Below are 144,179 nucleotides of genomic sequence, written 5' to 3' on the forward strand. Positions count from 1 at the left end.
CATCCTAGGAAGCCACACACCTCAGTCAAGAGGTTCTCTCATGGTTCTAGACAACTCTTCATCCTACATCACACGTACCTAAATATGTACTAATCAACTGTTCATATTGCCTGTGAGGCCTCTGGTCAACAACAGGAGGAGTGACTTGGGCTTACCTAGGTACTGGAGTCAAAGTCACTGTCTGTAGCTGCCTTACCAAGCCCAGCAGTTTAGTTTGGTGCCTCAAGACAGTGACCACTGAACCCAGGCAAGCCACCGCAGCCACAATCACTCACCCCAAGTACATTAGGAACTCCCCAAGGGTGAAAAGAAAACCTGAAATATGAAGAAATGGCTTCGATTTCCAAGCTCACCGCCCAAATGATTGTCACACTATACATGAGCTATCTAAGGCTCTTGGGGCATTCAGATTCACCCAACCTAAGCAAACAGCCGATGGGGTTTCCAGCACGTTTTTGTGAGCATGGACCTGCGCTATCCTCTAGCTTGCATGGTTCCTCTCCAGCTTTGCCACATGTTGCTGGTGAGATGAGAGACCACAGACCTGGGCGGATTGTAAGAGCATCAAGGACCAGGTTAAAGTACATGGGAACCATGTGACACTGCTGACCCGTTCCTCTTGGCTGGACCACCCAGGGAGGAAGATGTCATACTGAGCAGGCCTGTATATGTTGAACTAAGCCAAAATAAAACTCAAGCGGAACATCAATACCAAACCTATAAATAAATAAACAAACAAGAAGAGGTGCAACTATGAGGCCAATGAATTGCACAGGCTGTGAGATAGTTCAGTAGATAATTGTACTTACCACCAAGCCCGATGACCTGCATTCTATCCCAGAGCCCACGAGGCAAAGGAAGAGAACCAGCTCCTGCAAGTTGTCCTCTGACATCCACATGTACAACTGGACACACGTACACCCACAATACACACACTCACAAATAAACAAACTATTAAAATAGATAAAATAATTGCTCACTTTTTAAAAAGAGAGAGATACTGGATTGTATAATGTATCCAGCCGACCTGACTGATGGGGAATCTATCTGTTCTGTTGTGATGTCACTGGTTACCACTCACTGAACTTAATGTAAGCTCAGTGCTTACTACACATTATCTTACTCCAGACCTGATCTTCACAAAAACCCAAGGAAGGATGTGTGGACTCCCATTTTGAAGAAGAAAACGCTGAGGTTCAGACAGTTAAGTGAGGTTCCCCAAGTTCCAGATCTAGTAAAAGGAGAAGCCAGAATTACTGCAACCAAAGATTACTGGCATCCAGAGCCTAAACCTTCAGGCTGATATTCTCTCTCTCTCTCTCTCTCTCTCTCTCTCTCTCTCTCTCTCTCTCTCTCTCTCTCTCTCAAATGAAAGACTTGATGTTTGCACCAATAAAGTGGTGATACAAGTGTCCTTGAAACTGACCAGGGGCACCAGCACTGGTCATGTTTAGTGTGCCTGGTCTTCCTTCAAGCACTAAATAAATGATAGATAGACAAGGCACCTTCCAAATACCCTTTGACAATCCATGCAGGCAGACTATGATGGACTTGCCAGGCAAGCATCTGCTCTCCTGGTTCCCTATGTACTCAACTGGGAAAGGACCCTCCACTGGAGGCTGGGTGAGTCACAGACCCACAGCTATCTATCCCACAGACAAGGAGACACAGATGCCCATGCAAATGAGTGTGATTCAGGCAGGAGAGCTGTGGTCTGTCTGTGTGATCATGGGAGTAGCAGGGGTTGGTAGGTGGGGGTGTGAGGGAGTGAGGTGGGACCATCAAGACTGACCCAAGAAAGGAGAAAGACCTGAAATACAGCTTTTGTGTCCACCCTGAAACAGGAGACTTTGGGTAATTCCACTGAACCAGGTACCAACGTTTCAGTCTGAAACAATCTAGTGTTATAGCTGCAGCCAGGCTGTGAAAACGGACATCTTTACTGTAGGGGAGATGCTTGGTGGCAAGTCAGGAAAACCCCATTCCTCTCCCAGCTCATCCTCAAGCAAGAAGACAAAGACATAATGGACGGAGCAATTACTGGTTGAGGTGACGATTGTGGGGGTAATGAAAGCAATGTTGAGTCAGAGAGGAGGTGGGAGAGGGAATCCGTTGGTCTCAACAGAAAACTGTGGGCATATTCAAACCGGGTAATTTATCAGTGAGCTCTCTCCATAGTGTGGGCAAATATGGATAAAGGAGAGCTTGAGGATGTGTCTGTAGTTACAACCTAGGAGGTAAAGGGTAAGAAAACAGAACCTGGAACAAGACACAATTGACCGGCTCTGAATGATGGTGTAAAGAACTCTAGAAGAGATGCAGCCCCCTGCATCCTCAGAAGGGAAGAACAAGAGTAACAAACAACAAAATATCAGTGGGTCTGTTATTTCTCCTGTTGCTATGGAAAAAAATGATATACGAAAGCAAGTTAAGGGTGGAAAGGCTCACAGTTCACAGGTACAGCATGGGGTCGGGACAATCATGGTGGAAGAATCTTGAGGCAGTTGGACACATTGCATCCCCATCATGAAAGAGAGTAAAGAGATGCATGCTGCTACTTAGGTCCTTTTCTCCTTTGTATTCAGTCCAAGACCCCAGCCCTTGAAATGGTGTTGTCCACATTTAAGGTGGGTCTCCTGACCCCGGTTAACAAAATCTCAGAGATTTGTTTCTATGGTGACTCTAAATCCCACCAGGTAATTAAACCACAGTCAGGCATAACATACTTTTCCTGAACCTGCCCCTGAATCATTTACTTACAGGAAGGCTCTCTCTGGAGGAGAGGTTTTTGTGTTAGGAAGATGAAACTACACTAGCCAATAGGAATGTTCGGTGGTCCGTCACCTTCCTGCATTAAACACACAGTCTTCAAGTGCGGTTACTTTTCAGTCACTCAAGGGATTGGCCTGAGTGTCAAGGGCCATCTGCAAACAAGGACATCTGCTACGGTTTGGAAAGAAAATGTCACCCATAGACTCATGTTTTAAATATCTGTTCCTCAGATGTAAGGCCTCACTGGAGGAAGTGGGTCACTGATAAGGAAGCCCTTGTGGATTCTTATCCCTGGGCCCCTTCCTGTGAATTCCTGTTTGTTGGTGACTCATTCCCATCTCCAACCCCTACCACACCACACACATACAAAACACACACACACATAGAGGCCACAGTGACATCTGCCAACACACATGGGCTGTGCTGGCTGGTTTTTTGTCAACTTGACACAAGCTAGAATTATCTGAGAGGAGGGAACCTCAAATAAGAAGATCCCTCCATGTGATCCGGCTGCAGGCAAGCCTTTGGGGCATTTTCTTAATTAGTGATTGATGGGGAGGGTCCAGTGTATTGTGGGTGGTGCCATCTCTGGAATGGCGGTCTTGGGTTCTATAAGAAAGCAGGCTGAGCAAGCCATGGGGAGCAAGCCAGTAAGCAGCACCCCTCCATAGATTCAGCATCAGCTCTTGTTTTCAAGTTCCTGCCCTGTTTTAGTTCCTGTCCTGAATTCCTTCAATAATAGACTACAAAGATGAGCACACACACCAAATAAACCCTTTCCTTCTCAACAAGCTTTGGGTCATTGTGTTTCATCACAACAATAGAAGCCCTAAGACATGGATCAAACAACCACAGACTGGACTCCCCCCCCCCCCCCCAAAGTGTGAACCAAAACAGATCCTTTTTTATTTAAATTTCTTCTGCCAAGTATTTGGTCATGGAGATGAGAAAAACAACTAACACCGAGGATCTCTCTTTTTTGTAAAGCTGGGAGGAGATGCTCTAGATCTCAAAAATGACCTTGATGGAGCCACTTGGTATTCTTTAGTTTGTTTCCTCACTTACCAAAATAAGAGTATTGGGCTTAATGATTTCTAGGTATCAGGTATTAGGTAGCGCTGTGTAGTGGAAGCCCAGGCTCCAGAGGCAGTTGACTGGGAGCCCAAACTCTCTGTTCAACCAGTGGCCCGGCAGTGGGTAGAGCACATCTGTGAGTCTCAGCTTTGCCATCTGCTGGTGGGGGTGATGGTGTGTCCCAAGCCCAGACAGTGCCTTCCAGCTAAAATGTCCTGACACTCTGAGTGCAGAGTAGAAGCACCATGCATGTTTATTCTGGTTCTTCAAGGCAACTCAGTGAGGAAGCAGGCAGCTCTGAGACAGAAATCAGGCGTTTGAAACCAACCAGCACTGTCACTTTCTGCTCAGGGACTTGGAACAAGTTGCTTGATCTCTCTAAACCTGTTTCTCTCGTGTAAAGCGTTGTGGGTTTTGCCAGAATCAAGTGAAGTCATATATATTATGTATGTGGAGCATCGTCCTACAGTTAGAATACTCTGTAGCTGCATATAACATTCAAAGTGCACCTCAAAATGATCTCAGATTTGTCTCCTATAGTCCAGTGGTTACTGGGGTTTTAGTGACTAGAGTATTGCCACAGTTTTCATCCGGACAGGATTGTACCCATAAGCCACTAATCTAATTTTGCCTTGCCCTGGATTGCAAACATCCAAGATGGTAGAAGAGAAAAATACCATTTATCTCAGATATCCAAATTACCAAGAGTTGCTGACCCCACTCCTCAGGGCCTGAATATATTACCCTAACTGCTGTTAAAGCCCCAGACAGGACAGGGGAGCAAGTACAAGAAACTCAAAAGGCTGAGATGGGAGCTGCTGATTTAAATGAATAGCTTTGGCAAAGTGGGCCCTCCCCTAGGGTCTGAGGGAAATAATGGTGGCCAGTGTTTGGATACTGGAAGAACCTACCTGGTTGTATGTTGCCTCTAGGGCCAAGCATTGCCATAGCAACAAATGACTTAGCAACAGCTTTGAACAGACTACTTCTTTGAAAGAGTTTACATAATAGAGATTAGAGTAGCATTCTCTCTGGAAGGGAAAACAGAACTTTTCTTGTCCTCTTAAACATTAAGGACATTTGAAGGACCAATCCCTTCTCAAAAGCTGTACCGTAAGGGCATGGAGAGGCTAGAGGACTGTGCTTTACGGCACTGGCAGTAGTTTCCTAAGAGACTGAAGGTGGGCATTGTTTTTCTTTCGGGACACACATGATGATTGGGGACTTTTTCCCCTCAGTTTTCTTTTTATTTAAAGTAATATTTCTATTTCATTTCTGGACGTCATCATATTTTATTCATTATTCTTTTATATTTCATTTCCCTATCATCAAATGTAATTGTGAATTGAATATATTTAAGATTTATTTTTTATTAATTCTTAACTAGCACATGATTACGCCTATTAATGCAGTGCCGTGCAAAATTTTGATACATGGATGCATTGTATAATGTTTAAAATAAGCTAAGCACACCCATCTCCACAAATGTCACTTATTTGTGGTGAAAGGCTTCAGTTCTTTTAATCAAAAATTTAACCTTAAAAATTATACATTGAGTAGAGTACGCAAGCCTGGCAATGTGGAGAAGGTCTCTGTGACCCAGGTCAGGATTTGGCCTGGCATTGGTGGAGAAATGGCTCTTGGGACTTCACAACATATAGCTTTCAGCATCTGATGGGAACACCCCAAAGGCCAGTTAGTGACATGAGAGCTGACATCTTGCTGTGGAATGAGTTTGGATCCTGCCAAGCTTGCCCACTGAGGACCATTCCCATTCGTCACTTCTTGACTCAGAAGTGCATGGAGCCATCTCCCAAGACCAAAAAGTGGGCAAAGTATAACAGAGAAAATATGTCTAGGTATGATGTGAAGGGCTTCCCGTGGCTCTCATCACTCTGAGGGGAAATGAGGTTGAAGAGACAGCACAATGCCTGGGTGTCTGTATTTCTGCTGTTGCTATTGCATTGTATTATGACAAAGGCCCTGAAGAAAATGATTTAAAAGAAAGAAATGCTTATTGGGTTCACAGTTTCAGAAAGTTCAGTGCACAGTCCTTCGGTCTTATTGTTCCCGTCTTGCATCAAGACCACTTGTAACTGTGGGTGAGACCAAGGAAGCTGCTCACTTCACAACATCTGGGAAGGACACACCACTCACCAATGATCTAAATGTCCTTGGCTATGCACCACCTCCTAAGGTTCTACCACCTACCAGTACTGCTGACAACCAAGCCTGTTAGTACTTGGGCTTATAAGGCATGTTTCAGATCCTAACAATGAATTTGGTGGCTTGGTAAACAATATTTTTCTCTGATATGCTGTTTCAGTAGTAAATATCATATGACTGGGAAATAAGGGAGGAGGGGAAATGCAAAGGGAAAGTATTCTAAGACAGAAAAACTTCCATGTGCGTTTATTATGCTCCTTTTTAAATACTGGGTATTCATTCACTTGGATGAATTCACAGTTCCACAGTAAATATTTAAGCAGTTTTAATATTCTATATTCACAATATAGAGTAAAGGTTAAAAACCACAGGCTTTGGTTCAGACTTATGTGTGAATATAGTTTAATACATAACAAGATATGTGAGCTTCAGCCCCTTGCTCCGGCTTACAGCAGTAGGCGGTGCAGCCTACTGATTTAACCCTTTTGTGCATGACCCCAGAGCTCGAGAATCCTTACATAATATGGGTTTGGACTGAGAAGGTCTGTGGCTTTCTGGGGAGTCCTCAAGCTTCTTTGACCTATTAGGTCATTTATCTTGCCGTAGCTGCAGTTCTGGCTTGGCTGTCCTCTGTCTGACACACATCCCTGCACCTTCCTAGGAACCCAGCTTGGGACGCTTTGTCTGTTAAATCTTCCCATCCGACTTCATTTTTTTAATTTTGTCAGCCCCATGAATTAAGAAGGAAGCAGATCAGATTTATTAATTCCAGTCCTGCTTCATGATTGTGCCCAGAGGCTTATAGACACACTGTAAATCACAAAGAATAATAATTATAATAAAGAATAGTTCTCTGTTGAAACCTGCCTTAGGGGACATCTGTCAACTTGTTGGGGACCTCCAGAGAGCCAGCTTCCTCTTTCTTCATTCCAGAATAAACCATGGGGAAAGAATTCTGTGAGTGACAGAAACTTCAGGGCCAAGAGAAGAGAGATTCCCACTCTGACCCCTTTCTTGGCTAGCCATGCAATTTCTTATCCTTAAAAGAAAAATAGGGAATATCATCATATGTTAGAAGAGGAAGCTCACTGTGATCCTCACAACAACCTTGAATACAGACTGAACACATTCTTAAAGAATCCTCGTTTTGTATAGGCAGACGCCGCCAAATTCTTCAAGTTGGTAACTGTCATTCAAATGCACAGCATGGAGCTGGGACTTACACCCAGAACCACATTATCTGAGGGGTTAGAAACTTCTGGGTTCTTCTTAAGCATCCTTTCTGAGCATTGCACTTCAAGTCCCCCAGATGTGGCCTTGGTGCAAGGACTGGGTCACTGAAAATGTTTTAACTATACCTTGCTCTCTAAACTGGCTTCTCTATGTAGAAACTGGGGTGCATTTCTCACTGACCGTGGATCTATCTGGATCAGGTGCAGAACTAAACTTAAGGGTCCCTCCTTATCACCGGTTTCTCTTTCCATGGTTTCAGTTACTTGTCGTCAAACATGCTACTACTGCCTTAAAAGTATGCAAGATATATATTGTTCAAGTATTTAGGAGAGAATTCCAGAAATAAAGTCGTTTTTAAGTAGTCAATAACTCTCATTTAACATTGTGATGGCTGGTTTTAATGTGATCTTGCCACAAATTAGAGTTGCCTAAGTAGGGTGCCTCAACTGAAAATTGTCCCAGTTCCTTTAATTAATATTAGAGGGCTTAGCCCAATGTGGTTGATGCCACCCCTGGTCCTTGGTTAGATACAAAAGCAAGATGATCAAGCCATAGTGTGGTGGTTTGAATATGCTTGGCCCAGGGAGTGGTATTATCAGGAGGTGTGGCTTTGTTGGTATAGGTGTGGGCTTGTTTGAGGGAGTGTCACTGTGATGGGCTTAGAGAGCTTCCCTCTAGCTGCCTGAGGATGCCATTCTTCTCCTGATTGCCTTTAGAACAAGATGTAGAACTGCCAGCTTCTCCAGTGCCATACTTGACTGAATATTGCTATGCTTCCTGCCATGATGATAATGGACTGAACCTCAGAACCTGTGAGCCAGCCCCAATTAAATGCTGCCCTTTATAAGAGTTGCCTTGGTCATGGTGTCTCTTCACAGCAATGGAAACTCTAACTAAGACACATGGAGAGAAGCTAGCCAATAAATTCCTTCATGATCTCTGCTTCAGTTCCTGCCAGTGGGTTTCTACTTGCATTACTTCGCAGACTTCCCTCAGTGATGGACCATAGTGGGGAAGTACAAGTCATACGAGTTCTATTGTTCCCAAGTGGCTTTGATCACAGTGTTTTATCAAAGCAACAGAAAGCAAACCAGTGCAGACATATTGCAATTGTCTTATTTTGTTACTGACTCAGTTAGTCTCTCGCTGTGCCTAATTTATAGAGTAAACTTTATCATAGGCAAGCACATATGTAGGGAGCAGAAGAAGCCCTGAGTAAGTAAAGCAGGAGTGGATGTATACTTTGACATGGGACCAGTCATGCTAATTCCCCTTTCCCTTACTGACCTAATAAACATGTGTCTATGTGTCTGTCTTTTCTTCATTCCCTCACCACCCCTGGCCAGGGTTCTGGGACCCAAGCTACACAGGACATGGAGTACACAGGACATGGAGTACACATAAGAAAATTCAGAACATATAAAGAGTCAGATATTAATGAAGGTTCAAGCATCCCCAATGAGTCTTGGAATATACCTCCCCCACAAGGTTAAAGAAGTTGAGTCTCTGGGGGAAAAATAGGAGGTAAGACCTGACTTCAGCTACAACCAGCTCAGTCTAGTCAGAGAGAAAGGATGTCAGATTGATGCAGTAATTAATGCAGCAAGTGTTTAGGGGTCTTAACAATGCAGGCGACAGGCGGAGAGGATGGAGGTAAGGGAAATGAGATCTCAGGGAAATTTCTTGGCAATCTCAGAAATGAGATAAAGGCACATAAAACAGCTTCTGCCTGGTGGAGTGAGCTGAGCCCAGCTCTAGGCTTCTGTACACCTCAATAGAGCTCCAGTTTCTAATCAGCATCACCTGTCACTAGGTTCACATCAATTCTACCCCTTACATCTTGTGTCCATCTTGTTTCCATCACCTCTGCCACCCATTTAAACAGACTGCTGTCAGGTTTTGCTTGAACCTTGTGAGATACCCTCCTAACTGGACTCTGTGTCCTATACATCCTCATCTTATTCTCTATTAGGAAGCCAGGCAGTCCTTTTAAACCACAGATTTGATATTAAGTACACCATTACCATGCCTCTCCTACATAAGACCCCTTAATGATTTCTGTCAAAGGGAGAGAGACAGGGAGAGAGAGAGAGAGAGAGAGAGAGAGAGAGAGAGAGGGGATAGATAGATAGATAGATAGATAGATAGATAGATGATAGATAGATAGATAGAGATGGTAGATAGATAGAGATGGTAGATAGATAGATAGATAGATAGATAGATAGATAGATAGATAGATAGATAGATAGATAGATAGATAGATAGATAGATAGATATGGTAGATAGATAGATAGATAGATAGATAGATAGATAGATAGATAGATAGATAGATAGATAGATAGATAGATAGATGGATGGATGGATGGATGGATGGATGGATAGATAGATAGATAGATAGATAGATAGATAGATAGAAAGACAGACAGACATATAGAACGATTCCTGATGGTCCTATCTCCTTTTGGCCTATACTGCTACTCTATAGCCTGCTGACATGGTCTGTCTCTCCAGTCTGTAGGGTGCCCCCTGATGCAGTGCTTTTGACCACAATGCTCCCTCTGCCTGAACAGCTCTTTTCTTCTCACCCCAGTTTGGGTGTTTCTTTCCCCCAAAGAAGCCACTTCAAGAAGCCACCATGTCCATATCACATCCCTCATGATATTATCTCCTTCCACAACCATGGACAATGTGTTGTGAGTGTGTGTGTTGTCTGTTTGTCTGTCGTCTGTCTGTTTTAATGAAATATAATGGACAACGACTATGTAAATGGTCACTTCATACATGTATCATGAGCTTCATATGGATGCTTCAGTCAGCAAAGGATAACTTATGGGACGATGGTCCCATAAGATCATATGACCTAATGTGATGTGCCATCATCTTGGTTTGTATAAGTAACTGCACTTCACAAAATTTACACAACAGTGAACCCATACACTACTCATCACAGTACTGTGTTCGCATGGTCTGGGAACTCCAGCCTGTCTCCTCCACATCATGGCTTCCCAGATAGTTGAAGACCTGTCCATTTGGACTCAAAGCTAGGTGCATAAAATGTAACATAGTGGTTGACAGTGAAGAGAGACACAAGGAAGACTGGTTATATAAATAAATGGTGCATAATGTGTGTGTCTGTGTATGTGTGTATCTATGTAACTGTGTGTGTCTGTGTGTGAGTGTGTGTGTCTAAGTGTGTGTGTTGGTGTATGTGTGAGAGTGTGTGTGAATGTGTCTGTGTATGAGTGTGTGTGTGTCTGTGTGTGAGTGTGTATATGAGTGAGTGTGTCTGTGTATGGTGAGTGTGTATGAATGTGTGTGTCTGTGTGCATGTGAGAGTGTGTGTGAGTGTGTCTGTGTATGAGTGTGTGTGTGTCTGTGTGTGAGTGTGTATATGAGTGAGTGTGTCTGTGTATGGTGAGTGTGTATGAATGTGTGTGTCTGTGTGCATGTGAGAGTGTGTGTGAGTGTGTCTGTGTATGAGTGTGTGTGTGTCTGTGTGTGAGTCTGTATATGAGTGAGTGTGTCTGTGTATGGTGTGTGCATGTGAGAGTGTGTGTGAGTGTGTGTCTGTGTGAGTGTGTCTCTCTGTGTGTGAATGTGTGTGTGTCTGTTTGTCTGTCTGTCTGTTTTAATGAAATATAATTTGTCAGCCTAACAGTACCAATCCTAAGACATCACCCTGTACAAGAGATGGTCAGCAGGGGGCCCCACAGGAGTGATAATTGAAGTCAGGGAAGCTGTTGAGAGATCTTATGTCCTATCCCCAAATCTCCCAGAACAGCTCCGAGTTCATGCCACTGGTCAGGCTGCAGGATATTGTGGCACTCTAGCCTACCACGTCCCCAAACTGCCTGATCTGGCTTCAAGAAATGTGTTCACAGGCTGGCAACCACAGCCTACTAGGATTATTTTGATGTAAATCCACTGCTGGCTCCTGGAATTGTCATTTTCAAGCTAGAAAAATTTGTAATCAAGAGCTCACAGTTTAGAAGGATTGTGCAGGAGTGTTGGGGGAGATCAGCTGTCTTTGGGGGCTGCTTTTTGCTTGCCAGTCAGTAGTTTTATTTCCATTTTAATTTTCAGAGCATCTGCCCCCCAGCAGCAGCCTGCAGTTTGGAATTCATGACTCTGTTGTGTGTTTACCCATGGTGCTTGCTTGTAATTGACAAATTTAAATTCTGGTCATATTTCATTTATTACCCAGACCCAGGGAAAATTCTTAGACGAAAACCTAATTACAGCGGAAGTGCCACAAGGAAATTGCTGAGAAAGAAGTCCTGCAGTGCAGGGCTAAATATTTCATCTGCCCATAAAATGATTACCCTGACAAGATTCTGAAAAATAATAAAATCTGTTTAATAAAACAGAAGCAAACTACCAGTGTTTTTACACACAAAGTATTAAAACATCCTTCATTTTCGACAGATCCTAAGTCATCTGATCTTTATTCAAATCATGAGCCACGGCTGAGACGGTCCCAAGATCCTTCCTCCACAGGGTTGTCTTGAAGCTTTCGGGCCTGGTGTAGTTTTTAGAGCAGCACTGTGTGTCTGCTTTCTACTGTTCCATGAACACTTGGGCAGAATGATGGCTGTGCCCTTCGTTTGGGGTTGCTATGTGGATGGCTTTAATTCATTTCTTCTGCCCAGTCAGCCCTTTCCTTAGAGGTCTCAGAAGATGTGAGTGTGTAGCTTCTACAGCCAAAGCCTGGCTTAGCATCCTGAAGAGTACCAGGGGCAACACTCATTTTAACTTTTCTGACCTTTTAGGGTACTGCTTTGACCAGGGCTAGTCTGTTCATCTAGTTGCTGAATTAAAGACACTGAGCACCACCAACTGTGTTTCAGGAACTGGGCTAGGCAGAGGGTGGAGGATGTTAGAGAGACAGTGATCTCCCTTAATAGAAGAGATAAGTTCGAAACCCAGTAACAAACACACAGATACAGTGATGGAAACATTCCTCAAATACTAGTAAATATTTCATGGAAGCAATGAAGAGGGCTGCGGTGGAGGATGCGGTGATCTGAGAAGATGTCTGGCATGCTCCCTAAAGCACAATAAGGAGTCTATCTATCTATGAGGCTTGGAAGGAAACAACTGTCTCACGATTGTTGGCAGCATGTATCAGGATTCAAAGAGAGAGGGAATAAAGGCTCAGGATGAAGGTTTGTTCCCAGTGCTGGAGAGAACCACTGGAGGGCTCAAAAAGGGAAAGGACATGATCTAATTTACATGTCGAAAGCTTATCCCACTGTCCTGTGGAAGGGGGATCTCAGGAGGCAAGAGTAGTTGTGGAATGCCAGCAAGGACACTCCTGCAAGGACCATGGGTAGGAAAGTCCTACGCTGAATAACAACAGAGATAGAAGTAGGCAGAGTTTTGTGTACACAAACTCACTAGACTTTCTATTATGGTGGTAATTAAAACTAGAATTAAAAAAGAGTGAAAAAAAGAGACCCAGAAACAGAAGGAGTGAGCTAAATTAGAAAGAACTGGAAAGTGTGCTCTATTTTCTTCTTCCCACATCAATGATCAAAGCAGACAGTGTGGGTCTGTCTCCATCCAAACTGAGGTAGGCATTCCACCCAAACACTCCCCTCTCTACTGAAGTGGATCTTACTGAGATCTGGAATTCTATAAATATCGAAAGAGAAAAAAAAATGTTCCTGAATGTAGTATGTCACGTTGTGGTTGTGCGTTTGAGCCTTGCAGAGGATAACCAGTAGAACTGTATGCCAGCATTTCTTCAGGTGCGGTAGGCACACAGACCATCTGGGTTACAGTAGAGATGGGGGAGATTGGACAAGGGGATTCAGAGAGCCCCTCCTTAGATCTGCCAAGTCAGTCTTCAAGGTGAGTCCCCTACCTGCCTTTTTACACACCCTTTGAGTAGCTGTGGTACAGTGTGAGGTTTGAGGAGCCCTGCTTGAATGGGGCTGATTTACCATGTTGAACAATGATCAGGAGAATTTAAAATAGAGAAAAGGCGCTAGGGGTTAAATCACAACCAAATAAATACAAGTAGTTGGCCTTACACCCTTAATGGTAAGTGTTAGCAATCCTTGACAATATGCTCCCAAATATGCTTTTACACACATATACTTTTTTCATAACAAAAGATGGGCACACTTATATTCTAGTTGTAATTGATTTCATTCACCTAATAAATCCCTTCATAAAGACAGTCATTCCTCACTCCATGGACAACTGATGCGGATGCAAGGCAGTGGGGGAGCACAACGCCCAGAGGGAGGCGACATCAGATCAGGATCTATGCCTTTAATAAACAGAGGAAGTATTGTTATGGGATGGATGGCTGACATAATAGAATTAGAAACATATTTTATTTTGGGACAGAGACAGGTATCCTCTGATTGGTGGATTTCTGGAAATAAACACAACTTGTGTCATGGAAATGCCTTGCTAGATAAAGGGATAGCTAAGAAGCCAAGCACGAAGAATTTTCAAACATAAAGGCATGGCAAGCAACTGGTAAACACGGTGCCTTGTTGGATAGCGTCAGCTTCTTCTGACAGCTAGCCCCTTGCTTGCCTCACAGGGACACTGAAGGAAGAGGAGAGCCTAATTCTGTCACAGTAAGTGTATGTGCATTAATATTTTGAACACAGTGCGGAAAGATTTCATCTTTCTCTTGGTTTCTGTAGCCTCTGCCTAGAAGGATCCACACTGCTGGGTTCACAGTTAAGGTGTTTGAGTTAAAGATATGCCAGATTTAGGAAACAGAAATGCAGGAGTCCTAGTTAAATTCGAATCTCAGACAAATTCTAAAATTTCAGTCTAAGTGTGTCATATAAGACAAGTTTTCTATTGTTCCTATAAAATTCCAATCTTACTGAATCTCCTACCTTTTTACCTGGCAGCCTTATCTGAGTAGCTCCCTGTCTCAGAGGGACAGAGATGTGGGGACACAACTGTAGTTGCTTACTTGGAGGTGAGGAGCAATGTAGATTTATATTACTAACATCGTTTTGCATTTCAGAAGGTCGTTCCCTGGGAAAAAGAACCAGCAACTGCCTGACACCAGCAATGGGTAAAGACTCTTTCACTTTCCATCACAGCAGCTAAGGTCACCTAATTGCTTCTTGTGTTATCTGTGTAGGCTATGAGAAAGCCCTGGTCACCTGGACATACGAGAAATTTTCCTGATCTTTCTGTCTCTGGCCATGCCTTTCAGATAACAATGCTAGTATGTATTCAAGGCAGCTCCCTCCCAAATTGATGTTCATAGCCATGTTCAGAAGGGAGGTGAGAATCCCGAGAGCATCCGTCCTTAGACACAGTGACTAGCACTTTTAATTGATAAGGAACAGGCAGAGGAGAGAGACGGGAGCCCTGAGACCCAGCAAAAGTAAGATAATTTTCTCAATTTGTTTCCCTGGAAACAAAAGCTACATGTCAAGATTTTGCAATAAAACTGAGACACTCACACTCAGCTCCATAAAAGGCTTAATCACCTTGTTCTGAAACAGCGTTCTTTTTTATGGGGAATTTAGCAGCTTTTTAATCTCCTTTATTTGATTAACATTAGAAACAACAACGGAAACCCGTGTTGGGTTCTACTACAATGCTATTACAAGTTAATAAGGAAAACAGATTTTTTTTTTTTCCAGTTCTCAACTGTAAGAGTCCCAGGCTGTAAGTAGTGGGTCATGCATTTTAGGTTTTATTTTCTTAGGGAAAAAAATCCACAAAGGCAGAATGTATAAGCTAGCTACTCAAGGAGAGAACGCACTGCAGTAAGTTGTCATAGTTGGCCTTTCAGAATTCTTTACTGATATAAAGCCAATTATTTGTGAATAACACATGATGTCCTGTTGCAAATGACAGTCAGACCGATCTATCTATAAGAGGCATTCAGAGCTGGTTTGTAGGCAGGCAGTTTTCAGAGGCTACCAAAAGTTGTCATCCACTAAGGGGAGTTCTAAGCACTGGAGTCGAGGCAGTAGCAGTTACTGAAAACACCAGATGGATTCTGAACCAGAACCCCACATCCTACCCAGTCCCAGTCCTCACCACTACTTGATTTTCTGAATTCTCCAGTTAAAATGCTATCTCTGCACACCTACATAAACAATAGTTCTTCTGAAACAACCCCCTCTTTCCTGCTATTATCTACAGGGAATTTCCAGCAGACCAGCCACACAGGTCTGAGGTGAAGTTTCCACTTCAGAATAAAGGAGAGGAGGGAAAAGAGGACATGCATATGTGGTAAGTTTTGCTCATAGGTCAGTTCTATTCTGAAACTATACTCTTCCTGCTGTTTCGAGGTGAAATTAGACTTGACTTTGTAAGACACTGATGCCAATACTTTCTGTTTTGTATTGTTGATTGTCCTCAGCTCAGAAAATGAATGTCACCCATTCTGTGCTGGCCACCCCACATTTGTGTGCCTGTATCTACATTATTGTCTGTGTATTTAAGTTTAATGCCCAATTAAGACTAGAGGTACTGGGAGCCAGGGTGGGCTCACTTACTATTCCAAGATGATCTATCAATGCGCTCGCTAGGCAATCCTAGCAAGACACCTCTCACAGAGCATCTTGAGCAACAGAGAGGAAGGTCAAGGTCGAGGGGTGGAAAGCTCTGGTTCCTTCTGAGGCTTCTTTGCTTGCAGATCACCTCCTTCCTGCTTTGTCCTCATATGATGGTTACTCTCTATGTGAACATTCCTGACTCTTTCTACATGTTAGAGCCCCTCTCCATATAAGGTGGTGTTCAGATGTGCTTGGGGTTGAATCTTAACACTTCTGAATTAAGGCACAATTGTATCTTTAAATGTTCTCTGTGTAGAGTCACATTCTGAGGTGCTGGGTGCATTCCAACACAGGAACCAGAGAGGGATTTTTTTTTTTCTGCTGATAATTTTTTATTATTTTTATATTTTTAGTTATTTTATTTACATTTCAAATGTTGTTCCCCTTCCTGGTTTCCCCTCCACAACCCCCTCCCATCCCATCCTCCTCTCTCCCCTCCCCTTTTCCTCTATGAGGGTGCTTCCCCCACCCACCCACTCCCTCCTCACCTCTCACTGGCATCCTCCTTCACTGGGGCATCAAGCCTCCATAGGACCAAGAGCCTCCCCTCCTCTCCCATTGATGTCAGATAAGGCAATCCTCGGCTACATATGTAGTTGGAGCCATAGGTCCCTCCCTCTTTGGTTGGTGGTTTAGTCCCTGGGAGCTCTGGGGGTCTGGTTAGTTGATACTGTTGTTCTTCCTGTGGGGTTGCAATCCCCTTCAGCTCCTTCAGTCCTTCCCCTAACTCTTCCATTGAGGTCCCCAGGCTCAGTCCGATGGTCGGATGTGAGTATCTGCATCTGTATTGGTTAGGTGCTGGCAGAGCCTCTCAGAGAACAGACATACCAGGCTCCTGTCAGCAAGCACTTCTTGGTATTAGCAACAGTGTCAAGATTTGGTGTCGCAGGTGGGATCAATACCTATGTGGGGCGGTCTCTGAATGGCCTTTTCTGGTCTCTGGATGGCCTTTCCTTCCATCTCTGTTCCAATTATTTTTCTTTTCATTTAATTTATTTTGAGAATTGTATATTGCAGAATGATCAGCCTTGGTGTATCTACTCAACAAGCAAGCTGGGCAGACCTGCTCAAACATCTGAGGTCCGGGAATTCCATCTGGAGGCAGTGAAGACACACCATCAGAGGTTTGTCAATTTTCTCTTCCCCCAACTCCTCTTCTAATATCTCAACGCCCATAATCAGCTTGAAGAAGCTAATGAAAAGTCAGCGCCCCTATTCCCTGGGCTTGGGGACTAAGGTGGTAAATGTTGGGCTGTCTTTCTAGGGAAAAGTAGTGGGTTTGTGGGAATAGAGAGGATTAGCTAGGGTTTATTGCATAGCCATAACCTATTAGTAGAAATCTGTATAATTAGTATTAAGATGAAGATATAAATTCTTAAACGGCACCAATTTACTTTGATTACAAATTTTAAGGTTTTCCTTTAGATAGAAACTATTCTAGGTTAAAATTTTTGAGATGGGTCAGTGGCCCCATCCCTTAACTGGGGACTGTGCCTGTCTACTGGAGATGGTCTCTACAGGTCTATCTCCCCTTTGTTGGGTATTTTGGCCGATAATTTCCTTTTAAATCCAGCTCAGGGGCTGGTATCCTGGTCTTGAAGACAGCCAGAATGATGCAGAGAAAATAGCAGAAGGCTCGAATTGCAGACACAATGAACTCTGTGGTTCTGCCATTTCCTGGCTGTGGGCCCTGGATCAGGGCAGGAATTAAGCTCTGTGAGAGTAAGCCACTTTCATGTAACCGGGATAATTGCTACTTCAGAGCTGTCAGAAGAGTAACGCTCCTAACATAACAGATGATACAAAGCGATCTCAGAGAGCATCCTTTGTCAATTGTTTAGTGACAACTTATATTCTCATAATTCCTTGCACCTAACGGAAATAAGACATTAAGTGTTTATGGTAAAAATATTAAGCAAGGGGAATATCGGCCCAGGGAACTATGAAGCCACAGCACAAGGGAGTGCTGATTCAGGAAGGCTGTCTTTAGAAATTTGAAAAATTTATAACTAGCATACTAAAGATTAGAAGGCCTTAGAAAAGAAAGGAGTTGTCAGGGAGCATCTAATCTTGGACCACCCAAATGCATGGACAAATCCCACCAGTGTTATGAAGGATATTTATATGGGACCTATTGGCATCAAAATGCATGTGCTGTGGTGAGTTTCTCTTCCTGCAATTCTTTCCTTCTTTCTGATTCCATTCAGATGGAAGTCTCATCTTATTCTAAATGGCCTGCGACACGTTGCTGACCAATAAGAACTCATTTACACAAAGACCAGGCTCTGACACAGCATCAAGAGGCAAGCTCACATAAAAAAAAAAAAAAAAAAAAAAAATCACCCTGTTTTCACTGCCTGTGGGTTCATTTTATTCTACTTATACCAGTGATTTTTTTAAAAGTAAATTTAAAAGGAGTGAAGTTTAAGATGTGGTTGTAATACTAACATGCGAGGTACCGTAATAATGTAGGCTACATTAGGCTGTTATATGTTAGCAAAGAGTGAAACTCAGACCGTGCCTCTCCCAAGGAAACCCAATGGGAAAATGAAGGCTCAGAAGAAAAAAGCTACTCTTGTAGAACCACACAGCTAGCTATCGTCAGGACTGACGCTCAGTTCTCTATGGCTTCCTCATCTGTTTAACTCAGCATCAGACAAATCGGACATTGTTAAACTGAAGATAAATGAAATGTAAAATGACCAACAGGCTGTGCTGTGGGTTGCCACCAGGAAGGCACTGGTTTGATAAAGCTCTCCTGAACTGTAGGAAAGGCCTAGGGAAATCAGAATGTCCTGGTATCTGATGCTGGAGACCTAAGATCTCAGCAGGTCATGGATAATAGCTCAAAGCACCATGTCAAGTATCTGAGGCAGTTTCTAAGCTTGTAGTGGCAGGGATTCCTCTTGGAATCAAGCACAGATGGCTTGAATCCCGGTTTCTCCAGTTGGCAAGAAACCACTGTATCTGTCAACTTATTTGTATCCTACTCATCTGAAAAATTTAAAAGACTGGTATCAGCAAACCGTTATAGGACAGTTATTACCCGCCAAACCCTTCCGATGAATTATCTCATTTAGCCCTCGAACTATTATTCCAAGATATTTTTATAGCTCTGGGGGTGGAAATTTGGTCTCAGAGTAGTCACATGGTTTATCTAGTATAGGCTTCAAACCAAAACAGTCAGTCTAGAATCTGCCCTTAGCTCTAGCACTACACTGTGGAAAGAAAATAAGAGGTAAGGGTTATAAAGTTGGCACCTAGGAAGCAAAAATGTCAAGGCCTTGTTAGTACTCTCAGAAGGAGTCACTTGCAGCCTGGAATCCGCAATTTTCCGTTGAGTTTATTTAAGACTACAATTCCCAGAATGCCACGGGTGTAGAAATCACCCAATCAGAATGCTGTGGGCGTAGACACTGGCCAATCAGGAAGCGTAGCCTGGATTCCCGCTCCCCCCACCCCCTCTCTCTCCACACCTGGTGTTGAGTTGGCTGACTGTTGAAGGTTTGCCCTTACCAGGTCCATTGACCAGACTTTTATTTGTGGTGATCAGTTGAAAAGGTGAGGCTTATTCGAAGCCATTCAGTAACCAAGCTAACTTCCGGGCTGTGGAGTGGGTGGAGAAGGGGCACCCAGAGGGTGGACGAGGCCTGTGCAAACTTCGAGAAACTTCCAGAAGGTGGAAATTTCCAGGCTGCTGTAGGCCCGGCGTCAGCCGCGGAGTAGGTGTTGTGCACTGGGAACTCGGTGACTCCCCAGAGAGTAGAGGTCCTCAGAATCTGCACTCGAAACCCTCTGCTGAGGTCGAGGGCCCTAGCAGGGCCCTGTGGGCAAGTGCATTAGTGATGTCATGCCCTCGGTGTGTACCGTGTTGACTTCTGACGTGGCCTAGTCCTCTGGGTGTGGATCTTCTGTGCCCAGTTAATTGCCATTTGAATATAAATATAAATATAAATATAAATATAAATATAAATATAAATATAAGGCTAAGCTGTGGCCAGCCCTGTGGGATTTGTGCATCCTAAGTCTTCTGACACTTTCTCCCCTACCTACTGAGTGAAGCTCAGAACGTTCCGATTCATGTAGTTCCGGTTTTGTGTTTTATTATTATTTATTAGGTTTTATGTTTATCGTTTAAAACTATGTTTCTCCCCTCCTCCACTCCCCCAAATCTAAATCCTGGATTTGGCATGTGCAAGTGAATTTGTTGACATTCTTGTTTTAATATTCAAGAGCTTAGATCTTGATGCAAAGTGTGTATCACTCTTTAATGTCTGGAGAAGAATTTTTACAGCTGCCATGAAAGAAGTGAGGGAAAATAGAATAAATGGCTGGAATTCAGGAAAATACAAAGGGCTAACTTCATGATTCATTTGATTTCATTATCCTGCACAAACAATCCTCACCTATAACTTCCCAGCTTTTACATGGCAGGAACAGTCTGGGCTAATTGTGGCTTATTTTTTCAAATCATTTTGAGGAGTTTGACCAAAAAGCTTGTTAATGTCTAGTAAGCCATCTTCCTGGAGACAGTCTTGGTTAGGTATATTTACTGTACAACGTGGTGGTTTATACATTCCAGATAACCAAGTGCTTATTCTTTCTCGTCAATGAATTATAAACACAACACATTTTAGTTTTTAGTGTGTGCTTAAAGAAATCACAAGTGGGCACTGTCATTCAAGGGTAAGAGACACCGAATCAACATAAAATTAGCAAAGCTCCCGCACAGTTGCTGATTGTAAGGCAATTTCTGACTATTGAGGATTTCTGTAATGGGGACTTCGTTTCTGTTGTAAGGGCCCCATCTTGTGGATGTGTCTTGGTTAAAGAAGAGCCCTCACCCTAAGAATTCCGCTTGCAATGGTTTTCATCTGGAGAAACAAAACAAGTTGATGCTTTCCTGGGTATAAGAAAAGACAATGACTTTAGTTCTGAGATAACAATTTTTTTCTTTTATAAATTAACTAAATTTTAATTTTAAAAAAAATATACATAAGTATGTGTGTTTGTGCCATGTGTTGTATGGGTATCTGTAGAGGCCAGGAAAGGACATTGGACCCCTGGAGCTGGAATTGTGGGCAGTCATGGGGAACTGTTGTCAGTGTGAGTGCTGGGAAGCAAATTTAGGTTAAAGGAGCTTTAAGTGCTCTTGACTGCTGAGCCATCTCACCAACCCCCAGTGCAAACAGCTCTGATCCTGTATATGGCTTCTGCTTCTCTTTTATAATCAGATGTTTAAGAATGATCATCATGACCACAAGCAAAAAGTGGAAGCCATGATTAAGAACATCAATACAATTTCTTTGGAGGTGAAGAAGATGAAAGGTACGGATGGGATCTGTCAGCATGTCTGCATGCCTCTGTCATAGAAGACAGGCTAACATGTCTGCACACTGCTGTCATAGAAGACAGGCTAACATGTCTGCATGCCTCTGTCATAGAAGACAGGCTAAGCATGTCTGCATGCCTCTGTCATAGAAGACAGACTAAGCATGTCTGCATGCCTCTGTCATAGAAGACAGGCTAAGCATGTCTGCATGCCTCTGTCATAGAAGACAGGCTAAGCATGTCTGCACACTGCTGTCATAGAAGACAGGCTAAGCATGTCTGCATGCCTCTGTCATAGAAGACAGGCTAAGCATGTCTGCATGCCTCTGTCATAGAAAACAGGCTAAGCATGTCTGCATGCCTCTGTCATAGAAAACAGGCTAAGCATGTCTGCATGTCTCTGTCATAGAAGACAGGCTAGACATGTCTGCATGTCTCTGTCATAGAAGACAGGCTAAACATGTCTGCATGTCTCTGTCATAGAAGACAGGCTAAACATGTCTGCATGTCTCTGTCATAGAAGACAGACTAAGCATGTCTGCATGCCTCTGTCATAGAAGACAGGCTAAGCATGTCTGCATGCCTCTGTCATAGAAGACAGGCTAACATGTCTGCATGCCTCTGTCATAGAAGACAGGCTAAGCATGTCTGCATGCCTCTGTCATAGAAGACAGGCTAAGCATGTCTGCATGCCTCTGTCATAGAAGACAGGCTAAATATGTCTGCATGCCTCTGTCATAGAAGACAGGCTAGAGCCAGTTTGTACTTCGGCTTCGATTATGGTATTCTTTACTAATTATAAGTGTCCTGTTAAGAAATGTTCACAATATAGTCTGAACTGTATGTTTGAAGGTGCTAGACCTGAATCCCTATTTCTGACACCTACAAGCTTCTTACATTATCTAATCTTTCTGAATGTACCTCCTACCCTTTCCCTCAACACAGTCATGTACCTGTATCACATTCTACAAAAGTCAGTGTCTTGACCCATGAGTCCTCACTGAGCTTGCCGAGGTTATACCAGATTAAAAATTAAAGGTTTGATCCTGTAAGCGAAGTATTTTTCACTTTAAATATATTCTTAGTGCAATAATAGACCTATAGGCCATGGTGTTTAGTCACTCATAGATATATTCTCTTATTTTCTCCTAGCTATATAAATTTTTTGTAGTTCAGTATTTCTGGAGATAAGCTCTGAGCCAGCATGCTGGAGAACTCCCATCAGTTAACCCATTTCATTTTACATAGTTCCCCCTGAGGGATTAGCTGAAATGTGCACCCCTACTTCCTTCACCTATAAGCTAGTGCTGTCTGTCACATCCATTCCTATCCATGAAAATGATGTTGAGTGTGTAGTTAGCTTTACAACTCTCAGATAATTGTAGACTCTGTTCTGCATCACTGAGACCGCAGCTGCAAATAACAAATGTTACATGACATGTACCATGAGGGCAGACAACCCAAAGTGGAGGCAGGCCTGAAATCAACTCAGAGTTACAAAACTTCATCAGGGGCTGGGTTCTTTCTGTCTGTCTGCCGTGTCACGCATACTGTTCCTCATAAGCATTAGCCCTGAGGTGTGTACACACACACACATACACACACACACACACACACACACACACACACACACTATTCTGCCTGAGATATCGCCTTAGAATGAGCCTTTATCCAGATACCCCCAGCAACCCTCTGTCCCTCATAAATAAAAACATGAGGGCCGTGTAGCAATGATAAGGGGCTTGTCCAGCACACATGAAACCCCGAGTTCAACCTCTGGTATTGCAGAATAATTAAAAAAAAAAAAAAAAAAAAAAAACCTACCCCAGAAAAGGGAGGACTTGCAATAAGGGAATAACCAAGTTCTGAATAGAGAGAAAAGCAGTTTACTTAACTAGTATCATCTTCCTAATTACAAAAACAGAATAAAACAAGTGTAGTTAGTTAGAAGCAAGCCTGAAAAAAAAAAAAAAAAAAAAAACAATGAGATGCTCCACTTACAAACCTCAGCTGTGAAAAGCACCTATGTAAGTGCCATTTAAGCTTAGACAGTAACGTTTTCCTCTTTAAGTAGATTTGGGAGGGTTAACAAAAACTAATAGGCACACCACCAAGAGGTGAGGAGACCACCACACACACAAAATCAAAGAAAATGAGACTTAAGAAAGGTTGAAGACAAATGCCCGTCTTTGTCATGTCTTATGGATGGCCCCACTTGTTTGCATTGCATGCATGTGTGAATTAGGTTTCACATATATTGACATGGGGCTGGAGAGATGGCTCAGTGGTTAAGAGCACTGACTGCCCTTCCAAAGGTCCGGAGTTCAATTCCCAGCAACCACATGATGGCTCACAACCATCTGTAATGGGATCCAGTGCCCTTGTCTGGTGTGTCTGAAGACATACATTAAATAAATAAATCTCAAAAAACAAAAGATATATTTACACAATGTCGCAGTGTAGGAAGATAGCTGAGTGGATGGGTGGAGAACCTCTCTAGTCAGTTTCCACACTATACCTGTGGTTAACTCAAAAATGGGTCACCTAGATAGGAGCTTGATTAGTGGATGTCTGACAAAAGGCATTAGAAATTAGGAACTGGCTCCTTAAAGCAGTAAGGGTTGTTCTGACACTGGGCACTGTCTTCTCCCTTACTCAGAACTCTCTCAGATCCTGCTCTGTGACCTCAATCTTCATTTTGGTCAGCCTAAGAAGACGGAGGACCCCAAAGAGGCAGAAGCAAGCCACCCATTTGAGGAGCCTGAGATTCCAGATGTAGCACTTGCTGCCATCAGATTATCTGACTGAAGAGTGTGTGCGTGTATGTGTGTGTGTCTGTCTGTTTTGAATTTCTGGTTTTTGCTGACTTAAAAATCTCAAAGAACTGAGTTTAGTAACATAATTTAAAACAGTAGTAAATTATAAGTAAGTTTCTCATCTTGAAAGATGTTTTTTGTTTGTTTGCTTGCTTGCTTGTTTTACTGACTCAAAGAGAAATCGAAACCATTGATGCTGGAAGTCTGATGTTGGGAATTGGCCTGTCTGTGTTTGCTGTGCTGTACACAGGCTTCCTCCATGTGCTGATAGAAGGTGCTTGGTACCTCAGCAGCACACAGATTTGCCTTTGGGGACCCAAAATTGACTGATTCTGTTTGAGAGAGGGACCCTGAATGGCCTAACTTTTGTAATATGTTAATCTGTGAGCAAAGAGGTGAGCAATGACCCCAACTGGGATCATAAGCTCATGACTCAGATAGGCAAGGCTCTAGAAGAAGAACAATTAAAAGTACTCAAAGAAAGCACACATGTCGCTAGTCATGGACCAGAGACTCCCAATGTTGCAGCCACGGCAGTGCAGAGAACTCCTTACCCACAAGGCTCGTTTTTGCCCCTTTGCCCGCAGAGATTCAAATACATTTTTGTCTCCTGTCATCTACTGCTCCTTTGCTTGGTGCTATGAGAAACACCTGATAAGAATCAACTTAAGAAGGGCTGGTTTGGACTTCCATATGATCTACTCCTTATTTTATTTAGTGTGTCTTCAGAATTAACCTGGTCCCTTTAAAATAAAAAATAAGATTTTTTTTAACTCATGAAAATAAAAGTATAGATTATTCTTTCCTACTTGAAAATCGTGTAGATCAGCAATCAAACTTTTGTCAATAGAAGTCACACAACGATGCCAGGCGTCCCACGGGAATGAGATTGGAAGAACAAGGGACGTCAGTGTTCGGTATGTACCAGGTTCATGTTTCTCAACATGAACAGTACTGCAAATTATCTTCTCCTACACTGATGACATCTTGATAAAGCTTACAGTGGTGAGGGGAAATTCTGTGAATTTTAAATTCCTTTACTGTACATAACCTATTGAACACCAGAGCTCAGTCTAGCTGACCTTAAGCATGCTCGGTTCGTGCACATTAACCTGCGGTTGGGCTGAGTCCCCTAACACAAACTCTTACTTTCTCTTAATACTGAATATATAATTTAATTTATTGAGTGTGAATAGTGCCCGCCCCCCCAAAAAAAGAGAAAACCACTTGCATCGTACAGCATGTAAAGTCCTGATGATCACATGGCCTGCTAACACTGTCATACTTCATACCAGATGCTGCTAACCCAAGCAAAGCAAAATTCAAACTTTGAAGTACAGTTAGTACTTAACAGGCATCACTTCCACACCATCATAAAGTCAAAAACAGCGAGTTAAGCCAGCATACACCAGAAGTCCATCTGTACTTTTTGTTAAGTGTGATTTCAAAACTGAAGGAGATCGGAGATCCTTTGAAGGGTTTAAAAACCAATCGGAGAGGGACAAGACAGCAGTTTTGCAACACACTTGTTGGATTAATAAAACAGAAAGCCAGAGCAGAGGTTTGGGTGGGTATTCTCCAAAGGTCCACGTGTTAGAGGCTTGGCCCTGCACCAGGGCAGCAGTGGGCAGTGGAGGGATCTTAGGAGATGAAGCCTAGTGGGATGAAGTTAGGTCAACAGGTGCAAGACCTGGAGGGAAAGACTTTGTCCTTTCTCTTTGTTTCCCAGCCACCAGGAGTTGAACAGATGCCCTCACATTCTCACTTCAGTATCCTATATGAACTGTCTCAGGCCCACAGGAACAGGAACAGGTGACCATCCGAGCAAAAGTCAAACTTTCTAACTGAAAGCCAGATAATATAAGTAGCATCTATTAGGAAGAGTGTGTGTGTGTGTGTGTGTGTGTGTGTGTGTGCGCGCACACACACACCCTTGCTTACAAAACACTGCTCTTCTTCCCAGGAGACCTTCAATACTAGAAAAGGCTTTTCGAGTTGGGAGTGGAGGAGCCCACTGTGGATGTAGACATGGGGGACTCTGTTAGAGAAGCAACAGGAACCCCAGCATGTCCGACAGCAAAGCTGCATCACTGAACCTAAGACTATTTTCTTCTTGCAAGTTCAGAAGTGTAGCTTACCTTTGGTTTAAAACAAAAATATAACAGCAAGGACCAAACAAAGTTGTCTTACGGATCTAGAATAGTAAAGCAAATGGTAACTTTAATCCCAGGAAGTTATCCCAACATGTATGAATCTCATCATGAAAAGGAACACATAAAAACACACCCTGGAAAACCAAATAAGAAACAATGGAGTTCTATTTTTGGAGCCTCTTAAGTTATTGCTGCTCTGGAAATGAATTTTAATCATTTTAAGTTGTGTAAAAAAAAACGGATTGTGCCTCTGCCTGACCAAAGTTTTATTATAAAATATATAAACCTATCACTTCCAGTGCTTTCAAACTTGCTCCACATTATTTCCGTACTATGTCCTCTACTGTATTTTGAGACGGATGTTCAAAATCTCATGTCTGCCGTGCACTCTTAGACTTCAAAATGTGAACATGATCACTCTATAAACATCAAAGAAAATAAATAAATTGTGTGGTATTCGACAATCTTCAGATACTTTAAAGGACGGGGCAGAACTGGGGGCCCACATCAACAGTCTGCTTTAGTCCTAAGTGTTCAGCATATGCTAAAGCCATGTGATCTTGTCACATTGATGACAGAGTCAGGAAGGCTCATCTCTCGGCTACCCTGCTACAGACAACCTGCAGCATATGTTAGTGTGCACAGCCCACAGCGTGTGTTAGTGTGCACAGCCCGCAGCATGTGTTAATGTGCACAGCCCGCAACGCGTGTTAGTGTGCACAGCCCGCAGCATGTGTTACCTGTGTTAGTGTGCACAGCCCACAGCATGTGTTAGTGTGCACAGCCCGCAGTGCGTGTTAGTGTGCACAGCCCATAGCGTGTGTTAGTGTGCACAGCCTGCAGTGCGTGTTAGTGTGCACAGCCCACAGCGTGTGTTAGTGTGCACAGCCTGCAGTGTGTGTTAGTGTGCACAGCCCACAGCGTGTGTTAGTGTGCACAGCCTGCAGCGTGTGTTAGTGTGCACAGCCCACAGCGTGTGTTAGTGTGCACAGCCTGCAGTGTGTGTTAGTGTGCACAGCCCACAGCGTGTGTTAGTGTGCACAGCCTGCAGCGTGTGTTAGTGTGCACAGCCCACAGCATGTGTTAGTGTGCACAGGCCACAGCGTGTGTTAGTGTGCACAGCCTGCAGCGTGTGTTAGTGTGCACTGGTATCTGGATCCTCGATTCTTCCCATCAATGAGCAACAGTGGCATTTTTCTGAAGTAGTCGATAATATCCGATACAGACAGGAAGTCCTGGAGAAGTCAAACGGGGAGAGAAGTTAGCAGTGGAGTGGACAGTATGCATTTCATAATTATGTTTTTTCTTTAAACTGCATCAATTTGGGGAAATTGAGGGAAGAGTAAAATTTGTAAGGTATTAGAGATTTCCTCCTCAATAGCCAACCAACTGTAAGGAATAGACAGATGTGTTAAGTTGGGCCAGAGAGGTGACTCAGTGGTTAAAGGCCTGACGACCTCAAGTCAATGCCCACAACCACATGGAGGAAGGACTGAACTTATATCTATGTGTTGTACTCTTATCTCCACACATGTGCCATGGTGCATACAAGTTTTCCAAAAGTAAAAAATGTTAACCTCTGTAGTGACTCATTTACCCCAAATATTTCCATCATGATACCTGGTGGTTTAGTATTGGTCTCTGGTTTTCATTTCTTGGGTTTCTGAGTCCCCATGTCACCACAATTCAAGCTATTAGTATAAGGAGCCAGGAAGCCACACAGGTCATTCCTGGAGGTGAAGCTTTAGCACAGTGTAACCAGTCCTTTCCTGTCACCTCTACACTCACAATGTGAGAGTTCAACAGCCAAGTCTTTGCATCCATAAACTGGACCACCCAGTCTAGGGAGACTGGTCCCATTCATCCCTCTAGATGTGATCAGAAGTCAAGTACCTAAGCAGGATTGTATACTTGTTCTAAGACAAACTGCCCAGGTACCTTCCTCCAACGAAACTGGTATTTTCATGTTAGACCAAGAGAAATGTTGGAAGGCGATGCTGCCTCTGGAGAGACTATACAGCTCTATCCACAGGGAGCAAGTTACCCAGACTTTTGACCAAAATCGCGTTCCTTCCACTCAGCATTGCCACTGATGGAAAGTATTTGGATTGAAGTCATCAGTGAATTGTCCTCATTCTATGGATATTTCATTTAGCTGGATTTCTATGTGTAACCTTAGAAAATGTCTTAAGACATTACATTTGCTAGTTTCCTCTACAAAAGCAGCCTATTGGTTATCTTCACATCAAGAAGTTGACTTGGCCAAACAAGAGCATTTCTTTGGTCATATGGCTGGCCATCTTCACAGAGCCAAATGTCTCAGGTTAGGAAGAAATGCCCCACGTATCTCAATACTCACTAGGCTAGGTTTCTCTGCTTTCTCATATGGGATTTTAAATTAAAAGTTTTGTTATTGATGTGTGTGTGTGTGTGTGTGTGTGTGTGTGCTTGTCTGTAAAGTCACTGTGTGCATACAGGTACCCACAGTAGCCAGAAGAGGGCACCAGAGCCCCTGGAACTAGACTTAAAAGAGGTTGTGAGCCACCAAATATGGATCCTGGGAACAGAACCCCAATCTTCTCCAAGAGTAGTAAGTGCTCTTAATTCTGAACCATCTCTCCAGCCCATCGGATGGTACTTTAAATAATATTTTGTAGGGATAATATAATCTTATATTGGGATTATGTCGAAAGAAGTCAAAATATACTACCTATGATACTTCCTAAATATATTTGTAATGATTATTTTTTATTATAATTTTAAAATTTAGACTTTGGGACCAGAGGTAACGTTCAGTGCTTGCACCTGACTGGTGTGCACAAGGACCTTGGTTCAGTCCTAAGCACCACAGATAACTCCTATGATGTTGGGTTATTTAGAATGAACATCCAAGAAAGACTCTTACAGTGGAGTTACTCATGGGTAGTACTTTTCTTCTTTCCTTCCTCCTTCAGCAGAGGGTCTCACTAACATTGTTTAACAGCATTGTTGCCAAATAGCATGCAATTCAACTGCATAGTTGCTATACAGTATGGAATTTAGGCAAAAAGTGAAGATTGAAGTCCTTACCTCTTTTCCTCGAAGTCCAGTGCCCAACAAGTAGACTTGACTTTCCTCCTGGTAACGGATCTGGATGTTGTACACTTTGTCTTTGTACAACACCATGAGGACATATGGGTTGTTTATTGTCTTCTTAGAGCTGTCTCTAACGAGGAAGGTGCCATCCTAAAGGAATGGGTGCTTGCTATTAATGGGAGCAATGAAAGTCAGTCCTGTACCATGTAAGAGACAAGCCTCTAGGGACCTGAAAAGCTGTCATTGTATCTGGTGACATTGAGTTCTCCTCATAGCTGGGAATCCCAGGTACCTGGATCTTTTAATTATTCAAAAAGACAAATGAGATTATATCTGAAATTTTTGAGTTAATGTCTTTGAAGTGTCTTAATATAAAGTGCTTTTCAGTAATAAAAACAAATGATCAGTAAGTAAGTGGATGAAGGGCCATAAAAAATAAGGTGGCTCACTTCCTGTGTACCTACTCAGTTCTGTTGATTGGCTAGCCTTCCCTTTTCACATTCCATGCAGAACACATTTGCCTTTAAGATGGACACCCTTTTACCCGACACCTGAACACAGTAAATGTGGACATTCTATGTTCTTGTCTCCCCCCAACCCCCGCGCCGCTCGTACTTCCAGAGAATGTGATTTGTTCTGTACTCTAAATTTTCAAACAAGAATAACTGCAAGGTAATGTAGCATGACAAAGACCTAATATTAAAATAGAGCTAATTACTAAGACCCATGTAAATCACTCCTTCCTCTACGTACTTAATTAGAACAGGTTTTAAATAGCCATCAATATTCAATAACTACGTTCCTTTGCTCCTTTTGTTCTGAGTTAATTGAGCCAGTCAGAACATATCTGGTAAAAGAACTTCCCACTGGACCCGTGAATCAGAAGTTTGGCTTGAATTCAGAGTCACCTGGAGAGTCTGAAGACTCCCTCGGCCCACACTGCACTCCCACTTATTAAAAAAGAAAAAAATCTCCCTAAGACTCAGGAACCCAAATTAAAAACAAACAAACAAATAAAAACCCTCTCCTCTAGGTGATCAAATCTGCTAAGACTGAAATGGTTGCTGTCACCTTAACCGTGTGAAAGATGAAGAATTAATGTTCTCCCATTTCTGATCAAGAGACAAGGTTATGGGTCAGTCCTGGACTTGCTTAAGACTTTATCATTTCGAAAGACTAACTAGAAATTTCTGGAAAGCTTTGCAGCTATGCCTTTAACAAGAGTCTTTCTCGTGAACTTGGATGATAATTCAGGGTTAAGAGGAAGATTTCTGAAATGTTACATAATTTGTCTGACACCCCACAAAAAGAGATACATTATTCATTCATTCATGAAACTGCCTAATATGTGCCAATGGATACATGATTACCCTAATTTGGGATTTTTGCTAGACAAGTAATGGCTGCTCAGAGAAAGAGTTCTATGGATGCTAGCAGATAGGATGGTAGCATTTATGGGTCTTAAAGAAACAGTACCTGATAGTGGGAACAGCGGGAATAGCAGCTGGCTCACACTTGAGACCCAGTGTGTCAACAGCCTTTCTCCCCCTCCACTAATATTGATAACTGCATGACAATAAATGGTAGAACAGTACCTGGTTTATCTTCCTAAGAGCAGCTTCTGCCTCTGGTCGGGTGATATAAGAGACGTACCACTCTTCATCTAAGGGAGTCTACAAATAGGAAAAATTTAAAAAGCACTGTAAGTTCTGTAGTTACATAAACAAAGAGAAAAGGAAAAAAAAAAAAAAAAAAACCAACTACTAATTCCCATAAGTCACCACCTCAGTTCTCTGAGGTTTGAAAGAATTGTTTTCTTAACCAGAATCAATTAGAAGGGGCTACACGGAAGGCATTTTGTGTGAACTGCTTCCTTTTCATGCCACTGACTTGCAAAGGCCTTTGTGAAGGAGCCCCGCCCCCTTATATGGTGGAACCTTTCATCCCGAAAGACAGAGACAGAGGAACTTCTTTAGCTTATTATATCATAGTAACATACTTAATGAAAAGTCTGTCCTAATGGAACAGCTAAGAGACTTTCTTTTTCAAGGCTATAAACCAAGAGACAGATGAAAAAATGGAATTATGTTTCTCATGTCTTAATGCCCTTGGAAGGCTGTAAGAGAACACGAAAGGAAACATTAGTTCTTGTCTACATCTTCCCTTCAGTTTCAGTTTATTGTGTGTGATGCAGTGGATCCAGGATGGGGCCTCACACACTCCCAGGCAAGGGTCTGACCGCTGAGCAACACAAATGCTCTTTTAATTAAATGGCAACAACAAAACTCTAACAGAAGACACAGATACAGCGGAACAGGCAACCAGCGTTTCTTAAAGTCCCTATGCTAGAAAAAAGGCAAACAAATTAGAAACAGCTGTATTACCTCTTCTTCCCCAGAAGATGGAGGCTGGGGCCTGTTTGGAACCGGCAAGGGTAAGTTTCTGACTTCACTTCTGAGAGGGGGCCTGTTGCTGGGACCTTCGAAGCAAAGTATTTTGAAGATTAATTTACCATCAGCCATTGTTTTCATGTCTCATAAAGCATCCATCACAGATATCTCCATAAAATAATTCATTTTTCAAGAATAAGAGGTTAGAAAAATAATTTCTGTCTCTTTAAAGCTAGAAGGGCTGGGTGGGCAGTGTTCTGTACCATTCTGTGGAAACTTGGAGAGAAGAGACCCCAACATTTCAGTGATCCCCTAAACATGCAAACAATATCACATGACCCCCCTAAACATGCATACATCATCATGTGACCCCCTAAACATGCATACACTATTATGTGACCCCCCCTAAACATGCATACACTATCATGTGACCCCCCTAAACATGCATATACTATCATGTGGGCCCCTATATATGCATACATCATCATGTGTTCCCCTTAACATGCATACAACATCACATGGGCCTGAATCTAAGAACAGCTACAATTGTTTTACTGTGTGCCTCAGTAAAAACCTGCAAAAAGCAGACCCTTCGTAGGCCTGCCATACCAGCACACATGGACACTTTCCCAACAGCTTGCATTGGCAGCAGTGAAAAGATAATTATGTTCTCATTTCACAGAGAGAAAGGAAGTGCTTTGAGAACAGTGTTAGGTTTAGAGCCAATGTTTGCTGTGATTGCTCTGTTTGTTTTGATTCTGCAGCTCTCTTAGATATAGAACTGTTGTCTTAACGGACACCAAAGTATCTGCTCAGCCAGGAGCTTGACCCAGAGCCTATGCTTCCTTTAGTCTAAGATCCTCTATTTTATAACCTAAAGTTTAGAGGAAGGTTCCTCAGCTTGGGAAATGATTGACCATGTTGACTGTGGGTGTCACGTCAGTTTCTGTGTCAGGCCAGCTGAAAAGAACTGAAAGGTCCTGTTATTTCAAATGTTCTCTCATTCTGTCATTCATTCATTCATTCGTTGGTTTGACAATATTAATTCATTTGTTAATTTGACAAATGTTTGCATAACATGACTCTATCTAGGCTTACATAAGGCATTCTCTGGATGCTGTGTTTAATCTTGAGGGCCATGTGACAAGTACTAAGTTTCTTTTGCATGTGAAGCTTAGAGAGTCTGAGCAGATTCCATGCAGCAGCAGCAGGGCCAAGACTGAAGGCCTGTGTTTCCCCAAACATTACCTTGCCTAAGTATGAAGCCCTGGGGCACTGCACCAGGAGTCCCTGGAATCCTCATGCGTCAAGGCACCTCAGGTGCTCCTGCAGCAGGATCCACTGAGGAAAGGAGGCCCCTCTACGAAGAGATGAGGACTCCTGGGTCAGTTCTTCAGGGTTGTCTGAGGTGGTCTTCTCTGTGAGTAGGGAAACCTGGATCTGAGCTGCTAGCACCTGCCTTCTCTAGGTTCCCAATGCCCAATTAAAATACCTAGAGTTTGTCGAATGAACTCCAACACTATAGAAGAATAATAGAACTAAGTCTTATATTGTCACTGTTTCTCTGCCCCATGGTCAGCAGCACAGAGCCACAAGCTGCATACAGTACATGGCACATACATGGTTTTGTGCAGTCAGCTACTACCCTGGATATCTGGGTCTTCATCCAAGTCCTTATGGGAGTTTTGATGTCTTTTGAACAACACATGGTAGAATACTTCCTGGGGTTGGAGCATCCCATGAAAGAGACAGAGGACAAGATGGCTGGCAGTCTTGAGGTTTAAAAAGCATGACTTCCAATTAAGGTAGTGTTCTAAAAAATTAACTATGTGTATACAAAATCCCCATAGCCAACTCAAAATCCAGTGTGTCTTGCTTTGTGAAGTGCTGCTGTAAATGAAGTCTCTGGAATCTAGATGCTTATAAGGGGCAAGCAAATAACAAACCTGCGCTGTTAAAAACAGCGAGCTTGAAGAACTGAGAAAAGTTGGGGTGAGTAGACAACTGGACCCCACATGGTTAAAAAAAAAAGACACTGGAACCTCAACTTTGAGCTGTAGCATCTGCCACTGTGTCAGCAGTGGGCTCTCACACAGGGAATGATGCTTGTGTAATATAGATGTATTACTCAGCTGTAGTCATACTGCCATTTTATATTTAAAATCTACTTTGGCATATGGACAATGTCTTTTTATCTTTTTTCCTTTTTCTTTGATCATCTCTCATACACTCCATCCTGACTGCAGTTTCCCCTCTCTCCACTCCTCACAGTCTCTCACCACACTTCCTGTCTCCCCCAGATCTCCTCCTCCTCTGTCTCCCTTTAGAAAAGAGTAGTCCTCCAGTGATATCATCTGAACTCAGCATAACAAGATGCAGTAAGGGTTTTGGCACAAACCCTCATATCAAGGCTGGACAAGGCAACTAAGTATGACAAAAGGGTCCCGAGACCAGGCAAAAGAGTCAGAGACACCCCACTCCCACTGTTAGGAGTCCCACAAAAAGTCCAAGCTAAAAAACCATAACATATATGCAGAGGACCTAGCACGGAACCATGCAGAATCCATGATTGCTGATTCAGTCTCACTGAGCCCCTATGAGTCCTGCTTGATTGATTCTGTGAGCTGTGTTCTACTCCTGAGAGAAGCTTCCTAACAGGAACAGATGCACAGACCCACAGCCAAACATAAACCATGGCTTTTAAAAAATGTCTGTTCTTCACCATTTTAAGTCAATATTTAAGTCCTGAGTGATTTTGCTTTAAAGGTTGTATTTTTAACTTTTCTTGGAGAACAAGTCAGAGAATCTGGCAGTAGTAGGCCAGTTTCCAGGCATGACGGAGATCTCCTTATTTTGACATGCATTCATTCAGCAAGAATTTTAAAAGTTACATGTGCAGGTCTTTTGCTTTAAAATCACCCCAGGGCAGTCCTGTCTCACGGACTTGTGCTAGCATCATGGATCAATAGCATCAACTTGGTAGAAATGCTAAGTCTCAGGTGACCTTAGGCCTCCTGGGTTAGATCCAGGTTTGAACAAGATTCCCAGGCATCTGTGCACATGCTGAATGTTGGGAACACTCACAGCAGACAGCCAGTGGCAGTATCGTTGTAAATGGAAAGCCTCTGGCTTCTCTTACTGAGTCAGAAACTTTTGTTGTTTTTCTGAGATGTGAACTCATGTAGCCCAGACTAGCTGAAAATGTGCTCTCTAGTTTAAGATGGATGTAAACTCTTAATCCACATCCCATGGCCCAAGATCACAAGTATAAGCTGCCATATTTGGCTTGATTCAGAATCTCTGAGTTTGGGTTCTTGTAGTCTGTATTTTCAATATGCTTCCCGGTTCACAACCTGAGAGCAGACTCATCACTGAAACCACAAGGAAGCTAAGCACTGCTTCAGCTCTCTATTGGACCAACAGGGACCTAGCTCTAAATGGGAAGATGAGGGATAAAGCTGCCCTTTTGGTGATGGGATGTGTGTGCGTGTGTGTGTGTGATATTTTATGTAGTGTCTCATTCCAACAACCCTTGGTAACTTGCAGACATTGAATTAAGTGTTAAAATGAAGATGTCATATACTTTTAGCCTTTTTTTAGCCTTTGCTGAAAGGCTTTGAGACACATTACACTATAACCCCATGGACATGTTGCAGGGCAGAGGTCACAAGCATACAAACCTTGAGAGAAGTATGGTGGCAGGGAAGCACTCTGCTGAAAGCCAATGTTACTGCGGAAACAGAGAAAAGAACAAGCTTTAAATTGGGTTAGGGTGATGGGACCCAAATGTGTAGTTGAGTTACAGAAGCCAGGCTGTAGAGGTCTCTTGCTTTGTCCTTGCTGTCCTCCATACCCCCTGGCATCATGGAAGAGGGGCAAAGGAGGAAATTATTTGATATACTGGTGTCCCAAGATGAGCTAACTCTAATAAGGTTCACGAGCCAAAGGTAAACAATAAACATAAAGCTTGTGAACTAAATGTATAAGTTACTTTTTAAATGGGGCTGTGGTTTGGGGTCTTTGGGTCTATAAAATGGCCAAAGAAGGAGGACACTCTGATGGGCATGCATGGGAACGTGATTGATTCCCCAGGAGTTGCTGGTCTGCAGAGAGAGGGCGTAAGTCAGGAAGGCGGGAGAAACCACTGAGTACTGCTGCATCAAAGTAACAACATTTGCAAGGATGGGAAAGGAAACCTAGTGAAACCCTGGAATGCTACCTGTTCCCTCTATGCTAAGCACTAACACCAACCATTAGCCCAAACAGTACAAGTCTGCTCTGCACACCTAATCTTGTTAACAGTTTTCAGGAATGACAGACAGACAGACAGGGTTAGAGCCGTGTGTGGGATAATGCGAACAATTGGACATAGCAGTAGAGAAAAACAGAGGGAGAAGTGAACGGAAAAAAACTGAAGGCATGGAGACCCTGAGCAAAGGGAAGACTTTAGGAATTTCCCCAGAGAGTTGTCAGGGGTGGACAGGTCATGCCATTGGTTCTGCTTTCTACAGTCTGCAGGGTGAGGAGTTGGCTTCCTTTGAATACTAAAGCAGTTGGTGGGCCAGTGGGCCAGGGCGCTGGGGAGCAGCTAAAGTGGCCTATTGGTTCTCCTGGATAGGGTAGGTATGATCTGGATGTTGCTTGGGTTATCCTAGCCATGCCTTTGCTTCTGTTTCTGGTCTTATTATGACTGAGAAATAATAATAATAATAATAATAATAATAATAATAATAATAATAATAATAATAATAACAATAACAACAACAACAATAACAACAACCACCATCACCATCATCCTTCTGAGGACAGCACCTGAGCATGGGTGCTTGGCCTCCAACAGGGGCAAGGCACTTTCTCTGTTTCCCCATCCAAGATGGAAGACGGACTCCAAGAACTGCAGTTAACCTGGTTTTTAAATGTTGTTTGTTTGAAATAAGCAACTGAAAACGTCCTCCATGAGTCCATTCCCTGGGACAACCATGGGACAAGTCAGCTCCCACTCCCCTCAAACTCACAAACTCAGAGAACAGCCAGTCGCTCAGGTTGTCTGCCCATCTCCTTTTGCTTGTTCCCTTAGACAGCTCTGCACGGCGGCTCATGTCCCTCAAGCTGCCTGGCATTTGCCATAGCTCAGCTGCACTGGTTGGTTGTAACTGTTAGCTTGATACAACCCAGGGTCTCCTGGGAAGACAGTCTCAACTGAAGAATTATCTAGATCACACTGGCCTGTGGGTGGATCTGTGGAGAATTGTCTTGCTGGTTACTTGGGGTAGGAGGATTCAGCCCACTGTAAGTATACCACTTCCTGGGCCAGGACCTGAACTGTGTATAACTAAAGAAAGCCAGCCAGCAAAACCAAAAGCAAGCAGGCAGTATGGATGCACTCATTTCTCTGTCCTCTGGACTGTGGTACGATGTGATTTGAGTTCATGACTCAGCTTTCCTTATGTGTTGGACTCTAACAGTGGTTCTCAACCTTCTTAATGCTGCAACCCTTTTAATACAGTTCCTCATGATGTGATGACCAGCAACCATAAAATTATCTCACTGCTATTTCAAAAGTGTAATTTCACTACTCTTAGGAATCATAATGTAAATACCTGGTATGCAGGATAGCTGATATGTGAAACCCCCCTCCTAAGGGGTGGAGACCCAAAGGTTGAGAAGCACTGGACTAGACCCTTAAATTGCAAAAGAAAATGAAGCCTTCCTCCCCTGCATTTCTGTCAGTTGGAGTACTTGTTACAGAGACAGCCATGAAGCTAGAACACAAGCCACCAGGCGCTATGCTTAGCTAGAGCTGAGTGGCATAGCCACCAACCTTTCTGAGAAGGCTCCCGGCATGTGAGGCAATGGGAATGTGTTCTTGGGGCTGGGCTTGGTAGATCTCGAAGGGAATGTGTTGGAGCTCATAGAAGGTAGTGACGGCTGTGGCAAAGGTCTCTGATGCACTGAGGGGAGAAGAAAAAAGTGAGTCGTCAGAATTTGACTCCGGAGACATTTAGAGTACTTCCTCAACTTAAACTAAACCCAGATGATATGAAGGGAGACACAAAAATCCAAAAGATCAGTTTTAATTAGCAAATGGTAGGAAGATAACCTATCTCATGGTTTTTCTAGATAATTTACCACCTTGGAATCACTTGAAATTGCTGTTGTTCTGAATAGTGAATTTTTTTTTCACAGTGAAAGCAAGACAGTTTATTTCTGTTTCAGCAATGAATAGTGAAATTTTAATTTTATTTTTGAACTGCTTATTTGGCAGAAAATCGTTAATCGTTATAAATTTTAGAGATTTTTTTTTACAATTTTTATTTTGTTTTTTTTGAAAGCCAAAACCACATGCTAAGTTGTTCGTTTGCAGTTTCTGATTCTGTACCCACAATGTTAGAGGGTATAAATATGAGAAAAATTTCTATCAAAACATATATGCACTCTTCTGTGCAGTTAGGTATTCTGAATTATCATACATAAACTTAAGTTCTCCTTGGTAAACCAACCAAGTAATTCCATTTTACTAAAGCCATGAGATGTAGCAATTGGTAAATGTCTGATTATGTTCATTGACATGTGGGGTTCCATACTCAATAATTCTATTTAAATAGAAGGTCAGAAAAGTGAGGGACTGGGAGCTTTAAGAATGAGAATAGGTCATAAGAAAAATCTGTAGACATACCATCATCTTCATCCTGCAAAGGAAAAATAATGAAATATATTAACTTATCATCACAGTCCAATTTCTAATTAGTCATTCCTCAGTCAAAAACTGTGTCTGGATCTTTCTTTAACAGTTATAGCTTTTCATAATAGATACATTGTGGAGAATTTTCTAGAGCTTCCCTCTCTTCATAATCTAGCTAGAACGTGCTAAGTGGTTTACAGTTTTTTAACATTCATAATCATCCAAAGACATTCCAGTCTGAGATTCCCCTCAAACGCCCAGCTTGATAGAGGTTCTGAGGCTCTTAAAGGACTCAGATATAACAACATTTACAATTCTCATGATGTTTCCACGAGACTGGTATTTCAGTAATCTTCTCTGGTAGCTCTCAGAATGGAATACCCTTTGCAATAGAAATGATACTCTTGCTTCAGAGCATCTACCATGGAGAGCAGGAAAGGGTTCACACCCCCCGTGAACCTGCCTGACCCAAAGCTCCAGCCCTCTTCCTGCCTCTCTTTTGCAGTATTCGCCCCTAGTTTATTCACAGTGAAGTTAACAAGGTGTATCTTCCCTTACTATTTCAACTGCAGAGTCGCCTTGTGAGACAGACAAGAAAAAGGGTATCCCCTCCCCCCAATAAGAAACGAGGTTCAAAAGGGACACAGCAGTCCTGCTGGCGACTAGAAAATCAAAGAACCAACTTAGTTGAACTGGTTAGTTAGACCAGCCCAGTGGTGATGAACTGGTACCTTTGTAAGGATAAAGTTAGTTGCTGTGCCCCTGTTATTACTTAAGTACTGCTTAATAAAGCTTTCTGCCATCAGTTCTACACCAGTCAAAATCACTCATCTCGAACGACTGAAAGTCATAACAAAGGGTCACACAAATAAACAGAAGCCACTGCTCTCCTGCTCTAAGGCCACGTCCCTTCTGGCTCAGAAAGTCACAACCCTAGATTCTCAGGAGGAGAATCAGTCCATCAGAGACTGGGTGCCTCAGGGATGTGATGTCAGCCTCAGTGTCCATCTTTCACTCTGTCCCTATGTCTCCACAGCAAGTTGCTGCCCTGATGGCTTGGGAATGCTCATAGACATCTCCTCCCTTCTTCCTAAGACATTCCTGGGACTGGAATGGAAGTGGAGCCACCCTAGTCCATGTTCTCTGCATTATTCAAGGACTTTACAGCTCTCACTGCTCTGAAGGAGTCACCCTTGGCTCTGACCCACAGAGCTCCTTGTCTTCCATTCGCCCACAGAGACCATTCCACGATGGTGTGCAGTTATGCCTGTGAGATGGCGGGGTATCTGTCTCCATAGTATTTCAACAATATAGCACCTAACACAGACCTACAGATCTGTCTCCATAATATTTCAACAAATACATCATCTAATATAGTGCAACAGAAACACCAGCCATTGATGGCCAAACATCTGATTAGAGGAAGGCGTCTGTGGTGGCCATCAAAAAAAAAATCAAAGGCTGGGACCAGCAAGATGGCCCAGTGAGTAAAAAGCACATGTCACACAGAGCCTGATGACAGTTCGAATCCACATAAGGGTGGGAAGAGAAATCCAATTGCACCAAATTGTCCTCTGGCCTCCATATACATGCTGTGGCATACATGCACACGGCCCACCCTACATAGAGATTTAATACTAAGAATAATACATTTTAAAATACTTTAAAAGATCACAGAATACAGAGAATCCCAGACAGACCTATATTCAGATGGAAGGTATGTGAATTTACTGCCCCTATGACTTTGAGTCTATTGTCACTCTGAGCCTTAGTTTCTCACATTAAGAGAGAGTGATGTCATACAGGGTCACTAAAATCAAAGCATCTTTCTGACCCTTTCCTCTATGCCTGATCCTCGCTCTCCTTGTTAATTACCCTTGGGGATGAGGCTGCAAGAAGCCAGCTACCCTGGACCTCTCAGAGGGCCAGGGGCTAGGCAATTCAGCCTGATGAACTCTAAGTAACAAGACGCAGAGGCTGGCATTTCACAGACTCTTTGTAGGTCTTGCTCTCATTACCTGACTTCAGACGAGGGCAAGGCAGATGCAGTCCCACCTCCCCAGAGTCTACACTGGCTGTCCCAGTGCCAAGCATTTATTAAATGACATTTCACACTTACATTCTCTCTTCTGTCTGGTCCCCTTCCATGCCTGAAATGAATTAGAGCAGAGACGTGAACATCTCGAGTTTCAAAGAGCCAGCCCCAGAATATAATTTCAGTAAATCGCATAAGGAGAAATAAAACCTACTGAGCCGTGGCCAAAGGGGAAGTTACGAATGCCAGCAGAAATGCTGAGGATGGGAGAGAAGGGAAATGTGGCCACTGGATGCCCTGTTATCGTTGCAAGCTGAGCTAGGCAAACCTTTGGTCTACAGAGCTACTGTAGCAAATAATTACACAATTATACACATATATATGTTTAGTCAGCTTTCAGGAGCTATTAAATTTCACTGAGTAGATGTTTTTCCAAGCAAATAAAAACAGTTTCAGTAATATTCTTCTTTGCTGAGGTTTTAAACCAGCCACAACAGGGCCTGCCCTTCAAGTAATAAGAAAACAGTTGGCAAAGGTCCCTGCTCTGGGCTTTTCCAATAGGGCCCTGGTGTTATTGGCACAGATGGACAGGCCAGTCCAACAGCTTTGACAATAGCTGTCTAAGGGCTGAAGAGGCATCTGTACTTCCTGGGAGAGAGGGAAAGAGAGGAGGCAGAGAGGGAGGGGAGGGAGTAAGAGAGGGATGGGGAGAATAGGAGGAAGAGAGGGCAGGAGGAAGGGAGACAGAGGGAATAAAGGAGGGAGAGGGGCAAGGATGGATGGGTAGATGGATGGAGGGAGGGAGAGGGAGGGAGGAAGAACAATTTGTTGGGTAGCTAATGTCAGATGTTTTTCATGTTGTTCACCAGCTCTTTCCCTGTTTTGTTGAAAATTTTGATATTTTGGCCATTACGTTTTTCATGAATTTGGTTTTGTTAAATAATCCATTAAAATGTTATAAAAGTCAATGACTGGGGATTTTCTTGGCACACCGTGGCCCTTAGTCTTTACCAGAACCTCACAATGGCCAAGCCTTGGCGATGGTTGTGAATCTTCATAGACAGAGGAGCTAATGAAACTCACTGTTCCCTCTCCAAGTAGCCGGGCTGGCCCAGAACCCGAGTACACTTGTGTCATTTGGTAAATAGACCATACATGATTTTATAGCGGAGTTAAAACTGCTGGAGGAGAGCTCAGTCTCCTGTGGTTGTAAAAATGGTTGAGCAATAAGAAAGCGGCTAATGCAGGCCTAGAAGCAGCCCTCCCCTCCTCCCCTGCCATCCTTCCTCTCTGTTCCCTTATAAAATAAAGAGGGAGGTACAGCTCCTGTGTGCTGTTCAGGCTTCAGTCTGACGAGGTAGGGAAAGTCCAACAAAAACCAGGGAGACTAGCTTCAGACAAGGCCTCCCACCACGCCTCCTCAGCTAGATTCCCAATCTCTTCACAGACCTCCGTGGTTTTTATCCAACCAGCAAGGAAAGGAGCCCTCCACCTCCCAAGTACTGGAATTCAAAGACCTGGCTCAGGCAGCACGGGACAGTCACCTTGGAACTGGTGGCTTCCTTCCTGTCAGGGGTCCGATTCTTTCATTTCTTTCATGTCTGTCCATGGCTGGTGGCAAAGGAGGCTTTTGTATCTTGGGTAAGTGCTCCCTGAGTGGGAAGAGAAAGGATTTATAAAAAGCCACTTTAACAGGGCACAGATCTACAACAGAATTCTGGAGCTTGATAAAGAACTACAGAGGCTTACCTTCCCAGCGGGGCCGAGGGCTGTAAGACATTAAGGAAGACATGGGTGGATCAGGCACGTTCCAAAGAGTCAGGACAAGAAAAAAAAATCAAAAGAAAAAAAAAAATAACTAAAATCATAAACAAACCAGAAAAGCAGCCTACCTTATCAGAAAATGTTGGTTTCTTTCCTGTAAGCAAGAGCAAGCAGAATATTACATTTGGGACAGGCATGAGGTTAGGGTTGAAAAACAGATTCTGATGAAAACCGTGTCTGGGTCTCCAGGGGCAGACTGACTTGAAGCAGGAGCTTCAGATCTGAAGGGTCTTTTGAGGAACACCTGATTTCATAGGCTTAAAAATAGCACCTGGCTTGTCAAAATCTCATAGCTGTGCACATGCTAATGGGGTTGTGGGGTCTGAGCTTCCTTACAACACGTGACTTAGGGTAGCTGAGCATCAAGTGGGTGAATGTCTTCTTGAGATTCTATGTCTCTGTCACTGGCTTAAGCATCTGCTCTCTGGCTTATTTTGAATTTTGAAGTAAACCAGTGTGTCATGAAGGTGTAGTTTTCCTCCAAATCCTGTGGTACTCTTGATATTATGTAGACTTCCATTTGGTCTCTGGGAAAATTGTTAACTTGGGAACAAGGTCTTTAAGAGGTTGTCTTGGTGTGCCAAAACCACTTTAGTGGTGGTGGAGGTGGTTGCGGTGATTGTGGTGGTGGTCAAGGTGATGGTGGTGGTGGTCATGGCTGTGGTTGTAGTCAACATGGTAGTAATGGTGATAGTGCTGGAGATGGTGGTGGTGGAGATGGTGGTGGTGGTCATGGCCGTGATTGTGGTCATTGTGGTGGTGGTGGTGGTCATGGTCACGGTTGTGGTTGTGGTCATTGTGGTGGTGGTCATGGTCACGGTTGTGGTTGTGGTCATTGTGGTGGTGGTGGTGGAGATGGTGGTGGTGGTGGTGGAGATGGTGGTGGTGGTCATGGTCACGGTTGTGGTTGTGGTCATTGTGGTGGTGGTGGTGGTGGTCATGGTCACGGTTGTGGTTGTGGTCATTGTGGTGGTGGTGGTGGTGGTCATGGTCACGGTTGTGGTTGTGGTCATTGTGGTGGTGGTGGTGGTGGTCATGGTCACGGTTGTGGTTGTGGTCATTGTGGTGGTGGTGGTGGAGATGGTGGTGGTGGTCATGGTCACGGTTGTGGTTGTGGTCATTGTGGTGGTGGTCATGGTCACGGTTGTGGTTGTGGTCATTGTGGTGGTGGTGGGAATGAATGTTGTTTGCTCACTTGTTTGATCTCTTTGAGAACATATGGTATTGAAGCAAAGTATTTATTATACCCAAGGGCTCTTCATTGCCCAGTTACTCAAAACAATTTATGGTTATTATATCTGAGATCCCATGGGTTAGGTATACCTTTTCTTTTCTATGTGATAAAAACATATTAATAAGGTTCCGGTAGATCTGGAAGCAGGCCTGATGATACCTGAGCATGATCTCAGGTACCTCGGCTGTGAAGTCAGTGTAGGTTTGTCACAAGGGTCAGATGATAACTTATATGCAAGGTCAGGGACAGGATGGGTGGGTGCTGACAAATGCTGGCTAGCTCCTCTTTCTTTCCACTCTCCCATACTTCGTACCCCAAGATGCATGCTGATGCTATCCGCCTGAACTCACATATTCACAACATCCCATAAGGACTGAGTTCATGGTTGACACAGGAAGGTCTAAGAGACTTGTCTACTTTGAATAACTCACTAGCCAAGGGAAGAGCATTCTTGTAGTACAAAAGAAGTTTAATAAATAGAGTTTGAGATTGAACATCTTACTTAAAGGGCTGCCCCAAGATCAAATTAATATTCTTTAGCCAAAGTAGACTTTCCCCTTTCAGAACGTATTTGATTCATAAGAAACTAATCAACCAACTAAATAGCTATCTTGTGATATGCATATATATATATACTCTGGCAGTGTTAGGGGCTTCAAGGTCACAGGCTAGTCCCTTCACAGCTTCATTGACAAGGATATAACTCAGAGCTTAGGTATGTATCATCAGAAAACATTATCTCTAAAATGTCTATAGACATAGCAAAAGGTGACTCTTTAAAGGAGTGAGTTGTGTTTAAAGATGACTGTGAAGCGTTCATATCTGTATCCCACTTTCCTGATGCCCTGGCTTATCGAGCAGGGTTTGAGTGTGGGCCCTGTGTGCCTTTCTCTACAGTGAACTCCAAACTCGACTCAGCAGAGTTAGACTGGGAGTCGGGGAAACAGCAACAAGCATTAGCCTCCAATCCAAGATCTCAAAGTCATTTTGCCAACCAAGGAAAATACTGAGGCCAAGAAAAGGCAAAAGCCTTGTTCAGAGTCCCACTGAAGAGGAGAAGGTATAGAGCCGAGATCTGGATTCTGTATCTACTCTCTAAGTACCGTTAGGTACTTCTTGCCCAGATACACCTTGTCTACAGCAAGTTCAAAGCCCACAGCCTCAGTGTAAAAGTCAGAAAGACACATGGTTTTAAGTCTTAACCCACCTATACAAAACAGAGCATGTTATTTAACCTCTCTGACCGTTCATTGTCTGAGAGGTGGAGATGACACACCCCTTCACCGGCTTGGCCTAAGGATGCAAAGCACCTGCCCCATCCTAGGTGTTCATACGTTTTAGGGATGAATTAAAGAACAGCTCTATGTAAGGGTTGCTAGAATCAAGGTAGCTGGAACCATGAGTAAATTATGTGAAAAGTCCATAGTATTTCATCAACTGTATGCACCTACTGCAAAAGGCAATTTTGACATCTGAATAGTACCTTAGAGTTTTAGAAAACGTTTCCTCCCAAGAGAACATCCTCCTTGCCACGAGACTGTGGCCTAAGAATGCAACATCCCCTGGGTCAGCTAACTAATAAATAGCAACCAAAACAGCTAACTACAGCTCTCCTGGTGCTCTTCCCTCTCAGCCCATTTCCTCCGTGAGTACCAGGATGCATCATCCTGCTGCGTCTTGGCCAAAGTACACACAGCTCACAGGCATGGTGGAGCAGGCTCAGCCCAGGGACAAAGAGCAGGGGTTCTGGCACCAGGCTGATCCGGGTTTAGGTCTCTGTCTTCATCATTTGGTCATCTGGTCGCCGAGTGATGCTGGAAAGTTACTCCTTTGTGCCTTGGTTTCTTCTTCTGTAAAATGAGGCTGTTTCTCACAAATTTACAGTATTGTTCCAGTAGTAAGATACTATGTGTGTGTGTGTACATGTATATAAATATAGTGTTTGTATGCTTAGCACTCTGTAAATGTGGCCATTACTATTGTGCATAAAATATGAGTAATACCAACCTAGTATGAAGGGTTCTCGGTCGAGAGGAGCCAATGAGCGGTCCAGGGGAGGTTTTGTGCTTCTGTCTATTGATGGGGCAGGCACTGGAGTAGAAAAGGCTGAGGTCAGTTAAAAAAAGAAAGCATCTGGCTGGTGATTGGGTAGGTGGGCTGGTGGGCAGAAAGCGACTCTGTGCTTACGCTTTGCTGTTTTGTGGTTTCGACTTCTGCCGGGCTCTTCATGGTTGGTTTGGGGCGGAGACAGTGGCTGCATGGAATTAAAAAAAAAAAAAAAAAAAAAAAAAAAGACAATCAAAATGTTTAGAAGCTTTTCCACAACAGCTTCTTTTCATCTTAATGGCATTCTCTCTCCCAAATATATCTGGATCCCTTTCCTTCATCTTCCGGTCTGACCTACAGCTAGCCGTCCCCTCTGTCAGTTGAGCTGCTGAGGTTGTGCCCCTCTGAAATAACTTCCTTACTCTCTCGTGCCCCAGGCCTTCTGCACAGCAAAGACCAAGCAGAAACTTCCCTACCAAGCCCTCCAAGGGTCTAGTCACATTAGAAGTGAAACATGAGCCCTCTGGGAAGCCCCACACGAGATTCTCTGCCCACCTTTTGAGAAATTTTTATGTTCTTCTCTGATGCTCCCTGGTCCTTGCATAAGGATCTCCTCACAATTCTCACAAAACCCAAAGCTCATGCATCCTCTCTGTGCCTGTGTTTCCTCTGCCTGGGATGTCCCTTCTGCTTTACCTATGACTGGCTCCTCCTGTGCCAGCTCAATGTCAGCTCTGTACTCTCTGTCACATTACTTGGTCCCCTGCATTCCCAAACCACACACCCAGATCATTCCTACATTTGTGTGCTTGTTTATATGAAAATGTTATGAGAGTCGGGGCATTCTTTGCTGTTCCATATTCTTCCTCTGGCACAGAGCACACTGGTGTGAAGTAGCTGCCCAACCAATATCTGTCGAAGCGATGGGCAAAGCCTGCCTCTCAGTGGTGGAGGCAAAAGTCTTCAGATTTCAAAAGCAAAATGCCTGTGTAGATACACTGGGTTCCATGACGCCCCTTTGCAGAGATGCCAGCAGGAGGGGGCGATCTGTGAGAAGGGGAATCCTCGCTACTTGGTATCTGCCAAGACCCTCCTCCCACCGCAATCCCCCCTTCTAGTTCTGACACTTTGGCTCTTGCCACAGTTGCTAAAGTGTCCTGGCTCCTTGCGGAAAGAACACATCACCAGATACTGACTCCTTTAGACTGAGCTTCATGGGAGCTCCATAGGAGCTGGACTATATGCTGAAAGAAAAGAAAAAGTGGGTCTTGCATCACTGCTTTTCTCGTGGGCTTCACTGTGTTGGAAATCCTGTGATCTTAAGGCAGTCATCCCTGGAATTTCTTGATCTTGCTAGCAGGTGGCGCAGCGCTGTTTGCAGGAGGAGGCCTACTGCTTCTACTGATTCTAGGCAACACCGGAAGATGCCCGGCCAGACTTGGTTCACCCACAGTTAAATAGCTGAGGTAGCACGATGATTTTGGAAGGGGAGTATCTCATTATACACGCAGTTCATATTGTTTGCGGGGCCAAAAAAAAGCCAATAAACATTATGACACACACACACAGAAACTGTTTATATATCATCACAAAAACAAGAACCACTGAGCGGAACGTGAGGGTGTGCATTTTCCCTGACATAACTATCTTTTAGAAACTTAGAATTAGGTAAAGATGCTTAGTTCCTTTTCTGTCTACTGGAAGAAAGAATTGTGGAAACAAAGCGGCCTGGAAGAAAGGGAGGAGGCTTACCGAGTGATTCCGGCCTGTTGGCAGGGGAGGGAGGGCGGCCATTGGTCTCTGCGGGGGCACCGGAGGCTGCTGGGAGACCTTGCTGGTGGGAGGCCGGTCTGCGGAAACAATATTAAAAAGAAAGAAGAGCCGTTTAATCCCACTCGGAAGGCAGAGGTGGGCAGATCTCTGAGTTCAAGGCCAGCCTGGCCTACAGAGCTAGTTCCACAACAGCCAGGGCTACACAGAGAAACCTTGTCTTGAAAAACAAAACAAAAACAAACAAACAAAAAAAAAAAAAAAAGAAAAAAAGAAAGAGAAAAGAAAAGAGAAGAAATAAAAATTTGAAGTCAGTGTTGTCAAAGTCAGTCTTTTTCTACAACATGTTGTGCCTGGCTGTGCAGCTTGAGGTGTCAGAAGACCTGACCCTTCCCCTCCAGATCTCCACCGTACCAGCATGAATCTGAGATATAGTCAGACCCAGCCTGGGTCCTACAGGAAGCAGGAAGTCCTTGGTCCCGATATGTCCCTCTTCCTGCAGACTTGGTTTAACTCTTTTTACACACTGGAATAACTTGCATCGTACCTCACACAAACAGGTAATATCTGAGACGCTGCCAGTCAAAGGGAGCCTCTACAGAGTTACCCCAGTGAGTGTTTTCAGATACAGTTCTACGTGTGTGGATGTGCAAATGTACATATGCATGCACACAGGATCCCTGTGCATATATATGTACATATGCAAATACAGAGCACAAGTATGTGTGTTCAACATGCATGTGCATACACGTGTGCCAAGAAACATGAGTGTCTGCTGGCACTTAAGCATGCACAGAGACACATATGTGCATGCCTTCATATGCTGACACTGCACACACAGCTGCTTATTGGGATTAAGTTCGCTGCCACCCTCGTGAGCCCCTTATTCTGTTGCTTCCTTCCCTTCACAAGTACTCTGGGCTGCTATGCTCTCCTACTTCCTCCTTTGTCTGTCTCCTCCCTTAAAGGGAGGAGTTGGCCCCCAATTCTGTTCCAAATTAAACAGCACGTGATCTCGCCCTAGACAGACATTCATATTATTCTGATTGCCACAGAACTGCCCAGAACCATCTTGACAAGTTTGGAATTTCTGTAGTGTTGCCTCACCCACTAGCCTAAGAGTGCTCAAGGATGAGGTCTGTCTTGCTCACTCTGTGTCTTTGTGACAGGCACCTAAAGACACACGCCAATCTGGTTTCCATTTTCCTAAGTCTAGAACAGCCTTGACGATGGCTGAGGCTCCCTGCCTGTTAGCTTTTGTGTTCTGTCCTTCAATACACAAAGTGAGGGTGGTGGGGCACAGTCTGAAGCAGAGTACAGGACAGCTCCCAGAGTGAGACACACTGTTTCCTGGATGCAGAGGAAGCCAAGTGTGCCTGTGTTCATTTTCAGTCACCTCCTCTACCAGAAAGTAATTCCCACCAAACAAAGGCACACCTTCCTTCTGGGTGGATTCTAGCACACAGTGTCTGGTTCATAATAGGAGATGAGTAACATCTGTGATTTTGTGAATGGATGAAGGAGGAAGAACACGTGAATACAGAACAGCAGGGAGATGACGAACATCCTAAGGTCTGTCTCATTGTAAAAGCAGAACCACTCCCTCTGAGTGCCCTCACATTTCTTATGACCTGCAGATGGCGGTGCCACATAACCGCCCTCTTCCCATCAGGCCTTTGTCCTCGGCTCTAGTATTAGCTTGTGAAACGGCCAGAAAGGCAGTCTTTGGCCAGAAGCCACCAGTTTTTCAGAAACTGAGCAGGAATCAGCACCCAGAGAAGCTCAATGGGCATCTTCTCCCAGGGCCACCAGGCCCAGCGGGTTGCAACGAGGCCCTTACCGATGTACATGGAGTTGGTGTTGGGGAAAGGCTTGGCGGGCATGATGGAGCTCTGCAGAGCCTCCTCGTCGTTGGAGGGCGGAGGTTCGTAGTCAGCAGCATCGTCCACCAGTGCCTCTTCCTCCTCATTAGGGGACTCGTAGTCACCATCGTCTTCCCCATCTGGATCGTCGTCATCGTTGGGACTTTCATAGTCATCTTCCTGTCAACACAGTGGAGGGATGGCACAGCTTGTACAGGTGTTATAGGGCAATATTTTACAGTATGGATCTCTGCCCAAGACCCCGGCATCCTCCAGCCAGATCTGTCTGTGATGGCCTCCACAGACTGGAAACACATGCTTTTGGGACAGGATTGAAGACTAGCTTAGCCTCTGGCTGAGCACGGGAAGACTCAAGAAGGAGCCTTGTCAGGGATCCAGCAGCTGAAGCACAAACACATCTGGAGAAACTGACTTTCTTGTTCCTTTGGTACAAACTAAATCTATTGCATTCCTTTGTTTTCCCATTAAAAAAAATAATAAAAGACTTTACCAAAAACCATTATTTTTTAGATGAAGTGCTTTCATTTACTAGAATCCCAATAGACCAAGGGCCACTCTGTGTATGGTTTTTAAAAGACCTAGTGGTGGCCACTTACCAAAAAGACAAATTAGACTAAGGGTTGGACAGCCTGGGACCCAGATCCGCCTCTACCCGATGAAGGGCTTTGCACAAGGCACGTCCCTCTGGATCTCTCTCCCATCACAGAATGCTTAGCCCTGTCTAGCTTTGTGTATGATGACCATGTGTAGTTTGATGAAAGGAGATGCACAGTCCACTGGACTCTCAAAGGTCTTGTCATTGTCACCCTTCCTATGTAAAATTGGTATGGGATTGTTTCTGGTGTTAACACTTCATTCTGTAATGCTTTCCCCTCTGTGTTACCAATGGTGACTTAATTCCACGAGGAAGGTGACAGTAGCATAGATTTCTAGAAAGATAGTAGAAAGGGACAGATTGCTATTGGGTATGGTAGTGGTGATAAATGGTGTGGCCGGTAAGTTACAGCCCACCTCTGTATTCATCAGAGAGCCCACTCATCAGCTCACTGCCCATGGCTGCTTCTATGCCACAGAGGTAGAGCTGAGTAGTACAGAAAGAAAACCCTTTGGGCTTCTAAAGCTGGAAATATTTACTTTGGCCCTTTCCTGGGGGCCTGAAATGGGATGTTTCAATGCCTTATTGGTAGATGGAACTTGCTCCTTTTCTAGCATTAAGATAAATATCCACTCCAGATAAAAAAAGATAAAAGCCACTCCAGCCATTGATACAAGGGTGATTTAGCCTAAGCCATACTCACAAAGGATGACCAGCCACCATCATCTTCTTCGTGGCTTTCTGCAAGGGAGATAACACCACCATCAGCACCCAAGAGAGAGTCAGAGCAGTTCTCTCTCCCAGTGTCCATCACAGGCCCTCATTTTTTTCTTCTTTGTGAATGGGGCCATCAACTGCTGTGTTGAGTACAAGTTATCCCACCAGAACTCACGTTAAATCCTAATGCAATGGTATTGAGGGATAATGGGATCGTTAAGAGATAATTAGGTCAAAGAGACCTCATGAATTGATTAGTATCTTTCTCCAGAGACTTGGGTCTTTCTGGACTGGAGTAGGTATCATATCAGGACCTTGTGAGATAACCTATTACAAGGACATTCCTGGTATTTCAGTCGCTTAGACACAGGCCCCTCACTATTCTCACATTTTTCTGTGTAATGCTATTTGTAATGCACTCTTAGCCAGAAGTTGAACTGATGGCAGCACCATGCTCTTAGACCTTTAGACCTCCTCCAGCTTTAGGAGCAGTGTTATAGCAACAGAAAACACTCAGAGACAGCAACTTACTATTGTCCATAGCATTTCTATCTGGAGAATTCATTCTACCAGAGAGCAGCAGTGGTATCTAATCTCTCTTGTGTGTATATAAAAGCCAACAAGGATTGTCTTCACAGAATAAGACATGGGTCCTTATTCATGTGATGTCTTATTCAACAGGACTAGAAGGGGACCAGGAACCCAAATCTAGATATTTTGTGCAATTGAACAGTGGGAAACTGCCTAAAACACTCAGACACTGGCTCAGATGAGGTGCTCAAAGCGGAGTCTCTGCAGTGTACCTCTAGAGTGGCATCCTTCCTCCTCTCAGTGGGAACCCTAACCCTTCTATGCCAAAGACCTGGCTGATGAGCTAATGAGTTATGTCCCATTGCACAGCACTCAAGAAGACCAGAACCAAAGTACATATCACCTCCTAAAGCAATTGTCTCTCAGCCCAGGTACCTTTACCTGTCTCCTCAGGAAACCGTTGAACCTGGGGTCTGCAAAAACAAATAACATCTCAGTTGCTTGTCAATCTAAGGGCATCTCCTTCCCCCAGTCTAGCCCTCTGCACCGATATATATTATGTTTCATTACCTAAGGCTTGTGCTCTTGTTGCTTCGCAACCAGAGTTTGGCTGCCTCCCTCACCCCCCAGCTTCTGGAGACCACTAAAGCCATAATGGTGTCACAGAAAGAAGCTTGTGACTGTTTAAAGATCTAGGGAATGTTCACTTGATGTCCTGCACCTGGGAGCAAAATGTTCATCAAGGAGAGGAAACTCCTTCCTCTCCTTGGGCATTCTCTTCATGACCCCTGGGACAGAGGGGACCCCCCACAGGTGAGGCAAGTGTTGCAGGTTCTTTTCAAGGCTCATTTGGGATTTTAATTCTTGAATTCCCCTACAGAGGTTCCTAGGCCAGAGATGCCCACTCACTTGCGTGTGAAAATGCTCCTTCTCTCTTCGTTCTTGTTGATATCTTGACTCAACTTACTGAGAAGCCTACAAGATAAAGACACACATGAAGAGAGAAAGCAGGCTCCTCCTGGCCTCCCCTTCCCTGGTCCACATGGTCTCTATGTTCATAGGCTCAACTTGACCAGTCTTCTTTTATTACCATCCTTCCCAAGCCAGTCTCATACCTTGCTCCCAATTAGCTAAAACTTGCCATCTCTTTTGCCAGGACCTGACCCAATACCAATCACTTCTCTTGCTCCCATGAAACCTTCTGTCACATGCTGACCTATGTCTACTGAGCCTTCAATGACTGGCTCTGAGCTCTCCTGAAAATGTGATCAGCTTATACCTGCCTCCTCACTGCTCTGAAGGACCGGGCTCCTAGGATCTACACACTGGAATTGTATCAGTCACTGTTCTGTGGTTGTTCTCAAGTTACAGCTCACACATCACAATCACTGTGGTCCCCTGAGCTTTGGCTGATAACTCTTGTGTGAATCGCTTGCTTACAGTCATGATCAAACCATCTGCTAGACCCAGAGGCTCAGCTGCCCATGTGTATTTCTTACTGCAGCCTCCATTTGGGTGTTATTCGTCCTGTTATTCCAACCCCCCCCACACACACACATTGTCCTTCTTTGTATCTACTTAGTAACATCATGTAGTGGTCAACCTTGTTTATCAATTTAATTCGATTGAAAGACACCTAGGAAATTCGGACATCACAATTCCCATGTGTCTGGGAGAGTATTTCCAGAGATGATCAGATCTTGAGAGCTTTAAACTAAGCAACGTCTTAACTCATATGAGGCAGGACAGGAAAGCAAGGCACATTATGGAGATATAGAAAGTGAACCCCTCACCCAGAGACTCTCAAAGACTCAAAGACTCTCGCCAGCTTAAAGTCAAGAAGTCAAGCACAATTAACATTTGCTGCAAAGGTATTCAGAGACATTTTACAGAGAAATATTTTAATGAGAACATTAAGATAGTAACAAGTCATGCTTAAGACCTAGGTGTGCACCACCTTTCTCCTGCCCCAGCTGAAAGCCAAATGTTTTCCATGAATCTCACTAGAAGCTCCACTGGCAGTGAAAGTCATGCCTTCATCCTTGCACAGTCTTGTGTCTCATGATTTATTTTTATAATATTGTAATTATATGGAGCCATCCTGTAATTTCACTTATCAAAAAGAGGCAGATGGGGAGGGGGTGTCTGCTCTTCATAATCACTTGAGCTATAACTTGTGAACAGCCAAGCAGGACTTATGGGGATGGCTAAGATACGTAAGAGCTACTGTCCTTGAAGAAAGCCATGGTACCCTCTCTGGGTATCTTCTTCCCCGTCTCTGGGTATCTTTTTATCTAGTAACCCCACATATTTAAATCTATGCTAAATAGTCTTTTCATTTTTCATAAACCCAACTCTGCTTCACACTGGCTCATCTTGAAATTCTTTTCTGTAGTGAAGTCATGGCTTCACATGAGTGAAGGTCCCTGAAAGGTTAGGGGATGCTTTAGGCCACTGGGGCTGTTGTAGTTTGTGTCTCATGCCACATAGCCACGGATACATTTATTCCTTCAGATTCTCAATAGACCGTTAGAAGGAAGTAGAACTACAGAAGTGAGGGCCGAGTTGGAAGATGTTAGTTCCTAGAGACATGCACCTGAGGAGGATTTTAGGCCCAATCTCTCCTGTCTCTTTCTGCATTCCAGCTACCATGCAACGAGTGAATGGCAATGCTTCCCCATACCCTTTCACACTGGTTCTCTGCCTCGCCACAGGCCCAGAAGCTAGCTACAGCCAAACAGCCTACCTGAAACCTCTAAAGCCGTGAGCCAAAACAAATCTTTCCTTTAAGTTGTCTTGCTCAGGCATTTTGTCACAGTGGTGAATAACTAAATCACCCACATGAACTTTTATAGGAAAGCATTCCCTGTAAAGGTACATCTTGCCAAGGGAGAGTCTGCTTGAATCACCCCACCCCTGAGCCCCAAGTTCAGTCAAAATAACTAACTATACCATGTGCTCAGGTGCATCCATACAGAACCAGCAAGTCTCCCCAAAACCAGCACAGGGAGAGTCTTGGCTCCCGGGCTGTATTCCAAGCAGGCCCTAGCAACCCTCAAAGCTATAGAACAGGAAACTCCACACTCTACACTTCAGGAGTAAGAGAAGAAGCTTCAAGCTAATCTAATTATATTTTGTAGGAGGTGACAGAGGCTCAGTCAAAAGGAGGGATATTATAGATTCGTGATGAAGGTCTTCACAACACACATACCAGCCCATCCATTCTCTCTAGTTTTCAACTCAGTGTCCTTTTAAGGTACTACAACCTTGTGCAATTCTCTCTGCATTGTCCTTTTCCCAGGAGAAGCCTCTTCCTAGCTGTGAAAGTTACACTCACTCTGTGTCCCTTTTGCTGGTTGGTAGCTCATGGAAACAAGTTAGCCTGGTGCTAATTGGCTAGATTAGCAAGGGCAGTCCTAACAGCCTTAACGTTTCTATTCCTTCCTCAGCTCCTAACTCACTGCTCAGGACCCTCCGACCTCATACGAGCCACAGGGCAGATGAACTTGAACAGCAGAGAGACTCAAGGGTACAAATAAGGCAATGGTAAACTCTCCACAGTAACGCCATTGTTGCAACTTTAGACTTGAATCACCATCTAGAGCGGTTGGTTCTCAACCTGAGGATTGAGATCCCTTTGAGGGGTAGAATGACCCTTTCACAGGGGCTGCCTAAGACCATTGGAAAACCCAGATATTTACATTACAATTCATAACAATAGCAAAATTAAAGCTATGAAGTAGCAACAAAACTAATTTTATGGTTAGAGGGTCACCACAACATGAGGTATTAAAGGGTCACAACATTAGGAAGGTTGAGGACCACTGCTCTAGAGGGAGAAGCACTTGAAAGTGAGGGTGGGGTGGGGTAAGGAGGGGGAGGGTGGGATGATGGGAGGTGCTCTCTAGTCTCCTCTAAACACAGCATGAGGATGTTTGTGACATAATTATGGCGACATGTGACCTGGCAGTGGTTGTTTAGAGCAGACTGCAGGCAGGCTAAAGGTCCCCTATATGATCATTAGAGAAATGTCTCTTCTGCATCCTTCCAGGATGGGTGGCAGCAGCTGCAGAAGCCACTCCCTTCCTATCACCTGCTCACTTTAAAACATGCACTGAAGTCCTTCTAAGTGCCAAGAACCCTGCGAGGCACTCGAAAGTCCATCCCAGAATAACCAAAGAAGCTCTACTCTTGGACTGTAGAGAGAAGCAGACAAGGGGCCTGGGGAAATGGCCTGGTCAGTAAAGTGCTTGCTGCACAAGGCATGGGGACCTGTGGTATTTGCTTCCCACAACTCTGAGTGTGTATGTGTGTGTGTGTGTGTGTGTGTGTGTGTGTGTGTGTGTGAGAGAGAGAGAGAGAGAGAGAGAGAGAGAGAGAGAGAGAGAGTCAAATCTTCCCATTTTAGCCTCCTGAGGGCTGAGAATAAAGGTGCATGCTACCACCTTGCTAACAATGAATACTTAACATAAATAATGTTCAAAGTAAGGGAGTACCTTGTCTGTTCATGTGATGGTGGGAGGAGCTTGGACAAGAGGATCGTGGGGTTACAACTTAAAACTACCAGCACTCATCAAGTAGATACCATTTGAGCAGGGGCCTGAAGAATGTGGAACTGAGCCAGAACTCAATGCTTCCCTCCCCCACCTCCTCCGCCAAGCTTAGCTGGGCTTTAACTGGCTCCCGCATTTGTCTCCTCTTTAAAATGTCTCCTACTCTACACTGTGCCTCTTCTCACTGGTATCTCTAACAGCCAGGCTGGGGCTGCTGGGGCTCTAACTGGAAAGGAAGGAAATGCTAAACCACAGACCCCACGCAGAACAGCAAAGAGCCAAGAAAGGGCAAGAAGGTGCAGTCTGCAGGAGGTGGCAAAGCTTGGGCCTCCCAGGGCTGAGAAGGGCTTCTGAGAACTCTTCCCAAACTGTGAGGACCCCATGCTGTGTAGGCTGTTGAGTTGCTTTGCTAGCCAGAGGCCACAGAAGTGGCTGTTAGCTTTGTGCAGAACTACCAAGTTGCACCCCACCCCCTAGTGGATCAAATGACAGTGAATGGCAGAGGTGACACAGCTTCTCTCTCCCCACAAACCCCCAGCCCTCTCTCCCTAGCCTGGGAAGGAGGGAGAGAAGGCTGGGGATCCACACAGTAATTCCTTCTGCTTTCCCTCATCTGAGAGTGGTGCTGGCCCTGAGGAGGGACTGAGCCTCTCAAAGGAAGTCAAGCCATTGCAGGAGGTGGCATCATATAATAATGGACTAGGTCCCAGCCGAACAGCATCTCTAACTATTTGTGTGACCGGGGCAGACTTCATCATGATAGTTTGTCTCTCCCAATGATGCACAAGGAACAGAAACTTCAGGCCTGAGAGTCTGGCTATAATGTTCTACCCCAAGGCCAGCATCCTCTATGTGTCTTCAGGAAAGTATTTTCCATGCAAATTGAAGATTTTTGTTCGTTTGTTTTAATGTTTGTCATAAGTAGGTTACATCTGACAACTTGACTTCTTATGCATCAGGATCACATATGCACCTGTCACATAGGTCCTCAGGCCTCCCCCAGGATCCACTGAATCCCATAGTGGGTAGGGAGGAACTCCCACAAGCCTAAAGCAGTTCTAATGATTCGGAAAATCTTGCAGAGTAACACCTGTCACTCTTGATTCCTATGGAGATTGTTATTCATAAAATGGAAGAGGAAAAGAAGAAAAGAAGAGAAGGAAGTTTGTAATTACGGAGGGAGTAAGGTTGGAGAGTGGAGTGAAAGAGACCACAGGGCCTCGTCAATCTGAATCCACCTCCATAGCTCGCTTTTCCATAGTTCATTCTAGCATCAACTTTGCCAACTATATTCCACTTGTGAGCCTTGAGCTAAATGGGCTGATCACTCAAGAAGAAAGAAATGCAAAGGAGAGAGAGAGAGAGAGAGAGAGAGAGAGAGAGAGAGAGAGAATCAGAGCACAGAAAACAGAAAGAGTAGGCCTTGTCTAACACAAATTCCAGTTTTGCTGCCTCAGTTGCACCATATGTATCTGTCTAGTAGCCAACGAGTGTGAGGGGAAGGCTATTTCCTGTCATAGTTTGGCCAGTAAAAGTGCTTCCTATCCCCATTTTGGTTGGCATGCTCCCTTGGAAGGCTGATATCTTGTCTGAAGATCTCTTCAATAGGCTAACGCTTAGGTATCAAGGCCCAGGACAGGGTAGACATGTGCCCCTGCCTGGAGCGGCACTGTCAGGGTGTCTTCTCCAACCCTGACCTTAGCCCTCCTCAGAGAACTCCAGCACCATCATGGCCTATGCTTCCAATTTCATCCTTCTTTCTCTAAGGAAACAAGAAGCTCTCTACCTTAAAATGTCTGCCTTTTTGAATCAAGAGTCAGATCTTCCAGGTGCATGCTGAAGATGGTTTTCAAATTAATAATTTCTTCCGTGTTGCTGGGGGCTGAATATATACTTGTAGGTAAAGAATGTTCTTTTCTCTTCTGAGGATCCCCCCCCCCCTTGCTGCCTTCTCTAACTTGGGTACAGAGATAAGGTCTGCAGATGAGATAGAAGGCAGTCTCTGCCAATAGGAAGCCTGCAGCTTATCAGGAGCAACCCGTGAACAGTTGGCTCTGTCCTGTTCCCCTGCTGGATCTAATCACAATCACGGTATGTGATGGAGACAGTGAATGTTAATGATGGGTGTCAGCTTACACGTATCTGCTGCCTGCACCACCCACATGGATGCCCTGCCTCACCATTCTCAGCTTCAGCTTGAGGCTCAGCCCAGGCTCTGTAAAGGGAGCCGTCATCATTTTCTCTAAGATCCCCTCATTGTTAAAATATTCAGGGTGTCTTGATATTACCCATGTCCTGAGAGAGTAACCGTATTTGAAAGAAAATTTCATTACAGAATCAACCTTGGTAATAAAATCTGCTTAACTTTGTTTGTTTATTTTCCTTGCGAAAGACTATAGAGTTAATTTTGTGTTGGCTTACTACCCCTGGGGCATGGGACCTGCCCTGAACTGTAGTTAATACACCCAGTGAGACACCATTGAAGAAAACCGATTTCTGCATTGCTGTCAACTGCAGAGAGCTTTAAGGCTGGGGTGTGGTGGGAACCTGGGTCTACTTTCTCTACTCAGTGCCGGGACCCTGTCTGGCTTGAACTTGTGCAGGATTTGAGCATGCTGCCATAGTCTCTGTGAGTCCTTATGCGTATTGGTCCTCTTGTATCTGGAAGACACTGTTTCCTTGGAGTCAACCAGTGCTTGGAATCACCTCTGGCTCTGACAATCTTTTCCCTCCCTTTTCCAAATAGCTTCCTGAGCCCTGGGGGAAGTGGTTGGATAAAGACCCATTTAGGACCCAATACGCCAGAGTCTCTCACTCTCCTTGCATTGACCAGTCATGACTCTGCATTTGATTCTGGTATTTTAGGTAGTTGTGGATCAGATCACCTGGTCTTGTATTTTGATGCTAATCCCACTTTCCCGGGAGGGGCTGAAGAGGAGGAGTGAATCAGTATACAAGTGACTTTGTGAACCTTCTGCCCACCTTAATTTGTAAAATAAAGCCTAGAGCTGGTGATTGGGCAGTAGAAGAGGTAGGCGGAGCTAGGAGTTGGGAGAAGGAGAGGAGAGAAGATTGCAGCTGATATCCGTGTGCCTCTAGCAGTCTAAGGTAGTTAGAAATATCGAGGTTAAGTAATTGGGTTAACAATTCTAATTGTGTGGGCATCTTGTGTATTGAGTATTTGCTGATATATAAATCCATTGGATAATCTTTAAGTATTAAGAGTCTTATTTCTACCGGGTACCGTGAGGATGGTGGATGTTGTCTGGGGTTGAGCCAAGCACTATGAGAGTGGTGGAGTTGGCCCAAGGGCCATGCTTAGAGCCATGGAGTCCATGGAGCTGACCAGCGGAGGCAGCAGCCATACCAGCGTCTTGTGGATCCCTGGTCTGCGCTCCTGGCCAGCCGGTGCCTCATTTAGCATTTAGTGCGGGAACTTAGAGTGAGAACATGGCAGCTGCCGGGAGCTAGCAGGTCCACGCCACATTTTTTTTAACACCTCCCGCTACAGATACAGAACTACCCAGAGGCATGTGACCTTATTTTCCTTTTCTGTTTGTCTTCAATCTCTTTTCACCCTTAAGGACGATGTTCAAAACAAACCAATCAATGTAGAAGATGGTGGGATAGTAATTATTAAATATCTATATTATAAGGACAGAGCCAGGAAATTTATGTTACTTTAATCTTCCTCCTTCCCTGACAACTACTACTTTCTCCTTCTACAGATGGGGAAGGCAGGAGGCAAATTCAGCTTTAGAGTCAATCTCTCTCACTCCTTAGACTGCCCTGGATATTCTTTAACCCTCTCTTTCTAGCAAAAACTAAAAGGCATGCTTATACTTATTCAGTAAACTTGTTTGTTTGTTTTACTTCTCCACTGTTTCTTCTAATTTTCCCACTGACCCTTGGAGGTTAGCCCCATGATTATCCCTAGTTTACAGATGAGAAGCAGAGGCTCAGAGAGCCGAGAGAGTGTGCACAGAGTCCTCACTGCCTCTTGCTAGTGTGAGGCGGCCCACATCTAACTTGTTCCCATGCTCCCATTCAGTTCTCCTCTATGTCATATTTTATACCTCCCTCGACAGATCCGAGATGTAAGTCTTTCTTAATGTTCTTCCTGGTCCACTCCCTTCATTACCTCTTATGTACAGAGTCTCACAGGGCCTTTGTAAATTGTGAACTGAATACCAACCTACCAACTGACATACCAACTAGTCATAGCAGCCTCTTTGTTTTCCTCTGACCTTCTGCACATGCTCCAGACTCTGACACAGGAGAAGTACCAATGAATATCCTATCCCCCATGCTTTTACAGTATGCTTCCTTCTAGAATGATCCACGGTTCTTTTTTTCTATTACTTTTTCTTATCTTCCTTCCCCCCTTTTCATGTTTTTTCTTTTTTGGCAACAGGGTTTCATATATCCCAGGCTCACTTCTAACTCATTTTGTGTGGCTGAGGCTGGCCTCAAACTCCCAACCCTTCTGCTCTTGTCTCCGATTACTGAGATTACAGGCACACAGGCTACAACTGGACTATTATATGGTTTTTCCATTAGACTATAAGCATACTATGTGAAGGATCTGTTCTTTTTTCTTTGCAGCCCTACACTGACAAGTCTTGAGACGTTGTAGGCATCTTGCTAAATAAGTGAAGTATACACAGAGTAGTAATTTGTATAGGAACTGAGAGATGCAACCCAGATGTTCTCAAAAGACCACATATATATTTATGGGCACAAGGACACCATTTCTAACACTTTGCATGCTTCCACAAAGACCCACACTAGCAGCAGGGGCTATGTCATTCCTCCTCGGAGATGTTCTACAACAGTTACTGTAGAGTGGGTCAGCATTTGGGATGAGCTCTTTCAGATTTTATGTGCCTTCAAAAGTCCTATTTTACCTACATTTGGCAGCTGTCAGTCAATTTACTGAGCACCTACTACACACCAGGCACAGTTCTAATGATGAACAGCTGCAGCAGACACCAGAGCACAATACCACAGCTGTCTCCGCTCCCATAGCTCCCTTTCTAGCTGTCACTCTTGTCCTTTGACCAAAGGCAGGAATCTTTGGAGGCCTCCAACCTACTCAGGACTCTCACAGACAAGAAATTATTTAGACACATGGTTTTGATTATTTGTGCAGTAGCAATAAGTATAGTGAAGACTAAATCAGAACAAGCTGGTTAAGGTTTCTGCCTTCCTTTCTGAAATAACTTGTCACTGGGCAGGTGCTGCTCTTGAAACTTTCTCTTTTCAGTGCTTAAGGAAATTTCCAGGTGACATTGTTTCTGACAGAAGCTCCACCCTCCATCTTCATAGTCCTGCCTCAGAGTTTAATGTGTTTTCTCTTCTCTGACTACTCGGGTGATTTTTCTTCTCACTGGCTAGCTCTAGCTAGTCAGTTGTTTGGGAGGAAATTCGATGGTAATACATCACAGAGCAGCAGTCCATCTGTTTCTTGGGACTTAGGGTTTTGTGATGCCTCTTGATTCTGAGGACTTAACTTTTATCTAACTCTGGAATTTCTTGGATACTATTTCCTCCTCTACTTTATTTCTGTATCTCCTCTGCTCAGCAGGCACATTTTCTGAGAACCTTAGTCCTGCATACGCAGCTGACTGAAGGGGCTCCACAGTTGCCAGATGCTCTGCCCACTTCCAGCAGTGGAGAGCAAACCCAGTGTTTTGTGACTGCTAGGCAAACACTCTAGCCCTGAGCCATGCCGCCCCCCCCCCCCCCAGCTCCCTGATGGTCTTTGGATAGTTTGTGATAACTAACTTTGTGATAACTTTCCCCTCCCTTTGATTCTGGATAGTTTCTCTTGCTCTGGGTTCATGTTCTATGACTCATCTTGTTAGTTGTTATCAACTTGACACAAACTAGAGATACCAGAGGAGCCAGAACTTCACCAGAGAAACCGTCTCCAGGCAACTGCTTGTAGGTGAGAACGTGGGGCATTTTCTTGATTGTTTATTGATGGAAGATATCCATCTCACTGAGGACAGTGGTCTGGGTTGTATAGAAAAAGTACCAGAATGTAAGCCTAGGAGCAGGCCAGTAAAAACTTTTTTTTTTTTCTTCAGAGGTCTCTACTTCGGTTCCTGCATCCAGGTTCCTGCTTTGAGTTCCTTCCTTGGCTTCCTGGATGATATGCCAGTTTCGCCAAGTTGCTGTTGGCTATAATGTTGATGACAGCAACACAGAAGTAACTAGGACACTGCCATGTGAGTCTCCACAACCTAGTTTCTCATGAAACTACAGCAGTTTACTCATCATCTCAAATACTTCGATCTCTTGAAGTTCTGTGCAGATCTGTTTGTGTTTCCTGTACCCCAGCTTGACTTTGAACTCACGGAATTCAGCTACAGTGCTCCTTTCCAATAGTCCCTGTTATCTGCAACAGCTATAATATGTTCGTTTTCCTCCACTGTCATATTTCCTGTTTATTTTCCTTGCTTGATACTAGTTAGAGTCTACACACTACTTTGGTTTAATCATGGATACTTTTGCATAATTGGGTTTTATTTGAGGATGTAATAAAGTTGCTTGGGAGCAGTCTGCATCTGCTCTGCCTTGTTTTTAAGATCCACTTAACTGAACCAGAACAGATTTGAGACTAGGCCTGACAGTTCTTCATTTTTGGAGGCAAGGCCTTTCTGTGTACTCTCCTTAGTGACTGAATCTGGGCATCCTGGTACCTGACTGGTAGAAATGAGCACCATTTTCAACCCTCTGGTTCCTGTTACCTCTCTGATTGGTTAGGCTTTTAGGTCAGACATCGGTTTCCTGCTATGCATAGGCTGACCAGCGTCCTACTAGACAGGGATCCTGGGAATTTTCCCTTAACTCTTTCTACCCAGCTTTCTCCTCTCAGGCACATGGTTAATGGGCTCTCATCTCCTATAGTCTCAGCTCTGCCTCCTCAACTTGAGGATCCATCAGGCTCAGGATCTCCTGCTCTCTTTGTCCCAGGCTGCAGACTGGAGATAGGGGGTAAGCATAGGAGTTGCTGCTGGGCTTTTGTGGTGAGAACTATGGTTAAGTTGCTAAGAACGAATCCCACCTGAAGTACAGGCATCAGGTTTGCCTAAGCACTGTCATAGTAGAATATGGACCTTGAATTATACTTCCTATTTGTTTTTAGAGGAAGAAAAATCTGTGAAACCTTTAATAACTTCAAAACACAGGATGAGCAAAGCCTAAAGTCTCCGAGAACTTAGTCTGTGGCCAACAATTCTGACTCCCGTGTGCCTGACTTTCAACAAGAACCTGGTTTGTGTTTAAAGTGTCACTTTATGCACTTGTGACACTTTATGCACTTGTGACATATGCATATGTATTTCCCATATAAAGTCACCACCCTTTGTGCACAGGAAGTCCCCCAGCAGATATGCCTGAAGATGTAGGCGGTACTAAAGCCTGAAATGAAATGATATTTCTGCCTATACAGGAATACTTATGATAAAGGCCAGTTTATGATTGGACACAGTAGGAGATTAATAACAACAGTTAACAAAATAGAGCAAATGTTACATACTATAAAAATAAAAGCATGTGAATGATTTCTCTCTCACTCTCTCCATATTTTATTCTACTGTGTTTTCAGATGCAGTGGATCATGGGTAATGGTAACCATGGGAAGCAAAACCACAAGTGAAGAGGGATGACTATAGTAGTCGCCACGTTCCTATAGCTACTGAAATATGTCTGGTAGGCTTGTAGAACTGGGTCTTAGAATTAACCTAAACTGAATCAGCCATATGTACATACAAAAAAATCTGGGGATCTAACAAAGACTGTCAGCTGCAAGTATGAACCCTTAAGGCTTTTATTCCTTCACTCTCTGGACAAAGGAGACCCAGTCACCAGGCTGAGTGTATCCTCCTTGTTTGAACTTCCCTGGACTTCCTACCTACTCAAGAAATCTTCTTACTTTCTTTGGGTGCGTTCTTTTTGTCATTATGTACCCCAAGGCCCTTAGAACAAGAGAACTGTCTCTAGAAAGTGCCCAAAGTAGATGGTTCAAACCCACAGCACCAAGAGCAGGTCCAATTCACGGCTAGCTTTATATTGATTTTCATAATGTTTAGAAACATTTGAGTCAATATTTAAAAATCAAGAGATAGAACATTTGAATTCGTGTCCCCAGCTGTTTTTTGATCAATCAGAAGATTGGCCATCATCGGGTCCACAATGGCCAAAGCTGATTGGCTGCTGCGCTCTCAGGATGGACCATGTGATATCTGGTTTGCCCGAGCCAACAGTACTTCCCACTGTTTCACCAGCAATCAGCCTTTGTGTTGGTTATCTTTAAAATCAGAATGTCCTATCTTTATTTTAGTGCAAAACATATTTCTCTGTAGATACTCGTATTCAAGGATAACAAAAATTCTCTGTAGATATCAAGGATATCAAAAACAAAGAACTCAAAAGGGATCTGTGTTTGCAACCTGTCCTACTCTTTACACTTACATCACTGCCTGGGCTCTATACTTAAGCATGTGAGACCTTTGCCAGGACAATGAAAAATACACAACAGGAAGTGTGTACTGCTACATCCCATTTCAGTACCCAGGGCAGACATTACTAATCGATTATGGCTCCTTTTCCTAAGCATTCTTCTTAATACTACACCACTAGCAGCTAGTCTACAAAGTCAATATTGACAGATAAAAAATGACCTTCATTCTCTTTATTTATGGGTCCACATTCATTTACTAACCAGGAACCAGCGGTCCTAAAATCTTAAACCAACTAGTCAGTGAAGACACTGTGAGGAGCTAGAGAGATGGCTCAGCAGCTAAGACCATGTGCCGCTCTTACAGAGGGCCAGAGTTCTGTCGCCAGCGCCCACATCAGCTGCCTCACAACTGCCTGTAACTGCAGCTCCAGGGGATCTGAGCCATCCTTCTGGCCTACACATGCACTTTTACTCTCATGCACACACCTACATGAAGACAAAAGGGCAAACATATAATTTTAAAATAAAAGAAATCTTCTCAAAGATGCCACAATGAAACTGTAGGCTTTCTGGACTTTGGTACTGTGTTCATAGGCCCAAGCTACCCCATCAAAAAGAAAGGAAGTGAAACACACAATCTAGTGTTGAAGTTCATGTTGGGTAAAGAAAGCATCCAACCACTAGCAGCCTTGAGTCTGTTACTTCCTTCTTCTAACTCATTACGCGACTCTTCTTCCCCAGACTCCTCCATTTCCTCAACCTCCCTACCTGCTTTGCCATTACAAATCATACTGATACACACCTGGCTCACTTTCTCCTAAACATGTTCTTATTTCAACCTGTTCCCATCCTACTGACCACCAGGAGGGTATACTCACGGCATCCTCAGCTTAGGAAACTTCTGAATGTCATTTTCTGTCAGGTTCTAAAAAGAAGACACACAGGGCAGGAAGGTTAAAAAACACACAAGCAGGGCCTGGATCAGGTAAGTCAGAGGGTAATGACAGAGAGCCGTGGTCACGGTAAGACACTTGGATTAGCTTCTTCAAAGGCAAGCCTGAAATAATTAAAATTTTGCGTGACTTTTCCTGAATTAGAACAGAAAGGACTTGAATAAACACACATGGGGAAAATTTGTGAAACTAAACAGATTGTTTTTATGGGCAAATTTGGCAAAGTCCTCCCTTTATTTTCCTCCAGGGTTCAGATCCCCACTCAGCTGTGCAAGAGAAGGGGGCAGTTAGGGTCCAGTGTCATTAAAGGAGGTAGGGCTGAGGTGTCTTGGCGAGGTCTTATTGGAGCATCAGGCCCATTCCTTATTAACCTGTGGTACATTTTCTGACCGGGCTCCTGTCAGTCTGCCTGAGTTATAGAGGAAGGATGAGGAGAACCAGGTATGAGGATACCTGGAAGGTGGAAAACCAAGACAGTTTTCAGAGTGTGGCACAATGAGTTGAAGTCGCCACGGGGTTTCCAGAGGAACACTCCAGAAGTGAATGAGAGGAGGATACAAATAGGAGAGTTGAGGAAGAGACAGAAGAGAAGGTGCACATGGTCATGGTTGGACAGAAGAGGAGGATGTTGGGAAAGAAAGGCCTCTAGAACATGGAAAGCAGCTAGGACGGAAGACAGAAGATACTGAAACAGGCTTAGAGAGTTTTGATGTGCGATGTAACTTCCTCCTCTCCTTGCAAAACCCTCCAGCAATCCTGGATTCATCTTTATTGGGATTTGATATGTGGATATTGGAAACATGATGATCTGCTGAGTTCAGAAAAGGGATCCAGAGAGAAGGTAGCTACAAACCAGATCCCTGGTGGGGAGCCAAGGACCCCTGTCCCCAGACAAGGCTGCTTGTCTCACAATGTCTGTTCTTTTCATTGATTTACCATCAGAACCTCAATTTGGTTCAGGACAGAAGATGTGGTTGTGCAAAACACTTAACTCCCCAGGTTACCTTGGTGATGGTGGAGTCACATGACTCTCTTGTGGCCAGTAAGATGTAATCTGCAGTTTACTGGATGAGACCTCCAGAATAATGGTTATTTTTCACTATTTCCTTGCAGATGGAGATAAGGGCACATTCACTCAGCACCATGGACTTTTTACTCTCTGCCTTCCCCCTCTTCCTCTGGCCTGTCATATACAAGCAGTACCTAGAGGTGGAGAGGCCAGCTTGGAATGATTGGTTCAAACCCCCAGGCTCTTCATAGGCTGAATGGGGCCTAAGTTCAGGACTTCCTCCAGAAGTCTCTTAGCCTAAGACTTGTACATTTTTTATTATTTGAGAAAGACCACATCCTTTCCCAGTTAATCCACCAAGTACACTCCTTCCTCTCTTACACATTTCCAAAGTCCAGCTTCATTCACATTTATCTTCAGAAAAATACTCCTTTCTCCTCAGTGTTAAATAAAAGTGGCATTAAGACAGATTTGGCGAGTCTCTGAGCTCCCACACTGAAGAAGGAAGAAAGGAAGGAAAGGAAGGAAAGAGAAAATGGAGGGGAAGAAGAAGGGAATGTAGATTGCAAGCACTGTTGATTCAATAGTAGAATGGTCCTAAATATTCCAGAGCAAGCACAGGTATGAGATGAATAACTAGAGCTTGCATCAAGCCTTCCAAAGTGTAGCCAGAGTACCCATGCTGGACCATGCATTTCAGAATACCCCAGCTTCTGGGGCAGGCACTGGGTTCTACTCCCTGTTCACTGGCTCCTCCTGCCCCCTTTTACAGGGTGAGTTGGGTGTGCTCATTTCTACAAAGGGCTGATAGGTCCCAGAGATTGGAACAGAGGAGACAGATGTTCAAATACCATCTCTCAAGGAAGGAAACAATCATTCTATCAGTCAGTTCAGGCCTAACATACACATAAGGTATTGGGGGGAAAGTCACAGAGGTGAGAAGTGCCATTATCATCCCCCCACTGTGATCCTGAACAGTGTGTTTGTTCAGTCATCAGAGGAGGAAGCAAAGAGGAATTACGGACAGGGGACAAATGCTTATTCAAGATTAGCCAGGACAGTAGGTCAACCACAAACGGCCCTCTTCAAAGATATTGACCTCATTCTGTACTCAAAGTAGTGTCTGTTTTCTCAGTGCTAAAGCATCAGAATGAAAGATACAGGTTGAGAGTTGTTACAAGAATAGCAACAATAAAACTCAAGGGATTCCGTTCATTCAAAGCTCAGTAAGAACAAATAACATTGCTAAAACCCTATACACCATAGGACCAAGTTAAAGGCATGCTTTGAGTTAAACATTAGATTTGTGACTTAGGACAAAAAAAAAATTACCACACCTCTGCATATGTTTCCTCACTTGTTAAAAGCCTTTATGAAGGTATCTTTCTGCTAAAAAAAAGTTTCATGAAGGCTTATATTAATGCTTTCTCTGTCCTCAGCTTCTGACATGATCGAGGATGGGTAAGGAACTCATCTTTGACTTCAAAGGTTCCCAGAAAGGGGAGGAAGATTGCAGGTGGTAGTGAGGGGCTTGCCATCACTAAAGTAACTGAAGCAGATGCAAAGCAGGGGTGCTTACAAGAGATGAATTGGTGTGCTGTGTAGCAAGCTGTAGCATGTAATCTCTTGGTCCCTTTCAACTAGCTTGAAGTCTCAGGGCCAAGCTTCTTTGCTATGACATATTGACATACTAATTGACAACCACCTCCCTAGTAGCCAAGTTTCTCTGCCTTTATCAGAATGGGGCCACTTTCCCTTTAGTGGCATGGACTCAACATGGACCTGAACCACGGGCCTACAGTTAAAGCTTGTGGAATTAGAGTTAGGATAGCACCATCACATGCTTGTTGCGCAGTCAGTATGTACATTCTGTAGTTAGTGGGAAATACAGATAAAGAGGGTTGGTCAACCTTTAGTCCACTCAGTGGAGGTGTATACAGAGTTAGCAACCAGGACTAAAAATCTCCAGTTTTTCAATGGTATCTCTTGTAACATACTTTGGGCTTCTCAGAATATGCATGGTAGTTGAGTAGAATTTCAAAGTGTAACTCTGTGTTTGTATTGGGGGGTGGGGGATTAAACTATGTTCAGATTCCTTCAGTTTATGTCTTTGGTGTATATCTTACTGTCTATGTAAGATATACAAGGTTCCTGAATAGGACACTGAGAGTTGGTGAAGGACTTACCAACTCTTTAATCAAAACAAAGGGTTTTGTGGGGCACCAACCACAGACAATGATGATAGGGACTAGGTAGACCAGTTGACCCTGCAGCTGTTGGGCAAAGCACAGCATATTCTTGGTTTCAATGTGTGAGACTGGAGAGAGCTTACCAAGAATCGAGCGCCGTCAATGTGGTATTTCTTCACAGCTTTCTCACAGTCTCTGTAGTTCAGCTGCACAGAGAAGAGCAAGGTGCCATCAGTGCCACAGGCTCTCATACCTCCCCCCCAACTTGCCTCCCCTGAGATTAGCAATTTGTGGTACTTGTGGCTAGCCAGCCCCTTCCTGATCCTTTGTCTAACAGAGGGGCCAGGTTCCCACCTTAGACATACTTTTACTACCCTCCTTGAACTCTCTAAAATAGAGAAATTGTGCACTTTAGTCCTTGGGACTCGAACCTCTGGAAAGACACTGTCTTTAAAGCCTAAGAAAGATGGCCACATAGTAGTCAGGAGAACAAAAAGGAACTGACAGAAGAAATTAAACCAGTCTCTGTCTTGTGCCCCCAAAGATCATCTTGGTAACTACTTCAGCAAATTAAATAACCTAGCCTATTTCTGAGCACGATGAAGGAATCTACTCACATTCAGTCTTGTGACAGTGACTTTTTTTTCTCTCAAGTGACCCAAAACAACAACATAAACAAACCATCTGTGTACTGAATCACCCCCATAATTTTTAACCACTGAATGTTCAGGTCATTTCCCAGGCAGCCGACTGAGCAGGGGGAGCAGCAGCTGCTGGTTAGCACTGGTTGCTCTGCGTGTGGCAGGCCCAAAGCAGCTGTAAGTCACTTCGTTACCCCAGTTTTGTGGGTGAAGGATGAGAAACACAGAGTGGTGCATTGGGTGGGAGGTGACATAGGTGTCAACTGAACTTCAGAGCATGGCTTTAATGTTTCCATGAAGAGTAATCTTTAAGTAACAGTGTCACTTACAGCACACAGTGTGTAATCAAGAGCCAGCCAAATGCACTGTCTGGATAACATGTACCTCGTAGTGGTCATTCATTTATTTTTTTTTTTTTTTTTTTTTTTTTTTTTTTTATGTCAGGTAAATCATTGAAGTCAAATTCTCAGAATAGAGTGGTGAAATTAACAGAAATCAGTGTTTTAAGGTCTCTGTTTTTAAATCTAACCTGTGACAGTTGTGTGCACATACCTTACCTTGTCCTCAATAGCACAAAAATTTACATCTAAGATGTAAATTTCTAAGATTGAGTTTTGGAGTATTTAAGGTAAAATATTTTCCTCTGGGGACCTTAGATTATTCTCAGAAACATTTCAACCTTCTTTGGAGGAAATTTTAAAATCAGTATCTTATGACAAAAAAAAGTAAGAAGTAAATAGCTGGGTGTGGTGGCACTCGCCTCTAAGCTTAGCATCCAGGAGACTGAGGCAGGAGGATGGGATCATTGTGAGTCCAAGACCAGCTGGCCTATACTCCAAGGACCTGTCTCAATAATAATAACTTAAAAATATAATTGTGGTGACCTCCTAGTTTAGAAGGGCAGAGTGAGCATTGCACTCAGGAAGCTATTTATAGGTCAATGTTGAGGCCAGGCAGCATCTATAGTACCCTGCCATCTCCTTTACCCACATGCCAAGTGTGTATCAGGTACTTGGAATTGTCAGCTTCTCTGATTTATTTCACTGTGATCACTCTCAGATGAGTTGCTGCTTCTGTAGAGTACCTGTTTTCACTCTAAACCAAAGCTAGAGTGCCAGCCTTGAACCTAGACATCGAGTGCAGCCCAATAAGAACTGAGTCTTGGTACCTAAAACCTGCATTTTAACAAGCACCCTAATAATTTTGATTAGCACCCAAGATTGATAGACCCTGACTGAGTGGTTACTCAGCTTTGTAGATGATGGTGACTGAGACTCAAAATCTGGCTTAAGGTCACATGGTGAGGTAGAAACCCAACCCAATGGTTAGAATACATGGCTATAAGCCAGTGACTACACTGCATGGCCCAGGAATACTCTCCTGCCAGTCCTAAACCAATTGGAAGAGTTAAGGACATGTAGACTATGGCCTTAGTCCTCATGGCTTCTATCCCAAATGTAGGGTGAGACACACATGCTTGAGGCAATATAACACAAAGTCTCCCCAGGCTGTCCGAGCATCCCCATCAGGTGCTTGTTAGAAGAACAGGACTAAGATCCAATAGAACACCAAACTCAATCCCTCTCACATGTTTCCTTTCCTCCATCTCATCTGGTTAGTTACTGTTCATGCCTTTCTTTCACTGATTAGGAAGTTTATGTACAGAGAGTCGAAGCAACAAAAGGAAGTCTCCAAACTAGCTTGAAAGATCACATTTAAACCAAGGCATGTCTGACTCCAAAGCTGGGTAGAAGTCACAATGGCCTAATCCAACTGCTTCTGTAGACATTACACTTGCTGGTCAATCCTTTAAATGCACACTGATCTCCAAGGGCATCCTTAAGTGACTCTTTGGTCATTTCACAGAGGGCTTTCTTTTGGTACTAACAAGCTCAGCGTCTGAAAGGTCTCATCTGTGTGTCTGGTAGACTGATGGTCCTTTCAGGATTGCCAATTCCCTGACTCCCAGCCTCCTTGTTTCTACCCTTGTTTCTTTCTCTCCAGAAGACAAGGCCTGTCCCTGGGATACTGGTACTTAAGTACCTGGGCTTGGTATTTAAGGCCCACCATGTGCAGAAGGGAACTTAACCCACACATTATCTGTGGCACTGTGGAATTACATGATCCTTTAGTTACACTTGAATATGGGGCCTTTCGATGCCCCCTGGTTCTTCCGAAGACTTCCTTGCCTAATTCTCAATCCCCATTCTCTCTGCTCTATTGAACTAATTCAGGGCTTCATTGTGCCATGGCAAACTGCCTTTCTGCTGTAACTTACTTGGTTTCTAGTTGAGAAAAGTATTTCAAAAACATGCCTCAAAAGTCAATTGCCTAATCACATTCCACCCACAGTGTCGAAAGTTTGTCATGACCTTTTGTGTGTGTGTGTGGGGGGGGGGGGTGAGGGAAGCAACCAAAATGAAATTCACAAAAAGGCTGCAGATAGCAAGATCTGTGTGCAGTGTTCCTGCAATGCCACACCCAGTAAAAGATGCTCACATCTTCTACTGTAGGTTGGGAAGGAACCACTGTATAGATTATAAGTTTGACTATATGCCCCAAGGGGCCCATTCTATCCTCTTGGGTTCCTATTTCTTTAGAAAAATAGAAGCCAAAGTAGATGACATCTATGATTCTAGCTTTAGGACATTGTCTTCATCATTGCCTGGAATATCAGTGGAATTTGAAATCAGCCTACAGAGATATGAATGATAGAAGCTCATATCTTTCATAAGATCTCTTACCTCTTTGGCATTGATGCCTAAAAGGAGTTTAATGGCTTGGAATGTGCCTAAGCTGAAATATGGTCCCCATTAGCAATTAACAAGAACTCTTGTCTATATCCTCCTATCCTGGAAGGCGGGACAGTAGAACTCTGGTCCAGCTTGACTTTTATGTCTGCTGAATTTGTTTTCTGTGTGCCTAACTATCCTGGGGCTCATGTCTGCGTTCCGGACAGCTTTCCAGGATTCTCATAAAGCCCCAGTGAGACTCTGGCCAATAAAGAGACTCTAGCCCTCTTCCAGGATCATGAACAATAGATGCCAAACCGCCAGTGTTCATCCAGTTCTCTGTCCTTCCCTCCTACCCTGCCTGTTCATTTTCCTACCCCAGGACTCCATATGTCCCTTTCTAGTAAGTACCCTTTACCACAGTAAGCCTCTGAATCCCAGAGGATGTGCTTTAAAGCTAAATAGGCATGACTCCAATTCAACCTGATGGCAGAAGACTCAAGAGCTTTGGACCACTTAAACTCTCCGAATTGACTTTTCAGCTGAGCAAAATAATGATGTCTTTACGATGCAACACTGTCAATGCAGATTGTTAATATAACACTGAACTTCCACGACAGTGGGTTGTATCTGAGAAAACACAGATTGTAGAGCACTGGATGCACAGGTGGTATATACTAGGCACTTGTACAGTTGAGGACTCCCTATCTTTCTCTACAGAACAGATTACCAATGTCTGTCTGTCTCCTAGTATCCGCCACTATCCCATATACCTTCCACATTCTGTCCAGATTCTACCTCCAGTCTCTGCCCACCCAACCAAAGGCATACAAGCCCTACCAAAAGCATAAGAGGGGAAGACCCACCTTCCTGAAATAATCAGCGAGGTTGTCCGGGTTCCAGGCTAAGACCTCTGAGCGAAAGGGGACATTCTTCAAGGCCATGGCTGCTATTCAGGGAGAGGCTCAGCAACTGGAGAGAGGTGTTGCAGCCATGAACAGAGAAAAAGCCTAGATCCAGAGCTCCAAAGTGTCCTTGGTTCTTCTGACTCCCAGCTACCCTCAGGAATACCCTTGTTGAAAAGGAGTCTTTTCTGCTGTAGCCAGATCCCCAAAAGCAGCGGCTTCCCCTGTGAACAAATATGGTCTCTTCTCAGAAAACGACTCAGCTAGTTTCCTTTACCACTTCCTCTGCTGACTTCTAAATAAGTAAACAAGGAAGCATAGCTCTGAGAGCTCACAATGCAGAGAGGAGAGAGAGAGAGAGAGAGAGAGAGAGAGAGAGAGAGAGAGAGAGAGAGAGAGATTGGCAATTCCCCACTGGCCCAGACACTCAGCCAAGTAGGAAGAACAACAAAGGGGACTTAAATTCCAGCATCAGTTCAGGTATTTTTTTTTCCATTAGAATTATAGACACTCAAAGCTGGGGACCATATATGTGCTTGGATGAGTCTTTGCAGATAAGCATCTCTCTTTGACAGTTCACTAAAATTATCTATAATTTCATCCACTAGTGAACTGTGGGAGAAAAAAAGATGGTCTCTCAAGGTTTTCTGATCTCCTTCCCCACCAGTTTGTTCTCATTGAAAGCAGAGCGGCCTCTAGATGCTTCTTCGTGTTACGATGTGGTGAAGGATGCTACAGGGCAGAGGACCAGCTCCATGTCTGATGGGAAGGTTTATGCACTGTAGTCTTGAGCATGGAGTGACAGTCTAGGTAGTCGGTTTCCATATCTGCAAGGGAGGGAAACAGAAGGGTTATACACATAAAACTTGGATGCATTTGCTAGGCAAACATAAAGATAAAATGTTTAGAGGATTGTTGTATTGATGGCACACCTTCTAAACACTGTGCTTCTTTGCCTTATATTCTGTCTACCATTCTTTCTTCCATATATAGCCTTTGCTATTGATTCTATCATATGTCTAGACAAAGCGTATATTGCCTGGAGATAGGAGATGGGGATCTGTTGCTTCCTCCTCCAGTCTCAGACACTATACACCTCTCACAGACTCAAGCAACCCTTGGCAGTGAGTGTGATCTGAGGTTAAAAGTATATTTTGGTGCGATATGGCAACCCGTAAACACAAGTTAGCCAGTGTTCCCTATGTATGTGCACATATATGACTGCACATATGGGAACACACTGACACACATATCTGCATAGCTCTCTGTTCCAGTGTTTGAATGATGCACCACTGGTACCTGAGGTGCTGTTCCTGAAGGTTTATTAAGGGTAGCTTTAGTCATGTATGCTTTCCATTTTATATATGCTACAGGAAGCCCTGCTGCCTCTAGTAGTTTTCTCAATCCCTGATTATGAGCTCAAATAAGTTGCAGGTACAGTGCCAGACCCAGTCCCTAAAACGTGGTCCATGATGTTGATCTGCAGGAGGTGCCCGGGTAGGTTACATGATGCTCAACTACAGCTGATGTTCAATGGACCACTGTCCTGCTGCTCCGAAGCTCCCTTACGAGTGAGAGACATTACTTCATCTTTCAAATCAGCAGCATGGCATTTGAAAGTGGAGTGAAATCACTTTCAAGTAAAGAAGCCATTATGGAATGAACTTGGCTTTATGTATAACCTTGGAGAGTGGACTGGATAGGTGAGGATTCTGGACCCCAATCAATCAACCAACCAAGCGATGTCAACACAGAGAAATTCTGTGAAGAGAAACATTGCAGATCATTCTTTAAAGCCAAAGGAATAGTGTGTGTGTGTGTGTGTGTGTGTGTGTGTGTGTGTGTGTGTGTGTGTGTTGGGGGGATGTCCTGTTTTTTATTACTCATCCAACTCAGGATAAAAATAACAACAGAAAAGTAGAAGATAGAATAAAAAATATTGTTTAACATTACATCCTTTTGGAAAAAAAATCATTCAATAAAAAGAAGCCAAGATGAGCAGCCCATAGGGATCAGTAACAAGGTGGCCATGGCAGCCAGGAACCAGGACAATGACAATGAACATGGTAGAGGTGCAAGGCCAAAGGAAGCCCCTCCAGTGTGTCAGGGTGTGCACCGAGACCTTTACAGCACCTCTCCTTATGGTTGGTCCAGTTATTGTTCCTACTTCACAGAAGACAGTAATGAAGTCAGAGTGGAGAAGCACCTGCTTACTCCCTACTCGCCTCCAGGAGGCTGTGCATCCCAGTCTTGTCCACAATGTACCTGAGTCCAGAGCCACTATCCCTTGCTGTTTGTCTCCTCAGAGGGCTGTAATGCTTTGCCAATGCCCAGAACAGGGTTAGGATTCATTCCAGGCCTGTCTGCACAGCCTGGACAGTGTCCCTTGTATGTATAAGGGACAGTTTATGGATTGCAGCCCATAAAAAGCTAGTGAGTTCTTGATCTGAAATGCCTTTTCCAATGTGTCCCCTGCCCATTAGACCACAGGCCCATACCTCAGAAAAATCAGCTGGCAGAGAGAGACACACACACACACACAGCGAGAGAGAGAGAGAGAGAGAGAGAGAGAGAGAGAGAGAGAGAGAGAGACAGAGACAGACAGAGAGAGAGAGAGAAAGAGAGAGAAAGAGAGACAGAGAGACAGAGAGACAGAGAGAGACACAGAGAGACACAGAGAGAGACACAGAGAGACACAGAGAGAGACACACACACACAGAGAGAGAGAGAGAGAGAGAGAGCAGATGACCAAAGCTGAAACTTGCTTCAGGCCTTAGACTTTTCCCATCCCTGGACTTTTCCCAATAATTTAAATTTCACATCTCCTGTGTCTGGCCGAAGTGTTCTAGAAACTTCCAAGACAAGGCAGCTTTTATAAACAAAAAGGCTTTCAGGAAACCAGAAGGATGTCTATGACCATATATCCATTCACTTATTCCAAACTAGGTCTCTTTATCTGAAAAACAGGTAAACCTTTGCACTTAGCCCAAGATGCCAGTGGTATCAGAATGATGAGAACTGGACTCATGTCAAGGTTTTGTTCTCCTTGAGTGTGAGCATGAAGCAGAGCAGCAGGTGGGGACCAGCGAAGGCCAAGCCCTAGAAACAAAGGAGATTCGTGTGAAGGGACAACCAGTCTGATCTTGTCTCACTCAATCTCAACCAGGCAGTGAAACCTCATGCTTATGAAGAAGCAAGTTGAAAGGTTAGCCAAGGGAAGGAATTGGCTCCAGAATCTGTCAGAGTTCCTTATAGAAAATGGTGTAGTTCTTTTATGTAACACATACACAGCCTCTCATATACTTTGAGCCATCTCCAGATGACTCATAACAACAATACCAACACTGTGTAGCTGTGACGCTGTTGTTTAGGGAACAATGACAAAGAAAAGGAACTCCATCCATGTTAAGGGTGGATCCGATTCTTTAAACCATTTCCCATCTGCTGTTGGATGAGTGTTTGGTTATAGAATCTGCAGACACAGAGCAGCAGCCACATGTCTCATGATATAAGAACCTCACAAAGACAACATTGAGCCAGCGACAGTGGTGGAGGCTCATAGGACAGGAATCGAGAAGCTGTGGGAAAGAAAGCAATACTTGCGGAATGTCTGTTAGAACCTAGGGACAAACAATGGATGTTCATTCCTTCTCTTCCATTCCTCATGACACCAGGCCTTGATTACAGCACCCACCTCTCTTCCTCTACCCACAGCAGAAGCATGGGTCAGAGACAAATGAGAAAAACTGCAATTTATTAAAAGAGACCAGGAAGCTGCCACTCCTATCTGTGGCCCTGGGGAATTGTCAGGGCCGGAGAAGAGGGGAAAGTAGGGATATCATACATGAGAGTGTGTTGATCTTCTTAAGGCAGAGACTAAGGGAAGTTCTACCCACCATTCTTAGAGGCAAGCAATAGAGATGGCACCTGTGTGGGGGATTGTTCTGAATGGCAAAAGGCATGAGGAGCCGGGAAGCTGCATGGTGCCTGACACCCATACTATGGACACAGAATAAAGAACACTTTTTAAAAAGTGCAGGGAACAGGGGACAGGATCCCAAGCCATTGCCATAAGGAGAGGCCCAGCATTTCCCAGCACTCCTTGGGACTGCAGAATAGAAGATAGTGAAAATGGACTTATCCAGTCCCATCCCAGCCTTTCTCCAGATAACCACACTGCCTCCACAGTCACTGAGAGTTCCCTCCCACCCATCCCGGAAACTGTTCTCACCTTCCCCATCCATGGATAACACAGGAGGAAAACTTGAGTGAGCTGCCCTAGGCAAGGCAAAGACTGGTAATATTTTCCACTTCCTTAAGGCTGACAATTTGTTTCTTTTTTTTTTTTTCCAAGTCTCCTCACTTTGATTCTCTGCTCTGCTGTTTGGCTGGGGTGCCTCCAAAGTTCAAAGGTGAATGGGAGGAAGTGCTTATTTGGGCTTCCTGTCAGACCTCTCCTTTTTCTCTGTAGCCTCAACCCAGATAAGTATGTCGTAGAGATAAACTCCCCCAAATACCAGGAAGGTTGAGTGAGTGTGGGCAGGGACAAGAAAGGAAGGCAAGCTTGCCTACTTAATAGGTGAGAAACCTTTGCCTTCTTCCATGGACAAGCTGGAACTTGGCAGAGCTGGGGGACGGGAATGGAGTCCAGGAATAAAAAAGCAAAAGGGATTTAAACTCTTGGCGACAAAGTCAAAACTTAGTCCAGCTGCCCCTCATTGTGAGAGGAAGATTTGAGGTTAAAAAAAGAATAGCAAGATTGGGGAATTAATGTAGGGTTTAGGTGAAGCCAAAGCATTGAGAAACTACCACTGCTTCCCCAGGTTCTCCATTGTTTGAGAGAAGAAATGGCAGGTGGGTCTCTATTCATTATATCACGAAATTCTTACAACCACTGCACAAGAGGGGACCGTGGTGTGTGTACCCACTTAGCAGGTGGAAGAGAAGGGCAAAGGAAGACTACCTGCTTATTGAAAGCCTCACGGTGAGCCAGAGGTAGAATGTCAAGTCTGGTGCCAAAGGAGACATGGTTTCTTGGGGTAGAAATCTTACACCCAGAGCAGGTCTTACCTTTCACATCTGCCAAGCTTTGCAACACTTTCCCTTTGAGTTCTCCTAAAATGAGAGCCCTGGGTTTGCTCATGTTCTTCTCTAGAGAAGAAGAAGCAGCAGCCTAAGAGAGTCCGATGCTGTTTCTGAGGTGCAGGGTAAGTCCTTCAAATGTGTGTTGCAAGCAGAGAGACGTGGCTCCTGAAAGGGAGGTGAGGTACTGGAGTAGAAGGGGAAACTGATAAAGGGAAAAGATCATCAACTTCCAACCTTTCTGTTTCGGGCCCCAGTGAGGCTGGGTCACTGCCTGGCTCTTTACATTTCGGGCCTGATTCTGAAAACTGTGCTTGCCGATATGTCAGGGCTCTGGATTGTTCTAGTAGACTACCTTGCTAGTCAGGTTACAGTTGAGTTCTGTTGCCTGTATCCTCAGGGCCCAAACACTGTAAGAACAGGTGGCTACTACTGTTCAATTTGTCCATATGATATAAAATGATATAAAATGGAATAAAAGGGGTAGCCTTGACTGACTACACAGAGGACCACAGGCTGGCTGATGACAAAGCTCCATGAATGCAGTGTCGGACTTTTAAAATCCTAAGTGGGTACACACACCGTATATTTACTTTGTAGAGCTAGGATTGAACCCAGGACCTTGTGCATGCTACAGCCCCAGTTCTTACCGATAAAGGAGGACTGAACAACACTTAACATCCTACATGGTGCTTTTGTTGATAAATGAAGCTGTTACCGTTACACATACCTGATGTAACATAGAGACGTTTCCAGTTTATTTCCTTTCCCCAGACAATGTGAGTTCTTCCTTTCTATGCTAGCATGCCATGATCCTTTCAGTAGCTGATTAATTCTGCCTGCCTCTCTTTAGAGACAGATACAAAGGAAACACAAATAATCCTGCAGTGAGGACTTATCTACAAAGCTCCCACAGAGTATCATCAGAGGGTGATCAGACACATTACCTGGGAACAGGGATGCTGCTGAAAGCAGAAGGAGCTCTGTTCATAAGATGCTGAGCAATGTGCACACCTTGGGGCCATTCCTAGAGAATACAAATGCAAGGGTACCCTTAATCTGTTCCCACCTCCTGGTGTTGATGAGTCAAACTTGTCCCCGCCCTGCCTCATCTTTCTCAGCTGCAGAATTCCCTATTCTCCATTTGTCCATGAAAATGCTAACTCTATTTGCATCTAGTGAGAGATCAGGATCCTGTCAGCAGAGTGTGAGAATGTATGAGCTACTTCTTCAATTCACTCAGCTCAGTAGCTGCTGCTGTCTGCTGGGGAGCAGGGGTTGGGGGTTGGGGGCAATCCCAGTGCCCTGCCTCATCTTACCCTATCAGAACTGGGCTCCAGTTGGTCTTTAACCAGGGAGATGGCATAAGTTCCCAGGGGATAGAGCAGTAAAACCACCAGGTTTTCAAAAGGCAAGTCTCTCTGACCACTTGCCACCATTGTTATGAATTATCTCATTTTAGAGCATCCTTTTTTTCTTAAAAAAATAAAAAAAGAGCAGGTTAGTTTTCTAATTAGCATACAAAGTAGTCTATTTCATTATGGCATTTATTTATATATACATCATTTTAACTTATCTTCCACCCTGCCAATCTCTTGCCCCCCAACTTGTTCCTTTTCACCCCAGTAGTTTCCTCCTTTTCCTTTCATGCCACAGGTATTCTATCATTTTAAACATTGTATTTTTGGGCTGGAGAGATGGCTCCGCGGTTAAGAACACTGACTGCTGTTAGACAGCCGAGCAAGGCTTAGAACAGACCACACCAGACCAAATGGTTCCAAGAGCGGGGGTTATTCAGGAGATAGGGCAAAGTTGGGGGGGGAGGGAGAAGTAGAAGAAGAAGATGGAAGAAGAGAGCGAGGTCAGGGGGTTCTGCCTGTTTTATATGGGCAGTGACGTAGCCTCTCCCATGTAAAGGTGAGGTAGCCAGGTGGATTCTCGAAATGTATGGCGGTTGCCTTGGCAACAATGTGGGGGGTTGCCTAGATGTGATGTCACTGGGTTCAGAGCCTGATACCAACATACCTCTCTTTTTCTTATTATAAAGAGAAGAAAAAAAGGGTTAGGGGAAGCCGATGGTGAAAGGGGAATTGGGGCACCGTGTCTCTTAAACTACTTTTTGCTGTGTAAGGGCATAGTCCATTGTGGGGAGTAGCTGGCTTTCACCATCGGGGTCCACTTGGTAGATGTGTGCATCAGGTTCCTCTGTGGACAGTGGTTGGTAATCCTGTAACAGGAACTGATTAATAGTTTGGTTAGAAATAATAACACCAGGAGGATGACTAAAAAGGGTGTTACAAGAATATCTATTTTTATATGTTTTTTTTTTTTTTTAAATCTCAGAACTGGAGATCTCACGTTCCCTAAAAACAGCATTCTTCTTGGAGGAAGCAGCGAAGACCACCTTCTTTAGCTGTCAGGACATCCCCCCCACCTCCCTCCCCCCGGTTCTGAAGAACCACAGCTGGAATCCTATGGGTCTTGTATGTAGAAAAGAGTGTCTTGTGGTGTTGGTAGAAGAAATGGTTGGTCCGTGATCCTAGCATATATATCTGACAAGACCAATATGGGCAGCCCCCATAATCGTCTGGCTGGTTTCTACAATAATCTTCTATCTGGTCAAAGAGAAAGCAAGTATAGAGAACATAATATTTAGATGGAATAACAGATAATAGCAATTTGGATTGGTTCTTGGCATCCACCTATGGAGCAGTTTCCTGACCCTCTTTAGAAAGACTGTTTGTTATCTGTGGGGGTCTCTTGAACTTGGAACCTCCATATGTAAGGGCTGACCTGGATAGAAACAAGCAGCAGGGGGAAGACGAGAAACCCATGTCTAGTCCAGTGAGTTTGAGCTCGACTGCTGGGGTGGAGTGTCATTTTCTGGGATTGAGGACAAGGTGGGTGATTTTGATGTCCTCTGGAGCTTAATAGAACATGGTCCTGTTAGGGTCAACGTGTATGAAGAAGCGTCGATTTTAGATGGAGAGATGAAAGGCTTGAGGTGAGACAGGTGGACCCAATGAGGGAGTCCCTCAAGCTTAGCAGCTGTATGGGGCACAAGAATTACCTTAAAAGGGCCCTGCCATTTGGGAGAGAGGGGTGAGGGCCGATGATCTGGAGGGGAGAGAAGGACTTGGTCTCCAGTGTTGACAGGCAGTGGACAGTAGACAGTGTGTGGTCGAGGTAGATGGTGGTCAGCAAAGTTCCACAAGAGAGAATGGAGGTGGCAAAGTAATGGGGTGAGTAGATGGTCTGGGAGGGGAGAGCATTTAGGTGAGAGGCCAGGAGTTAGAACTGGACATCCATACATAACTTCAAAGGGTGAGATGAGGAGAGGCTGCTTGGGGAGAGCTCATAGCCTGAAAAGAGCCAGAGGTAGGAGTTTTACCCAGTCAAGATGAAGTTCCCGTGACAGCTTGACAAGAGTGGTTTTTAAAGAGCGGTTAGTTCTTTCTACCTTACCTGAAGATTGAGGGTGCTAGGGAATGTGAAAATGCCAGGGGTTGTCTAGGGCCTTAGATAGAATTTGAGAAACCTGGGAAGTAAATTCGGGACCATTGTCTGACTGGAGGGAGGCTGGGACACCAAATCGGGGGAGGATCTCTCGGAGGAGGAGATCAGAGACTGTCTGAGCCTTTTTGTTAGTTGTGGGAAAAGCCTCTACCCAGCCTGAGAAGGTGTCCACAAAGACCAGGAGGTACTTGGCATGTTTGACAGCAGGCATGTGGGTAAAGTCAAGTTGCTAGTCAGTTCCAGGAAGGGAACCTCTAGCCTGATGGGTAGGAAAAGGAGTGCTACAATACCTTGAGTTGGGATCTGACATCTGACAGATTTTGCAAGAAGCAGTGATAGATTTTAAGAAACTTCAGCTCTCAGGAGTAGGCTGAAGGTGGGTCTTAACAAAATAAGACAACTCTTGGCTGTTAAGATGAAAGAGTTGGTGGAGATAGGACAGAGTTTGATGAGTGTCAGGGGGTGTAGGTGGGGATGTGGGTTGCAGTGTAAGAATGTCCTGGGAAGGGTGAGATGAGTCTAGACCCCTAAGGGCCGCAGCTCTAGCTGCCTCATCAGCTAGGTTGTTTCCCTTGGAGACAATAGAGTCATCTGTCCGGTGGGATCTGCAGTGGACAATCCCAATAACTGTGGGGAGATGGGAGGCCTTTAGCATGGCCATAATTTGGTTTGCATTAGTTACTGATCCTCCTTTTGTGGTAAGTAACCCGTGTTCCTTCCAGATAGCAGCGTGGGACAGGAGGATATGGAAAGCATATTTTGAATCTGTGTAGATGCTGAGGGATTGTCCCTGTGCCAGCTGGAAGGCAAGGGTAAGGGCTATTAGTTCAGCCTGTTGGTTGGTGGTATGAGCAGGAAGGGCCTGTGCCTCCACCACCTTGGTGTCTGACACTACGGCATAGCCAGCTTTCCTGGCCCCTTTATGTAGAAAGGAGATTCCATCTGTATACCAGGTATAGATGTCTTGAGGCAATGTGTCCTCCTGTATATGTGAAGGATGAGGTAATATTTCCTCTAAAGTTTCAGTGCAGGAGTAAGATAGAGAGTAGTCAGTATTAGATCGAGGAAGAAGATTGGAAATATTAAGAGATGGGCATGATTGGAAAGTGAATGTGGAATCTTCTATTAGAGCTACCTGAAAAGAAAGAACCCTGGAGGGAGGTAGAGTCTGTAAGCCTTTATAAGTTAGGAGCTGTGACAGGTTGTGAGAAGAGAGGACAGTTATAGACGATCACAAGATTAGTTTCTTTGATTCTCGAATAAGGAGTTCAGCAGCTGCTAAGGTAGGAATACAAGGTGCCCATCCCTGGATGGTTAGATCTAGTCTTTTTGACTAGTATGCTACAGGTGCAAAAGATGGTCCCAGTTGGTGACCTAAGACTCCAAGGGCAAATCCCTCCTTTTCAGTTATGTAGAGAGAAAAAGGATGAGTCAGGTCAGGAAGATGCAAGGCTGGGGCCTTAAGAAAGGCCTGTTAGAGCCTTTGAAAGGGCTTAGTAACAGGTTTGAGAAGAGGTTCATGGGTGGGGCCTGATACTGCTTCATACAAGGGGCGAGAAAGTAGGGAAAAGGAAGAAACCCAGGAACACAAAAAGCTAGCCATTCCTAGGAATGATAAAATGTCTTCCTTTGTAGAAGGAACAGTAGAGATTGAATCAGATTCTTTCTATCTAAGGTAATAGCCTTATGGGTTGGGGTAATTGTTAGTCTCAAAGAGTTGACCTTAGGAGTAGACAGTTGGACTTTAGAAGGTGAGACCCTGTAGCCTCGACTGGAAAGGAAATTTAGAAGAGCAGTGGTGTTAGCTTGGCTAATCTCTAGAGAGGGGCTACAGAGAAGGACATTGTCTTCATAAAGTACAATCTTAGATCTAGGGAGAGATAAAGAGAGCAAGTCAGAAGCCAGGGCCTGGCCAAATTGGTGTGGGCTGTCCCAGAATCCCTGAGGTAGAACAGTCCAGGTAAGTTGGGGAGAAAAGTGGGTGTCAGGATCTGTCCAGGTAAAGGCAAATATGTCCTGTGAGTGGACATCTAGAGGGATAGAGAAAAAATGCATCCTTGAGATCTAGGCCTGGGAAATGAGAAGTCCCTGAGGGGATAGTAGAAAGAAGTGTGTAAGGATTAGCCACAACAGGATGGGGGGGAACCACTGAAGAATTAATTCGTCTGAGGTCTTGAACCAGTAGACAGGTACCATTAGGTTTCTTAACTACTAGTATGGGGGTGTTAAAGGGGGAAGAGGTAGGGCAAAGGAGTTTTTTCCTTAAGAGGTCAGAAATGAAAGGCTTAAGTCCCCTGAGGCTCCGGAGACAGAGAGGGTATTAAGCTTGGGTGATATACCTGGTAGAGTCCAGTAACTGGATGACAGCAGGAGAATGATGTTTAGCAACAAAAAGGTTCTGGACATCCCAAACTCAGGGGCCCACCTGAGAAGCTGGTAAGGGAAATAACATGTTAGTGTTAGTAGGTTGACTGGCTAGAAAAAGGAGCAGAAGAACTTATGGCAAGCTTGGGTGTAGGCGAATTGAGGGAGCAAAGGAAATAGAGGCTCCCAACTTAGCTAAAATATCCCTTCCCAATAAGGGAACGGGACATGTAGGTACTACCAAAAAGGAATTGGTGAGAGGTACATCCCTAAAAATGCAACTAAGTGGGGGGAGGGTCTGATGAAGAAGGTAAGATTGTCCTCCTACCCTGACAATAGGAAAAAGCGAAGGTGAAGTGTGTCCCCCAAACTCCGTCATGACCGAGTAAGTGGCCCCAGTGTCCAAGAGGAAGGAGATGGGTCTTCCACATACCATAATATCTACCCAGGGCTCCCTGCTAGTGATAGGCGTGGTCAGGTCGAGAGAGCTCGGGCCCCGTCAGTACTCCATAGCCAATCCTAGAAGGTCAGCTGAAGGGTTTTCTGGGAGTGATGTCCCTCTGTTCTGGGCAACATGAGGGCAATCAACAGCCCAGTGTCCCTTCTGATAGCTCCTAGGACACGGTCCCCTTGGCTTGCTGGGGTTGGGTCAAACCCTTGCCCAATGACCGTGTTGACCACATTTATCACAGGGGCCTGGTGGTCCCTACGCTGATTTAGAATTTGGAGAAAGAAAAAGAGTCCTTGATTTTAGTTCAAGGAGGCACACCAGGTTGTTGATCTGAGAACTGTATGGTAATGCATTTATATGGGCTCAAGTCCCTAAGACAGTGATTCTCAACCTATAGGCTGAGACCCCTTTGGGGTCACATATCAGGTATCCTACATTTTAGATATTTATATTATGGTTCCTATCACCAGCAAAATTACAGTTACGGAGTAACAACTAAATAATTTTATGGCTAGAGTCACCACAACACAAGGAACTGTATGAAAGGGTCACAGAATTAGGAAGGATCAGGACCACCGATCTAAGATGATGTAATTCGTTAAAGAAGCAACAGAAAACCAATTCATCAACTAACTTTAACAGAAAAGAAAGAAGGAAAGAAAGAAGGAAAGAAAGAAAGAAAGAAAGAAAGAAAGAAAGAAAGAAACCTACCCCTGTCACTGAGCTACCTCCAAGGACTTACATTCCTTTTCCTCAATTCCGCTAGCCTCTGGATATGCTGGCTTTCTTTGCCAATAGCCACCTTCTACAAGCCATATGTCCACTGTCTAGAGCCTTCACACTCTGACCCCTTTGTTGATAAGAGTAAGGATGATGGCCTGCTTCCTGCTGGCACTGTTGTAACTCAGCAGAGAAACCTCCAGGAACCACTGTCCAAGGGCTTGTTTGCCTGCAATGGTGCTGTCATTGAGTACCCGGAATATTCAGCTACAGGGTGAGCAGTGTGACACGTGCCACCTTCTGACAGAGACTGGGCTGGTTGAGGATGGTCAGCTGTGAACTTGTTATTTGTAAGTACATGTGACTCTCTGAAGCTTAAGTGAGGATCCTTGCAATGATGAGAATCTTCCTTCTGTCCTTTGTCACACTTTAGAAACATTGTAGCTGGTGTAACATAACCATTTGGAGTCGGTCTACTCTTAACTTGAACTCTTTTGTGCAGTCAGCTGAAAAGATCCAATAAGGTAGGTAGGTGGATGCATGGATGGATGGATGGATGAATAGATGGATGGATGGATAGATAGGTGGTTGGATAGATGGTTGGATGGATGGCTGAGTGGATGGGTGAATGAATGGATGAGGAGAGATGATAGATAGATAGATAGATAGATAGATAGATAGATAGATAGATAGATAGACAGACAGACAGACAGACAATAGATGGATAGACAGATGTTGTGGGTGGGTGGATGAGAGATGATAAATAAATAATAGATGAAAGATGGATAGATGATAGATAGATAATAGACAGATAGATGATAGATAGATGGTTGAGAGATAATTGATAAATGATAGTTGATTGATAGATGACCATGTCTTTTGGCTGCAGGAGCTTCATGCCACTCTGACTGAGGACTGATGAAAGATGAAGATTTTTTTTTAAGTTAAAGTGACTTGAAATCACCAACAGGAACCCTATGACCTAATTGGGCAGGGAAGGACTCAAGATGACACAACTATGACTCACACTAAGGGTGCTAAGCCTTAGAGGGAGGCTCACATCCGCATGTCTGCAAGGTGACTGGAGGTAAACTGCAGTTGGTAGAGTCCCTGACTGTGGCAGCCATGGAGATGACCTTGTCAGTTACATAAGCACACTGGACAGGGCTTGGGAGAGGAAGAAAGGGAAGCTTAAGGAGTTACCGGTTTCCTACTTCTCTATTCAAGGAATAGGAGTGATGCAGGCACACTCGAGTTAACTGAAGGTGTGTCCTTCAGAACTTTACCTCTGTCCAACATGAGAGGACAAAATCTAAGACACAGGACATCATGATCAGCTCTTTGGCAGTCACTGCCATCAGGTCTGTCATCTGTTTCTCATAACAATGCCACTAGATTGTTTGCACACAAGTGAGGGCCATCAACACAGTGTCATGCTTAAAGATGAATCCTGGGAAATGAATCCAAAGGCTTTCATTACAGAGAGACAGGGTCCTAAAGGGCCTTGGCTCTAAAGACAGCCCTAGGGATCTTTTAGCTAAAGATGTTCAGTTTCCACTACACTGCTCCTCCCTTCCCCATCCAAAGAAAATTCTTTTGAAACCATGTTCTCTTCCATTTGTCTCAGTCTTCAGTGGACCCATGAGATGATTGACACTCTTCACTCTGCTAGACTCCTTGCTGGGCTCCCAACAGAGCCACTGCCATGATGCCTCTATAACCTTGTTCACGCTCCATGCTTAGTTTAGCTCACTTAATCATTCATTAAACAAACCTTTGTTAAATATCTGTTTTCTGCCAAAGAATGTAATGAGATTCAGGAATGAACAAACAACATTGTTCGTCTAATAATAATAATAATAATAATAATAATAATAATAATAATGGTGGTCAGGATAATTAATTGGCATTTATCTTTACTTTGTGCCAGGCTCTTTGTATGTATATATACATACACATATGTATATATGTATGTATGTATTCATGCATGCATGCATGCTTGTTATGTATGTATGTATAATGATTATACTACATACACATGTATATGTATATATGTGTGTATGTGTGTATATGTGTGTGTGTTAAAGAGAGAGAGAGAGAGAGAGAGAGAGAGAGAGAGAGAGAGAGAGAGTCTTTTTATACATGGGTTGGTATCAATAGAGTCAACAAATTGTGGATTGAAAACTTTCAAAAGAGAATTAAATCTGTGTAGACTTTTTTCTCATTGTCATTGTCTAAACCACATAGTTAATGGTTATTTACATTGCATTGGATGTATAAGTCACGCTGAGATGATTTGAAGCACAAGGAAAGACATGCATAGATCGTATAAAATAAGAATTGTGATGTTTCCACAGATGGTGAAACTAGTATCCCCAAAGATGCTCCTACAACTGCATGAAGTGCTTCCCAAACAGTGAGACAAGGAGGCTGAGACAAAGAGCTGTTCCATGCCTGTGTGACAGACAAGAACAAAGAGGCCAGTAGGAGCTCTGGGTCTCTGTGATACACAAGTCCCCAGCCTGGCTGCATAGTCTAAAGGAAATAAGAGTGAAATAGAATTGCAGGCTATCTTCCTTGGCAGCACCTATCTCATGTATTCTACAGTCACTGTGCTGCATGAAGCAGCACATATGCAGGACATTTCCACTGTGACAAAGAACCTTCTGGGACTGGCCATGGAAGCCCCCAGTGTGACTTCTGCTCTGATGCTCACCAGCCAGGAGACTTTAAGCAAATTTCCCAACCTCTCTGGGTCTCAGGATAATTGATCTACAACATGTGGTTAATATGAGCATCCTCATGGAGTCTGGGGGGAAGATGAGTTGGTTCTGGGTTGTTTCAAGGGGTACATAGCATACAGTATACATGTGATCTGTTAGAGCCTCTGTCTCAAGCTCACAAACTGTTGGGACAAAGAAACAGAGCACAGCAAGGAGATAGAAGGTGGGAGGGGCTGGCTTAAGTGGGACTTGGGCTTTGAATGGATGGTGTTTAAGAGAGCCAGGAAGACCAACATGGGCTCACTATGGGAAACGTATCCAGACTCAAGACTAAGATTTGCTCTGATGGCCCAAGACTTGCAGTGAAGGCAGTGTGACTGGGAAGGGGTACATTGGGCCGAGGAGAAGAGAACAGCTTGGAAAACTACTGAAGAACCACCGTACAGTATAGACTTGACCATTCACCCTGAGCGTGAGGCGCACTTGGTGGTTTTGAGCAGGAAGTCATGGCATCTGCTCATATGTGAAAGTCATTCTGACCAGCTATGTGTGAAGGGAAGACCACAGAGCTGAGGTGAAGCAGGGAGGCCTGCAAGGAGACGCTCAGCTAGTGGGCCAGCTAGAGGGTATAAAGGATGGAGGCCCACAAGTCCATCTCAGAAGCATTTCTCTTCATTTAGAACTCTCTGACTGGGTGACTCTTGGTCGAGTGGCCTCCTGGCTCACTCTCTTACTTCTGTGGGTCCTGACTCAAGAGACTTCTATTCTAGTTTCGGTACCGCCCAGACAACAGCAACTTATAAGAGAAAGGGCTTATTTTAGCTCATGAAACCAGATTATGCTCTGTTGTTAAAGGCAAGCCAAGGAATGGGAACCAACAGCCGCTAACCACATCCAGTCGAGAGAAAGCGGGAATGCATGTGTGCTCTACTCTCACCCAGCTTTCCCCTTGTTACACTGCCCAGTGCCCCAAAAGCAGGGAATGGTGGGTGGGTCTCCCCATCTCGGCTAATTAATCAAGAAAATTTCCCACAAATAAGCTCACAAGCTAACATGATTTAGACAGTCCCTCACTGAGACTGTCTTCCCAGGTGATTAGATTGTATTGAGTTGATATTTAAAATAAACTGTCATGATCACCCTTTCAGAATTGGCTCCCTAACCTCCTCTTCTAGTTTATTTTTTTTTCTCCTTATGCCAAACTAGTTTATAATACATTTTACTTGTTTTATTCGTTGTCCCTATATGGACCCATATGATATGATTTATGATATGCTAATGTGGTTTTTGTCCTCTCTGTTCCTTGCTGAAACCCCAAATCCAACAATAGCACAAAGTAGGTGTTCAAGAAATATTTTAGAATCAATGAGCCAATGAGTGAATAGCAGAGGGGAGGCAAGAGAGAAGGTGCTCAGAGAGGGCTCCGAGAGCAAACCCTCTGGCCTAAAGCCACAGAGAATGAGCAGCAGAGCCATGCTGGAAACCAGGCCTCCCAGACCTCACGCTGTACTCTGCCCTGCTCCTTGGCACCTCAGGTACGTTTCTTCTTTATTCTAAGCTCTCTATAGCTCTCTGTTCGCTTCTTTGCCTTATGCTAGCTATTCTTTTCTGTTCTATCCTCCCACTTCTGCCCAGAATGTGCTGTCCTGTTTGGCTGAACTTTCTCTTTTTTCTGCAAACCTGGCCAGTTGGGAGATCTGAAGAGTTACTGCATCACATGGAAGAGAAGATGCCAAGATGCCTAACCTGGTTTTTCCTCCTCCAGCTGTCTGTGAGGTAAGATGCAAAGACACCGGCTCCAGACAGGAAGGTGGTATGGGACATAAAGTGTGGAAACGCAGCTAGATTGTCATCCTCATTCAGCCACAGCTGCTGCTGAGCACTGGTGGTGGACCAGTTTGTTCTGGTACCTACACAGGGACTGATCACAAACGCATCAAATCTGTCTTCATGAGCAGAGAGACCCCTTAACAGAGTACCATAGTCCATTTTCATTAATGGGTGGTTTATAAAGAATTCATTGTGGCATTGGTATCTGACAGTGACCTCTTGCTGCATGAAAACATGCAAAGGGCCCCACTTTGTAAAGCAGAATGGAGGGGGAGAGGGGACTTTTACAACCGAACAATCCCTGAGGAATCCCTGCAGCAACTTGTGAATTCATTAGTCCACGGGCCGTTCAAGACCCATCCTCTCCCAAAGGGTCTCGCTTCTCCAATAGGACAAGCATGTAGTCTGAGGATTATGTTTTTCATACATGAAATTTGGGGTTACATCTAAGCGTAGCTCTGGGCTTTCTTCCCATCTGTGTGGTGATAGAGAGGTCCTTAAAACTGGCTGCCTCTCTTTCTCCCCTTCCTGAGAAGTGGGGCATGCTGCTTTAGCTTCCCTGCTTGTTGCACAACATGGTCTCTCACTCCTTCCCACAGCAAAACTTTCCTCTCCTGAATAATAGAACAAGAAAGAACCCTTTAGAATGTTGGTTGCACTCAGGGCATTTTGCAAACCCACAGTGCTGCATATCCCTCACCACAGTCAGAACCCTGACCCAGGGGTAGCCCCCAAGGGTGAGAAGTGAAGCTGGGCTCAACCCTAGTGTCTGAATCTAACTCTGAGTTTTTCTTTACCCTGAATGCATTCCTCATTCGTTCGTTCATTCATCCATTCTTTCATTTATTTGTTTCTTTGACAAGTTTTCAGTTGAAGGACACTGCATTCCAAAGGCACTTTTCTAAGCACTAGGTTATAGACAAGGTTCCGCCCTCAGAGAATTAACTTCCCACTCAAGCAGTGAGAGAAAGGGAGGAGCACAAAGTAGCTGTACCATCAAGCTATGCAGGAGAAAACTGGCTGCCGTGCCAACGCAAGCACAATGGGGGCTTCCTGATTGGAGGATGAGATGATCAGACATATTCCCTCATGCTGATGGGTACCACATATAGCAGGATGAAAACTGTCCACTGGAAGGTTGGGTCTGGGCCAGGAAGTTACACGGAGTAAGATAGGGCATCAGGAAGCGGAGGTGGGTATGGCTTTGCCCGGAGAAACCCCCAAGCGTTCTAAGTCTCTGGAATTACCCACTCGTCCACTTTTGCTCCCTTTCCCCGCTGTATCTAGCTGAGCACTCTAACAAGTTTTTCTTCTGCTCACACAAAAGGTCAAGGAGGCTTTTCATAATCAGGGCAGAGATACCTGCTGCTGCTGCTGCTGCTGTTGCTGCATGCTTATAAATTCTGCTGTTTCAGGGCTGTGGGGTGCCTTCCACTTCCACCACCTCTGCCCACAGCCTTTGACCTACATCCTCCCTGTCTGCCCGGCCGCTGCCTGATTGAAAAGCTGGTTAACTCTGCTCCTTGGTTCTGAGTATGATAGCACTCATGGGCTGCAGCCCTCTTGCCAGGGACTCTGGGAAAGTTCACTTCCTCTTTCAACTTCTCTGCATGTAGGGATCTTTCCAGATAGGGTGACTCTTCAACTTCCTCTCTGTTTCTTCTAAACAGCTTGCCCTGAGGGAATCTATGGGTTCAGCAAGGGCTAGAGGATCAGAAGCATACCTACTGAGTTAAAAACACCCTTTGAGTACTCGGAGGCAGAGAAGCTAGGCTCCCTCTGATGTGACAGAGCGAGTGGCACAGGGATTTCTGCACTTCTGGGAACCCCCGGAGATGTTTGTTTAGAACACTGAGTCCTTGTTATGACAGGCAGCTAGAGGAGGTTAGTAGGGGAAGCTGGCCTCGTATACAATTCATCATTCATATCCCTCCTAGTTGTCTGTGACTTATTTTATTTGTACAACATTATGGTTTTTTTTGTCTGTCTGCAGAAGTAAAACATAACCATTATGGAAACATCATCAAACACAGAGGTGGGAAAATCAGTACAATAATAAAATGCTGGCATTTCCTTTTATTAAAAAAAGATGTGTGTGTGTGTGTGTGTGTGTGTGTGTGTGTGTGTATAGCACACACTGTTATCTATAAAGATATTTGTGTAGGTCATAAGAAGGTATCCAATTCCTTGGAATTGGATTGACAGGTGGCTGTGAGCCCCTGGTGTGGCTGATGAGAACCAAGCTTCGGTCAACTGCAGATCCAGCTCTCCAGCCTCAGCCTTTCCTCACTTCCCAAATGAGATCACACTTCTCACGCAGTTCTTTAAGACCTCTATACAATGAACAACTTTCGATAGCGGTAGCAGCATTCATTTGGGCAAAGGACAACTCATGAGTCTGCAGGACTCAAAAGCAGCTGACAGTCAGAGGCTGAGCAGAGTCACAGTGTGAACGGATGGCTTTTAGAAGCCAGATACAAAAGTGAAGCAGAGAGATCACCTGATTGGCTACAGCTGGATGTTGTGCAACACAGTGGCTACCTCTGATTGGCTAAACCTCAGCTGTTTATGATTGGCTGAAACCTGGCCATTTATTACCAATAATAAATAAAAAGTGCTCTCAGGCTTGAGTTTGTCTACATACCAAGCTACAGTGTAGTTTGTTTCATTGGAACTTGAGAACAGAGGCACCCTCGAGATAAAGGCCTCTGCTTATTTAATTTAGCACCCCTGTGGGGCATCTTTAAAAGTTGTTTCATATACCCAACGTATTGTGAACAGCTTTCCTTGTGATTGAATGCCAACCCAAAGCAGCTTTTTAATGGCTGCTGAGAGTCCTGCGGAATGCAGGTACCAGAATTTATTCCAGCAATTCCCTCTGCTTGGGTATTTAAGTTGGTTCCAAGTTTTCGTTATTGTTGCTCAAAAACAAGCCTGCTTTTACCTCAGTGGCTGCGCATGACTGTGATTATTTCTTCAGGGTTTGTTGCTGGATGCCGATGTGCTGAATTGAGGATATGAGGGGTTGTTGTTGTTTTGGTTTGGGTTTTTTGTTTGTTTGTTTTAAATATGTTTTGTCTGCATCTCATCCCGCTGCTTTGGGGGGGGGGGGGAACCTATCATTTGGCTGCTGCCCTTTGGTCATGAAGGTGTGTCTTGTCACCTTGTGACATTTCCTTTTGTCACACCTTCTTACAGTGCCCATTTAACCTGCCTCCATGGGGATTATGGAGGGTGGGTATTATGAAAGTTCCTTTCCCAGAAGAACACAAACAGCTACCTCCTCCTCTAAGATACAACTCCTCCACAGAGGTTCCATCCTGGGGAACCAAAGAGTTTATTAGGCTTGCCTGTAGAACAATGGCTGAGGGATTAGGGGCAGGGGCATGGGTAATCTTAAATCAGCACAGTGAAGGATCTGCATTCAGAATGGAGAATGAACCTCCCAGGATTGCAAAGATGAAGCTCTCCCCATGATGCCTTCCCCTACCCATATACGTTAAACTGTCACTGAGGTCACATACAATTACTGCAGAACTGCATATGACTGATTGCAAGGGTTATCTGGACACTCTGGTGAGGCTCCCATGACCCTCTCTGCCCCTCCTCCTATGAAACCCAGCTGTGGTGAGCTTTTGAAATCAGTCCCGGTTGATCTAATAAAGATGGTGGCAGTTTGTCCAGAGGGCTAATCCTATACAACATAAGGCCCCTGGATTTGTTAGCTGTATCCACTCAAGAAAAGCCACAAGGAAACTTCAGCATGTGTGTGGCTTATACCAGGCATGTCCAGTATAAATGTCAGTGAAACAAGTCCGTGCCTGATTAAGGAAATGTCATATGTTTAAGAGTCCTGATGCAGGCAGCACAGAAGCGTATAGACCTTGGATCCACACTGGTCTGAACTGGAATACTGACCCTGACTTGGGCAAGAAGTCCTTGATCCTCAGTCTCCCCAGTTTGGAAATGGAGCCATTGTATGACATCCTGGCTGGGGTCATTGGAAATCAAATGGACCCTGGGAGGGGATTTTAAATCCAAAGCATGGGACAGGTGCCATGTGGGCCTTTACCATGGTCTACTTAGGATTTTCATGAAATAGGCAATAATTTGAGTTAACATATCAAACTTTATTTGAGGCCCTTGAGAGGCCCATTAAACTGCCAAGGGTGATTTGTGCCCAGCACAACAGCTAATCTCTGAGGAAGAGATGCCCATGTTTGTTAACTTCCTGCTGTGTTCACTGTGTTTTGTGTTTCATAACTCAATGCATCTTTACATTTCCTGGGAATCTTTATTTGGCTCATCAGGCTCCGTTTTCATAATGCTTGCCCTAGGGAGCCTTCAACATGGCCAAGGGGAAGGCAAGCTTAGGCTTGGCTGGCAGGTCAGAGGCTCTCAGCTCTTGATCTTGGGGGAAATGCCTATCTCAGGGTCTCACCAAAACCTCCCACCCAGAGCCCAGGTGAGTCCCAGGTGTCTGGAGCCTTAGAAGACTTGCAAAGGCAATTCCTAAAGAAAGGTGTGCCTAAGACTGTGCATGGACATTGGAAATAGTGAATTTACCATAAACTGAATATTTGAGGACTTTTAGAATAGGACAGAGCACTGTCGTCAGGCTCAAAGGGATCCCAAGTAGCACACATGTTAGGATGTGGTAACTCTTGGTAACTGTGAGCTAGCTCTCTCCTCCAGTCTTGGCTCTTACTCCCACAGACCCCAGCCTCATGGAGCCGTGAGCTGTGTGGGCACCAGAGCACACTCTCCCAGCTCTGGACTTCTGAATGAGCTTTGGATTTTTGTTTGTGGTGTTTGGCTGAAACATTCTGAGCCCTTCCCTATGCCAAACACTTTGTTAAACATGACCTTATTCTTGTTACTACTGTTAAATAGTTCGAGCATCATAAAAGTTGATGAACAATAATACATACCCATCTCTCTCTGAGCTGAGGTAATATGCTGCCCACATTTGTTTTGGATCTCTATGTTCTAAGAAATAAAACTTTATAAACAGGGTAAAAATTTTTCTCTTTATTTCTTAGACACATTTTTTGTTTGTTTGCTAAACATCAGTGGCCCTTTATCCTCTCTTGTATTTATTCATTTTCTACAAATGTAAATATTCATAAAGATACACACATACATATATGTGTGTCATATATATATGTGTGTCATATATATATATATATATATATATATATATATATATATATATATGCTTGCTTAAGTCTTTTTTCTGTGGTAAAAAGCACAGTATGAAATTTGTGTACTTCACAAACGTGTGTACACACCATACTGTTGACCATAGCTACTTTGCTGTATGGTGGATCTCCAGGAGATTTTCTCTTCAATACTGAAATTCCATGACCATTGCACAGCAATTCATCCCCCCACCCCCACCCCACCCAGATCCAGGCAACTGCCACTCCAGCTTTTGTTCCCACGAGTTTAACCATTTTAGATGACTCTTCTGTATGAAACCATCCAGTGCCTATCTTGAACTTGACTTACTTCACTTAGCACGATGTCCTCAAAGTTCCTCCATGCTGCACACAAGACAGAATCGTACTTTGCAAGGCCATGACATGCACACCCGTGTTCCCTTCAGCTTGGTTCCCAGTAGCCAAGAGTTAGAAACAACCAAAATGTCCCTCAGGAGATGAATGGATAAAGATCCCAGCATGTACTGGGACATTGTTTCACCCTCTCTCTTTCTGTTTATCATTTAATTCTGTCTGTAGAGTTTGTAGATGAAGAAACTGAGACACAGTTAAAATTAAGTAAGTTGTTCAAACTGAATAACTGTTTGGCTTAAATAAGGGTTTCTGAAGTCCTGTCTAACCATAACAATTCCATTTCCCTCCAAAACCAGAATTCCCTCCCTGTTCCTTTGGCCTACACGATAACCAATGTTCTGAATCAACCCCACCCAACCGCTGATAACCTGTCTCATTCTGTTGTATTGTATTTTACTGTACTGTATTGTATTATATTGTATACAGTATTGTATCCTTGTGCAGTCTGGAGTCCTAGCATTCAGCACAGTAAGTAGTACCTAACAAGGGAGTAGTAAAATATTTTCAATGAATGTTGAAAGAAAAGGCCGGGTAAATGAAACTGCTAAGCCACCCCGCAGGACACAGTGTTGGAGGAACATTTGACGAGGCTGGGCTATAGAAAATGGGAGGCATCCATGGGACCTCTGCCAGTTGCAAAGACCTCATAGCAGCTATAGCTCTCCAATCCAGTGGCACACGGACAGATGCTCCAGCGGAACCTTCTTCTTTTCCTTAAATATTCACTTTTATTATCTGTATGAGTATGTGCATGCATACTTGTGTATAGTTGATTTTATAAATATTTTACTGCATTTTTTTTACTGTGACCCATCACACAAGTTCAGTATCACATTACTTTTCAAAAGTTTTAGATTTTGTAGCATTTTGGGTTGTTGGTTTTCAGGTTACCGGTGCCCAACTCATACAATGTATTTCATTAGTGTGTCAAGTATCCAACTAACTTTTTCCATGAGGAGAGGGGATGGAGAAATAAGAGCTTCAATGTAAGATTAACACAGCATGAAAGAATCATTATGTTGCCAGGAGGACCCAGAGAAGCTGCCCTGTACTTTGAAAGCTCCCTCTTTTCTAGGCTAAACTGCCAGTTACAGCATGGCTTCTGCAGACAAAGAGAACTCAGTGCCCACTGTTGGAGGCAGCAGGTTTATTGCTAAAGGACATTTAAATGGAAAACAGCCCAGCTACTGGAATCAATGTGTCCTTGGGGAAGAAAGTAGAATTCAGGGCTATGACACACCAGAAATACCATGAACCAAAGCCTCAATCTCATGGGCTCCTGAAGGGCTCACTGCTCATGAGGGAAAGAGGAAAATATAAAGTCAGAACAGAAGGCTAACCTTGCTAGGAAACCCAAGACCTTTCCAGAGCTAGTAGAAATACTTGATGCTTGCATGGACCACAAGGAGGTGAAGCAGAACTCCTTAGTCTTTAAGTGTGGTATACCTGGTGCTTTCTCTCCACACAACACACATAGCAAAGGAGGGAGTCACTTGAAGAAATGTGACAAACAATACTTTAGGTGATCAAGATCACCACCAAGAGTAACAGCATCTTGTGAAGTAACAGCATCTTGTGAATGAATGAGAGAAATAAAAAGGAAAGAAAAGGACATGGCCACTCCTCGGAATGAAGGAGAAGAAGGTTTATTATAGGTATGTGGGAGAGCATAGCCAGAGTCAGAGACATCTGGGAGAGTCCAGAGTTGTCATGACCCTGAGCTATGAGGGGAGAGGGGGAGTGAGGGAGATGGGAGAGAGAGGAATGAGGTATATCAGCCACTGATGCCAAAAGTTCAAAAAGGGGCAGGTAACCAAAATGTCTGCCTTATATAGCAAAGAGCCTCTGGGGGAAGAACAGTCCAGTCCCTGGGCTGGAGTGTTCAGGACAGAGGCTGGGCTATGCCAGCCATATCCAGGGATAGGTCCCGGGAGAACCTGAAAATAGGTCAGTTTTGACGTTGTTAAATAGGTAGCTTTTTGTTCTGGGTTTAAAATTTAATGTCTTGAAAGTACCTGCTGTCATCAGGGAAGAGAGCCACTTTGCTTTTCTGACTTTTCTTTCCTAACCCTAAACTTCAGTCTAATATCAAACACACACACACACACACACACACACACACACACACACACACACACACACACACACACGCGCGCGCGCACAAACCCAGCAGCAACAACCAAATCAGAACAACACAGAAAGCAAAACAAAAACTGTGCAGCAGATAAATCCCAGTTCGGAAACGTTTCACACAATGCCTGGTAAGCAGTCCTCAGCTTGTCAAGGTCGTCTGAGAGAGCTACAGTCAGGTGGAGCCCAGGAGATTTCTTAGCTTACATCTCTGTGACTGTGATTAACACCATGACCAACACCGGTTTATCGGGTAAAAAGGGGTTTATTTCAGTTTAAGGCTCACCATCCGTCATCGAAGGAACCCAGGGTAGGATTCCAAGGCAGCAACCTAGAGACAGGAACTAAAGCAGAGACCATGGAGGAGCCCTAATTACTAGCTTGCTTAGTAGCATTCTTATGCAATCCAAGATCCCCTGCCTGAGAATGGCCCCGCCCACAGTGGGCTAGACTTTCCTACACCAATCAGCAATCAAGAAAATGCCCACAGCCACACCCACATGTGAATCCAATGGAAACAGTTGCTCAGTTGAAGCTCCCTTCCAGATGACTCCAGTTTACTCTAAGTTGACAAAAGCCAACCAGCTCAGAGGGATGAGTACATGTGATATAGGACTCAGGAACAGAAAATGGGCGGTAGATAAAAGCTGAAAGAATCTGAATAAAGCATGGACCTTAGGTCATGATAATCCACCAGTAGTAGAGTCTGTTGTGGACTCAAAGCACTTAAATATAATAAATATAATAAATTAATATAATAAAGTTGTTGGTAAAATGTTTTCCACCAAACCTGACAGACAACCTGTGTTCGATCTTCCAAACCTACATGATGATAACAGGAGAGACGAGACCTCCACAGAGTGTCCTCTGACATTCACATGGTCTCTCCTCTGTTTCTCCTTGTCTCTGACTCTCTGTCTCTCTCCGTCTCTGTCTCTGTCTCTGTTTCTGTTTCTCTCTGTCTCTGTCTCTCTGTCTCTGTCTCTGTCTCTCTGTCTCTCTGTCTCTCTCTCACTAATGTAAAGAAAAAATGTAATTGCAAACATTTTGTTTAGGTTGTAGAGTAGCATGGTCCTGAAATGCTTCCCTCGGCCGGCAGCTATTGGAAGGCTGCACGTGAGGATAAGGTGCGGAGCCCTAATAAAGAAGAGTGTACTGTTTCCGTGTCCTTGTCTAGTATGCCAGGCCCATGGCTTTCTATTAGTTGATGCTAGCTGCTTTGTAGGGATGTTAATAACTTCACTATAAACTTTGGTTCCTGCAAGACTGGTTTTCCCTCTTGAGATCTTAAGTTTCTTAACCACACTATCTCCTAGATGTCTCATAGTCAGAGAGGCTATGTATGCATTTATTTCCACAGATGATCTCTTGTCCTACTTCATAGGAAAGACTAAACCTCTCAGGCATTACCCCATCCCCCTCCCCGTGTCCTGTTGTCCTACCTCCAGGTTTATTTGTAACCTTTCCCACCCTCAGCCCATCCTTGTACCCTGAGAGTTGCTCAGGGCTGATACCCACCATTTTTCAATCTCCTTCTCTTCAATTCTTCCAAGACATTCTGATTTTATCATGGATTATTCCAGTTCTTCCCCACTTCCAGGGTTTCCTACCAATTCTTCCTCAGATTCCACAAAGGCTGTGACTCTTATATTGAAATGAGTCATCCCTCTAACAAATAAGACCTGCCACCACCAAGCCCTTCTTGCTCTGTTCCTCTAATCTTGCCCGTGTCTTCTCTCCAAGGTCAAGGTTCTCTATAGGACAAGCCACAATTGCTGTCTCAGGAAAAAAAAAAAAAAAAAAAAAAAAAAAACCTCTGGCAAGATCACTGTGACTCCCCTCAGCAGCTTTTCATAGTCAGCCTGGTATCATTCATGTGCCTTTAGCTTCTCTTAGAGCTCATAGCACCTGCTACCCCTTGATACCCCCCAAATAAGAAAAAAGTCTCTTGAACTTCATAGTAGACTCTTTTAACAGAGGGGCAGTACTTTGTTTATTCTTACATCTCCACAGGGACTGGTACTTAGTAGATACTAACCATCTGTCATCCATCCATCCATCCATCCATCCATCCATCCATCCATTCATCCATCCATTGAGAATCAAGCCATCCAACCATTCATTTATCTATCATCCTTCTGCAGACACCCATCTTTCTATCTCTCCATGAATCTACCCAACACTCATCTATGTATCCATCTATCCATTCATACACATATCCATCCATCCATCCATCCATCCATCCATCCATCCATCCATCCACTTAGGCAGTCAGAAAGTACTTCCTAGTGTCTTCATTGTCATCTCTCTCTAGACTCTGTGGATAGAGAAGAATAAGAAAAAGAAAAACGAGTTATCATTCTAAGTATACATCCTAGTGAACATCATGGACAATGGGAATAAGCAAGCTACTGAATAAGAGACACCAGAAAGCTAGTGTGCAGCTTTCCCCATTTCATCCCATATAGAGCATCACAGTTAGGAGTCCTCCTAAGGGTTGAATGGATGCTATGCTTGGAAGACAGTGTTCTACAATAAAGGTAAGTTAAACAGGGTGGTACCCAAGAGGGCTACTTTAAAAGAAATACCCAGATCACCTCACAAGAAGATGTTATTTGTTGTTTGTTTTTTACTAGACTTCTTGTTTGTTTGGTTGGCTGCTTTTGTTTTGTTATTGTGTATTTTGAGATAGGGCATTTTTTTTTATCTTTCTTTTTTTTGAGATTACAATACAATTCCATCATTTACCCAAACCTTTCCCTGGAAACCGCCCCCCCCCCATATACCTCTCCTTGGTTTCTTTCAAAATTCATGGCCTCTTAATTAATTAATTATTATTGTTACATGCATATGTTATTTCTTTCTTTGTTCCTAGATACAACCTGCTTAGCCTGTATCATGTTACTTTTCATATCTGAAAAGGGCCGAGCATCTGGAGTTGGATAACTGAGTGGTATCACTAAGGTTTTATTCACCTTTATCGATTATTTTGGTTATTTGACAATCTCATACATGTATGTGATGTACTCTGATTACCCTCCCCCTCCATACAAATTACTATCACCCCTCCCTACAAATTCCTTTCCCAGATTCATGAGTTTTGGGTTGGTTTTATGACTCATTTAGTTTAACCGGAGTGGTATGTGTGACCATTGGATTGGAGCTGCCCATTAAAGCCTAGTGACATCACCAATGGCTACACAACTGAAGGCAACGAATTCTTCTCTCTCTGGACCATAACAAACAGTTCATCACTGAGTGGATGAGCCTCCTGATGCTCTCCTCTATCCTAACTGCTAACAGGCCCATTTTTGGCAGACCCAGTGCAGGCATCTGGAGCTACAGTGAGTTTGTGATTACAGCAGCCATCTTCCCACAGTAGGAAGCCATTCATGGTCCTTCCTCCTCTCTTCCAGCTCTTACATTTTCTTCTACACCCTCCTTCTCAATGGTCCCTGAGCCTGATAGGAAATGGTATTCGTGTCTTGTTTAAGGACTGAGCACCCAACTGTCAGTTATTCTCAGCGCTTTGTGTACCTTGTGTGTGATTAGATTTACCTAATGACTTAATGATTACCTCATGTGTTTATTTATTCACCATATTTATTGACTGTCTGCTATATGTTGGGCACTGATCACATCTATCAGCAAGGTTACACACAGCTTACGATTGCAATCGTTAACATTTCTTTTTATCTATCTATCTATCTATCTATCTATCTATCTATCATCTATCTATCTCTCTATGCAACTGTCATATAATTCTAATTACAGTTTCCCTCCCCCAACTCCTCCTCAGATCTTCCCCACCTCCTCTCCCATCCAAATCTACACATCCTTTCTCCCTCTCTTTAGAAAACACAGATACCTAAAGAATAATAATAAGACAAAGCAAAACCAAACCAGAATAGGAAAAACAAACAAACAAACACACAAACTGACAGATGAGAGGTGAATAAAAAAAATAAAAATTCCAGTGGAACAGAAGGGGGCAAGGAGGCCTAAAGGGAAAGTGAGTTCAGAGATTTGAGGAACAGAAAAGAGCGGAGCAAGCGTGACCTGACTGGACAGATAGCAAGGGAACTGAGAGACACCGAGGATGTGGTAAACTTGAGACCCTTGGTGATAATCTCATCAGATTTGGAATGTCTGTCCTGTGTCTCAGATCTGGGATAAGACACTTCTTATCCTCAGTTTCCTCACTGTGAAAGGGAGAAGTAACGTCTGAGTTTGAGAGAGGAAGATTAGATAATGTAGTTTTATAAGAATCTTACAAAGCAGATGCTGACGGGCATGCGCCCCTTTCTTTTCTTGTACTAAATTAAGGCAGATGCTGAACTTAGGTTAACTCATCAGAAAGCTCCATTGTTCTGACGCTATTTGAAAATGCACTTGGGAGACAGAGGCTAGCCTGGTCTACACAGTGAGTCCCAGGCCAGCCAGAGCTACATAGAGGAACTCTGTCAAAAGAGGAGAGAGAAAGAGGGGGAGAGAGAGAGAGAGAGAGAAAGAGAGAGAGAGAGAGAGAGAGAGAGAGAGAGAGAGAGAGAGAGAGAGAGAGAGAGAGAGAAAGGAAAATGCCAAAAATCCCATGGCGTGTCTCAGTTCCCCATTTTGTTTATCTCCCCACTGACATTTCCTTGTTGCAACAATAACAATATGCAAAACTAAAACTAAAACAGCTTCAAGCCTGACTCCCTCAGAACTCGCTGTGGCCACCAACAGCAGGGCTGCCTCCTAAACAAATGGTAGGGTCCTCACAGAGGCCCCTCTGGCTTCTCCACTGGGCTTGGAATCCAAGGCTGATGAGGGAGCTGAGGGCGGAGAGGCTCCAAAGACAAGGCTAAGCCTCAGAGTGCAGGCTGCCTTACAGACCTCTCTCTACTCCTGATGCCTATGGGGAAGTTACTTGGGGAGCACATGGCTCCCTTCTTCTCTGTTTTCACGTGCTTCTACTTTGTTTTTCTTCTCCTTAAGAACAATAAATAAGTAAAAAGACATGGAAGGGAGGGACAGTGTAGCCATTAAGAGCACTGTTGCTCTTGCAGAGGACCTGGGTTCAATTACCAGAACCTACATAGCGATTCTCAACTATCTGTGCCTTCAGTTCCAGGGGAGCCAACATCCTCTCTGGCCTCCATGGACTCCTGGCACACACACACACACACACACACACACTGCACATATATACACCAGGGAAAACTGTTCATACACAGAAAATAGAAAATAAATAAACGAATAAATAGAAGAGCGGTGAGATGGCTTAGTGAGTAAAGGAGCTTGCTGCTAAGCCTGAGGACCTGAGTTCAATCCCCAGGAGATCCACATGGTAGACGGAGAGAGAAATGTCAAGCTGACCTCTACATTTGTACTATGACATGCGACTCTACAGGCATATACACATCTGTGAATCTGCACATACATGAACTAATACACACTACCAAAACATGTAAAAATAATAATAATAATAATAATAATAATAATAATAATAATAATAATAATGGTAAAATGTCTAAACAGATTTGGAAGATGCCAGACGACAACCTGATTTTAAAGCTAGATTTCCCCAGCCCAGAAGGCAGAATGCCACTGCATTTCACTGGAAGGCTCCCAGAGCACATGCTCTCTCTCATTCACACACATTTGCACACTCACTTCTACTCCACTTCCAGCCCCCAACCTCAGGAAGTAGATTTGTCAAAAGCTAGGGCTGGATATGAGTCACGGGCAATTCCATTTTGTTTGGGGCACAAGACTTCTACTGTCTGAGGCCAGAGGGAGTTACTGAGAAGACGCGGTCCTAACCCCAAGGGAAATCCCCACCCCACAACAATATGACAGCCTGGGAAGAACATGGTCCCTGTTCCCAGAAAGGATGTTGTCAGGGTTCTGAAATGTGCAGGGCCTGAGACTCATGGCATACAGCTGGGTTAGAGAGAGGGAATGTGAGCAGCACAGGGTCCTTTAGAAAAGTCTACAGGGTCAGAGTGGGAAGGACATCCTTGTATCTGCATTCAACATTAGGGCATGGGAAGGGGAGCAGACTATTAATATTTGGCACCACAATTGCTCTAAGGTTTCCAAGCTTTCGCTGGGAGCAGCAGCTTTTAGAGAGAGAAGGTGGGGGAACCCCATAGCACCCTCTAGCCCTCCTGACTCCCTCTTCTGCTCCTCCCACTTTCCTAAAACCCCAGGCAGTGAAGGAAGTGACAAGGACTGTCAGTGCTCTCCTTGGCCCACATCAGGACAGTCTAAGCAGAGAAGAGAGTGGAGCAGGCACTCTTTCTGCCATTTTATCACGGTGGGAGAGGAGAGGAGGCCTGCTGGGCAGGTAGCCAGCCATAGGGGCTGGTCCTATGGTACCCTGGGACCGCCTGGGAGATGAACTGTCATGAAGGTTCTGATCAGACCTCTTCTGCTTCCCTTCTTTTCTCAAGTGCGAATGCATCCCTGTTCCTCCTGCCGTCCTGGTTCCTCAACCCACAGGGTAGGATAGAGGAGTAGAAAAAAAAAAAGACAGTAGAGGACTTTGGAAAGCAGTTGCAGCTCTGACATGCTTGCTGTCCTCAGGGGTCAGTTCTGCTGGCAGTTTCCCTCCTAGGCCACTCAGAGTCAACTGCAGAGACACTCCCTGGTGATAGTGAGGTTGACTAATACTCTAAGCAGCTCTCTGAGGAAGCAGAGCCCTCTCTTCACCACTGAGTCACAGGATGGGCAAAGAACATTGCACCAATCCTGGCATCAGAAGAGTGTAAAACAACAGCACTGTCTGGTGAAACCACAGGAAGACAGAATTTCAAACAGTCATCAGTCAACAAAAGACACCTTCCTGGACCCAGAGATCAGACAGAAACCTGGGCCCAGTTTTGGAAGAGAAAAGAAAGATGAAAAATAGATATTCTTAGCTGAAGCTTTGCTAGAAAGAACTTCTCTCAGCGGTTTCCTGAGGTAGACACACATGATCCACACACAGTCTTGTCCAGTGGCAGACACCCTCTGTAACACAATGACAGCAATGTAGGTACAGCAGAGAACTGACCTTCAGACTGTATAGGCTACTGTGTGTGGATTCAAGGAAGTTTCTGAAGGCAAAGAAGATACGTACAGAAGATACTACAACACAACCTACTTTGGCCATGAGAATTACTAGCCAGGGTGATGGAAGTCTGTGGGTGACAGGAAGTGTCTGAGCAGGTGTCTCTGGAGAAATGTTTTTATATAGGGTCATGCTGGTCTTTGTGTCAAACCGTGGTGGTTCTGACTGAGTCTTGGGTGGTAGGAATTGTTGTCTTACAAGTCTCTGCTTTGTTTCCTTTCACGTTAGGGTTAGCAAAAGGCTGCTTTGGTTTTGATCCTGACAAAGCTCAGAGTGAAGAACAGAAAGCACGATGTTTTAGAAAGATGCTTCTAGAACAAGGCTTGGCTACAGCAGGGTTAGCAGCCACTCAGATAACTTGTGGCAGGAGCCCCAGCTCCTTGGTTGTTATTATGAGACATTGCAGTTCCTCCCCAGCAGAGGGCAGCGTAGCTTCTCAGTCTCCTCATCTCTTAGACCACATCTAAAGGAAAGCCTGTTTAACAAAGAAAATGTAACTTGCCTTTTGCAAAGCTAAAACAACAATTAGCCTACAAGCCTTCAGCTGGTCTGGGTGTAATAAAGACCCCAACGTTTCATCTTGAACTATAAAATCACATCATGGTTTTTACCAGGAGATTACGGGAACATGCTCTGGGGCTGAAGTGTCTCTCACCTTGGCCGTGTAGTCAGTTCCTCATAGGTGAACCTAGGGAAATGACACCCGGCTTCTTTGGAGCCCTGAACTCACACCTCTGCCCCAGGTTAGAGCCTATTTGATCATTTGCTGTGAAGATGCTTGTATCAGTGTGTGAACCTTGACTAAAGTGGGTTTGCGGCGATGCGTGGGCTGTGGAAGCACCACCTTCAGGCACCACAGGCAGCCGCTTGGACCACGTGTGCCCAGGTCCAAGCAGTTTGGGCCTCAGAGACTAGACCAGTTCCTCCAGCAGGAAGGAAGAGGAGAGGACTCCGGATTTCACTTCCGGGTTGCAGAAAGCACGCGATACTGTGTCTGCCTTCCCTTTTTAGAGAAGGTTTGCTTTCTTCTAGGATTGCTATCAAATCTCCTCAGTTAAACCATCTGTGGGATGAAAAGCTTCTTGCCAAACTCTTTAACCTGTGTTATGAGAGAGACGCCTTCTGTGGCTTGGCTTCTCCCTGTGTTATCTATTTCTCCCCTGCCATATACTGGCTCTTCCTCTTTCTCCACTCTTCTATTTGGTTCCTGTTAATCCCAAAGATGGGAGGAGAAGGACCACAGACCCAAAACATCATGGCCAAATTAATTAAAACAAACAATTAATTTTTAAAAATTGTTTAAAAAATTTAAAAAAATACACAGGATGCCTCCCCCTAAAGCAGGGTTCAAAGGTCGGAATTGAATTCGAGGAAGTTGAGTTTTTGTTTTTTTATAGCTCAGGGGTAGGGGGTTTCCAAATGGGGAATTTGGAGGGCAAAATAGGCAGGGATGCAGAGGCAGAACATAAGCATAACCAGTTGTCATAAAAACCTCCTGAAACAAAGACATGACTGCCAGGTGGTCACTGCAACGTAGTCATAACCACAGATAGTCATAGCAAGGTACCCATAGGTGGCCCACACAACCTTTTAAACAAAGATAAGGTTGCAAGATGATTATAAACAACCTTTTGAATCAAAGACATGGTTGCTATTTCTAGGGACAAGCAGTTCTGAACTGTTTGTTATTGGGTCACAGGTGAGGTGTAGTCTAATCCTTGGGAAACAGAGGTTTAATCATAAACAGGAATGAGCCTAGTTTGTCTTTACTATACGATGGCTTTTCAGCCTAAGATGGAGGCAGGCTGGTTCATCGGTTCCCTCTTCTTTATCATCTCTTGCTCCCTCCAGGTGGAGAGATAGCACATGTGTGTCTTTCGAGTAAGAGGTTTTGGGCTGCAGCCATTCAGTTGATTCATGGTCCTTCCTACTCAGCCGCCTCAGTGTTTATTTGCATCTAGGACACCAGGAGTTCCTAAGAACAGGGAAACTGCCATGACAAACATTGGCCTTACTTCCTCCCAGACCCTGAGCTGGTGCCCAAGCAGCCCAGCTCAGACCAGGTGCAGAGAAGGGACCCTCAGAAAGTCTCCAGGGTGTCACTGAGAGAGGACAAGGGAGCAGGGATGTATGAGAAGAAAAGAAAGAAGTTTCAGGGTCCCAGAGCATTCTTTCAAAAAAAAAAAAAAAAAACCAAACTGTATCTGCAGAGAACGGGAAGGTTTGAGATTTAAGTTATAAGGGATTTTTCTTTGCTTATCATGAACGAAAGCTCCCCCTCCCCAAAGACCAGAGAAGGTCCCCTAAGAACCAGGCTTTTGCTCCCAATCCATTGGGTGCTTGCTCTGTGTCTCCCGTATTTCTATGGGGTGCAAGTTCACTAGGAAGGGCAGTTGCCAAGATGCTGCACACTCAAAGCATGGCTGAGTCTATGAGGGGTACGTCATGCCCCTCTGTTCCCTGGGTCCCCTTGCTTGAGCAGAGACTGTTCTATGTGGCAGGTCAGAGGTGAAAGTGAATGTTGGAATTATGTCCTGGAAGCTGGATGTGCTATTTGTCCGTGAGTCTCAACCAGGTTTCCTAAATCTCCCTGACACTCAGTTTTCCCACCTGAAAAGTGGGAAATGACTGTGTCACTCATGGGTCTGCAGTATGAATTGTTAAGAATATTAATGTGGGGAGGTAGACCATGCCACCCGACAGAAGAACCGGTAAGGTAATAGCAAATTTCACAGTCCTGATAAAACTCATAACAGGACAACAGGAGTTCAGACTAGTTCATGATCAGATTCTTGTTTTGGAGCACATGACCACGACACCCCACTAAGGGGACCATGACAACAGGTCACATAGCATAGAGCCTAGAGTTTTCTTGCTAAGGAGGTATCTAGGAGGCACGAGTGTTTAGCCAAAGAGCATTATTTTCCTAGCCATCTTTTCCTACAAATGATATTTAATCTCTGGCTCACCCTGAGTAAGTCTTATGCATCCTCATCTGCAACAAAACAAAACAAAACAACCCCCCCAAAAAAACCAAAACACCAAACAAAAAAACAAAAAACCCCAAAAACCAAAAACCCGTTTGGACAAGCAAGGACTGTCTCCTTTATCAAGAACCGCTTCAGGGGGTGGGGGTGGGGATGGGGGAGGACTTCGTTGTGCAGATCTGAGCCTAAGTCTCCTAGAGAAAGGCCCTCTTTCAGCCTCTCTGCCTCTTGGTACTCACTTGAAGATAAGTCAGATTCCCCCTGCCCTGGGCTCCTCACAGGCCCCAGGACCCCCATTTCCAGCTCCTCACAGGGTACACAAGAGGATAGGAACCACCATCCTCAACTCTTCAAGGTTCCCAGCAGTGTCTGGGTGCACAGGTGTTTAAGAACCACAGCCTTTGTCCCAGCCCCTGCCATCTTTCAACTGGAGAAGCACAGGCTAGGACCCCTGTCTTAGACCGTGTTTTAGCTCCCCTGAGTAGCATCAGCAGCCTGGCACCCTAGTGGCAGGAAGGAATGCAGTTTCCCCTCCTTGACCCAGCATGTAGAGGTCATAACTCACATGGGTTCAGTACAGCCCTGGGTCTGTGTTTTGTGTTCTGTATTCACAGTCCTGGTGGTCCCCACATCACCTCCGCTATGTGAACACTGGGTGATGTTTAGAAAGAAAAGGCATGTGTTCATGTGCTCCTGCTGGAGCTCTCTTCCCTTCAGTAAACTCACTGTGGAAGCAAGAAGCAGCTTCCTCTCGTCCACCACCTGTTCGTGTTAAGGTTTGCCAGTCCAGGGTTGACAAGGTCACGCCCTGGGTGGGAATCCAGCTAGAAACCCAGCTCTGCATCAAAGCTAAAGCTTTTTGTAAAAATAGCTTGGCCTAGGTCAGAGTAGAGTCAGTCTCTAGGTGACTGAAGAATCTTGAGCAAGGTTGCTTTGTCTCTAGCCTCTCAAGTTTGTCTCGAAGGCAGAGGCAATGCAGTATCAGACTGTGGTAAGGTAAGTGAAGAAATCCAGAAGTAACAGCGGTGGCATACGTATTCCAACATCCTCACCTCTTCCCTTCTTAGGTCCCTTCCTTTCTCTCATGCTCCCCTTTCCACACATGTCTCAAGTGCGTGAGGGGGTGCACATGTATGTGCATGCATATGTGTGTGTTTTCACAGTGTGTGCAAGCGTGTGTGTGTGTGTGTGTGTGTGTGTGTGTGTGTGTATCCAAGCATGGTGGTGTACTACTTTAGTCCCAGCTCTTAGAAGATAAGGGCAAGCAAGCAGATTTCTATGACTTCTGGGCTAGCCTAGTCTACATAGAGAGTTCCAAGCTTGCCAGAATAAAAAAATTAAAGATCACCCCCTCCGTGTGTGTGTGTGTGTGTGTGTGTGTGTGTGTGTGTGTGAATTCGGAATTTGAATCTGATTAATGTCAGGTTCTACCCATTTTCCTCTGAATGTTTACATAAAGACAGGAGTAACTGTGTGGGGGAAGGAGGTCAGTAGAAGGGGAGATGAGGGAGGTCAACGGGGAGTGTGGATAACGACAAAGTATAACATCTGTGTTATGAAAATGTTTCAGTGACATTTCTCTGGATGCTAACCAAAATTATTTAAAATATTAACAATGAAAAATGCCACAGCTGGGAGTTCTGCAGGGTCTTCTCCTTCTGTCCCTCTAGGGTCCTACCTTGACTTGTGGATCCTAGACTCTCAAGAGAGAGAGACCCAGGCCTGGCTATGGCACTTTCCTGATAGATGGATGAGAACTACACATACTATTTGAAACCTCCACAGATCTGGAATCATGACTTCCATTTTCCGGGAAAGGGAGTAACATTTCAGCCTAAAACACTGTCTTGGCTGCATGAGGCCTCAGTTCGCTGCCCTGTCACTCAGCCAGTGCATGGCTGTGGACAAGTCCATCTCTCTCTTGATTCTGAGTTTTCTCATTTGCAGAAATGGAAATAAGAGAAGATTGTCCTGCAAGTGTGGATGGACCAGGAGCCCAGTGAGAAAGAGTGAGCTTGGCTGTGAGGCATAGCCACTGTGCGGATGTTACTGTCACTGCTGACCATGTCAGATAGGCCAGGGCTGCTTTCTCCACCTCACTTGGCTACAACATGACTTTGAGGCTTTGGGCATCTACCTAAATCAAATTTGAGTGGAATTCTCAGAGTGCCTTGCTGCTCATGGATTCCCAATGCACCGATCCCTCATTATAATTCTAACAAAAAACACAAACCACTGTGGACCAGTGGGGGTTGTCAAGGAGCAATTACTTAGCAATTTTCCATTTTTCCCCCAGTGGAAGCTGAGTGAGATGGAGAAATGAGGCAGGAGGAAGAGCTCACATTCTCCACTCTTTCTCTTTTCTGGGTGTAATGTTCTCTGCAGAGTTGGGTGGCTGCCCCGGTGCCTACTCAGCACTGTCCTTGGAGGGCAGGCCACAGGGATGGTACCTGAAGGCTGAGGGAGGGAGAAATGGAGTCAGTCAGTCTTAAAGGCAGAGGATCTTGAAAGCCTGCGATGCGCTTCTACATAGCTCTAGGGAAGGTATCTATCTTGGGGGAGGGAGACGTTAACTTCCAAAGTGAGATGAGTACTTGTGTTAAAATTACCTAAGGTCTTAAAGGGGTGGGTCTCCATTATCCACAGAAAGGACAGCAGCCCTGTGATGAAGCTGGAAGACAGGACAGTACGCTAAGTGAAATAAGCCAACCCCAGGAAGACAGATACTGGATCAGCTTTTTCACACGTGAAATCCTAAAGTGGTCTAGTGGGTAAAGGCAGAATGGTGGGTTTCATAGGCTGAGAATGGAAAGGGAAAGCAGAGGTTGCTCAAAACTGGCTAAGAGGAATGTGACCCTATGTTCTGTTGCCCAGCGGGATGGTGAAGGTTAATAGTACTGTTATGCATAATTCAGAACAGCTCTCAGAGCAATGATGGTGCATGGCTTTAATCCCAGCACTCAGGAGGCAGAGGTAGGTGGAGCTCTGTGAGTTCAAGGACAGCCTGGTCCATAGAGCTAGTTCCAGGACAGCCAAGACTCCATTTTCAAGACTTCAAGAAATTTTGTCTTGAAAACCCATAAAGAAACAATAACAACCAAAACAGCTAAGAGAGGGGCTGTTGGATGTCCTTGTCACAAAGAAAAACATGACTGCTGGTGACAGGCTATCATTTGATTTGAATGTTGCATAAGTCGGACAAGTCTCGATGTCACATTTTACCCCAGGAATATGTATGTTAGGATATATCATAATTCATAGAGATTCAGAGCCCAAAGTCTCAGGCCCACGGAAATCAGCATCTGCACATGCTGTGGGCTGGAGTAATGCTGGCATCTGCACTTGTCTAGTGGACCAGGTGCCTGTGCTGGCAGGCATCAGCAGTGAGTGGCAGATGCAGAAATGATTGGCAGGAAATCTGCAGAAGACAACCATAAAACAAGCTCTGTCATTTATGGGCTATAGTATCCAAAAGGGCCCTGTGCAAGCCATTTCTAAACATAGGAACAAAACCAGAGTCCTCTTGCCTAGTCGTAAATCCTGATCCATTACCAGCAAAGAAAAGTTGAACACATCACTCAGCCTCACATGGCCTCGGTTTCGTTAACTGTGAAATAAGATAATGATAGACTTGTCTCCCTAGACAAGTCCCTGTGACCTCAGATACACACACGTGAACTGAAACTTAGATCAGTATTTGGTGCTGAAGCCCACCCAGCCAGTGACTCGGAGACGAAGCTCAGCTGTGTTTTTCCTTGTCCTGTGCCACTCTGTCTGCCTAGTGCCCTTTGTTCCTTTTCAGACAGAAAGAACAGAACAAGACGCAAAGTAACTAGTCCAAGGTTAAAAAGCACTGGAGATTGGAGCCCTTGGCTTTTTCATAAAATATTTAATGTTCTCCGGTGCCAGGCTCTATTCTAGGCATTGGGGGGTTTGTTTTGTGGTACTGAGGGTAGACAAGATTCCTGGACCCACGGCAGTTCTGTGTAGTCTGGAAGCAAAATTGTCTGCATTCAGAGCCTGTAGCTCTAATCATGCTGTATCCTGCCTCGTTGGTGGCTGGTGGGTTCATTTCCATTGAGGGTTGAGTGGCCAGGAAAACCTGAGAGGTACAATAAGTCCTGCTTTTCCATAGCTCTTCCCTCCGACTTCCAGAGAGACAGATCCTTATAATAGGGACCTGGCCTGGTGGAGTTACTGCTGCCTCTTTGTCTCTGTTCCTGGCCCCAGGGCCTCAGGATATTGTATTTAGTGATGAGAGTCCAAACCCAAGCTCACCATGGGATCATTGCTCAGGCTGGGTACTGTGGGGCCTCACAACATAAGTTAGAAACAGCAATCATTTTATAGACACATCTATTACAGCATCTGCTGCTTGATTCCAGAATGGTTCCCTAAATTCCACTGAGAAGTCAGAAAGAAAGCCAATTTCTCTCTCATAAGCCCTACATCTTTGGAGCAGAAAGGAGTGGAAACACGGGCTCCCTCTAGTGACGAAGCGGGGCATTTCAGAAAATGCTCACAAAGCCACCTCTGCAGTTATGGAGGTTTCCGGGAGTTATTGTACAGTCCTGGTACAATACCAGCTACTCTGTGGTCCCCAAGGGCAAAAAGCCAAACTGTCTTAGAATGCTCACTCTTCTTAGGACCGTGACTCTAACCTCCATCTGTATACATGAAGGTCACTGGGGGTCTGACTGTATGTGGTTATTCTCTGACCTCCCTAAGAGACTTGGCCACCCAACCCCCCCCCCCCCCCCCAGCTTCAGCAACCTTCCCCTGGCAGACCAAACACACATTACCCCATTTTCTGGCCTGCTGGGCTAGCCTTTGCTGCATCTACTTACCCCTCACCCTGTCCAGAGTCAAGACAGAGTTGGGTCTTCAACCCTCCTAGAGGCCATCTCAGTATTTTTGGAACCACTTAATAGCCTAATGATTAGGAAGTCCTTGCAAACAGATGCCTCTATGCCGACTCGACAGAGGTCCTACAGCCGTGGGCACAGACCCTGGAAGGTGTCCCTTTGAGGTAGGTCTCCTGACCTCCTCAGGCTGCCTTCTCCTTGTCTGGAAGTTGAGACTCAGAATTCTGTGGTTAAACAGACAGATATGGGAAGTACTTTTTGGACAGGACAATGTGCAAGCTGACGTTCATGCTTTTATTATTTTCATAGCTCAGAAATCTGCTAAGATGTTCTATTGTTTTCAGCTAAATTAATTTTTGTGAGAATGTGACCCTACCATGTATGAGCTACTTCTTCTACCAATCGTTCTGTTATTGTGCCCCCTGCTCCCTCTCTCTCTCCCCCTCTCCTCCCCCTTACCCACCTCTCCATCCTCCCTCCCTCCCTCCCTCTCCTCCCCCTCACTTACCTCTCCTCTCCCTCTCTTTCTCTGTCTCTCTCTCTGTCTGTGTCTCTGTGTCTCTCTGTCTGTCTCTCTCTCTCTGTCTCTCTCTGTCTGTCTGTCTGTCTCTCTGTCTCTGTCTCTGTCTGTCTCTCTCTGTCTGTCTGTCTGTCTGTCTCTGTGTCTCTGTCTGTCTGTCTGTCTCTTTGTCTCTGTCTCTGTCTGTCTGTCTGTCTCTCTGTCTCTGTCTCTGTCTGTCTCTCTCTCTGTCTCTGTCTGTCTGTCTGTCTCTCTCTGTGTCTCTGTCTGTCTGTCTATCTGTCTCTCTCTCTCTGTCTGTCTCTCTGTCTCTCTGTCTCTCTGTCTCTCTGTCTCTGTCTGTCTGTCTCTCTCTCTCTCTCTCTCTCTCTATCTGTGTGTATACTGTGTGTCTTGGGAACGTGGTATATGGGTAAGTAGTGTCACCTAAAGCTCTGAGCATTTGCTTCCACAGACTTGACAATTTACTGGCTTTCCACGTGTACTAGCCTATTCTTCATCAAATCACATCTCTTACTTTTCACTTTTAAAAAGGAAGGCCTGACAAGTCCTTTGTGTGTGGCCCACTTCGTGGGAGGTTTAAGGAGAAGGGAGTCATGCAGACAATTTAAGGTCAGCATTAGATACACTGTTCTTCAAAGTCCTCCAGCTGTTCATAGTAACTTGAGGTCAGGATTTCTCCTCTGCCTTTAGCTCTTTTACATGAAGGTTTTTAAAACTGAGATTCTAAAATACAGGAGGTTACTTTTGCTGTGTCTCCTTATACTCATTGCTTACGAAGATGTTCAGGATCCATATCTTAGCCAATTCAATCCCTTCCCAAAGAACAGTTCAGATGCACCCTTCTCTCTCCCCTCTCCCCTTTAAGGGATATTTCTAGAGGCAGGAGAGATGGCTCAGCAGTTAAGAGCACTTGCTACTCTTGTAGAAAATCCAGACTTGGTTATCACACCCGCGTGGTGGCTCACAATCATCTGATAATTCCAGTTGCAGGCAAATCCAACACTATCTCCTGGCCTCTGCAGGCAAGTGATGTATGTGATATAATTACATGCATGAAGGCAGCACTGTATGCATGCACTTCTGTACATACATGAAAGCAAAGCACTCATACACATAACATAAATACATCTTTAAAAAGTCCATTTATGGTCCTCCTGTTAATACATGTAATAGATAAAAAGGGTGAAAACTAACAGCTGACAGAAACAGTCCCGCAGCAGGTGATGTGGTACACATACTGGGAGCGTGGGAGTTTTCAAGACCTCTCCCTTTCTGAATCATAGCAATATCTAAAAGGCATTAGTTCCCTAGATGAAGAATACAGAGTGACACTCAAGTCTCAATGGAGGTGTGTCATGGGAAGTCCTACGGCTGCACTTTGGAAGTAACTTACATTTCCCCCATCCATGCTGAAGCCAAAAAGTGAGAGGAACCAGGAAAATCCTCCAGATACAATTGTGTCCAGCCCCTTGTCCTACGCTGGAAGTTCTCCATCCAAGGATACCCAGCTCTTGGGCTTGTGTCCAGAGATAGTTTCTATGTAAGGAAGGCAGAGTCACAGGTATTTGATACTCATGATAAGTCCTTGGGGGATTAGGACATCCTGGGGAGGGCTTCAGCTGTGGACCTAAAGGCCATTTGTCTTGAAGGCTCCATGATCAGTGTTATAAAAATAATAGTAAACTGTACAGTACTTGGACAGTCATTTATTATTAAATGTGATAACCAGATAATGTGGCTATCCTACTATCACCTTCATTTTACAGATGGGGAAACTGAGGCCTACAAGGGTTGTCTGGACTCACAGAGACAGAAGGTCTAGAGAGTGAGCTGCCTGCAAACCCAAGGCATTGTTCTCATCGATGCTTGTATAACAATCTGCCTTTAGAAATCAGATTTCCTGTACGCTGGATTTCTTTTCCCACCTTGTAGACAAGCATGCCAAGAACAAGGTAAACAAGGCTTGCCGGATGAAAAACTCTGCCTTGGTTAATCCAAAAGTAGGAGAGTCTGCACTATACAGGCAAGACGTGTGTCTGCAATCACATGTCCTCTGTGACCAACAAAGCTACAGGCTGAGAAAACTGACAGAAAGTCACTGCCAGCAGGAAACCTTTGTTGTCCCCCCACCCCCGCCCCATCAGGCCCTTCCCAGAACACACCAGCTTGGAACTGGGATTGAGTCTCACTAATTGTTCAGTTGGTTTCACCATCTGAGGCACTGGGCACCATGACAAGGGGCGGGCTTCTCAGATCTGTAGTGAGAAATCGACCAGAATCTGAGAAACAGTGCGTGCACAGCATCCCACCCCAGGGGACCCATGCAAACTCCCACTGACTCCAGATGCCCGTTAGTTGCCCAGGACTCTGAGGTCCTGCAAGCACTGATGCAATTATCAAAAATGGATGACTATCTCAAGGGCTCTTAGTCGCCTGATGAACAAGCCAACATGTCTCCTCTCCAGGTTCCCTTTGTTGGGGTCTCTGAGCAGATTTCTAGAACAATGTTCTCATGAAGACCTGGAGCTGCCTATGCCTTGACCTTGGCCACATAACCATCACCCCTCACCCCACAGCTTCTTCTGGAAAGTGGCTTTAGAGTGGAAAGAATAACCAGTCTCCTGGCAGTGAACAAGTCAGCCTGAGCAAATGTGGCTCTCTTGATACCTATAAAAGCAAAAGGGGCTGAGCATCTACCATCATTGTCCCTTAACAATCCATGTCACCGCAGAAGGCCTAGGACCATTTGTGATAGAGTGAGTAGCAAAATATTAAACTCAAATGCCCCCCAAATCTGCACACAGTATAGATAGAAATGAAGCAGCCAATGGCAGTTACTCTGTTCAGGGCTCTATCTCCTCTGCTTCCACAGTGTGACTCAGGGTTGCTCTCATTTCAGAGCTGGAAGTCCTATGTCCCTGGAAACCCCTCATCCATTAAGAATCCAGGAGAGTCACCATGCCCACTCTTATTATTATTATTGTAATGGGTTTCATTGTAATGTATAATTTTATTGTAACAGCATCATGCATGGATGCCACTATACTTTGTTCTTTACCACTGTCCTTCTCTGTCCCCCATTTCTCCATCTTGATGTGCCTCATCTGCTGTCATGTTTAAAATAAGGAGCAAAAGGCTTAAAGAACTGGAATAACTGAGCTGCGTGCTCAGACAACAAATGATCTTCAGCTGTTTTCTGTTGCTGTATCAAAATGCCTGAGCCCTGGTCATCCTTAAAGAACAGAAGTTCTTGAAGTTGGGAAGCTCAGGAACATAGCTCCAGCATCTCTCTGGCAAAGGCTGAGGGTCTCATACTGTACCCTGCCATGTCAGAGGGCACTGCATGGCGAGACAGAGCTGTACCTACACAGATCCTTCTTTTTTTTTTTTCTTATAAAACCACTTATGACCCCATAAAGCCTTCTCTTGACCTCATCCAATTCCAATTACCTCCCAATGGCCCCACCCACCACCAAACAGTATTAGCAGAGAAATTGGAGTCCGGACTTCCAAAATATGAACTTTGGGAAGACACATGCAAACCATAGCACAGTGGCACATTGATGAAGTTCTCATGGGCCCTAAGACTATTGTGATCCATGCTTGGTATTGCTCTAACTGAGCAAGCTCTTGAAAAGACCAACATGTCAAACCAATTCCCGTGAATTTGCTTAGGGATAGGCTGCTGGGACTCCTGGGACTCAGGCTGGGATGCTGAGCAGGATCTATGAACAGAGGGTGGATTATGCCAGTTTTATCAAATTTATGCACCCTCCCTCTCAATGGATTTTCAATCGGTTTTAAACAAGACCTTACATCTGTGGATTCAATTAACCACACACAAACCACACACCACCACCATTACCACCACCACCATTACCACCACCACCATCACCACCACCACAATTACCACTACCACCACCACCACCACCACTACCACCACCACCACCACTACCACCACTACCACTACCACCACCATCACCACCATTACCACCACCACCACCACCACAACAACAACAACAAAATTTAGTGCTGGTGAAATGGCCCAGTGGATAAAGGCACTTGCCACCAAGCTGAAGACCTAAGTTTGATCCCCAAGACACACATGGTGGAAGGAGAAACCAAACTCCTGAAACTTGACCATGTGTTCACCACAAATAATTGGAAAAAAACTAATAAAAAATTTAGACACATCTCTACTGAAAGTATACAGACTTTTCTTAACATCATTTTCTAACCAACACATTTTCACAGTGTTTACACAGAAGTAGCTATTGTAGGAGATCTAGAGATGACCTAGAGTAAAGAGAAGGTTCTATGTGGGGACCATGCCATCTTACAGGACTTGAGCACCCATGGGTTTTGGTCCCCACAAGTTCCTAACAGCATTGAGAGAAAAGTGTACTGCTTTGGGACACTCATCTCCAGCTGAAAACCCCATCAGTTGCCCCCAGAGTGGTCTTTCTGATGGCTGGGCATCTGGGGTAAGCTCCTCTCCAGCCCTGGCTATTAGGTGTCGCATTACCTAGGAGCTTGAAGCTATGGAGTAACTTGCAGAAAGGGAGGTAGAGGAAGGTCAAGCTATGCTTGAGAAGACCTAAGAAGAAAAGCCCTGTGATGTGAGGGGTGGGGCTTCCTTGTGTTGGGCACATGGGGTTTCCCCTGTGCTGGAGCCCTCAGATTTCAAAGCTGGGCCCCTATACTCCTGGAATGCAGTCACTGTTGTAGATTTAGTCAAGATCAGCTTCTTCCCATTCACTTTTATGGGTTTCAATGTCCCCTTGAGGTGGGATGTGTTCTCATTCCAGGCCATAAGAGGAAACTGGGGCTCAGGGCATGTTATTGGAAACAAAGTTCAGATGCAGCATGTTGGAGATGGCTGTATTTGGGGATGGAAAGGTCAGACATTAAAAGAATAAATATGTAGATAATTTTATGCCATTCAGTAGAGGAAAGGAATTGGCAGAGGATGAAGATGTCTTCCTGGCAGACCACTGGCAGATGTTTTTCTGATGGAGACTTTCCCGAGACTGCTGCCTAGCACCCAGCCAGAAAACTCTGCCAGAGGTTTGGAGCCTTTACTACCTGTCTTGCCATTGGCTGACTGGAGGAGAATTTGCTCTATGTTTCCCTGGCTTCTTCCTTTCTACCTTTGGAGTCTCCACTCTCCTTCCTGGCTTCTCTGAGTCCTTCACCCATCCTTAGTATTGGCAGCTCCAGATGTGTAGGGTCTCTTAAAGACAAAAAGGAGAGATCCAGGGATCATGTTCTTCAGGGGAAGAAGACAGTTTTCTTTGGATATTACTACCCCAAATCCAAAGGCACCATCTGGAAAATGATTCTTAGATCAGATCTGCACCTGGTACATGCGTTTGAGCATGCCTCTGCAGATAGATTCAGGAAGGCCCATGGCTGTGGTCCAGCCACGTGGCATTGCATGTCATGTCATGTCAACTGTTGAAACTCAACTTCCTCATTTGTAAAATGGGATCAGCAAGACTTTAAAATGGGTGTGGGCAAGACTTTACAGAAAGTGCAAAGTAGCATAATAACACAGACTGGGTAAGTCATGAAGAGAAAAGAGGCTTGTGGTTCTGTAGACCCAACATCTGTTAAGGGTGTTAAGCATCACAGGTGGTGATGTCATTATGCTGGTGACATCTTGAGGTGGTGCCGAGTGTCACATGGTAAAAGATGGGAGGGCATGCATGTGTCCTGTATAGCTTTTTTCTTCATTTACAAAGCCACCTGGAGGCTCCACACTCCAGGTCCCTTCTCAAATTCCACTTTTAGACACCAAATTCAGAGTAAGATTTCTCACTTCATTTCACAGAGAACAAGCCACACCAGACCAGAGCACTGGACACCTACAAGGTGCACAGTCATGGAAGGCATCATTTAGGGAAGAGAGCAGGGAGCAGGGAGGAGGAAGCAGGGAGCAGGGAGGAAAGAACGGGGAGCAGGGAGTAGGGAACAGGGAAGAGGGGTCAGGGAGGAGGGAAGAGGGAGCAGGAAGGAGGGAGTAGGGAATAGGGAGGAGGGAGCAGGGAGCAGGGAGCACCTTTCCCTCTGGCTGCTAAATGAGTTGTGTGGTTGTGAGTGCTATTCACCCATCCTCTTAAACCTGCCATCTCTTCTGCCCTCAGCTTGAGCCAGATGCAGGGGATTTAAACCCACAGAGACTAAAACCCCACAGCTTAGATTGGCTGAAGGAGTTTTGAACATTCAGACTTCAGAGCCAATGCTAGACATTCTGAGCAGGCCCAGGAGACAGTGTCACACATAGTCTCCAGGTGACTGGCATGCCTGATGGAGCAGGTCACCACTAGTGTGACTCCCAGAATTCATACTTTTCTAAGTTCCTGCCTTGAATTTGGCTTTAGATGGGCTGCATTAGTTTCTCAAGACTGCTGTAATGAATCATTCCAAACTAAGTAGCCTAGCATGACAAGTCTCTCTCTCTCTCTCTCTCTCTCTCTCTCTCTCTCTCTCTCTCTCTCTCTCACACACACACACACACACACACACACAATCCTGAAGGATAGGTGTTTAAAATCAAGCATCCTTATCTCCAGAAAACACAGGAAAATCTTTCCTGCTCGTAGCCCTGATATTTCTGGATGCTGGCCGCATCATGTCCATCACTGCCTGGTGGTTCACATCCTCCTCTTCTCCTGTCAATCATTAGAACATTTAGCACTGTATTTAGGAACTACCTGGCTGCTCAAAGATGATCTCTTTCCAAACTGCTTCCTTCGGGTTTACTTGCAAACACCCTCCTCCCAGTAAGCCTCCACTTGCCCAGATTCTACGACATACATGCACACCATCTTTTGGAGGCCACCGTTCAACCCACTGAGCAGAATGTGAGCTGTCCTTTGAGATGTTTGTTCACTAACATGAAACTAGAAAGAAATGGGCAGGTCAGGGGAATTCTGAGAAAGTGGGTATATTGGGAGTTGGTGTGGGCTAGCTGAGTTAGACAGAAAAATGAAGAGGGGACAGACTACTGATGTTGTGTCCTTGGCACACTGGCTAGGCTGCTGTGGGTGTTATGATACAGAAGATGTGAGAAAACAGCTGGGCCATTGCAAAAGAGAAAGTCCCTAAGTGCCCGGGGCATAGGATGCATTGATTATATGGGAAAGAGTGAAGAAGCATCCGGAATCAGACTCTACCCAGGAATTTTGGACCCTGCATTTGTGGGACTTGATATACATCCAGTGGCTCTAGAAAGCAGATGGGGAAATTAGCCTACATCAGGCTGGGTGTAGGTTACAGCCAGGATCAGCCAGCATCCAAGTTGGTAGCCTTTGGTGTCCTATTATACCAGCACTTCTTTACCCATTGCACAGTGAACGCCCACAGCCACTCCATTCCTAGCACAGGATGCAAATGTGGATGGGAAGGAGGAGGTTGCATAGGCCGACCGAGCCATTCAGAGCAGTGTGGGGCACGAGACACTCAGCATCCAGGGGCCAGCAGGAAGAAAAGAAGAAAGCTTCAGGGACCACTCTTCCCATCTCTGCCTGACAGCTCCTGCAGCAGCCTCCATCATTCTGTGGGCCTAGCAGGGCACAGGCTTGCTGACAGCCGAGGGCAGAGTGCACGCCATCCCGAGACGAGGTGCCCTGCTCTCAGTGCAATGAGCCCTACAAACAGTGCTGATGAATTGCCTGTGGCTTCGCAGGCATCATTTGTTCACAATTATAACACGGAGAAGCTGCAAACTCCCATAGAGTACGTGGAGCTGCTACACCCTAGAGCGAGCAGAATCTTCTCTGAGGCCCATACTCAAGCAGAACTGATTTTTCTTAGGCTTAGAGGAAAAATAAAATCTGATTTAAATCTCAGGAAATTGTTTTTTTTTAAACCCACCTATGTAAGCCTGTATTTAAATGCTAATATTTGGAGTCTACTGGGATGCTAGGCTTATTTTCTTCCTTAGCAGCAATGAGAATAAATAATTTATGAAGATTCCTGTTCTTATCTTTTCTCCCGGGTTCCCAATGCCATTCCCACTCACCAGGGATGGGGCCCTCCCCTAAGATATCTAAAATCTACAACTTGCTCTCTCCCCACACCTGACCCTCCCAAGGCTTGTATTGGTTTGTTGTTGTTTGTTTGTTTCCAGGATTTCTAGGGGATTTCTCCTCTCCCAGCCTCCCCCCTCAGTCACTAGCCCATTGACTTCACCTCCTTTCTCCACCATGAAATTACAACTGAGCCTCACGCAAGCCTCCGATTTCTTATCTGTCTATAAACAGGCACAATCAATAATAGCATCCAAATGCTTCATGACTTTACACTACCACTGGGCTGAGAACCCCCGAATCTAACACCCAGGACCACTCTGGGCCAGAGAAACAAATCCTGCCGATGGATGTTTGTATGGTGTTCGTGACTGCCCCAGCGCCCGCCCGCTCTCCAGGTGTTCCCTTAGGAGCTGGCCAGCAAGTTCTGGGAGGTTCCCGACCTGCTGATTTTAAAACCCAGACTGAGTATTTTCACTGAGTATTTTCAAAATTCCCTGCTTCCTCATTTGTATGTGACCCTAGCAGCCTCTCCCCCTTCAGGTTCTATAGGGCAAGTTCCATATAGAAAGGGGCTTTGTATTTGTCAGTTGATGATTCTCACTGACCGGCTCATAGTATGCAGTGATATATATATATATATATATATATATATATATATATATATATATATGATAATAAGATATAATATGTAAGATAAATATTTGTTGACTGAATAAGTGAGGGCAAAGAGATTGTGGGATATTAGAAAAGAAGATATCCAGACCATGCTGGTTATTAAGGGTTCGACCAAGCCAGAGGTTCCTCCTTCCTTGCTGGACTTGGGTTGTTCAGGCTACAACTGAGAAACCCACATCTTCTTTGCTGGTTGGTAGCCCCATGCCAGCCTCAAACACAGTATATGAAGTTCTGGCTAGAGGGAGGAACCTGTTTCCGGCAGGCTGTCCTCTCCTGCCAGCGTGCATCATCATCATTGTGATTTTTAACTCAATAATAATAATAATAATAATAATAATAATAATAATAATAAGCCATCTCTCATCTTTCCTGGCCAGAGACCTCTGAGCCATCCGGCAGCACTGCTCCTGGAAGGACTGTCTCTGCCTTCTCAGGTCCTGCTGCCAAATTTCTAAATCCAGGGGATGATCTCGTCGTCTTTCCTTTGTGTCTTGTCTTCCTGATCCACCTCGAGACATAAAAGCTGGTTCCTACATTGTCACTCTGTGAGTCCTCCAGGGCTCCATCAGTTTCCTGGGTCCCACAGCACCGGCTTCCTAAGTCCCTCCAGAAAACGTTCTACTAAGCAAGCAGCTCCTGTCTTCTGCTTCCTGGCTGGACAGCAGCTGCCTCTAATCTGGCTGCCTCCCTCGATGCCTCCTCTCCCCACCCTACAACCATGACCAGGGAAAGATTTGCTTTTTGGTCAGGGAATATGTTTTCTCCTTAAGTATGACGAGCAACTGCTTGTTTCTTCTGAAAGCAAGGCAAATATAGCTCTCTAAAGATGCTATTTGCTTTAATTTGGAACCCTAGCCTTCACTAGGGAGGCTGAGAGAAGAAGGCAAGCAGATGTCTGTGAGTTCAAGGCCAGCCTGGTCTATACAAGAATTCTAGTCAGCCAGGAATACCCAGTAAGACCCTCCTTTTCTTCCATCCATCCCCCAAAACCCCTCGTTCCTTCTCCCTCTCTCCATCTCTGTCTCTGTTTCTCTCTTATGTTACTTTCCCTCTCTAGATTATAGAACGAGTGAAATAATAGTGGCTGCCTCACATCGTTCTAATAAGAATTTGTGTTATGAAAAATGAATGCTCAGGGCATTTGCTCGGAGAAGGAGCTCAGTGGATGGTGGTGCCATTGTTGTCCCCTAGAGGACAGCCTTCCTGTTCTTTTCACTATTGGAAGAAAAGCATGCCCACCTCTTTTGCACCCAGATAAGTCAGTGCACTCTCCAGGACCAGAGACTACCTAGAGTCCCCATCTGCCTGTCCCACTTCCTCCTGAGCCAGTGTGTGAAGATTCCCGTGAGTGGAGTCAGGTGGAGAGCAAGTCTGGCTTCCTGTGTTCCCCCGGTAATGCACATCTGCAGCACAGAGGCTAATTACAAGCCTGCTGGTGAGCTAATTTCCCTCACGCTACCTGAGTCCTCAGCTCCTGTTTCTGTGCTCTCTCTTCTCTCTCTCTCTCTCTCTCTCTCTCTCTCTCTCTCTCTCTCTCTCTTCCCCATTCTTTCTCTTTGTGATGTGTGTGTGTGTGTGTGTGTGTGTGTGTGTGTCCTATATATCTGTACCATTACATGTAGAGGCCATCCAGAGGGGGAGATTAAGTATCCTGTTTTATTACCTTACTCCCCTGAGGCAGGACCTCTCACTGGACCTGGAGCTAGATGGTAGCCAGCGAGCCCGGCAGTCCTCCTGTCTCTGTCCTCCAGTGTTAGGGGTTACAGGCGCCCATGTGACCATGCCCAGCATTTTACATAGATGTTGAAATCCAATCTCAGATCCTCCCATTTGCCCAGCGAGTGTTCTTATCCTTTTTGTCTCCGGTTTCTTGCAGAATAGCATATTCCTGAAGCATGATTTTTGTCCTGGATTCTCCTACTGTGAGTCCAGTGCTTCCTTCTCTACTAATGTTCTTGGCACAATGAGCTCCTGGCTTTTGAGGATACTGCCATGTGGGATGTTGGGATGCTGCCCTTCTCTGGTCCTGACTCAGTCATCTAGGACCGAGGGTTCAGATGTGTGATGCCTTGTAGAGAAGAGAGAAGAATCCAAAGGCTGCAGTGTGAGCTGCTGCTGGGGAAGATAAAAACCGGAGCCTGGTGATGCCCAGAGGCTACTTTGTATCCTCTCCCCATCTTCTTCCTCCTTCCCACAGAATGGCTTTGTTTCCCTGTCTACTAGCCCTTGCAGCTCACCATGCCCTCACTGTCTTCACGTTGCTTTCCCTCTCACCCTTACTTGATATAAACAGCGATTCCTGTGCCGGGTTTGCATTTAGGCAAAGATACCATCTGATCCTTGCTCTGTAGCCTTGCACACATTCCCACAGGTCAGGATAAGCAGTATGTTTAAGAATACTGGCTGTGAGTGACATCCTTGTCCAGTGGTGTAGATGTCATGAGAATAGGGGTGGGGACAGTAGCAGCCCAGAAACAGGGCGATCAAGAAGGCAGCAGCAAAAGCCCTGCAGTTGGCACAATACTTTAGTGTGTACCATTCCAGACTCTCCTATGAATGTGTTCTTTTTATTTAAACCCTGGATGCCAAGCAGTAAGGACTAAGAGTGGTGGTGAATCTCTGTTGTATTGAGAGACGCATGGAGAATGGTCAAAGCATACCTCAGTGTGTATGTGTGTAGGGTGCTTCCAGAAAAGATTGGAATGTAGACAGACCAACGGAAGGGAAAGACTCACAGTGCATATGGGTGACACTGTCCAGCAGACTAGGTGCCCCAGATAGAATAGAAGGTGGAAGACAAAGGGTGCTTAAGGGCACAGGCTAGCTCAAGCCTTCTTCAGCAGGGCGTGTGTGCTGCTGATATCAAGATACTGGGTTCAGCCTCTGAAAACAGCCTCCCACCAGCTCTTTCCTGCATGCTGGGAGATCGGTGTATACTGGACAAATAAACAAGTAAACAAAATATTGACCATTTACATCCCCAGATACTATGTGTATCAGAACAGGGGCTTTTTAATGCCTTGAAGTAAAGGGTTGATAACGTAGCAGTCTCAGAGGCTAAGGCATCAAGCACAATGGGATATTCTCTGTCAGCATCACTGTATAAATGGTCTCATAGCACACTGGCAAAGCTGAAGGAACTGGGGGCTTAGAGAAAAGCTTGCAGACTGTCTCCCAGGCCTCTCCTTGGGTTGAGCTAGGTTAGCCAGGGGTCTGTTTCTTTAAGATTTATTTCTCTGTCGCTCCCAGGAGAGACAAGACCAGATGGCACAGAGCATGAGTTCTGGGTTATAATTTGTCTGCTGTTCTGTCCATTCATGAGCTCTGAGCCAACCTATTGCTCTAGATCACGCTGCAGGGAAAAGTCATGGACAGAGGAACTGGTGCAGAAGAAGGGACCAGTTTTAAAGGAGGTGTAATTTATAACTCCCGTCCACACGTAGACAGACTCAGAGCATCCGAGAGGATGCTTATGGTTTAGATCCCCACAGTGACCTTCTGAGTCACCAAGAAAGTGAAGGAGAGTCACTGTGGAGCATTGATGTGTCCCATGAGGTTCCTTCTATCCCACACATTCTTACACGAAATACAAGGCAAGTGTTCCTTACACAACCGTTGAACTTTACATAAGGCTTGCAGTTTCTGTTCGTGGTACTTCACTGTGGTCAACTTACTTAAACCTGTCACCCCTCTACTTCTTTCTGAAGCTAGCTGTGCTGCTCCCCCATACCCGCGAGGCAGTGCTCACTCATGCATGCTTTGAAGGGACAGAGGCTGGGATTCAGCAGTTCCTTTTGAGATGGGGCCCTTGAAGCCAGGAGATAGCACCACTGGCTGTTCTGAGTTAGGGAAGCAGATAGCACCTGCCATGGATGCTAGGTTGCTGAACGTGGAGACATCTGTCTCTCCATCCAAGGTATACAGATTTGCTTCCCCTGGGTGGCTCTCCGCTCAGCCTGGCCTCTCTGGTCCCAGGCTGCCTGCAAACTTTCCGCTGAGTACCTGGGGCAGCTGCAGCTTCTGGCTCTGTGGGGCTTTCTCCTAGATCCAGATCAAGGTTCCAAGAATTGATCTATTAGATTAAAGGGGAAAGACAGAGTGGAAGAGAGAGTGAGCTGGCAAGTGAGCCTGCGGAGCGCTGGAGCTGTGGGGCCGCGTTTTCTGTGTAGTAGTCCCTCCCTTCTGACTAGAGTATTAATTGCTACATTACCGCTGCCATGTAGGCAAGACTGTCAGCAAAGCCTGGGAGGGCTCCAGCTCCTCCCTCCCTGCTCTGCTCAATTTCACTCGCATGTGGAGTGTGCTCTGAGCCCGAGGTACCCTGGCAGTGCCTTCCCAGTCCTGGCATCCTGAGGTGATCCTGTGGCGAGGACTTGAGTGGCCAGAAGGAGGGGGTGGAGAAGGAGGGAGGGCTTGCCCTGCAGGCTCTTTGGATGCAGCGCTGGACTCACTGCGGAGGCAGCTGTGCCGGAGACTGGTTTCTGGGGTGCATCCATCTATCAGGGTTCACCTAGGCAGGCTCCAAGGTCCAGAGGCACACGAGGTGTGTACCATCCCTTCTGGGTGCTGACTGCAAGAACCTGCCTCCCCTCTGCCACTATGAGCGGCTGCTCCAAAAGATGCAGACTCGGGTTCGTGAAATTTGCCCAGACCATCTTTAAACTCATCACCGGGACCCTCAACAAAGGTAGGGAGACTGGCTTCCACTACTGCGCCTTGCCTTGATGTGACCTGACAGGCCACTTCGCTTCAGTGTGCTGAGTGTATCACTCTTAGTGTGCAGGAGTCTTGACTCTGTAAGAAGGCTGAGAAATAAGAGCCTGAGACTAGAGACCATTGATAACCTGGGCCCTGGCCCTGAGCGGGCAGGCACCCAGCCAGAGAGCTCAGGAGGCTGTAATTGCCTGGAACTTTAGAAATGGAGTTGGTGATGTGTGGCTGATTGGTTATAGATGGGCAGAGGAACGGAACCCTTTCCGGAGTCTTGGAAGCAGCTTGGCGTGACTGGAGTTTTAAAAACTTATCCTGGGAGTGTTGTGTCTTATTGATAAGAGAGATTTGATGCAGTGGGGCTGCGAGGAATTCTGCAAGACAGAAATGCTGAAGGGGGGCCAGCAGGAAGTGGCTCTGGGGCTGGAGTAGTCACGCAGTGGCAAACTCAGAATCCTGATCAGCTCAGCAGTCACTGCTGAGGCTGCTCCCGTGGGATCCGGGGGTTCTGTGCTTCTGGACTCTGTCCACTGATCTGCTGTCTCACACGTCTGTCCCCCCCCCATGCCTGATTACCTTGCTTCTCCAAGTATTGAAGTGTCAGAAGGTTTTCAGATTTAACTCTCGGTGGCCGTGGAGAAGAATCAGGAGGACTACACATACAGCAGCCCCCACCCCCACCCCCCAACACAACCAACAGCCCTGATAACCCTCCTGGCAAAAGGAGGCAAACTTCTCAGGGACTCCGTTTGTTATTCTGTGCTAGGGAGGGTGGGACATGGAGAGGAACTCCGGCAAACTTTCTGGACATAAATTTAAAGGAAGAGCAGCATTGTGGTGCAGTTCCAGTGGCTGGAAAAATCTCTTTAAATATTTATGCCCTCTAGAAGGGAGAATGAGTCTTTTTTTGGTGGTGGGGGGGAGACACTGAAAGCTGCAGACTCAATATTCAGGGACTGAAGCCCACAAACCCAGGCAATACAAGGAGGCAAAGCTTTGAGTGGCCATCTCTCATGACATCGCCCAGATTCCCAGTTGCATAGTGTTGGCTGGTGTCCATTGTGTGGCTGGTGTCGGGGGAATCATGAGAGCCTCTTCTCATCTCTCCTGCATCTTACCTTTCAGTGGCCCCTTCCTGAACTAGGCCATTGTCCTTTTAGGGTTCCCTGGGGGATTGAGCATCTAGTGTTGGGGGTTAGGCGGCCTGGAGCTGGAGACAGGACACGAACAGGGCACAGCTGCAGCTGTGTTCAGCGGCTTCAATTCAGGAGGAAAAAGCAGGGAGATGTGACTTAGAGAAGTTCCCTATTTGTCCCCAGACAAGTGAGGTTGTTCTAGAACCTCTTGGACTGAGGGACTGACAGGTAAAGTAGCATCCCACCCCACCTCCACTCCCTGGTGTAACTCAAAAAGAGCTTCAGCCCAGATAGAGGAAGGTTTCCACTCTGGTGTTGCCACCTGGGAAAGACATGGCCTCTCTGTGGCTCATTTTTTTTTGTTTGTTTGTTTGTTTGGTTGGTTGGTTGGTTGGCTGGCTGTTTAAATCTGTAAAATGAATTCATTACCTCCTACTGACTGTCTCCTTGTGCTGTTGCAAGGGTTCAGGAAATCCACATGTGGACTCTGTGGAGTGCATGGCTGTATCTGAATATCATGGAGGGATTCAGAGGCTGAGATGGGTATGCATGTATGGTGGAGGTTTCAGACCCATCCCTCTCTAGTACCAAGGTCAGAAAGTCTTTAGATGACTGTAAGTGGTCTATACCCAGAGAGCGGTGCTGTGCAACAGAGAGATGAACACGAGAAAATGAGTCAGCAAAGGGAAGACTGTATCAAAAGGGCAGTGCGCCATCACACACACACACACACACACACACACACACACACGTATGTGTGTGTGTGTGTGTAAGAGATAATAGACTTCGGTAGAGAGGAAAGGTTAGTATTTGAATGTGTGGGGATGAAGATATTTTCTCAATTTTTATGAACTGAGCACCTACCTCCTATGGGCCACACTCAAATGCTATACATTATTATTTTACAGATGCAAATTGCCCTGCAAAAAAAAAGCAGAGTCTGGTGGGACACAGACCCTACATGGACCCCACCTAGCCATCACACTGAGTGCTGAGATGTACAGAAACAGGGGTGGCAGGCAATAAGCAGAGAAAACAGATGCCCAGGATGACTGAGGGGCGTCTCCAAAAAGTAACTTCTAAGCTGAGGTGGAAGAAAGGCAGGGCTGGCAAGAAAGGGAGGTTGATATTGACAGAGAGATGCCAGGCCTAGAATGGTGATCTCTGAGGAAAGACAGCTGAGGAGATGTAGGACACACACACACACACACACACACACACACACACACACCCCTGGTCAGAATCCCAGAAACTAAGATCCACCTGACATAGAAGAGACTTGGTGGGCACTTACACTGGGCACCAAGTAGCTGCCTGGCCTTCCTCTGAGCTGCTTCTGTAGCAAGTTTCCAATAGCTCAGGGGGGCAGGGAAAGTGGGGGTGGTGTTGGGATTTTACCTATACCCTTGGCCTCAGCTCTGTAGAAAGGACTAAATGTTTACACGGGCCTGGCTCTGAGCCAGACATGTACAGTGAGCACAGTACTCATGACCTCAGGTGTTGGTTAAATATTTGTTAAATGCGGGAAGACAAGAGGAGCTAGGGTTGGATCTGGACAGCTGAGAAAGGTCTTCCAGAATAACAGCTTTTCAATGTTCAGGCCCCACCTCGGGGTGGGTTATTTGAACTTCACACTGTGTGGACACATTATGATTGTATATATTTTTTTTTCTGGTCTCTGCTCTCTGCTATTCACTGCACTGAGTTCTAGATTTGCAACAATCCAACCCTCCACAGAAGAATCCATCTCTGTTCTTTCCCGAATTCGGGAATGAAAGCATCTCTCATGCTCCTCTTTCTGGTCCAGGGACCTCTCCCTTCTCTGCACCATTGGGAATGCCTGGGGAATGAGGAACACTCAAGTCCAGTTCCTCTGCCAGCTCCTGGTCCTTGGTCATCCTCACTTGATGCCAACACCTACTTTGCCACTGGTCTGAGGTACCAACTGGCCCAGATCTGCTACCTGTCACATAGACAATTACTCAGGTCTCCCTGCACATGTGTCTCTCTGGTTATAAGTTCTCCCTTCATGTCCCCAATCGCAATTTGTGATCTGTGTCTCTCTTAGAGGTATTCGAAAGGCCGCCTTCCCCACTAGCTTTGTGTTCTATGAGAGCAAACAACACACTCTCCATTCCCACTGTAGCCAGAGTGACTACAGAGCCTGGCTCATTAGCAGAATTAGCTGAATGCAAAGTTCTATACAGCACAGACAACAGTCCATGGCCTGGGAGTGAGCCTCCGATATGAGCTTTCTGGGTCTCACTGTGCATCACCTGTCCCATAATGAGTAAGGTTAGCTGTGCCGGGCAGAAGCCTGGCTGCACAAATCGATTGTTCAGGGCTCTGCCTAGACTTTCATATAGTCCCAAATGTCCTCAGAGAGGAGCTGGGCAAGCAGACTTTTGGCACGCTGCCTCCTTCGGGGGGTAGTTTTAGATCTCTCCCGTTATTTGCTTTTGCTTAAAAAACAACAATGACAAAAACAAAAAACCCAACAAGTCCCTGAGCTGGGCATGGTGGTATATGCCTAGTGAACAAGCCTATGCAGGGGGATAAGGCATGGGAATGGCTGGACCATGGGAATCAGAGGTCAACCTGGGCAACACAGAAAGACCCTGCCTCAAAAATAAGTAATTATAAAATAATAATAATAATAATAATAATAATAATAATAATAATAATAATAAACATCACAAAGCATAAATGAAATGGGAGGCACCAGACTGGGACATCCCAGGGCCCCCCACACTGTCAAGGAAGCCTTGGGTTAGATTCCTCACTTCTGGCCTATGTTTCTTAATTAATAAAGTGGAATCATCACCCTTTCTTCCTGTACCAGTTTATGGGTGAATGTGGCTGTTATTAACATTCCGTACCTTGGGCTGTGAGAGCTCAGAGACATGCTCTCCCTTAATCTCTAGTTCACTGGTGTCCAGCACAGACAGACTGCAGTCCCCTGAGAATAGGCTGTGATAGCAATGAATGGTATTTAATCTCCTCAAGCTGGCTTTCCAAAGGGCCCCTCCCAGGACAGAAATATGAAATATTAATTCTTTTAAAAAATACTTTACTTTGTGATGTGTGTGTGTGTGTGTGTGTAGGTCAGAGGGAAACTTGCAGGATTCAGTTTCTTCTATTTACCACATGGGTCCCAGGATCCACCTCAAGTCATTAGGATTCTTGACAAATGTCTTTACCTACAGAGTCTTTCACTAGCCTATCAGACAATACCTGAAGCACCTCTTTTACTTCCACACCTTTCTAGGAAGTAAGAACATAACTCTTGGGCTGAGGAGATAAATAGTTCAACTGGAAAAGTACTTGTCACTCAAGCAGGAGGCCCTGAGTTTAGATTCCCTCAGAAGTCGGGTATGGTGGTTTGAGTCTATAATCACAACCCCAGGGAGGTGAAAATAGAAAGATTTTTGGGGCTTGCTGGCCAACCAGTGTAGCTGAATGGGTGAACTACAGATTCTTTGACAGAACTTGTCCCCCCACAAAGAGTGGAAAACTATTGAGAAAAATATTAGCTGTCAGTCAACCTGTCACACACACACACACACACACACACACACACACACACACACACACACACAGGTTGGCTCTGTGTGCCTCCCACAGTCTGGCTATCACCTACTGTATAAGCTTAGCCTCTGGTTGCATGTTTGGACAGACTTGAGGTCTGGGGCACCTTCTTCTCTTTCTTCATTCCTAGCCCTTGACAGAGAACTAGAGCGCCGACATAGTACAGGCTACACACTGACTGGGGAGACTCAAAGAATTACCTTTTGTGCAATGTAACTACTTTGCCACCCAAGGCAAGGACAACAAAGCCACAGTAAACAGGAGGGAAGATCCTAATCCAGGACAGCATATAGCATGGTCCAGGCCACCCATGAGGCAATGGGACAAGAGGAATCTGTGGGAACTGAGATGACAAAGCCTTGGTTTCAACTTCCTCTTCCTTAACTCAGGATGTTCTTCTCCAAGCAAGGAAAGACTTTACTATAAACCCGCTGAAGACATGCTGTTCCCCCACGGCTCCTCCCTACCACTGTCCCAGGTCCTCACAAGCTTGACTTGGATCTGGAATGGGTTCTGCCTTAGGCCAGCTGAGCTTGCATGCCAACTTTGTTGTCCACCAGTTGTGTGAATGAATGGTACAAGGTCCTCAAGTGAGGAAAGGTCCTTGCTTTTGATCTGAGAATAGCAAGGTCAACCAAACATGGATTTTTTTTTTTAATTTACTGAGGATCATGAAGTAACGGCAAGCAGTGAGTTGGGTAGATGTCCACCTTGCAGCTGCAGAGGTCAAAGGGCGAGTCCTCCCTTTACTGCTGTGTGTCTCCCTGGCCTGGCTCTAATTCCAATCCTGGATGTAGGAATTGCCATCTCTGCTTAACCAGGTAAGGAAATTGATTAGCTAAACTACCTGGCCCACTCATGAAGCTATAGAAGCCCCACTGTGCCACTCTGCCTCCTGTCAGTCCTTCACCCCAGCTTCTTATTCATTGTGTCAGTGAGTCTGTTGAGAATTGTTCAGCAGCTGGATTTCTTCAGGGAAGCCACCTGACATTCAAGGGGTTGTGACAAATTTCACAAGGAGACATGACTTGAGTAGAAGAACAAGCTTCATAAGAAAATGGCCACTCATAGGCCAAGGACAGAATATACACACCCAAGCTCTCCAGACTCCCTGTTATCTCTTGGAGAAGTGGATAGGACTAAGGCATCTGCCCGATGCTAGTTTGTGTGTGTGTGTGTGTGTGTGTGTGTGTGTGTGTGTGTGTGTGTATAATTGTCCACACAACATCCCCTTCTTATAGAGAAACTATGAAAGGTCCTCTTATCTGTTGAGAAACAGGCACAGTTTGTAGATCATCTGGCATTGAGTTAGGAGCTGGAACCTGTCTGAGAAATGGATGACCTCTTAGGATCTGTGAGATATGATGATGACTTCTACCATAGGAAAGACACTGCCTCTTTCTCAGGAAGCTCAGCTTGGGCTCTGCTTCTTACTAGGGGGGAACAGAATTCTCTACTACCACACTCCTGTTAGCTCATTGTCCCAGCCGTGTGGGATAAGCCTCAATTATAGCCACGTTAGACAGCCCCACTTCCTGTGCCCCAGGATCCCCTCAGTGTTGATTGGTGCCCTGCCATAGAGAAAGCTCACTCACTGGGGCTCCTGGTCTTCCTCACCTGCCAGGCCCCAGATCAGAGCTACCACACTGAGATCTATAGTAGCTTTGGCTCTGCCCACAGCCAGTAGCTTTCATTCTGTCAGGTCTCCCATTCTTGCTCCTGGACAACAGGTCCATCACCCCACTGACCCATTTCAACTGGCCAGGTGCTCTCTTGGGTCTCCATTGTCAGATGAAGGTCAAACTCCCACCACCTGCCAAAGCTGGCCCTCTAAAGCTTTGATTTCTCTAATTCTCAACCTGTGGGTCATGACCCCTTTTTCAAATGACTCTTTCATAGGGGTCACATATTAGATGTCCTGCATATCAAATATTTACATTATAATTCATAAGAGTAGCAAAAACATAGTTACAAAGTAGCAATGAAATAATTTTATGGTTAAGGTCACCATAACATAAAGACCTGCGTTAAAGGGTCACAGCAGTAGGCAAGCTGAGAAAGACTATTGTAAAGTTTCCTGGCCTTCCTCCTAGATAACCCTAATACAGAGCAAGAATAATTTGTTCAGAGATGCTTAGCCTGGCAATGCTGCACAGACATCCTATTAACTTCAGGACCACGGGGGAGCGGCTAGTTTGTTCCAAATTAAAAGTAGCTGGAAATGGCCCTTATACAGCAAGAGGGCACTGTGGGCTGTAATTCCATGACACAGTGAAGAATGGAGCAAACCAGGTCTTGTTTGGCCCTCTGAAGCCCTGAGACCCAAAGCCCCATTTCCCTCCACGATAGCCCTCACCTTCCCCAATCTTCTTAGGGTTCTGGGATCTTCTCTGTCAACCCAGACTCCAGAGGCAGATCAGTGCTGTTTCAACCATGGAAGAACACAAGATATAAGGAAGGAAGCACAGATCTGATGCCAGACAACTGAGTTCAAATCTGCCAGGTCTAACAAGACTTCCCTGGACAAACCATTTCCCATTTTGAACCCCTTCTTCCTTAGTACAATGAGGCCAGTGATGCCATATCCTGGAGCTACTGGAAACCAATTGAGATCACGTATAACACACACACACACACACACACACACACACACACACACACTGCCTGACATATAGAAGTGGCCTTGTAAAGCTCAATATGGCTACTTTTCTTGCCTCACATGCTTCAACTGTGGGTAATAGCAAGAAAGTGGAAGGCCAAGCTGGGAAACAAACAAACAATGGTACATGGGCCAGATCCTACTTCCGACTCCAAGCTCCATACTACCAAAGTCTTTTAAGCTACCCTCAATCAATGGTAATCTGAGAATTTGTCAATGGCTGAACAGATTCCCCATGCAGACACTCTACTTGTGATAATAGATGCCTTGAGTACTTACATGAGAGTTGAGCAAATGACAACTAGGTAGGGACAGTTATCAGTACCTTTTCGTGACATCCCCTTTTTGAAGTCTGTCTGGTCTTTGTTTCTCAGCACCCCATCTCCACAGGCTTTCTACCTTAGGAGCTAAAGTTTGACAGAAATGATGAGGTAGCATGTTTTTGATGAGATAAGGTGTCAAGATCATGGCCTCTATATTGTACCCATCTCAGTTTTCCCATGTTCAGCCCACTCCGGGATTCCCGGCAGCAGTCTGCACTGGTTGTCCATGTGGCTATCCACTGCTGTGCCTGCAGGGATGTCCATTACAGCTCAGCGGGGGCCAGGATCTCCCCGGTGTCTATCTACACCCCAAGAGTGCCTGAGGACCACACAGAAGATCAGGAAACTAAGATCTTATCGAAGGAGAAAGCAGACATGGGGACATAGTACAGACTGCTGGGCCAGGTTGAAAGAAGAAAGAAGCCAGGACCCTGGGGTGACCAAGAATGACCACCCTTCTGAGCTTCATGGATCTGCAGTCTGGAAGCTAAAGAAAGCCTTCCTCCTCTGCTAGGATAGGGGGAGAAAGACTGTGACTATTGGCCAGTTCTCTCTGCCTGGATAACCGAGATTGCTATTTGTGTCCTTTGGAGTTCAAAGAGCAATAACTTTGGAGTCAGACATGGTCATCAATCCAAATTGTCCTATTTTCTTAGTCCTTGTGCTGCTGTACTGAATGCCACCAACTTAGTGGCTGTGAGTCATTTAGTTCTCTATTCTAGAGTTGGAAGTCTGAGGTGGAGGTGACAAAATGATCCATGGTTCTGTTAGGGTCTCTCTTTTGTCTCTTCTGAGTCTGTGCTCTGATATTAATGGGTGGGGTAGGGGGTGTGGAGATGGCTGATGGCTTCTTTTATAAAGGCTCCACTCTCATGACATAATCACCTCCAAGATCCACCTAAAGTCCCATCTGCTTCTCTGAAAATGATGCAATGTCATTCTTTATGGCTGAATACAACTCCACTGTGTGTCGTGTGTGTGTTGGCATATATGTGACATGAAGTAGAGATAGGTTTATCTGATCAAAAGAGAGAGGAGGGAGGATGTAGAGGATGGATATGTCACTCGACACAAGCTACATGTAGATAGAGTTCAAATGTCTGCCTAAAACCCATTACTATGTACAACAAATGCATGCTGATGAAAATAAATCAATAATATTTTAGAGACCCCAGCACCAAATACCCTCGCAATGGATGGGTAGAGCTGCATTTATTTTTTTATGAGAAGATAAAGCTTCAATCTGTTTCACTAAATAGCAGCTTCCCTTTGCTGGATCTTCATGTGTTCATCTCCCAAATGAGGAAAATTCTGGTGTCAAAGAACTGTTCCAGATTTGGGACTGGGATTTTGTATGCAACACCTACACATGAAACAAAGATTGTATGAGCTCTGCACCCAACATGCCCTGTGTGCCAAGCACCCACTGTTTTACCCACCATCTTATCATGTACAAGAACCCCCAAAGGTGGAGAGCTCTCCTGAGCCCCATTTACAGAAATGGAGACCTAAGCTGCAGAGACAAGAAGGGTGTTACAACTTAGATAGAAAATGCCCCCTCAGTGGCTCCAGTGTGGAAGACTTTGTCCACAGCCGGCACATCTAGTACTCATTAGGAAGTGGGCTGTTAGCTACATTAATGGATTAAACCATGGATAGATTCACACTTTAAAGTAAATGGTGAGGTGGTAGTGGAAATTAGGTTAAGTTGGTTCAAGGAATGAGGCCAATGGAGACACGAATCTGGAAGGTTTATCTTGCTCTAGTGCTCTCTCTCTCTCTCTCTCTCTCTCTCTCTCTCTCTCTCTCTCTCTCTCTCTCTCCTTTCTGACAACCTTGACAGGAGCAGCTTTCTCTTCCACATCTTTCTGCTGTGATATTTTGGTGCCCTTAATACAGGGTGAACGGCAAAGAGCCAACTGGCCACCGATTGAAACCTCTGCAACCATGAGACAAAACCTCTCTGCCTTAGAGAGTTTTCTTGGACATTTGTCACCGTAGTAGAAAAGCTGCAACACGAAAGAGTCGCCTGTCGGTATGAGGCAGGGGCAGAGCTGCAATTCTGGGCTGGCTGTCTTCAGTATGCATCCCCAATATCTCTCTCTTTCTCTCTCTCTCTCTCTCTCTCTCTCTCTCTCTCTCTCTCTCTCACACACACACAAACTCACACACAAACACATACACACACCACACAAACACCACACACACACACACACACACACACACACATCACATCACACATAAAACACATAGCATACACACCATACCACACATACATACACCACATCTCTCCCTCTCACACACAGACACACCACATACATACACAAAAAACACACACACATTCACACACACCACATATACATACCACACACACCACACACAAACACACACACACCACATACACAGATAACACACACACTACAACACCACACATACACACCACACACAAACACACAGATACACACACTACACACACATCAAATACATACACACCACACACACCGACACACAAGCACACACAGGCCACATAAACACTATACATACACACCACACACATACAACATCACACACAAAAACACCACACACACATACACACATATCACAAATATAACATGTGCACACACATACATCTTAGAAAAGAAAGCAAGAGACAACGCATAGTTTTACTTTGGAATCTAGAGTTTTGTTTTCAAGAGCTTCTTTGAGACTAAAGAATGACATTTTCAAAGGGGGCTGCCACCCTCGAGTCCTGAGCTCTGCAAACCATCACCTACAGGTTGACTTCTATAGTCAAGTAATAGAAAGTGAGGGAAAATTGGCCAAGCAGTCAAGACTTCAGGGGGAGGGGAGAAAACACCACTCAGCGAGTATTTCCAGCTGGGAGTCCAGTCCGACCAATTTTCATTCCCTACTTAGATGAAGTTGTTTGGAGGAAGAGAAATGAGCAAGGGCCAGTAGGGAGATATAACCCTGGGGCTTTTCTCAAAAAGGCTGGGGTTAGGCTATCTCACAATTTTTTTTTAATGTAATCTTTTGATTAACCTGGGTCAGTTTGAGTGACAGTTCTCAAACCTCATGTGCTTAGCAGGCCAAGCCAAGGACAGGCTTATTTCTCAGTATCCACACACATCAGCTTGGAACTAACTGTCACTCAGAGCTTGGGATATCTCTAAGTCTGAGGCATATTGGATTTGCAGAGATTCACAGAATCTCACAAGAATGGAACTGGTGGCCTGCCATTCCAAATGTGACAGGAACAAAAGGAATGACAATTACTATTGTCTACAGAGTGCTGTGTCTTTAGAAGAAACTTAACCCAGTTCCCCTTGGGAGCTTTCTGTTCTTATGGCCATGCCCAGGAGCTTGGAGCACTTGCTAATGTCACATAGAAGATCAGAGCTGTGATTTGTTTTAGAGAAACAATCTTCCGTTGTAGATTAAACAGTGTCCCCTAAAATTCACACACTGAATTTATATATTTATATTCAGTGTGGTTATATTTGGAGAAGGGACCTTGAATGAAGTATTTAATGAGGTCACTCAGGCGTCAGCCCTGATCCCATGGGACTGCTGCCCTTATCAAAAAAGCCAGCCTCAAATCACGAAGTCTCCTGGGCAGGAATACTCTAGCAGAACAATCACACAGTTTACAAACTGAAAGCTGAACCCAGGAGAGTATCTGCTAGGCCCTGATGGCTTCTGCATCCAGGGGCACTGTGAGGTAGATGAAGAGCTGGTGGGAGACATTGTTTCCATGATGACTGTATCTTAGACTTTGAAGTATAAACGAGTTGCTGAGAGCCTGAGATGCGTGTGAGACAGCAAAGTCAAGGCCATAACTGCACAGTCAAGGATGGCTCCACTATCAGCCTCCTAGGGTACGGGAACTGAGGACAAAACAAGCTAGCTCCTTGAACTATGTGTCCTCAAGGCAGAGACTTCTCTGAAGTGGCTGAGTGCAGGGTTAGTATGACCTGGCTCCTCCCACAGATGGTAGTCTCCCAAAGATGGCTCTTCATACCTCAGACACAGCAACTACCCCACCAGGCTCCAGTCAGTGAACTTACCTGAGAAGGGACTCCCAAGTTCCCTTGCCCTGCACAGGAGTGCAGGCGTACTCCAGGCCTACAGGTGACTCTTTGGTTAGGCTGAAAGCTTGTGGTCGGGCAGGGGCCATGAATGCTCAGCGTTCAGCACAAGGTCTGGCACAGGGGAGCTCAAAGGATAGGTAGAGGGAGGGAAGAAGATGGGGAGGGAGAAAAAAGAGAAAAGAGGAGAAAGTTATTAGAACTTTCTACTTGAATGGCTGCCTGTGACCTCCACTGGACTCTTGTAAAACCATAGCCAATATCCCTGTCTCCCAACTTCACTATCTCTCTTAGAAGTTCCTGACTGGAACCATGAGTCATCTTCTGTCTGCCACTTCAGTGTTTTTCCCAGAATCACCCCTGAACTCCAGCCTTACCCCTTCACTCTGCTTGGCCGAAGCAGCCCATAGTCCTCTCCATTTTTCTCTTCCCCCACCACGACCAGACAAAGCATGGGCCAGACAGGAGACGGTTCATCCAACGCTAATTGGGCTATGTCTCCTAGGCTTACCATAAGACCTGTGTACTGCACGTAGATTTTCTTCCAGACGTGTCTACCACGATATTGTCACATTATTTATTTAAGATCATTTAGAGATGACCTAAACTTCAGTAAAACGAACTAGTGCTTAACATATATTTTGTATCACCTCTGAACAACATTAACTTTGACAACAGACATGTGGAAATGCAAAGTGTGAAGCCCAGTGAAGAGCTGTAGGTAAAAACCCTTTGTAGCACATGTTTCCAATCAGTGATGGGTGTGCATGTGGGAAATGTGTATTTGAAAAGAAGCAAACTAAATTAAGCTAAGCTTTAGTTTGGAGTAGGAGTTATTTGAAGTTCATTTTTATATAGTTAGGGTTCTTTCCTGTTTGTGTCCCTGTTAATTACACATCTTGTCTGATTGCTCTAGCTAAGACTTCAAGAACTATATTGAATAAGAGTAAAGAAAGGGAATGATCCTGTTTTACTCCTCATTTTCAAGGAAATGCTTTGAGTTTTTCCACATTTAGTATGATGTTGGATCTAGGTTCATCATATTAGACTCATCACATGGGGCCTCATTTATGTTAAAATTTGCTCCCTCTTTTCTTAGCTTCTTCAGAGTTTTTATCATGAAAAGATGCTGGACTTTGTCCAAGACCTCTCTTTACCTAGCAATATGATCATATAATTTCTGTCCTTGAGTCTCTGTCTCTGATATACTACATCTACTGGACTGTATACATTGAAACAATCTTTGACCCTTGGAATAAATGGAACTTGATCATGATGAATGATCTTTTGATGTGTCATTGAGGTTTTTTTTGTAGGAATTTTACTAATAATTTTACATTCGTGTTCATCAGGTAGATTTGCTGGTAATTTTCCAGTTTGATCATCAGGATAACCCTGATTACATAAAATGAGCTTGGTGGCAGTCCTCTCCTTTCTGTTTTGTAGAATAATTTGAAAAGCATTGGTATTAGTTTTTCTTTAAAGACTTTCTAGAATTCAACTGGGAAATCTTCCCCTCCCCTAGGCCTGGGCTTTTCAGTTAGGAGACTACTTTATTACAGATTCAGATTTACAGCTTGCAATAAATCTGTTGAAGTATTTTAAGTCCTGTTGGCTGACATTAATAGGTTAATTTAGAAATGTGTTTGTTTCTTTTAGGTTTTCCAATGTATAGGACAGTGGCTTTTCAGAGTATGTGCTAAGGAGCTTCGACATTTCATTGGCACTTGTTATATGGTTTCCCCTTCATCCCTATTTAATTAATGTGAGTCTTTATCCTTTGTATTTTGGTTAGTTTAACTAAGGCTTTGTGAGTGTTGTTTATTTTCTTCAAGAACAAACTCTTTGTTTGATGGCTCTTTGTCATACTATTTTTATTTCCATTTCATTAATCTCTGTTGTTTCTGATTTCTTTTTATACACGGATTGCGGGTTTAGCTTCTTGGTGTTCTCAGACACTGTGTGCGTCATTAAGTTGTTTGTTTGAGATCTTTTGATTTTCAGAAAACACAGCTATGAAATTCACTCAGAGAACTGTTTTCATGTATTTTCATCTGCATTTGATTCTAAAAGTTTTACACTTTCCTTCTTGATTTCTTTAACAACCCATTAGTTAACTTTAAATAGTGTTTTTTAAAGTCCCCATGGATTTCAATATTTTCTGTAGTTTCTCTTCCAGTTGATTTCCCATTTTGTTTCATTGTGATCAGATAAGATAGGTAAAATCATTTTGATTTTCTTGTATCTGTTAGGAAATTCATCGTGTCCTAAAACATGGTTCAATTTAGAGAAAATTCCATGGGCTTCAATAAATATTGTGTATTCTGGGTATAATTTTCTGTAGATGCCTATTCAGTCCATTTAATCTTTGATGTCATTTAGCTCTGGTAAGATTTTGTTTGTTTGTATGTTTGTCTGTTGTTCTGGCTGACATGTTTACTGTTAAGGGTGGATTATTGTAGTCACCCATAAAAAAGTATTTTCTTGAGGTCAGTCTGTGCCTTTCCAACTAGTAGTGTCTGGTTTATAAAATCGACAACACTGAGTTTGATGTTCGTAGGTTTAGAAATTTTAGATTTTTCCCTTACATTATCTCTTCATGGCTTTTACTTTTGTCTTGACATCTACTTTGTGAAATATTAGTATAATTATGCCTGGTTTTTTTTTTTTCAGTTCCTTGTGATTGGAATACCTTTTTCCAACCTCTCACCCTAAGGCCTCTTTGTCTTTGCCAATAAGGTACATTTCTTGAAGATAACCAACAGTTAGAACCTACTTCCTGTCCAGTCCACTATTCTGGATCTTTTGACCAGAGAATGTGAGCCATCAAGAGTTGCTATTGAAAGATATGTGCTAATTTCTGTTGCTTCTTGTTTTTATATTGGCTGGTGCTTTCCTAACCCTTAGGTGCCCATCTATTTTGCTGCAATTTATTCTTCCCTGTGACCTCACTGCTGTGTTTATCTTTTTCTGCAGTGTACAGGATTCCTTCTGTATCTTCTGTAGTCATAGATTCTTTGAGTTTGTGTTTATAACAGAAAGTCTTTCCTATTCTATTATTAGGTGTAGCTTTACTGGGTGTAGTCATCGAGGCTGGCAGTTATTGTCTTTTAGATCTTGAAATACATCATTTCATGCCCTCATGACTTTTAGAGTTTCTCTTGAGAAATGTCTACTATTTCAATGGATTTGTCTTTGTATGTGACTTGGAGTTTCTCCCCTGTCATTTTTCATATTCTTTCTTTGTTCTGTATCAATAGTGCTTTAACTAAAATATAATGTGTTGATGTTTTTCTGTGCCGTCTGTTTGGAGTTCTGAGACTCTTAAGTCTGGGTAGTCATCTATCTCCCTGGATCTGAGAAATTCTCTGCTTTGGTTTTGTTGAATATATGCTGTTCACTCTATGTGAGAGTTAGGAGAACTCTGGTTCTCTTAACCCAAACCCATGAAATTGATCATCCTCTCTCCCTGTATGTCCCTCTTACATGCATATTCTTATCCAGACAAATTGATCTCTGTGCCCTGTGTTATTTTTAATTTAATTCTCAAATGATATACACATACTCACATATACACAATGCGAATGTGCACGTACATGTGTGTGTGCGCACACACACACACACACACAAAGAGAGAGAGAAAGAGAGAGAGAGAGAGAGAGAGAGAGAGAGAGAGAGAAGGAGAGCTGCAAATTTCATAGAAGGAAAGAGAGACACAAAAAGATAGAGAGTGCAATTCTAAGTATTGATAATCCCTGAACCAGGTTGAGCACTACACATACTAATAACTATAACTACACAGTAATGACTAATAACTAAATACTAATAACTAATAACTGTAGCCATAATCAGACATTTTCAAATCTGAAAATTGATGGAAATGAGACGGTACTAGAGTATAGAGTTCAAAGGCTCTGTAGAAATTATCTGAGTTTCAATTCCAGTTCTGTGTAAGGCAGTGACCTCGAGCAACTTGCTGTCTAAGACTCGGGCTCTTCATCAGTAAAGGTACCAGAGCTAATGAAAGTCTTAGCCTATCTGTTTTTCACAGTTGCCCAGAGGATGGGATGAAGTATTCAGAGCTTGGTGAAGAAGCTGGAAAGCCCCAACCACTGCAAACTGTCAGCATCACTGTTTAAGACAAAAATAGACAAAGATGGAATCCTGTATCTGAGTCCACTGAGTGTACTTTTCTATCTCCCTGTGTTGCTCAGCACCAGATGAATAAACACTGTGTCTTTGGAATGCTTTGTCTGCATGAGTCGTCTGTCACTGGACCATGAACACTAGAACATGAAGCCAGATTCAGTTGTTGCCCATATTTCTAGGTCCTGTCATGGCACCTGGCAGAAAAACTGGCTAATGGGCACATAAAGCTCCAAATGAGAAACTCAAAGAGTTCAGCCTAAATAGTAAAGGAAGTTCTTTCATTGGATAAAAGCTTGCAATTTTGCTGAGGCAGCCACTCCATTCCCATGGGCTCCCTCCAGATAAGGCATCACATTGATAAATTAGCTGTGGATATAGGCATCCCGCAGGTGGCATGGAAATGCAATTTAATTTCCAATTAAGCCTGATTTCTGGGCCAAGGGATTTGGCTGCCTCACACTGGGAAGATTATTTTGTCCAGACCTATCATTATTATGGGTAACGATTCTGCCATGAAGTGGACTATCAAAGCAAAAGTCGCTTGATTCTTTAGATGGTGTGATGGCAGAAGTGTGGGTCCCAAGGGCAAGACTGCTTTCCTTCTAAATCTAAGTTCATCTGGCGATAGTCAGGAATGTTCAAGCATGGACAGCCCATTGATATGTGGCTGACATTTTTAAATGAACAGGGAAAGAAAGATGGGCATGGCAGTCCTCAGTCACACTCGCAAGAAAGATGGTTGACAGTGAGAAGGGGATGACAATGGAGAGTCCTCGGAGCTCTCAACAGAAAATAATCTGCCTGGACAGAGGGTGGAGGCTGGCTTGCTAGAACAGAGCAAACATTTGTGGAGTGTCTTCAGTGCACCAGGCGCTCTGGCCGACTGTTCCACTGTTCGCACTCAATCATCCTAATCACCCTATAAAACAAATGAAGTTTTTCTCATTTCCCAGTTGAGGAGAGTGAGCCTCGGGGAAGTTAAATTAACTGCCTGAAGTCATAGACAAGCCAATTTGGACTCTTGATTTTTCTAAATTTTCTTTCCTTTAAGCCTTATCACCAAAGACAAATGCAAACTTATAGACGAAGGGCCTACAAGCACTGTTGGAGTGAGGTGCACTTAGCTCCAGAAATGTAAGAATGAGAACAAGCTCTTGAAAAGATGCCCCCAAGAGAGTCAAAATAATGCTGCCTGCTCCTGCTTGGTGCGATGGTCGGAGAGTAGGGCACACAAGACCCAATTCTGTTTGAATGTGTCCCCAACTTCCACTCGAAAGTGAGATCTGAGCACAGCATGAAGTGGCGCAGTATAGCCCACAAAGCTTGGATGGGGCCAGGAGCTTCATCAACGGTCCTGGCTGTTCACACTAGTGTTCTTCCTGGTGACATGGAGAATTCACTTTCAAGGATTGGAAAAACACAAGAGACTAAAGGACCAGGGCCAACATATTCACAGAAAGTTTAGTTGGATGCCAAGAAGATGTCTCACTGCCAAATTGTTATTAATGATAAAGATAAATATAAATGATTATGCTGTCAACTACTGGGACAGTTCTAGAGTGGATGATTAAGTCTGGGTTAGGTGAACACTGACTAAAGAAAGAAAAGGAACATTGTGGAAAGGGTGGGATCACTAAGAAAGTCACACTAACCCTGCCACCCTTCTATGCTGCTTTGTAATAGTGGCCAGCAATGCAAAGATTCAGGAGATTGCAGTATGCCTGGGTTTCTTATGGCCAAATGGGTTATGAGGCAGAAATTGTGGCTTCTGGCAGATTGTAGACAGCCCAGTTATTTTTTTTGGCAGCACACACATTTCAAGTGTCCATATTTGGGATATAGTCTCAGTTATTGGCTCTTTAGAAGAAAACATAGAGAACCCATAAGAGCCTGGGCTCTGTGGCGTGCTATGGAGACATCTAACAGGCTCTCAGCACCTGGCTCTTGCATACTTTGTAAGGAGAAGAAGCAGAAGGAGAACAGGTTCTCAGTGGTGAGGGCCATATTGAAGCTATACTGTCTCGGTTTTTTTGTTGTTGCTTTTGTTGTTGTTGTTTTTCTCAACTCTCCTACTTGCTAACATCTGGGGCAAGTTAAACCCCTTCCCTGTGTCTCAGTTAACCCATCTATGAATGCACATGCCAATATTACCCTCAAATGCTATTAGTGTTAAATGAGGCATACGTGAAAAGGCTTGGCCAACATCCCAGCACACAGGTGCTCCACAAATGTTAGTTCTTATCACTATTAGGGATGACAGATTGTCGCTCGGGGAATGGTTAGCTAAATATATCCCGTAATGGAAGGGCTACAGCTTGGTCCAGTGAGCTATTCATCAAGAGTGTTGATGTAGACTGTCGCTAAAGAGAAATGTGGAAATACGAGGGTTTTTCCTCCCTGGCGATGCTTCTGACGAAAGATGGAAAAGCTATTTTTCTTCTGAGACCAACTAGTTCTGGCACTATTTGAGCTTCCTACTATGTAATGCAGTTTTGATGTTGCCCAGAGTTAGCAAGGGACTCCACACGTTGCTGGTGCACTCACAGATCGATCGCCCCCTCACTGTACACAGGAGTAGAAGACTTATTTTGATGATGCATATGCTTAGTGAGCCTCTG

General features: G+C 44.6%; 3 protein-coding genes across 5 annotated transcripts in view; 2 read left to right on the top strand and 1 right to left on the bottom strand.

The window, feature by feature from the left end:
- The first annotated feature begins 13,662 nt into the window (after window positions 1-13,662).
- On the top strand, window positions 13,663-24,076 carry C6H5orf58 (chromosome 6 C5orf58 homolog). Of its 3 annotated transcripts, none has more exons than XM_076937046.1 (6): window positions 13,663-13,847; window positions 14,246-14,296; window positions 15,385-15,474; window positions 16,818-16,924; window positions 21,035-21,128; window positions 23,791-24,076. In XM_076937046.1, the coding sequence occupies exons 5-6, from the start codon at window positions 21,035-21,037 to the stop codon at window positions 23,937-23,939; spliced, it is 243 nt and encodes an 80-aa protein (XP_076793161.1). In that variant the 5' UTR covers window positions 13,663-13,847; window positions 14,246-14,296; window positions 15,385-15,474; window positions 16,818-16,924; the 3' UTR covers window positions 23,940-24,076. The 3 variants fall into 3 exon arrangements, with proteins under 3 accessions (XP_076793161.1, XP_076793160.1, XP_076793162.1); XM_076937045.1 differs by having other exon boundaries at window positions 13,663-13,841; XM_076937047.1 differs by lacking the exons at window positions 13,663-13,847; window positions 14,246-14,296; window positions 15,385-15,474; window positions 16,818-16,924 and adding an exon at window positions 16,944-19,361.
- A 2,071-nt stretch (window positions 24,077-26,147) lies between these two features.
- On the bottom strand, window positions 26,148-72,593 carry Lcp2 (lymphocyte cytosolic protein 2). Its single transcript, XM_034506512.2, has 21 exons — window positions 72,296-72,593; window positions 68,200-68,262; window positions 64,784-64,830; window positions 51,792-51,857; window positions 51,324-51,355; window positions 50,338-50,375; window positions 48,997-49,198; window positions 47,139-47,236; window positions 45,528-45,594; window positions 45,348-45,431; window positions 42,175-42,200; window positions 42,032-42,051; window positions 41,827-41,934; window positions 40,367-40,397; window positions 38,242-38,254; window positions 37,387-37,516; window positions 35,246-35,295; window positions 31,560-31,654; window positions 30,771-30,848; window positions 29,170-29,325; window positions 26,148-27,335 (listed from the first exon to the last, which is right to left on the bottom strand). The coding sequence occupies exons 1-21, from the start codon at window positions 72,371-72,373 to the stop codon at window positions 27,210-27,212; spliced, it is 1,608 nt and encodes a 535-aa protein (XP_034362403.1). The 5' UTR covers window positions 72,374-72,593; the 3' UTR covers window positions 26,148-27,209.
- Window positions 72,594-125,292: 52,699 nt separating this feature from the next.
- Window positions 125,293-144,179, top strand: part of Kcnip1 (potassium voltage-gated channel interacting protein 1) — a 376,538-nt gene continuing 357,651 nt past the window's right edge. Inside the window, exon 1 of the mRNA XM_076937050.1 lies at window positions 125,293-125,595. Within this exon, the coding sequence (XP_076793165.1) occupies window positions 125,508-125,595 (88 nt within the window). The 5' untranslated portion in view covers window positions 125,293-125,507. The remainder of the gene's footprint in view (window positions 125,596-144,179) is intronic.

Source organism: Arvicanthis niloticus, chromosome 6 (assembly GCF_011762505.2).
Source record: "Arvicanthis niloticus isolate mArvNil1 chromosome 6, mArvNil1.pat.X, whole genome shotgun sequence".
In the NCBI taxonomy this organism is placed as follows: domain Eukaryota; kingdom Metazoa; phylum Chordata; class Mammalia; order Rodentia; family Muridae; genus Arvicanthis; species Arvicanthis niloticus.

What these genes read in the sequence shown, in the direction of transcription:
- C6H5orf58 (XM_076937046.1), top strand. Translation starts at nt 21,035, where the DNA reads ATGTTTAAGAATGATCATCATGACCACAAGCAAAAAGTGGAAGCCATG. An exon ending in GGAGGTGAAGAAGATGAAAG is followed by an intron (nt 21,129 to 23,790) that starts GTACGGATGGGA and finishes TCCCTTACTCAG; the next exon opens with AACTCTCTCAGATCCTGCTC.
- Lcp2 (XM_034506512.2), bottom strand. Translation starts at nt 72,373, where the DNA reads ATGGCCTTGAAGAATGTCCCCTTTCGCTCAGAGGTCTTAGCCTGGAAC. An exon ending in CCGAGAACCCTTCATACTAG is followed by an intron (nt 42,201 to 45,347) that starts GTTGGTATTACT and finishes TCTTGCTTACAG; the next exon opens with GAAAGAAACCAACATTTTCT. An exon ending in CATCTTCTGGGGAAGAAGAG is followed by an intron (nt 30,849 to 31,559) that starts GTAATACAGCTG and finishes TCCTATTTGTAG; the next exon opens with ACTCCCTTAGATGAAGAGTG.